We start from the raw sequence: 144,179 nt of genomic DNA, 5'->3' as shown, positions 1-144,179 counted from the left end.
TGACACTACTTTGTTGATGCACGTGCGGCTACTGCGCACACAATTCACAAACACAGAAAATAATTTTTTTTTGGTTTGGACTGGAGTGTACTTTCAGGGGTTACAGCACCCTTTAACGGTCAAGCCAGCCGGCCCTTTACTTATGACACAGGCGCACGCTTGGCACTACTTTGTTGATGCACGTGCGGCTACTGCGCACACAATTCACAAACACAGAAAATATTTTTTTTTTAGGTTTGGACTGGAGTGTACTTTCGGGGGTTACAGCACCCTTAACGGTCAAGCCAGCCGGCCCTTTACTTATGACACAGGCGCACGCTTGGCACTACTTTGTTGATGCACGTGCGGCTACTGCGCACACAATTCACAAACACAGAAAATAATTTTTTTTTGGTTTGGACTGGAGTGTACTTTCGGGGGTTACAGCACCCTTAACGGTCAAGCCAGCCGGCCCTTTACTTATGACACAGGCGCACGCTTGGCACTACTTTGTTGATGCACGTGCGGCTACTGCGCACACAATTCACAAACACAGAAAATAATTTTTTTTTTGGTTTGGACTGGAGTGTACTTTCGGGGGTTACAGCACCCTTAACGGTCAAGCCAGCCGGCCCTTTACTTATGACACAGGCGCACGCTTGGCACTACTTTGTTGATGCACGTGCGGCTACTGCGCACACAATTCACAAACACAGAAAATAATTTTTTTTTTGGTTTGGACTGGAGTGTACTTTCGGGGGTTACAGCACCCTTAACGGTCAAGCCAGCCGGCCCTTTACTTATGACACAGGCGCACGCTTGGCACTACTTTGTTGATGCACGTGCGGCTACTGCGCACACAATTCACAAACACAGAAAATATATTATTTTTTTAGCACTTGGGGGGAGCACCCCTGATGGACAGAGCACCCCCTGGACAACACTACAGCACCCCTTTAGGACTGGGACACTGCACAGGACTTTGGAGTGGACACAGCCCCTATGGAGAACTGACTGCACAACACAGTCCAGCCAGCCCCTATGGACTTTGAAGTAGTGGACACAGCCCCTATTAACAACAGCAGCACAGCACAACACAGCCAGCCCCTATGGACTTTGAAGTAGTGGACAACAGCAGCACTACACTACACTACACTACACAGCACTAACTCCCACCCTCCCTCTTCACTGTCCACAGCCGAGTGAGAAAATGGCGCCGACGCGGGTACCTTATATAGGATCCAAAACCCGCGAGACTCGGAAGGCGGGATGATGACGTTTTGCCTCGATGTCAGATCCGAGTCAGGCGGGAAAAGTCGAGCCTGACTCGGATCGGACTCGGATCGGGGGGGCTCGGGGGGGTTCGGATTTCAGAAATCCGAACCCGCTCACCCCTAGTTTGTATGAATGGATACATACAAATATCAATACACTACAATATCAAGCGGATATTTATTAAAAAAAAAATATTTGCATGATATCGTCTGAAAACACCCGTTTTCACAGAAATCTCCTGCAGTCCCATTAGTCTCAATGCCAACAGCATCCTCTGAAGTTTTACAGAAACTGATACACTGCATATACACAGTGGGCCTGATTCAGACCCGGTCGCTAAGCTGCGCTCTCTCGCTGCCAAAAGGGACCGGATATGCAAATCCCGCAATCGCACTGTCTGGCTTCAGGACGCCCTCTATAACTTGGAGAGCGTCGGCAGTGAGCGTATGCAGAAGTATAAAGCCGCCCACTTTTCTCTCTTAGCACACGTCATCTCAAGGAAGTATGTGATTAATTGGGAACATCGAGACCCATCACAACACTTGAGGTAGACCCTACCCCACCGCAAGAACTGCGATCAGTTCAGGCTAAAATACAACCAAGTAACGTCTTCAATGACGCTACTTTGCTAATTATGCACACCCATTAAACTCCGTTTTGACGCTCAGACATGCCTGCGTTCGAACATCCACTCCCCCGTTCACAAGCACCATCCCCTGTCACCACAAACGGTGCTATCTGTCACTCAAAGTAGCGTCCAGTCTGTGTACTACGAGCGCACGATTCCCGGCCGCAGTGACTGGTTCGCGCATGCGTACTTTGATGCATATGCATGCGCAGATGTGCGATAATCGCCCATAGAGTGCGATCGCAGCTTAACGAATAGGTCTGAATCAGGCCCAATGTCAAAAGATGAGGAGGCATCTTTTGAAAATATGACAGTCTTTTGCAATGTGCAGAGAAGTAATTCACCAGAACAGTGGCCCTGATTCAGAGCCGGACGCTCTGACAGAGCGCTCTCTCTGAATCAGGGCGTCCTTTTTTTTTTATGGAGCGGCCTCCTGGCCACTCGCATTTCTGTGGGTTGCCACCCACAGCTAATGCGAGTGGCCAGGATGATGGTCGCGATGGTCAAGACCATCGTGACTATCGGGCTTGCGACGAGACCCTTGTGGTAGGGTCTCATGGCCGCAAGCCCCAGAGAGCTTTCAGCTCAAAAAGAGCTGAAAGCTCTCCCACTGACATCACTTGTGATGTCAGTGGGGCCGCCCCCAGACAGTAGGCGTTCTCCTGGGAATGCCTCTGTCTGGGCAGCCACCCCCCCTGGCCCACCCACCAAAGGGGGCGTGCTGTCACTCAACATCGACAGCACGCCCCCTTTGGTGCAAGACCCGGAGCAACGGATTCCCCTTTGCCATCCGGGTCTCGCGCATGCACACGACGGAGCCGACTCCGTCATGCGCATTTGCTCTGGGCCACCATCGACCCAGTTGCGAGCGCTCAGCGCTTGCGACCGGGTCTGAATCAGGCCCAGTGTCTTATAGAATTTGCTGTCTCTATAGAAATTTTCGATAACGGGATACTCTTTAAAAAATTACTATTCCGAAGAGACCCTTGTGGTAGGGTCTCGTCCGTTGCAAGCCCCAGTGAGCTTCCGGCTCTAATAGAGCCAGAAGCTCACTACTGACATCACTCGTGATGTCAGTAGGGACGCCCCCAAACGGCAGGCGTTCCTTAGGGAACGCCTCCGTTTGGCCATGATCCACCCCCCCGACTGGCCTAACAAACGAGAAGAGCTGTCAATCAACATCGACAGCCGCCCTGTTTGTAGCAAGCCCTGGAGCGAGAGAATTTCTCACTCCGGGGCTTGCGCACACGCAACCGGCCATCGACCCGCTTCCGAGCGGGTCTGAATCAGGCCCTGAGTGAGATATTTCTCTCAACTGTGAACCTGAATAAACCATATTGCAATGCAAGGGGTGTAAATACATACATTTTTTTACATGTGGGGTAAATACTGGCTGCTTTTGCATGTAGCCCCCAAATGCTGCACAGCTTTATTATTACTCTACAATTTAGATATCAGTTTGGAAACACTCCTCCCAAATCTAAATCTCTCTGCACATTTTAAATCTGCCCCACCTGTAGTGCAGCATGGTTTTCACCAAGATGATCAGTTGAGAGAGATATCTCATTTTATTTCCAAGTCTGAATCAGGCCCATAGTCTAATCATAGATATTTCCATTGAAATAAAGAGTAGTAAACAAACCAGTTGTATCTTGTATCTTCAGTCACACAAATAGCTTACTACAGATGGGTAATGTGGTACAACCCCCGAAAATGGCATTTTCTGGAGTTTTACAGCATTTTACAGTATAGTACATCAAGGCCCGTATGGTTGTTGGCGAAAAGTTCCCGACTTTTTGCATGCCGGACTTTTCTCCGTCATCGGCAGTTTCTCCTCAGGAAAAGTATCACACTCGTCCCCGCGATTTGCCCTATTCAATTGCAAAGGACGCGAGAACGACTCCCTACGAAACTTACATCGGCGAAAAGTACTGGCAATTTTGGGGAAATCAGCCTAACACCCCCCAAAAGATGCACTGACATGGGGGATCACTATGGATACCCCCGAATAGCCCTACTGAAGGTATTTGGGGTACTTAATGGTCTCAATAGGTGCTATTAAGCGTATTTTCATATGGGGTGAAGAATAGCATTTAGTGATATATATATATATATATATATTTTTTTTTTTTTTCAAAATAAGTAGTCCCAGCAAATTTGGGGTACCTGAAAATGGGGGCTAGCATATTTAAAAGTTGCTAAAGTGAAGTTTAAAAAATCATGGAAAAACCACCTGCCGCAAACACCTGCAAAGAAAACACACCTGGGGCATACTTGGGGACCCCCCTGGAGTCTATTTCACTAGTTTTTATGAATGTCCCCCAATTTTACACTTTTTCGCCCCCAAAACAAAAGTACTTTTTGGGGTGTTGTAATGGGGGTTTTTTACCGTTTTTGACGCAGTTTACCTTTGGGAGACTGTCCTAACACTGCACGGGGGTTTCCGCAACTTTGAACCCCAAAACTGCACTTTTTTACGCCTCTATTTAGAGGCAAATCTTTTCCGCCTATCTAAATGCGGCTTAGGCGAAAAGTCATTGCAATTGAATTTGGCGGAAAGTTTCCTACAGGCGAAATTACGTCATTGGCAGAAACTTTTCACCGATAACGGCTTTTCACTTACAATTAAATACGGCCCCAAGTGTGTAAAGCAGGGTCAGTATGGAGAAACCTAACGTGTTTTGATGCTTTACTGGAGTCTTTTGCATGCCTTTGAAAAAGGGCCAATATAGTGGTGAAACACTTTATGCTATTCCGCTTTCCTGGTATTTTAGGTACTTCCCTCTCTGTATATATGCCACCCATAATGGACGGCATGCCTCATTGCCTGATCCTGCGAATTTAGACACATTATGTGAGTCACTGGAGATCCCTAAAGTGCCCCTTCCGGACTGGCTACAGCTTGGCATCAGGCTCAACTCCCCTCCACTCCCTCATGGAGATATATGGTATCAAGTCCGCAGGCCTCATCGGAACCCATCTACGTCAAGTCACAGAAGCCCGTCTAACCCCACTTGACTATATCGCTGTATGATATGGAGCCCTTCCCTTTCTCAACGTGCTTTATTTCTTTAACACTTTTTATTTGAAAGATCGCCATAAATAACAGAGGACATAACATTCACAATCACATAAAAAGTTTACAAAATAGAATGTCAATTCCATATACAGAAAAAACTAAAAATGTACGATTCATTTTAAAGTTTAACAATTATTAATGCTAAACAGGATACCAGAATAGACAGCATTAATGTAAGCCTTATAAAAAAAAGAGAATAGCTAGAATAGAAGAAAAAAGAAAGAAAGAAAAAGAGGGAATAAAAAAAAAAAAGGGGGGGGGAGATATAAAATAATATAAAGAAGGGAGAAGATCTCTGGGGCGAGACTCTAGACTCAAAACACATATAAAAACTAACTATAAATGACTGTTATAGGGCAAAAGGGGAAGGGGCAGACTGAGGAGCCAACCATGGGCTCCATATTTTATCAAAAGATTTCGATGAGTGGTTAATATTACTAGTCATATACTCCATGCGTTAAATGTACCAAACATAGGACAGAATAGACTGCATGGAGGGGGAGTAGATTTTTTTGCAATACACTGCCAGCTGTCACTTCACTGCATTGACGATATGACGCATCAATTTATTTTGGTGTCTAGTCAATGTAGGAATGTCCAGCGGAAGAAGAACATATTTAGGATCATACAGAATAGATGTAGAGAGTAAATGTGTTTATAAGGTCAATGACTTCCTTCCATAAATCAACTATCTTGGGACAAGACCACCATATATGAAAAAAAGAGCCCTCTGTAGCACATCCTCTCCAACATCTGTCTGATGTGCCTGGATACATTTTTCTCAAGCGAGAGGGCACATAATGCCATCTATATAATAGTTTGTATGTATTTTATTTTATTTTGACACATATCGAGCTAGTAGCAGCGTTGTCCTAGATCTCTGGGTCTCATTCAGACCCGCTCGCGAGCGCTGAGCGCTCGCAAGCGGGTCGATGTTTCCCAAATGCGCATGCGCACGATGGAGGCGCCTCCGTCGTGCGCATGCGCGAGACCTGAATAACGACGGGGTAGCCGTCGTTATGGGTCTCGCACCAAAGGGGGTGTGCTGTCAATGGTGATTGACAGCACGCCCCCTTTGGTGGGCGTGCCGGGGGCATGGCTGCCCAGACCGTGGCGTTCCCATGGGAACGCCTACCGTCTGGGTCCGGCCCCACTGACATCACTAGTGATGTCAGTGGGAGTGATTTTGGCTCTGATAGAGCCAAAATCACTCCAGGGCTTGCGGCCACGAGACCCTACCGCAAGGGTCTTGTCGCAAGCCCGATAGTCGCAATGGTCTTGAACATCGTGACCATCATCATGGACGCTCGCATAAGCTGTGGGTGGTAACCCACAGCTATGCGAGCGTCCAAAAGGCCGCTTCGCAAATAAAAAAAACACGCCCTGATTCAGAGCGGGCGCTCGTTCAGAGCGTCCGGCTCTGAATCAGGCCCTCAATCCATTCCTCATCTTCTACAGAGGTACCCAAATCCACTTCCCAGGCCCTTTCCTGAGGATCACGTTGTAATGGAGATTCCTCAATTAGCAATTTATACAGAGAGGAAATTAGGCCCTCATTCAGAGCCACTCGCTAGCGGCAGTACGCTCGTTCCGAGCGATGTTCGCACATCTGCGCATGCGTACGGTTTTTAGTACGCATGCGCGAACCAGTCAGTGCGGCCGAAAATCGTTGGTACGCAATATAGCGAGGGCCTGCTATTTTGAGTGACAGAATGAGGCGTATGTGGGTGGTAACAGGGGAAGGTGCTTGAAAACGGGGAGTGGAGATCCGAACGCAGGCGTGCTTAAAGGTCAAAACGGGCGTTTTAAGGGAGTGCATAATTAATACAGCAGCGTCATTGACCACGTCACTTGGTTTTTTTTAACTCAGAACTGCTTGCAAAATAGCGGTTGAAAACACCAACCACAAGAATAGCGAGCAGTTCATACGCTGTACGATGTACTCGATTAATCTAATAAATAGCGGACATGACGTATGGTGCGTGCGGCCAGGGGGAGTTTTTATCAAATAAACGAGCGTATGTTTTGCTCGCTCGTTCAGACTTAGAGGTGGGAACAGACTGCAATTTGCGAACGGATCATTTGAATAGCCACCCCTTGTTTTTGAACGAACGACCACAAATAGCGAACGGCTCTGAATCAGGCCCTTAGTCCTCTCGTTGAGGAATGTCTCATACATAAAGCCTCAAAAGTGGAGAGGGGTCTTTTAGTGAGGAGGTGTTTCACTGTAGAGTGAAAGTGCCCAGTGGCGTCCCTCCCCGCGGTGTCACCTGGTGCGGGGAGGAACGTTGTGTGTGCAAGGGGCATGGCCTTGCAGCCTGAACTCCGGTGGTCCCATTCTTGCTACTGGAGGGGGGGTGCAGGAGGTGCCTTGTTGCAGTGCCGGCTCCCTTACAATGTCAGGAGCCGAGTGCTGCACTTAATGCTACAGTGCAGCACTCAGCCGTGTCACTGAAGGGGGGTCTGCACCTTGGTGTCACCCCTCGTCGGGTGACACCCAGGTGCGGGCCGCAACCCCATACACCCCCCTTGTGACACCACTGAAAGTGTCTAAGTTGTAAAAATTTAAAAAAAGTCCTAGAAGGAAGAGTTGACTTCTCTTGAATCTGGGAGAAGTGGGGAAAACTTGAGTCCCTAGTGATATTGTTTAAATAAAGAATGTTTCTCTCTTTCCATGAATGAAACGAGGTCTTGTTCTTACCTGGAGGGAAATCAGGGTTGTGAAATATGGGAACAACAGGAAAAGGGCTAGGGGCCAGGCCAAATTTCCTATTGACATAGTCCCAAATAGATAATGAGCTGGAGACTATCAGGTGAGAGGCAACATTTTAGGTCGTCGAGACCTCGGAAGTCAGAGAGGAGACCGTGGAGAGACCCAGCTCGTCAGCCTCAATAGCAAACTAGACATTCCCAGCACTGGGACAACAGTATTGCACACAGTGAGTGAGTTGCGTAGCCAAATAATAATGATTAAAGTTAGGAATACCCAGCCCTCCGCTATGTGTAGGACGTTGCAGTAATTTTAATTGCCCAGATAAATCGTGAGGTGTGGAACTGTAGAAATTTAAAAACCATAGGGAGGTACAAAACTCTGGAGAGTCTGAAAGAGGTAAAGGATCCCAGGGAGCATGTTAATTTTCACAGAATTCACTCTGCCTATCCAAGATATATAGTGTTTAGACCAAGAATTCAAATTCAATTTAATTTGATCTAAAATACGGGGAAAATTTGCCTGAAATAACTGGTGATGATGATGTGTTAGGAAAATGCCCAGATATTTTATTTTTTGTTTATGCCAATTAAACGGAAAGGAAGCCTCCAGAAGGAGTTTGGTTGGCCCAGGAATATAAAAGTCAAGCACTTCTATTTTTCTCATATTAATTTTATAGCCTAACCAGAGTAAAGGTCAATTTCAGCAAGAAGAGGTTGCAGAGAGCGAGCCGGATTCCCAAGCGATCTTATAATGTTGTCTGCGTATATAACACAATTTTGTGCTCAGATGAGCCAGTTTTTACACCAATAATGTCTGAATTATTTTGAATCCTAGCGGCCATGGATTCCATGACTAGGGCAAAGAGTAGAGGAGAGAGGACATACCTGTCTGGTGCCATTGGCAATAAGGAGAAGAAGTAGTGCGATTGACAGACACCGTAGCAGTGGGGGATCGATATAAGGCAGAGATACCATTTACAAATTTTCTGGAGAACCCCGAAAGCAGAAGTCCAAGAAATACGGTTGAATGCTTTCTCGGCATCCAGCGCTGCAATTAACGAACAGAGTTTCTGACCATGGATAGAATGAATCAGGGCTATAGCTCTCCTAGTATTATCAGATGCTTGACGACCTGGAAAAAAAACCCACTTGATCCGGGTGGACCAGGTGGGTCAGGAGGGGGGCTAACCTATTAGCCAGAATTTTAGCATAGCTTTTAAGGTTTACATTTAGCAATGAAATTGGCCTGTATTTAGAGCACTGCATAGGAGCTCTAAATAGGAGTTTGGAATTACCACGATATTAGCTTGAGTGGAGGCTGGCGCAAAGGACACACCATCCAATATATTATTGAAAAGGAAGGTGAGATGAGGGGCGAGCTCCTTCACAAATGACTTATAATACTGTGCTGTAAAGCCATCAGGACCTGGGGCAGCTGAGGACCGCATAAACTTAATAGCTGCCATTGTCTCTTCTACAGTAATATTTTCATTAAGCAAGGAGAGCTGCTTTGTCATAAAACAACATGTGTAGTTTTTGTAATATAGACATAGCCCAGCGAGATAAAATGGTTTTCATCTTTAAGGCATTCTATTTGGGAGAGAAGAGAAGTTTTGGGGGAGCATTTATGTTGATCTAGCAAATTAGAAATTTGGGATTCTAAGGACAAGATTTCCTGGGCCGCCTTTATCTGGACTGCGGCGGCCTTTGCCATCATATGGCCTTGAATGGTGGCCTTATGAGCTTCCCAAATAATTCCAGGAGGTATGTCATGAGAAGCGTTTTCCTCAAAGTAATGCAACAAGGCCAATTTAGTTTCGGAAAGGGTTAAGGGGTGCAGCAAAAGAGAGTAATCTAATTGACATTTACGCATCCCCCATGGAATCCTATAGATATCCAATAGGATATAAACCCTCGCATGGTCGGTTCAAGTAAATGGAGTAATGCCCGCATCAGTCACTAGTAGAGAAATGAACTGAGAAACATGGACCATATCAATACGGGAGTAATGTTGATGTGGTGCAGAGAAATGGGTATAGTCCCTAGCTGAGGCACATCTAAGATGCCAAGAGTCACATAAATTAAGCTGTTTAAGAGAGGATGTAAGGGCAAGAGAGGCTCTAGATGGTGTTGCCCCTTTCTTGTTTCAGGGGGAGCCAGACCTATGTATAAGAGGGTTGAGAACAGTGTTAAAGGCCCCTCCCAATATTATGTGTTCCTGCGCAACTCTGCCAAGATGTTGGAACAAGGAATAGAGAAATTGTGATTGGTCTTGAGTAGGGGCATATACTGAAACCAGGGTAAGAACCTCTGTGCGGAGGGTGCCCATCACTATTAGATTACCTCCCTCCGGGTCTGCAATTATTTTAGTATGGATAAATGGGATGTTTCGAGCTGCAGATGCAAAAAAGGTCTGGTTGAATTGCTTACCTTGGAGCTGAGAATGAGATCTGGTGAAATGTGTCTACTGCAAGAAAACCACATCAGCCCTCTCTCTTCTTCCACCCCAAAAAGGGAAAAAATATAGAGTAGAAAAAGAGAGAAATGAAAAAAGCTATTAGAAAGAAACAAAAACAGAGAAAAAAGAAGAGCAATATACCCAGTAGGACAATAGCCCTGCTGAGGAGGGTCTTTAATAAGGGCCGCTACAAATACACATAAACCAACAATGATAATAAATGAAAAAGTATGCATGGGGTAGTGGTATGAGAGCACAGCATGACCAGGGTGTGCTGGTCCTCAGCTATTCGCACTGAGCCGAAATATTAAATAAACCTAAGAGGGGGGTCGATTAGAATAGGGAATAGGGTAGAAGTAAGGGGAAGGGATAGTGTGAGGAAGAGAAAAAGAGGATAAAATAGGGGGGGAGGTTGATGAGGAAAAGGGGATGCCAATAAATTGTCTAAAACATTACATACAAATAGACATAGAAACAGGGTTATGACAGGTGAAACAGAGAAAATCTTCTTTAAATAGCAGAAACATATTGTTATGTTCTGGGGTGTTTGTGGACCCGGGGTGGTAGCAGGAGCGATCACAGAAGCGGGTTTGAATAAAGAACTAGGTTTTTTAATATGTGCTTGAGCAGAAATAAAATATGGCAGTAAATAAAAGTCCAGGTATATATAAACGTGCACTAGAGTTCTGTGGTGGGAGTAATGGGTTAATGTTCAAGTAGAAACAATTAGAACTGTCCAGGTGTGCAGGTAGTGAGACTGGAATAAGGTAGTGATGCAGGAAAATAATAGCCAGGTATGCAGGTAGTGAACTAAGGCAATTGAGCAGGATGTCAGCAGGCTCAGGCACTCAGGTATGGGCAAGGGTGGTGGAGGAAGCAGGGTAGTCCAGAGGAAGCTAGGAGCTGACAGGCAGACTGGCAGACAGCGAATTACACAGGAACAGGATAAGCACAGAGAACTCCCTCTCAGCTAGGCTGAGATACACGTTGCACTGGCAAAGAAGGAAGGCACTTACCCTTCCTAAATACCCCATGCTGTGCTGTTACTGGCCAGAGGGAACACGTGACTCACCAGGATTGGCCAGCCACATCACATGGCCAGAAGGCAAAATGGCGGCGCCCATGCTAAACAGAACGGAGACGCCGCCAGGCCTTACCAGCACAGAGTGACAACAGGCCCGCACAACAACGCGCGCAGCCAAAGCCCCCCACCAGACACCAGCTCTGCCACCAGACAGCCCGCGCCACAACGACCTCACAGGTAACACCCGCCTAGCGCCATACTGAAATACCCTGGTCATGACAGTACCCCCCCCCCTTTTGGGGTGGCCTCAGGACACTCACCAGGCTTCTCTGGATAGGCAGAATGAAATCTCCTGATGAGCGTGGACATCATGAGCATCGGTCCAGCAACGTTCCTCTGGACCGTAATCTTTCCAGTCTAGCAAATACTGTAGATGACCTCTGCGTAGACGAGAATCCAAGACCTGGGCGACCTCAAACTCAACTCCTCTCTCCGTCTGGACTCGAGGAGAAGCAGGTAGAGCACTGTGGAACCTATTCAGAACTAGGGGCTTTAATAAGGAAACATGGAAGGAATTAGGGATTTTTAGGTATGGGGGTAACTGTAGACGATAGGCCACTGGATTAACGACTTCTGTTATGTTGAAGGGACCAATGAAGCGTGGTGCAAATTTCATTGAAGGAACTCTCAGATGAAGATTCCGGGTGGACAACCAGACCTGGCTTCCAACTTGCATGCGTGGAACTATTCTACGCTTCTTATCGGCCTGGGTCTTATAGCGAGAGGATGCCTTCAGCAAATCAGACCGTACTTGAGTCCAGATGGCAGCAAAATTCCGCACCGTGTCCTCCACGGCTGGAACATCAAAATCAGGCAGGCTTCGGAATTTGGGAACACGAGGATGAAGGCCATAAACAACCTGAAATGGCGTTTGGTTAGTTGACGAGTGGTAGGAAGCATTATGTGCAAACACGGCCCACGGCAGCAAGGCAGCCCAATTGTCCTGGGAAGATGTCATAAAGATTCTTAAGAAAGTCTCTAGATCTTGATTAACTCTCTCGGTGGAGCCGTTGCTTTGCGGATGGTAGGCCGTGGAAAAGTTTAACTTCACTTGAAGAACAGAACACAAAGCCCTCCAGAATTTTGCAGTAAACTGCACACCGTGGTCAGAGACAATTTCGGCAGGAAGGCCATCAAGACGAAATATGTGTTGAACGAACAACTGTGCCAGGTCAGGAGCAGAAGGTAACTTCTTCAAAGGTATATAGTGGACCATCTTAGAGAATCGATCTATTACAACCCAGATAGTATTGAAGCCTTGAGAGACTGGCAGGTCTGTGATGAAAATATGAGATATGGTAAGAACTTACCTTTGTTATCTCTATTTCTACGAAGTCCATAGGGTTCCACAGGTTCCCTTTGGGTATAGGTGATGACGTCAGGCATCGGGCACCATAGAGTTAAGTTTTCAGCCTCCCAGGATGCACTAGGGTCACTCTCCTATACCCCGCCCCCGAGCCAAGGCATCTCAGTTACGTACCAAGCCATAGGCCGGAGGAGGATAAGGAAGAGAGAGAAAAAAGATCTGGACACACACAAGAATCACATTCTCACCAGAGGGAGATGGAAAAACCGGTGACCAGAGCAAAGCCCATCTGCAGCACAGGTGCGACAGGGCGGGAGTCCTGTGGAACCCTATGGACTTCATAGAAATAGAGATAACAAAGGTAAGTTCTCACCATATCTCATATTTTCTACATCAGGGTCCATAGGGTATCCACAGGATACCTTGGGGATGTCCCAAAGCAGTATCCTTTAAGGGTGGGGACGCTCCTGTGCTGAAAGGAGAATCCGCCCGAAGGAAGCATCCTGAGAGGCAAAGGTGTCAAACGCGTAATATCTCACAAAGGTATGGACCGAGGACCATGTGGCAGCCTTGCAGATCTGCACTGCAGAGGCACCACGTTGAGCAGCCCACGAAGGACCCACAGACCTAGTGGAATGAGCCCTCACAGAGGAAGGAACTGGAAGGCCTTCATGAAGATAAGCTTCTGAAATGGCCATACGAATCCAGCCTGCTAAAGTCTGCTTTGAAGCAGGCCAACCCTTTTTATGGAAGCCATAGAGGACAAACAAGGCATCCGACTTCCTAAACGAAGAAGTGCGGTCAACATAAATCCTTAAGGCTCGCACAACGTCCAAAGTGGCCTCACCCACTAAAAGATCAGGTGAGTTAAAAGCCGGCACAACGATTTCCTCGTTGATGTGAAACTGGAAACAACTTTAGGAAGGAAACCAGGACGAGTGCGCAGCACCGCCCTGTTCCTATGAAAAATTAGAAAAGGGGGTCTACAGGAGAGAGCCCCTAAGTGAGAAACACGTCTGGCCGAAGCAATGGCCAGAAGGAAAATTGTTTTAGCTGTCAGCCATTTGAGGTCCACTGAGCCCAGTGGTTCAAACGGCGGTCCCTGGAGAGCCCTCAGGACCACAGCTAAATCCCAAGGCGCCACCGGTGGAACAAAAGGTGGCTGAATTCTGAGAACACCTTTCATAAAGGTGTGCACATCAGGGATTGTAGCAATCCTACGATGGAACGAGACGGACAGGGCAGACACCTGCACCTTCAGGGACGCAAGGCGAAGCCCATGGTCCAGTCCCGCCTGTAGGAAAGCTAACACTCTAGACAGACGGAACTCCCGAGGAGCATAACCTCTCGGCCGACACCACTGGAAGAACGCATGCCACACACGATGGTATATCCTTGCAGAGGATGGTTTCCGAGCCCTTAGCATTGTTTGCACTACAGAGCTGGAAAACCCCCTGGACCTTAACATGGCCGTCTCAACAGACAGCCGAGTAAGGTCCGGGTGAAGACAAGGACCCTGTGACAGGAGGTCCGGTCGTAACGGCAACCAGAGAGGAATGTCCACGGACAGTCCCTGGAGGTCTGAGAACCAGTGCCTCCGGGGCCACGCAGGAGCTATCAACAGGAGCGTCCCTCCTTCCTGTTTGAATTTCCGGATTACCCGTGGAAGAAGGGAAAACGGAGGAAACAGATAAGCAAACCAGAACGTCCACTGGACGGACACAGCATCCTCCAGAGACGCCTTTTCGTCTCTTGTGCGAGACCCGTACACCGGCAACTTGTTGTTGTGCCGTGACGCCATGAGGTCGATCTCTGGAAGACCCCACCTGTCCACCAGAAGTTGTAAGACGTCTTGGTGCAGAGACCATTCCCCCGGATGAACGTCCTGGCGACTGAGAAAATCCGCCTCCCAGTTTAGGACGAATACTGCTGATATGGCCGGGAGATTGCGCTCCGCCCAAACCAGGATTCGGGACACCTCTACGAGAGCTGCCCGACTTCGGGTTCCTCCTTGCCGATTTATGTAGGCCACAGTGGTGGCGTTGTCCGACTGGACCTGCACGGGGTGACCTTGGAGAACCCGATGTGCCTGCTGGAGAGCATTGAAAACCGCGCGGAGCTCCAAGATGTTTATTGGAAGCTCTGCTTCCGCCCGAGTCCACCTGCCCTGGAACAAGTGTGGACCCGTGACTGCTCCCCAGCCCCGAAGACTGGCGTCCGTTGTCAACAGGACCCAATTCGCCACCCAGAAAGGACGACCCTTGTTGAGATGGGTCGTCTGCAACCACCAGGCTAGGGACAGGCGAACCTTCAGAGTGAGCACCATCGTCTGGGATTTTAGACTCTGAGGCAGTCCATTCCATTTGGACAGGAGCAATTGCTGCAGAGGTCTGGAGTGAAACTGGGCATATTCCACCATATCGAATACTGACACCATGGAGCCCAGTAACCTCATCGCCGAGTGCAGAGACACACGGCGATTCTGCAGACAACTGTGCACCCTCAAATGCAAGGCAGAGATCTTTTCCCCCATCACAAAGATCCTTTGCTGTCTGGAGTCCAATAAGGCTCCGAGGTGCAGAATCCTCTGAGACGGGATCAGGGTGGACTTCTGCCAGTTTATTAACCAGCCATGCCGTTGCAGTACCGCAATGGTCAGGTCCAAGTGGTGTAGAAGGAGCTCTGGAGATCCTGCCACCAACAGAAGGTCATCCAAGTATGGTAACATGCGGACTCCCTGCAGCCGCAGGGAAGCCGCCATGACCGCCATCACCTTGGTGAATACACGTGGTGCTGTCACCAGCCCAAAAGGTAACGCCCGGAACTGGAAGTGATCGTTGCGGATTGCAAACCTGAGGAACTGTTGATGGCGTAAAAGAATAGGGACATGCAGGTAAGTGTCCAATGACACCATGTAATCCCCAGGTTCCAGCGCCAGAATGATGGCCCGTAGGGTCTCCATCCGAAACCTCGGCACCCGCAAAGACTTGTTGAGTGCTTTGAGGTTGAGGATCAAACGATACGACCAGATTGGAATAGAAACCCTGGCCCCTCTGGGAGAACGGAACAGACACTGTAACTCCAGCCTGGAGCATAGTGTGCAAAACCTTCCGTAGTTCCATGGCTTTGTTCCGGTCTGATGGAAGACCCGTGGTGAAGAATCGGGACAGGGGCCTGTGCCGAAAGGAGAGGGCGTACCCGTGAGAAACCACCTCGTGAACCCAAGTGTCTGTCGTGGTGACCGACAAACACTGGGCGAACTGCAGCAGGCAGCCTCCCACTTTGGGATCCCCCAAAGGGAGGCCGGGACCGTCAGGCCACAGGCTTGTCATCTGGCTTAGGGGCCGGACGTCTTGTACTCCAGGCCTGTGTCCAGGGCTTGGCCGATTTTTTGGCGCCAGCCTGTCTGGGAAAAGACTATGTCTTAAGCCTACCCTGTGCCCTGTAAGGCCGACATACCTGAACTGGAAGGAACCGCAGCAGATGGAAGACATGCCGATTTGGCTGCCGCCAGCATGGCTACGATTTTGTCCAGATCCGGACCAAATAGGACTTCTCCATTAAAAGGCAAAGCTTCCAAGCCCTTCTTGGAATCAGCGTCCGCCTTCCAAGATCGCAACCATAAGGTGCAACAAGCAGCTACAGCTGCCGAGGAAATCCGAGACGCCAGGGTACTGATATCCAAGGGCGCTTCATTGATATAAGTGGCCGAATCCCGGAGATTGCCTATCAACTCGGTCTGTTCAGCCGAACAGTCGGAATTGAAAGACGCCTCCAAACTATCAGCCCAGCGCTCCATAGCTCTGGCTACCCAACAAATGGCCATAGCCGGCCTAGCTGCCCTCTCCCCCCCGCAAGGGAATAAATGGACTTTAGGCAGATCTCCACCTTACGGTCCGTAGCATCCTTCAAGGAAGACATGGAGGGCATGGGCAATGTGGCACTTCGGACTAGGCATGTCACATGAGAATCCACCTGTGGAGGGGATTCCCACTTAGAAAAATAATTATCCGCAAACGGATAAGCCGCTGCCAAGCATCTCTGAGGCTGATAAGGTTTGCCAGGATGTTTCCACGCCTCCTCTAAATGGTCCACTAACTGACCCGAAAGAGGAAACACTGTGGCGTCACCATTAATATCCTTAAAAAAGGCATATTTAGTTTTGGACACCGGAGGATCTTCATCCTCAATCACTAAAGCTGTGCGGACTTCCCGAATAAGTCCAGGAATATAAACATTGGACCTAGCGTCCGACTCTTTAGTACGGAGAGGTTCCTGGTCAGAAAGATCCAGAATCTCCCCATCATCAGACGTCACGTCGTCATCCTCATAAGGAGCGGACAGAGACGCCACCGGCCTCTTATGTGGCCTCAACACAGAGTCGCCTTGTAACACGTCCAACAAGTGCTGTACAGAACTTGTCAGTGAATTAACCCACGCAGGCTCCTGAGAGACCTGGGGAGGGGTAACAGGGAGACTGTGGGGTACCATCAATTGTCTTGGGAAACCCTGCATGGGTGACGACACCACTGACTGCTGGGACAATCCCATCTGTGAGAACGCAGGCTGCGGAGCTAACTGGCCCACGAGGGTTGTAAGCGCTTTGGCGAAACAAGCCCAGGGCGGCTCCTGTACCGGAGCCGTGACAGTAATTGGCTGCGCCAATAAATAACACTGCCGACATAGCCCCTCCGCGTTACCCTCCCCCTCCGCTATTGGTACCTTACACGTAGTACACATAAGCTGGAGAGGAAAGTCACTCTCAGACATGATGGTAAGTATGTGACCCCCTCCCACTGATACTTGTTAGTATAGTGTGAGACCACCCTGCAATCACCGCCCGCAAGGGCTTTAGCAGAAAAAGATCAGGGACAGTGAAATGGCTGACAGTAGAAAGTGAAAGTACAGGCAGCAGACGCTAGCAGAAGTCACATACGGTGCAAAGAAATCAATTCCTGCACAATCAGCACTGATTCTCAACCACGCAGATACAGAGCCTGGTAGGACACAGCGCTGAATACACAGACCTGAACCAACGGAGGAGACCCAGACCGCGATGCCACCGATCTTCAGCATCCAGCAGCGCTCACCATGCTTCCAGCAAAAGATGGCCACTGAGGAGCAGAGAGGAGGCCGGCCTAGGGGAGGAGCGCTGCCACAGGACCAGTCAGCTAGAGCAGAGAGGGCAGTGTGCAGTGGGGGAGGCACCGGCTGTGTTACAGGGAAGGCGCGCTCCCCTGGCATGAAATTAACCCCTGGGACGCCGCAGTGCTACCGCTCAGCCGCGGTCTGCTGTCCCAGGGGGGTAGTGGAAGTGCAGGTTAGTTACCTGGCTCCACGCTGCAGCCAGTCCCCAGGGAGCCCCCTGCCTGGGGACTCTGGACCATGTTTCAGCAGGGTCCCACCGCGGGACCCCGCTGCTTACCTGCTGCCCCCTTGAATCCGGCCATGGTCCCAAACATCTGGGGTCACCACTAGCTGTGACCCCAGATGCTTACCAGCATCCCTGGATCAGTACCGGTGTTCTGGTACCAGTGGGGGTATAGGGAAGACAGCATGGACGTCAGCACTGACTGTCCATGCTGTACTTCCAGATGTGCAGCCACAGCTGCTTTGAAGAAAACTTCAGGGGCTATCCTTAGCCCCCCTCTAAACAGGTGCATCTGACTCCGGCCGGGCACCAAACGAAACTGAGATGCCTTGGCTCGGGGGCGGGGTATAGGAGGGGGACCCTAGTGCATCCTGGGAGGCTGAAAACTTAACTCTATGGTGCCCGATGCCTGATGTCATCACCTATACCCCAAGGTATCCTGTGGATACCCTATGGACCCTGATGTAGAAATCCATAGAGAGATGCATCCATGGACGTGATGGAGTAGATAGTGGAAGCAATTCCCAGGCTGGAGCTTGTCGTGATGATTTATGCTGGGCATAGGAGGAGCAGGAAGTGATGAACTCCATTATATCTGCCTTCATAGAAGGTCACCAATAGTGTCTTTTCAGGAACTCCAAGGTCTTCCGAGTGCCTGAGTGCCCTGCGAAGCGAGAGGAATATGCCCAAGTGAGAAGCCGCTTCCTTAATTCTGGGGCCACAAACGATTTTCCTGTAGGAGGCTGAACCTGTAATGAGGCGAAAACTCTTTATTCCAAGACGGGGGTATTGCTTTGATTTTCAGATTGATCATCACAGAGGAGAGATCTTGAAAGAGCATCAGCCTTCTGATTAAGTGCTCCAGACTGGAAGGTCAGGGTGAACTGAAACCTGGCAAAGAATATTGCCCAGCGGGCCAAACGAGGACTCACACATTGAAGGTTTTTGAGAAATAGGAGATTTCTATGGTCCGTAAATACAGTAAATGGAAACTTAGCGCCTTCTAGCAAATATCTCCATTCCTTCAACGCCAAATTTACAGCTAGTAGTTCTTGTTCACCTATGGCATAGTTCCTTTCGGCAGGTGAGAATTTCTTAGAAAAGAACCCACAAGGATGGACTCGATTGTCCTTATAACGTTGAGACAGGACTGCTCCCACAGCTTCAGATGATGCGTCTACTTCCAACAAAAAAGGCCTGTCCAGATCTGGTTGTCGAAGAACAGGTGCTGAGATAAAGGCCTGTTTTAGAAGATGAAAAGCAGACTCTGCCTCAGGTGACCATTGGGCAGGATTAGCACATTTGCGGGTCAAGGCTGTAATGAGAGCCAGCAATGTAGAAAATCCCTTAATGAAGCGTCTATAATAATTGGCGAAGCCCAACAATCTCTGGATGGCTTTCAGCATCTGAGGTCGGGTCCAATCCAGAATTGCTTGTACCTTCTTGGGGTCCATTTCCAAACTGGAGCCAGAAATTACATAGCCGAGAAAAGGTACACTGGGCACTCCAAAGACACACTTCTCCAGTTTGCAGTAAAGGTGGTTCTCTCTCAAACGGGTCAAAACTTCTTTAACATGTTCATGATGTTTAGCTACAGAGGATGAAAAAATCAGTATATCGTCCAGATAGACAGCAACTGAAACATATAACAGGTCCCGGAAAATCTCATTAATGAAACTCTGAAAGACAGCAGGGGCATTGCACAATCCAAAAGGCATTACTAAATATTTGAAATGTCCATCTCTGGTATTAAAAGCGGTCTTCCATTCATCGCCAGCTCGAATACGAATGAGATTGTAAGCCCCTCTCAGATCTAATTTAGAAAAAATGACAGAGCCCTTGACCCTATCAAACAACTCAGTAATCAGGGGAAGAGGGTATCGATTCTTTACAGTAATGTCATTAAGGCCTCGCTAATCGATACATGGTCTTAAACAACCGTCCTTCTTGCCAACGAAGAAACACCCAGCTCCGGCACGTGAAGTAGAGGGGCGAATGAACCCCTTTGCCAGGTTGTCCCGGATGTACTCGGTCATGGCTTGAGTCTCAGGTAAGGACAGTGGATAGGTACGACCACGAGGTGGTATCTTATCAGGTATCAAGTCAATTGGACAGTCCCATTCCCTATGAGGAGGTAAGATATTTGCTTGCTGCTCAGAGAACACATTTGTCGAACATCTGATATTCCTTGGGAATGGCAGAAGAAACTAATGGAACTGTCTTTCTTACTGGTCGAATTTTTGGAAGACAGGATTTCTGACAGTCCATACCCCATGACAGAATCTGCATAGAAGTCCAATCTATCCTGGGATTATGTTGCCGCAACCAGGGTAGACCAAGAACAATTTCTTGAGAGGCGTCTGATATCACCAGGAATTTTAAGGACTCAGAATGAAGTGCCCCAATTCGGACCAATACTGGTTGAGTCTCCTTGGTGACTATCCCGTTAGTTAGAGGGCGTCCGTCTATAGAGGTCAGAGAGATGGCATGGTTGAGAGACAAACAAGGAATCTGAAATGTATCTATGAAACTAGACGTTATGAAATTTCCGGCTGCTCCCGAGTCAAGTAGAGCAGTAGCAAAGACAGGTTTGAGTTTAAGATCCAAAGCTAGGGTAATCGTGAAATCTTTAATTTTTGGAGACGGGCTCATAACTCCTAACTTGATGTCTCCAGGGTCAGTTAGGATTTGGCATTTCCCGGTTTATGGGGGCAGGAGATGAGCAGGTGACCGCACTCTCCGCAGTACAGACAGAGGTTCTTTTGCATTCTTCTCTGACGTTCTTCTTTGGAGAGGTGTGTATGATTCACCTGCATAGGCTCCTCTTCAGTAGGAGAAGGAATGGGACGGGTAGAAATGGAGGGGGCAAATGACCTTTGCCGGCCAGTTCTGTGTTTTTCAGCCTGACGTTCCCTGAAGCGTAGGTCAACTTTGATACACAACGAAATCATGTCGTTCAGATTAGTAGGAAGCTCTCGAGTGACTAGTTCATCCTTTAGTCGGTCTGACAACCCATTCCAGAAGGCCGAGGTGAGGGCTTCCTCATTCCATTTGAGCTCTGATGCTAAAATTTTAAATTGCACGGCATATTGACTGACAGGACGGACCCCATGTCGCAGTGTCATGATGTTTGATGATGCTGATACAGTACGCCCAGGTTCATCAAAAATCCTCCTGAAGGATGACACAAAGCCTGCGTAATTATCCAGCAGCGGATCTGAGCGCTCCCAGAGTGGGGAAGCCCATTCCAAGGCCTGGCCGGATAACAGAGAGACTATATAAGCCACTTTAGTTCTTGCAGTTAGAAAGTTGTCAGGCTGCAGGGTAAAATGTATGTCACACTGATTTAGGAATCCTCGGCAGAGTTTAGGATTGCCGTCAAATTTACTTGGTAAAGGAAGATGTAAGTGGGGAGATGATCTGCCTCCTGTATTGCCAGACGCTGATGCGGATGTAGTTGCTGGTACTCCAGGGGTAGAAAAGGAAGTTTGCAAACTATCCTGTCGCTTAGACATCTCTTGCAGAATTTGAGCCATCTGATGCTGTATGTTTTCCAGATTTTCTAAACGACCAGAAATGCACCGGAATAAATCCACTCCTGACTCCTGATCCGTGGCCGGCTCCATGGGGCCAGTGCAAACTGTTATGTTCTGGGTTGTTTGTGGACCCGGGGTGGTAGCAGGAGCGATCACAGAAGTGGGTTTGAATAAAAAACTAGGTTTTTTAATATGTGCTTGAGCAGACATAAAATATGGTAGTAAATAAAAGTCCAGGTATATATAAACGTGCACTAGAGTTCTGTGGTGGGAGTAATGGGTTAATGTCCAAGTAGAAACAATTAGAAATGTCCAGGTGTGCAGGTAGTGAGACTGGAATAATCAACCAGGTATGCAGGTAGTGATGCAGGAAAATAATAGGATAATAATAGCCAGGTATGCAGGTAGTGAACTAAGGCAATTGAGCAGGATGTCAGCAGGCTCAGGCACTCAGGTATGGGCAAGGGTGGTAGAGGAAGCAGGGTAGTCCAGTGGAAGCTAGGAGCTGACAGGCAGACTGGCAGACAACGAATTACACAGGATCAGGATAAGCACAGAGAACTCCCTCTCAGCTAGGCTGAGATACACGTTGCACTGGCAAAGAAGGAAGGCACTGACCCTTCCTAAATACCCCATGCCATGCTGTTACTGGCTGGAGGGAACATGTGACTCACCAGTATTGGCCAGCCGCATCACATGGCCAGAAGGCAAAATGGCGGCACCCATGCCAAACGGAACGGAGATGCCGCCAGGCTTTACCAGCGCAGAGTGACAACAGGCCCGCACAACAACGCGTGCAGCCAAAGCCCCCCGCCAGACACGGGTCTGTTGAAAGGGCGGAGTCTGTGGAGGATGGCAGGATACTCCCTCATCTTAGGGCCTGGAGCTGCTTTTACAAGCCACTGAGGGGAACAGGGTCGGCAACAGAAATCTGGGTGATTATACCCTTTTATTTGGGGCCCCCCATTCCTCTGCATTAGGTACAGGCCAGTCAGTTTGAAAGTCTTTTCTTACCTATATGGAGGTTTCTCTACAACAGGGATCCTCTGAAGAATTTGAGCCTCACTGGGCAGCGTCTTCAGCCGTTATTCACAATTCATGTAGAAGATCACATTGTCTGTTTATGTAGAAATATAACTGATGTCATCATCATAACCTACAGTAGCAGAAGTTTTTGTGCAGGGCAAAATTAATTTCCCTGATCAAACAATTTCTGTGTCTCCAGATGCCCATACGTCTCTCCATCCCCACCTACCCTGTGGTTCTCCAGGCTCCCTCTGTCTCTCCATTTCCAGCATCCATTGACTCTCTCCAGAACCCCCTATGTCTCTTCAGGACCCCATGCATTTCTCCATCCCCAGGACCCACATGTCTCTCCATCCCCAGGCCCACCTGTGGCTCTCATCCTCATTCCCCCAGCTCCAGTGTGTCTCTCAGTCCCATTCCCCCAGCCCTAGTGTGTCTCTCAGTCCCATTCCCCCAGCCCCAGTGTGTCTCTCTGTCCCATTTCCCCCGCAGGGCTGCTGCTAGATCCTATGTAGAGAAAGGACCTCACGTGACCGCTGGAGGGCCAGAATGCTCCTGTGTTACCATCCACGTGGGCATAGAGGTGGAATACATTTTTGTGGCAAGCCACCATGCCCGAAGCATGGCAAGTATAGCGAGCCAGCGAGGGGACACTTTTGCCCCCCCCGTTATCATCCTGGCCCCTCCCCCTTTCATGACGGGACACGTGGGTGTGACGTCAAAGGTCCCTTGGAGCACTGTATTATAGACCTAACCATTTCCCCAGTCCCAGTGTGTCTCTCAGCCCCATTCCCCAGTGTGTATCTCTGTCCCATTTCCCCAGTCCCAATGTATCTCTCAGCCCCATTCCCCAGTGTGTATCTCCTGACCCCATTCACCCAGCCCCAGTGTGTGTCTCAGCCTCATTCCCCAAGCGCCAGTGACTCCAAGCCTCATTCTCCAGCCCCAGTGTACCTCTCTCAGCCTTATTCTCCAGCATCAGTTTGTCTCTCAGCCTCATTTCCCCCCAAGCCCTTGTGTATCTCAGCCTCATTCCCAGAGCCCGTGTCAGCTCCAACCCCCCCATTCCTGCATCATTAGCTCACCCACCCCTCCCCCCCTGCGTTATCAGCTCCCCCTCCCCTCCCATCTCCCCCAGCAGCTAACACTTACCTGATGATGCTCTGGCTGTCCACTGCTTGTCCCTGTAGCCAGCTGCCAGCGATACCTGCTGCTCCTCTGGTTGCCCGCTGCTTGTGTCTGTGGCCTGTCGACAGCATCACCGTGCTTGTTGCAGCATGCACGGAGTATGGCGGGGCTGCGCGGAGGGGCTGGAGGCGGAGCTGTCAGCTGTGACTGACAGGCTCTGCAAAGGCTTATGTGAGGAGCTGCTGCTGGGCATGCGCAGCAGCTCCCCTGTCAGCCATTTTTTTCCCATTAGTAAGCTTCTGCGCATGCGCAGAAGCTATACTACCGTAAAGCTGCCCGATCGGAGCTGAGCTCCGATCATGGCAGCGGGTGGGTAAGTGGAGGGTAGCCGGCCATAGTAGTGACCGGCCCAGTGGGAACCAGCCTGGCATCCCGGCGGCCCAATCCGTCCCTGGGTGCATATTTAGAGAGAATAACAGGAATTGCAAAGGATATCGTGCTTTATTTCTATACCACCGAGTGGTTTCTCCTCCCCTTTTATGTAAGGGGTTGGATGTCTCTATATGACCTGTTTGTTTTGATCCTGTTACTTACTTTTCCTCCTTACAGGTTACCACCTTCAATGCTATAGTTGTTTATATTAGCAGATTCTTACATCCAGTTTTACCTTTCCCATTGGGGTAACTCAGTTTTGTTTTGTCTCAGGCCATGAGTTTTCCTTGGTTTCTCATTTGGTCTGATGGTAGATATTCCATTCTGTCTGATTTTCATTTACAGTTGTTTTCTTGTCTCTTACTCTTTTCTTTTTACTTCTTCCTCCCTCTCTGTTTGAAACTGCTTTCCCTGAATGTTAAGGGGCTGAATATCCCTAAAAACCATTTCCAGCTGTTGAGAGAACTTTGCTCTGGCCATGTTGATATAGCTTTTCTCCAAGAAACTCAACTTCAAACTAAGTTTATCCCTAACATTGAGTAATTATTATTTTCCCCATGTTTTTTGCAACAGCAATTTCGGCTTCTAAATCACTAGGAGTTGCCATTTTAGACTCACGTCACCTTCCCCTGTTGTATCCCATCATATTATAGAAGAAGGTAGGGGGCAGATTCTTACATGTAAAATTTTCAATCAGTTCTAAACATTTTGTAAATCTCTATGCTCCAAATCAGAGCCAGCTGAGATTCCTTTCCAGAACGTTGGGGCTCCTGGAACTAGAGCGATGGTTCTTTGGTGATTAGAGGTAACATCAACTGGACCCTTGACCCCACACTTGACTCTCTTTTCACCTCCCCATGATCACCTTTACGCTGTCATCAACGGTTCCACTGACTCCATCATGTACACCATCTGGTCGATGTCTGGAGAATCCATTACCCCAGGTAAGAAACTACATTTTCTACTCCCTACGTCATACAACTTAATCTAGATTAGTCTACTTCTTGGTAGACCACAGGTGCCCCATCCTATGTTCTGATCACCTGGTCCTGCTATGCTCCTGTCCAGGTTCTCCTCGACATTCGTTCTGTCTCCCCTAGAAATTTAACAAGCTTATTTTGTCTGATAAAGTCCTGAAAGATCAATTGGGGTCTACCATTACTGACTGTATTGCCATGAACAATGTCCCTGACACCATTAAGATCTCAATTTGGGAAGCCTACAAGTGTGTTATTAGGGGGAAATGCATTCAAATGGGCTCACTCTTTAAAAAAACCTCAAAAAAAAAGAGGTTCTTAAAACATTTGTGATCAGACAAAATTATTGGCCCTACGTATAGTAGGGTAGACATAAATTCTACCTCTGGGGTGACAAACCTGAGAGGATGCTTGCAAGAGCACTTTGGGTCCAATGAACCCAAACCTACATACACTCCATAGGAGATGGGAAAGGGACCAGCAACTCCACCTGATAAAATTGTAGAGGACTTCCACGATTACTATTCAAACCTTTATAATTTGAAAAATACTGTCTCACTGATAAAACCACTTTTAGAAGTCAAATTATGGATTATTTATAATGAGTCCAGTTCCCATGTATATCTGATTAGATGTGTGATTTCCTCGAAAAGCCATTTATAAGAGGAATTGGCCATAGTGCTCCTGATATATTGGGGCTAGCCTGGGCATGGACGACTTCCCGTTCTTTTAGAGATTTTTTTTTTGCCCCGGTCCCCAGAAGCACATATTGCAGAATCTCCCTCTTAAATGATAATCTCAAATGACAGTATATGTGAAGTTACTGGCCAATCATCTTAGTGTCCTCCTGGAAGTGATTCATGGGGACCAGGTAGGGTTTGTCTTAGTCAGAAAAGCAAAGGGTAACACCACTAAGGTGATCGACTTGATACACCATGCTAAGGGTGGGGAGTGTGCCACATGGTCCTCTTATCTACAGATGCGGAGAAGGCATTTGACAGAGTGGATTGGTGTTTCACGAGAGGTGTGGTTGAGAGGCTAGGATTAGGAACCCAAGGTTTGCACAGGATAATGGCCCTGTAATATTCTTCCTCAGTCAAAATTCAAATAAATTGTGCCCTTTCAAACCCCTTTTTCATCACCTTTCTCTCTTTATTTTTGTCCTATGTATAGAAGACATGGCAAGAGCCATCATAGCAAATGTTAATTTCTTCTTCAGGTTCCATAGGGATCCACAGGGATACCATGAGACAATGTGGTTGGAGTGATCCAGGCACCAAACAGTTAGAGCTTTCTGCTCCCAGGATGCCTCTGGTCCTCCTCCACATATACCCTGCCCATGGCCACAGGCATTCAGTTGTTCGTTTGGTGCGGAAGGATTCAGACGCACTGTTGTAACAGGCAGTCCTAAGCTTTTACTTTATGTTTTATTTTATGTTTTTGAGTTAGCAGTACTGAGCGTCTGAATTAAGACACATGCTCTGTGACTCTGTCTACCTCCATCAGGCCGCAACACCAGTAACATCTCTGGTGATTTTGGCAGGTCACGGCAGAGCTTGCTAGCAGCGATGCTGGGGCCCAGACTGCAACCGGACGCATGGAGATGTCAGGTAAGGCGATTCCTCACTTACAGGGAATTGCGCGTGGAAGTCCTTGTTTCCGTTGCCGGAGACATACCGGAAGCTGCTGCAGTGAGGGCCCAGAGCATCCTCACTAGACCACTGGGGCCTTATCGTCTGATGCCGGGGATAGGCAGCAGGCACTTCTGCTGCCATGAGGCCAGTGTGCCCGGCTAGTTGATGCAGCTTAAGGGAGGTAGTCTCTCCCCTGGCTGCTCCTCCCCTGACCCAAACGCAGTTCCTTCAAAGGTTTTTGCTTGTCTGGGTCACTCCTCCTACCTGCCTCATATATGAGACGCTCACAGACCACTATCAGTGCGCTGCTGTAGCTGTTGGTCTCAGGAGGTTTTGGGTCAGTATCCCTGTATCAGGTATACAGTGCTCTATATCTTACCAAGCATCATGTTTTGAATAGTAGATTCAGAGCCCATTGCAACTAAATTGTTTATGCATTGTATCATATGTGACTGTTAGCTGCTGTGTTGATACTGCCTTTTATTTTTGACTGTCAGCTATAACTATCACTGTTTTTCTCATCATCCCTCTGTTGCAAGTGTATGGATTTTTTTTCTTTATACTTCATGTTTACTTGTTATTTGTGAAGGCTGTCACATTACATTACTTTGCATTGTTACCTTTATAATTGATATGTCAAAAAGTAAAGGGATTCTGTAGGGGGAGGCCCCTCTGCTGGTTTCATGTAAATCCTGTATGGTGGGCTTGTCCTCTCAGGACTTTATTAAGGATGGTTTGTGTGCTGTCTGTTATAAAGAACCACCTCACCAGTCCAGTATACCGGTACCTGTACAGGAGCCATTTTGGGTGTCCTTCTTGTCTCAGGTAATGAAGCAGTTTGTGGCTCGTATGGCTACTCCCACACTGTCTCCTTGTATGGGGTACCCACAGCATGGTATGTTTGCACATCCTATACATACTTCCTGGATGAATGCTTATGCCCACTCAAGTCAGTCAGCTGTTGCGAGCAGTCTGGTAGTCACTAAGGCACCTAAAAGGAAGTTATAGTTTTATCGGTCTGTTCAGCATATGATTCGGATGCATCATTGGAGGAATCAGATGATGCACAGGGTTCTTCTTCAGGGTCTAGCTTGGCAGAGGAGGACCATCCTTCTTCTGTGGATGTTCCTTCTTTGGTGAGGGCGGTCAAATCAATCCTAGATATACAGGATGATGAACCAGTTCCTAGTAAGAAGGCTCCAGTGTTTAATCACCAGAAGGTGTTAAAAGCTGAGTTTCCTAGATCCGAGCAGCTCACTGAGCTTATGGAAGAGGCATGAGGTAATCCGGATAAACGGTTTTATATTACTAAAAGATTAGCATCGTTGTATCCTTTCCCAGCTTCTGAATGTACTAAGTGGGAACTCCCTCCTACTGTGGATGCTCATGTGACACACTTAGTAAGGAATGCTACATCGCCTATTCCGTCAGCATCTTCTTTTAAGTATCCTGCAGATAGGAAAATTGAAACATGTCATCATCTGGAGCTGTTACTCGTCCAGCTATGGCGGGGGCTTGGGTAGCCAAAGTGGTTGAAGAATGGACGGGGGCATTGGAGGATTCTCTACCAGATGCTACCAGAAAACAGCTCACATATATCTCCCACATACAAGAAGCAGCCTCCTATTTGGGAGGAGCTGCAACAGATGTGGGACTCTTAGCTTCTAAAGCATCAGCAGCCTCAGTGGTGGCTCCTTTGGTTAAGGTCCTGGAAAGCTGATACAGGGTCAAAGAAGGCTCTGGAATCCTAATCTTTCTATGGAAATATCCTTTTTGTGGCAGAGTTAGATAAGATAATAGCTACACTGGCAGCTTCAAAATCTGCAGGTCTGCCATCTACGGCTACATTAAAGTCTAGGCAGTTTTCTTCTTGGTCCTATTGTCCCCAGGGATTCGGTGTGATACACTGCCGACCGCATGGTGGTTCAAATCCTGGCAGCGCCAGCCGACATGGAAGGAAATCCCGATCGTCTAGAAGGCAAGCACTTACTAACCTAACTACCCCCTAACCCTAACCCTCCTTTAGGGTGCCTAACCCTAACCTCCCCCCCGTGCCTAACCCTAATCCCCCCTTTCCCCGCTGCCTAAACCTAAGTCCCCCGTGGGGGTTCCTAACCCTAACCTTCCCCCGGGGGTGCCTAACCCTAACCCTCCCTCCCCCTAGCCTAAACCTAGCCTCCTGGGCGGGTGCCTAACCCTAAGTTCCCCCTGGGAACCCTAAACCTAACCCTCCCCCCCCACCCGCAGCTGTCCGCGCTCGTAGCCTCGCATCCCTTCGATCGGGATGTTGGGCGCCGGTCTCCCAGCGTAGGTTAGTTAACCCTCGCTGGGATTCTGTAGTCTAGATGCCGACGGCATCATAAACGTATACCTGTCCCCAGGGATGAGCAAAGGAACAGTCTTATTTCAGTCAGTCTAGTTTTCGCAGGACAACCAGGCGACAAACTAAGAGTTCTGGGCCGGCCAGACATCCAGCTTCCAAGCCAGACAATAAACCCTCGGCCTGATGGGTGGGCCTACTCATGGGGGATCCCAGGGTGGGAGGCCAACTTCTTCAATTGTGGACTACTGGCATCAAACAAACACTGGGTCCGAGAAGTGGTCTCTCAGGAGTATGCCCTCACTTTCCGGATGCATCCTCCCGAGAAGTTTTTTTGTACAAATCCCCCATCAGATGCGATCAAGCCCTTTGCTCTTCAGGAGACCATTTACTCCCCAGCTGCAGGCAGGGGTGAAAATCCCTGTTCCTGTGGTTTAGCAAGGAGGAGGTTATTTTTCCAATCTATTTTGATCTATCAAAGGCCCCTCGGGTCTTTACTAAAATAATGGTGGTTATGATGACCTACCTCAGACAACAGGGAATCAGAATACTACAATATCTGGATGACCTTCTGATATTGGCACAGTCCCCAGCTGTTTTACAACACCATCTCCAACTGACCATTGCCTACCTACAGATGCACGGCTGGATCATCATTTGTAAGAAATCCTCTCTTTCTCCAACACAGCAGATGGTACATCTGTGGGCACTTCTGGATTCTCAGGCATAAAGGGTATTTCTGCCAGAGGACAAGATTGTGGCCCTATCTTTGCCACCAGCCCCACAGTGGTTTGGAAGGAGCCTGAGGCGCAGAAATGTAACACCGCCAACAACTGTGTAAGTGGTGAGATTGCTGTAGGAATGTTAATCTGACTTTCTAGATCATTCTTTATTATTGAAAGAGTGTCTAGGATAATATTTGGAGGCAGGCGATAAGTGGTAACAACCACATCATCAGGCATTCCAAAAAGGGTGACATGTGTTCTATATATCTTGGCCCTTGCACGGCTCCTATGCCTACGCCAGTAGGAGGCTGAGGAAGGTTGGTTGGGGTCAACATGGCCACTATTAGCTGTCCAACATCGCTCTGTAAAGTTACATTTATATTTTTAATTGGTTCTCCAGAGTGTATTGTGCAATTTTGTGAAAAAATACTTATCTTTATAATAATGGGGCATATTCTTACAGGGTCGGGCAGTGCCATCTTCGGAAATCACTACATGTGTATTTGTTGTTCGATTTAAAAATGAGAGGGAAAAATATTAAAAAAACTTTTTTTTAGGACAAACCAATATTACTACTTTTAGTGTTAAAACCATGCTTCATTTTTAAACTCGCAAATATGAATTGTTGATAAATGAACCAAATTAGATTTAAAAAATAGAACAATAAACAATATTCCCCAAAAATTTGGTTATAAAAAATAGAATTAAATAAAAAATAAGTGTATGTTGGAAAAAATAGACACTTACCTGATTCCAGACCAAAAAGGAGTGTTAAACACCTTTAAGAAATAATTTAAACAAAAATTATAATAAAAAACAAAAAATAACGAAGATTATGATAATTGTTCCAAAAAAACCAAAAACAAAATGCAGTAGACTGGCACACTTACTTGATTATTCGAATAACGTTGGATTTAGGAAGACAAAAGGCCGGCCAACCAAAAGTCAACGGATCAAGCCCAAAAAATTACGGGGTTTTTCAAACTCCAAAGCAATCAAATTTTGCTACACAAAAACACCAAAACACACAAAAATAAAATCAAAAAGGAACACAAAAACCAACACCACAAAAAAAGGACACAAAAACCAACACCACAAAAAAGGAACACAAAAACCAACACCACAAAAAAACAAACACAAAAAACACCACAAAAAAACAAACACAAAAAAACACCACAAAAAACAAACACAAAAAAACACCACAAAAAAAAAAACACAAAAAAACACCACAAAAAAACAAACACAAAAACAAAAAAACCCACAAAAAAACAAACACAAAAACAAAAAAACAAAAAGAAAGGAACACCAATAAAAAACCAACCCAAAAAGAAAGGAACACAAAAAATAACAACACTAAAAAAAATGTATAATAAATTTGAAAAAACCCACAACCAAAATAAATTAATACCAAAAAAATAAAAAACACACAAGCACCTCTCAATCAACTTCAAACAAACACCTCACAAACTACACACACAAGCACCTCTCAATCAACTTCAAACTATTTTACTATTATCAAACACCTCCTGCACCACCAAACACTCCAACTACAACCCACAAGTAAGGGAACATTTGGCTTTGCCTTAAATAAAGAAAGCAAACACCAATTATTGAAACATGCAGGAAAGGTGTGCATTTGTAGTTAGGGAAATAAGGATGCACGGGTAACCAATCCAGGGATGCGCTCACATCTAGCCCAACCCACGCAGTGATTAGGGAATGCAGGAAAGGTGTGCATTTGTAGTTAGGGAAATAAGGATGCACGGGTAACCAATCTAGGGATGTGCTCACATCTTGCCCAACCCACGCAGTGATTAGGGAATGCAGGAAAGGTGTGCATTTGTAGTTAAGGAAATAAGGATGCACGGGTAACCAATCCAGGGATGCGCTCACATCTAGCCCAACCCATGCAGTGATTAGGGAATGCAGGAAAGGTGTGCATTTGTAGTTAAAGGAAATAAGGATGCACGGGTAACCAATCCAGGGATGCGATCACATCTATAAAAAAAGTCTGCAGAAGCAGTATTCTTCATGCTCTCTCACAGGTTAGCAGAATGGCAAGTGAGGAGCATGGTGAGCAGAGGCCAACTGAGCCAGGTAAGTTCCAATCACATTTTTGACACAACACAAGAACTGCTCATATTTCCCATACAATTTTTTGAAAAATTTTACTATTTTAAAAATGTATGTAGGTGCTGGGAATCAAAGTCCAGCAGTAGAGGAGGAGGAGGCGGGCCCAAGCAGGCCAAGGCCAAGAAACCCTCCATTTTCACGGGTCGAGCTTGAGACATTGGTGACCATGACAATAGAGAACCTAGTCAATCCACCCAGAAATATGGGGGCTGGAGCCAAAGACAGGATTTGGGAGGAGATATCCAGGGCTGTTAATGCTGTGGGGACAACCTACAAAACACAGAAAGTCGTAAAAAAAACAGTAAGAAAATGATATTGTGAGTGTACTGAAGGCCAAAGCTTGATTTTATTTAAAAAAACTAACACTTAATTTTTCTAAAATAACATTGACAGCTGGACGGATTTCAAATACCAACTGAAGAGGAAGCTACGGAGTAGGGTGGACCATGCTGCGGGGACAGGTGGTGGTCCCATCCCTGAGGAGCTGGCCTTGACAAGGTTGGAGACGTTGGCTCAGGGATGTGTGACGGAAGAGGAGATAGTCGGAGTGTCCACTATGGACACTGACATGGCCAACTTCAACGCTCCACATGTGCAAGAAGGTAATTTAATTTTGTAAGGCAAAAAGTATAAAGCTGAAACGTCTGTTTTTTTGGGGGGGGAAAAACAAATAACATTTTTAATTTTATATTCCAGATTCCAGACTCAGAGGAGGTAGTGCCTGCTCCTGAGGTCAGGTCTGGGTCCAGCACAGATGGGGACTCTGCAGGGGAGGATCCAAGTACTCCATCTGGGGACCCTGTGGAGTCTACTCCAGGGCAAACATCAGACCGAGCAGTGCCTCTCCTCACCAGGTTGGTCTCCCAAACTCAGGAGAACACATGTGTTCTTCTGAGGATGGAGACCACTCTGGTGAGGGTGGCGGTGGCCCTGGAGACCATTGCTGGGGCCCTAGATTGTTTGGCCAATACCCACCTGCCATGATGGAGTGAGACTCCCTTCCTCCCAGGACCACCACCTCTGGCAGCCCAACAGCCACCCCCGCAAGTATGGAGAGCCCTATGCCTAGGCCAGAGGAAATACCATCTACCTCTGGTCAGGCCAGTCGGCGTGTTACACGCCAGTCGGTTGTCCGTAGCTTGCCTCTTCCTCCGAGCCGGCCCAAACGACGCAAGTAGCCCTGGATATCTCCTCCCTCACCTGTTGTCCAGTCCCCATATTTCTGGTCACCAATGTCTCAAGCTCTTTTTTTTTTTTAACCCCAAATTTTATTTAATTTTTTATTTTCTTTATTTTAATTATATACAAATGTTGCCTAAACAATTATTCTGTACATTGTGCTGAAAGGCAAATTTCACAAAAATTAAAAAATTTCATCCAGAAAATGTCTATCTTTAACTATATCAATGTATACAAGGTTTAAACAGTGTGGTATCTGAAAAGGCTGCTACGCAAAACACAATGCTAGATGTTTAAAAAACTGTTTGAGCAAAAAACTGTTTAAAAAGCACAAAGAAACATTTTGGTTACGAATTCCCTAATGCACACGCAAGTGAAATGAGTTACAAGGTAATTAGCAGTGTTAATAGTTACAATGCAGCAATCTTAGCTGCTTGGTTTGTGTGATTCAAAATCGAAACATCGCAGGGAATATCAGATTAACGATTGTACTGTTGTGGCTTACGGACGCTTCTTGCCTACCTTAGCCTGGACGATCAGCCTGTTCGTAAAGTGACGTTTTCATGCATCCGCAATTCTTGGTCGTATGAAGCAGGTAATTTATGCACTCCCCTAAAACACCTGGAAACGCTGAAGAACGCCTCAGTTTCCAGACCACCACCCCCGTATACTCCCACAAACGGTTTTTCCTGTCAATCAACTTTAGCAACCCACTTCCGTGTCGGAAGCCCTACGACCGACAGTATTTGTGATCGGTAGAGCTCGTACGCACATGTGCACTGCTAGCCGTGCACAGGCGCAGAAAGAAAATCGTATGCGTATGACCGTACGGCCGCAACGACCGACTCTGAATGAGGTCCTATATCTTTATCAAACTCTCATGATTTTTTAAAGACCTTCAGGGAGCTGTTGGGGGATTTGTTTTGGCAGGACAGAGGCCCAGGGGTATATTCACTAATGTGCGGGGTAATAGAAGTGGAGATGTTGCCCGTAGCAACCAGATGAATTCTACTTATCATTTATTTAGCACCTTCAGTAGATAGAATCTGATTGGTTGCTATGGGCAACATCTCCAATTCTAAAACCCCATGCTTTAGTAAATATACCCCCTAGACTTAGTCAGGATTTACTTACTTACTTTTATCAGATGTTAGATGACTTTGAAAAAATGGGTTCTGATCAACAAATCCTCCTCTCAGGTTCCAGCACATGTTCCTCCATGACTGGTGAAGCTTCTTCAAATAACGCATCCCATTTTTGGACCCACACTCCATTGTAGGTACAAACTTCGTCACCTTTCCTCTTTTGCTCCTGCTCCATATCGAAGCATTCCATTGGTCTCCAATCCAGATTTCCCTCTGGATGGGTTGCTTCGACTCGGCCACCTGATGGACTCTGGGAGAATGAATATTTTTGTAGACATTCACTATGCTTTTCATCTTCCACCCCACTTGTTTTGGCTTTATTTTCAATTATATCACCTTCATTTGCTCCCTAACAACCGTGAGCCTAATAGGACTCCCACTCCTTTTAAGTCCCTTTGTTTGGCAAGTGCCCCCTCACCCGATACTTGGTTTCTCAACACTACCAATTGTGTATTGAGCAATCCTCCACCCCGTGCCAGGCTTTGCTTCGGGATGGTGCAAAGAACTGAATGCTGATATTTATGAAGATAATGGCATCGCAAATTTCAACTTAAACATGCCCGCTCCATCTCTGTTAAAATTACAGAGATGCAATATAAAATTCTCTCTAATATAGTGGTCTAACATCACTATATGAAAGTACCCTATCAATGCATACAAGCAACCCTAGTTAACAAATGAAATATAATAAATGTAATTTATATATATATATATATATATATATATATATATTACCAAGCAGGCGGCACTCTGTTCAATAATGAAGGCTTCAACACAGGGGTATCACCGACGTTTCGGAGCCACTTTAATACTCCATCATCAATGTCAAACAACATAATACAAACAACACATATAAATACTTACACATCACCACCACGTGAGGTTCGAGCCGCCCGGCGTCCGGTATTGGGTCGCCCTGTCATGACGTCACATCACCTGACCACCATGCCAGTGCCACCTGATGATGCGTCAGCTTCGGAGATCAGGGAAACGCCCCTCAGTAGCATCCCGGTTACCCGGAAAATGCGCGGCCTTAACCTGTACATAAAATGAAATTGACACATCAACTCACTAGGCGGTCTTGAGCAATATAATAAACAACAGTCCAATTTGTAACTAATAGTAGTACATAGAACATTAATAAATATATATAAGGACAGTGCAAAAAGGTCATATTAAATATAATAGAAGCATCAATAGACGAATTGTAAAGGCTAGGTACATCCTATATAGAGAACATCTAAACTCCACACCCACAAGTAATAGAAGATTTTCTCATATAGACTATACAGTCCACTTATAAACCATAATACGTTGGATCTTTAGACTAGACTCATTGGCCCCTAGAGGACTCAATGAGAACCTGGGGCTGCATTGTGTTTTATAATAGATCCATGTAGGTTCAATACCGTATTATGGTTTATTAGTGGACTGTATAGTCTATATGAGAAAATCTTCTTCTATTACACGTGGGTGTGGAGTTTAGATGTTCTCTATATTATTATGGGTCATTCGACTAGGATTATTGTCGGGTCCATATATGTATATACATGCATTTTTCTTTATATGATAGGCTCCACTTCTTGCATAATATGAATTGCTAGTATATTGAATTTATGATGATGTTTATGATTCCATGCCAATTGTTCTCTATGCTATAATCTAGTTGTGAATAGGATGTACCTAGCCTTTACAATTCGTCTAATGATGCTTCAATTATATTTAAAATGACCTTTTTGCACTGTCCTTATATATATTTATTAATGTTCTATGTACTACTATTAGTTACAAATTGGACTGTTGTTTATTATATTGCCGCCTAGTGAGTTGATGTGTCAATTTGATTTTATGTACAGGTTAAAGCCGCGCGTCGTCCGGGTAACCGGGACGCTACTGAGGGGCGTTTCCCTGATCTCCGAAGCTGATGCATCATCAGGTGGCGCTGGCATGGTGGTCAGGTGATGTGACGTCATGATAGGGCGACCCGATACCGGACGCCGGGCGGTTCGAACCTCACGTGGTGGTGATGTGTGAGTCTTTATATGTGTTGTTTGTATTATGTTGTTTGACCTTTATGATGGAGTATTAAATTGGCTCCGAAACGTCGGTGATACCCCTGTGTTGAAGTCTTCATTATTGAACAGAGTGCCGCCTGCTTGGTATTGTATTTGGGCTGACTGGTGTCAGACACTTTTGGAAGGCACCTGAATTGTGCATTATATTTATTGGGAGTGTCGCCCTCTGGATTTATATATAATATATATATACATATATATATATATATATATATATATATATATATATATATATACTAGGGGTGTGCACCGGCCCCTTTTCGTGTTTTGTGTTTTGGTTTTGGATCTGGATCTTTCTTCGTGTTTTGGATCTGGATTGGTTTTGCCAAAACCACCCTTCCGTGTTTTGAGTTCTGGGTTTTGTGTTTTGGATCTGTATTTATTTTAAAAAAAGCATAAAAACAGCTAAAATCACAGAATGTGTAGGTTTTTCTGCTCCTATGCCATTATTAACCTCAATAACCTTAATTTCCACTCATTTCCAGTCTATTCTGAACACCTCACACCTCACAATAGTGTTTTTATGTCCAAAAGGTTGCCCCGAGGTAGCTGGATGACTATGCTAAGCGACACGAGTGGGCGGCACAAACACGTGACCCATCTAGGAGTGACACTGCAGTGACAGACAGGATGGCAGTTTGAAAAACTAGGCCCCAAACTGTACATAATGCAAAGAAAAAAAAGAGGTGCAAGATGGAATTGTCCTTGGGCCCTCCCACCCACCCTTATGTTGTATAAACAGGACATGCACACTTTAACAAACCAATCATTTCAGCGCCAGGGTCTGCCACACAACTGTGGCTGAAATTATTGGTTCGTTTGGGCCCCCTCAAAACAAGCTGGCAATTAATCTGTCCCTGCACAAACTGGCTCTACGGAGGCAAGATGTCATCCTCATCCTCCTCATCCACCGATTCCTCACCCTCTTCAGTGTGTACATACTCATCCTCACAAAGTATTAACTCGTCCCCACTTGAATCCACCACCACAGGTCCCTCTGTACGTTCTGGAGGCTGGTCTCCCTGGAAGAGCTGATAATTCATTTTGATGAACATCATCTTCTCCACATTCTGTGGAAGCAACCTCCTACGCCTTTCGCTGACAAGGTTCCCGGCTGCACTAAACACTTTCGGAGTACACACTGGAGGGGGGGCAACTCAGGTAAAATAGAGCCAGTTTGTACAGGGGCCGCCAAATTGCCTCTTTTTCCTGCCAGTACAGGTATGGACTGTCTGACATGCCTACTTTTATGCTGTCACCGATGTAATCCCCCACCATTCTGTCAATGGTGACAGTATCATATGCAGTGACAGTAGACATGTCAGAAATTGTTGCCAGGTCCTTCAGTCCGGACCAGATGTCCAAACTTGGTCCTGCCTGCCCTGCATCACCGTCAGCGGGTTGCTTAGGATACCTAAGTTTTTTCCTGGCAGCTCCAGTTGCGGGAGAAAATGAAGAAGGAGCTGTTGACGTGTCACGTTCCGCTTCAGCTGACAGTGTGTTCACCAGCAGGTCTTTGCACCTCTGCAGGCTTGTGTCGGCCGGAAAGAGAGACACCACATAGGCTTGAAACCTAGGATCGAGCACGGTGGCCAAAATGTAGTGGTCTGATTTCAACAGATTGACCACCCTGGAATCCTGGCAAAGCGAATGAAGGGCTTCATCCACAAGTCCCACATGCCGAGCGGAATCGCTCCGTCTTAGCTCCTCCTTCACTTTCTCCAGCTGCTTCTGCAAAAGTCTGATGAGGGGAATGACCTGACTCAAGCTGGCAGTGTCTGAACTGACTTCACGTGTGGCAAGTTCGAAGGGCTGGAGAACCTTGCACAACACGGAAATCATTCTCCACTGCGCTTGAGTCAGGTGCATACCCCCTCCTTTGCCTATGTCATATGTGGATGTATAGGCTTGAATGGCCTTTTGCTGCTCCTCCATCCTCTGAACATATAGAGGGTTGAGTTCCACCGCGTCAGAACCTCTTGCTTCAGGTGATGGCGGGGCAGGTTCAAGAGTGTTTGCTGGCGCTCCAGTCTTCGGCACGCAGTCGCTGAATGGCGAAAGTGGCCTGAAATTTTTCGGGCCACCCAAAGCGTCTCCTGCACGCCCCTGTCGCTTTTCAGAAAATTCTGCACCACCAAGTTTATTGTGTGAGCAAAACATGGGACGTGCTGGAATTTGCCCAGATGTAATGCCCGCACAATATTGGTGGCGTTGTCAGATATCACAAATCCCCAGGAGAGTCTAAGTGGGGTAAGCCACTGGGCGATGATTTCCCTCAGTTTCTCTAAGAGGTTGTCGGCGGTGTGCCTCTTACTGAAACCGGTGATACACAGCGTAGCCTGCCTTGGAACGAGCTGGCGTTTTTGAGATGCTGCGACTGGTGACGCTGCTGCTGTTGCTGCGTAAGGTGATACATCTACCCAGTGGGCTGTCACAGTCATATAGTCCTTAGTCTGCCCTGTTCCACTTGTCCACATGTCCGTGGTTAAGTGGACATTGGGTACAACGGCATTTTTCAGGACACTGAGGACACTTTTTCTGACGTTTCTGTACAGTCTCAGTATCGCCTGCCTAGTGAAGTGGAATCTAGACGGGATTTGGAACCGGGGACACACTACCTCCAGCAATTGTCTAAATCCCACTGCACTAATGGCGGATACCGGACGCACGTCTAACACCAACATAGCAGTCAAGGCCTCAGTTATACGTTTTGCTTCAGGATGACTGCTGTCGTACTTCATCCTCCTCGCTAAGGACTGTTGGAGGGTCAATTGTTTAGTAAAAGTAGTGGTGTTCCTACTTCCTCTCTGGGATGATGAACGACTCCCAGCAGCAGCAACAGCAGCAGCGGCAGCAGGAGGCGTAGCAATGCAGGATCCTCCGGAGGAATCCCGGATAGGAGAGTCAGTCATGCCAGTGACATGGCCTGCAGGACTACTTCCGATCCTGACTAAGGAGGAAATTGACGAGGAGGGAGTTGAGGGTGTGGTTTGCAGGCGCTTGGATACAACAGGACAACGGGATTTAGGTGTCCCTGGACTGCTTACGGTCTTAGCCAAAGTTTCTGAACTTGACAGTAACTTATTATGAACGCGCTGCAGGTGCCGTATAAGGGAGGATGTTCCTAGGTGGTTAACGTCCCTACCCCCACTTATTCCACCTTTACATAAGGTACATATGGCAAGACAGTTGTTGTCCGGATTTGGATAGAAATATTGCCAGACCAAAGAGGTGGAATGTTTGGTCTTCTGCCCAGGCATGACCGTGATGGGCTTTTTCATCCCACGGACAACAACTGTCTCCCCCGGAGCCTGATTTAAACAAACCAAATCACCATCAGAATCCTCCTCGCCAACTTCCTCCTCAGCGCCAGCTACACCAGTATCCTCATCCTGTTGTACTTCAACAGTGACATCTTCAATTTGCATATCAGCAAGTGGACTGTGGGTGCTCCTTTCAGCACTTGCAGGGGGCGTGCAAATGGTGGAAAGAGCCACCTCTTCCCGTCCAGTGCTGGGAAGGTCAGGCATCGCAACCACCACCACACTTGGACTCTCCTTGGGGATTTGTGATATCTTCTTAGAAAGCACAGTTCTTCGCTGTGCTTTTGCCAGCTTAACTCTTTTGATTTTTTTAGTGGGAGGAGGGCTTCCATCGTCACGTGAAGCTGAACCACTAGTCATGAACATACTAGGGATCGACCTTAGCCGTTCCTTGCCACTCCGTGTCGTAAATGGTATATTGGCAAGTTTACGTTTCTCTTCAGCTGATTTAAATGTTTTTTTCAAGGTCATTTTCTTGAACTTTGTCATTTTTGATTGTATGTGCCCTCTATTATGACATTGGGCATCGGCCTTGGCAGACGACGTTGATGGCATGTTATCGTCTATGTCATGACTAGTGGCAGCAGCTTCAGCACTAGGAGGAAGTGGTTCTTGATCTTTCTCTATTTTATTTTTATCGGAGAAAGTTTGGTCCTCCATTTATGTTATATCGATTTGATATATACGTGAGGCTAAACACAGAAAATATTTTTTTATTTTTGCTGGAGAGTAGTGCACTTTGTGGGTTACACCAGCCTTTAAGAAATGAGCCAGCCGGCTCTTTACTTATGGGACACAGGCGCACGCTTGGCGCTGCTCCTTTGTTGATGCACGTGCGGCTACTGCGCACACAATTCACAAACACAGAAAATAATTTTTTTTTTGGTTTGGACTGGAGTGTACTTTGGAGGTTACAGCACCCTTTAACGGTCAAGCCAGCCGGCCCTTTACTTATGACACAGGCGCACGCTTGGCACTACTTTGTTGATGCACGTGCGGCTACTGCGCACACAATTCACAAACACAGAAAATATATATTTTTTTGGTTTGGACTGGAGTGTACTTTGGGGGTTACAGCACCCTTTAACGGTCAAGCAAGCCGGCCCTTTACTTATGACACAGGCGCACGCTTGGCACTACTTTGTTGATGCACGTGCGGCTACTGCGCACACAATTCACAAACACAGAAAATATTTTTTTTTTTGGTTTGGACTGGAGTGTACTTTGGGGGTTACAGCACCCTTTAACGGTCAAGCCAGCCGGCCCTTTACTTATGACACAGGCGCACGCTTGGCACTACTTTGTTGATGCACGTGCGGCTACTGCGCACACAATTCACAAACACAGAAAATATATATTTTTTTGGTTTGGACTGGAGTGTACTTTGGGGGTTACAGCACCCTTTAACGGTCAAGCCAGCCGGCCCTTTACTTATGACACAGGCGCACGCTTGGCACTACTTTGTTGATGCACGTGCGGCTACTGCGCACACAATTCACAAACACAGAAAATAATTTTTTTTTGGTTTGGACTGGAGTGTACTTTGGGAGTTACAGCACCCTTTAACAGTCAAGCCAGCCGGCCCTTTACTTATGACACAGGCGCACGCTTGGCACTACTTTGTTGATGCACGTGCGGCTACTGCGCACTCAATTCACAAACACAGAAAATATAAAAAATTTTTGTTTGGACTGGAGTGTACTTTGGGGGTTACAGCACCCTTTAACGGTCAAGCCAGCCGGCCCTTTACTTATGACACAGGCGCACGCTTGGCACTACTTTGTTGATGCACGTGCGGCTACTGCGCACACAATTCACAAACACAGAAAATAATTTTTTTTTTGGTTTGGACTGGAGTGTACTTTGGGGGTTACAGCACCCTTTAACGGTCAAGCCAGCCGGCCCTTTACTTATGACACAGGCGCACGCTTGGCACTACTTTGTTGATGCACGTGCGGCTACTGCGCACACAATTCACAAACACAGAAAATATATATTTTTTTGGTTTGGACTGGAGTGTACTTTGGGGGTTACAGCACCCTTTAACGGTCAAGCCAGCCGGCCCTTTACTTATGACACAGGCGCACGCTTGGCACTACTTTGTTGATGCACGTGCAGCTACTGCGCACACAATTCACAAACACAGAAAATATATATTTTTTTGGTTTGGACTGGAGTGTACTTAGGGGGTTACAGCACCCTTTAACGGTCAAGCCAGCCGGCCCATTACTTATGACACAGGCGCACGCTTGGCACTACTTTGTTGATGCACGTGCGGCTACTGCGCACACAATTCACAAACACAGAAAATAATTTTTTTTTGGTTTGGACTGGAGTGTACTTTGGGAGTTACAGCACCCTTTAACGGTCAAGCCAGCCGGCCCTTTACTTATGACACAGGCGCACGCTTGGCACTACTTTGCTGATGCACGTGCGGCTACTGCGCACTCAATTCACAAACACAGAAAATATACATTTTTTTTGTTTGGACTGGAGTGTACTTTGGGGGTTACAGCACCCTTTAACGGTCAAGCCAGCCGGCCCTTTACTTATGACACAGGCGCACGCTTGGCACTACTTTGTTGATGCACGTGCGGCTACTGCGCACACAATTCACAAACACAGAAAATAATTTTTTTTTTGGTTTGGACTGGAGTGTACTTTGGGGGTTACAGCACCCTTTAACGGTCAAGCCAGCCGGCCCTTTACTTATGACACAGGCGCACGCTTGGCACTACTTTGTTGATGCACGTGCGGCTACTGCGCACACAATTCACAAACACAGAAAATATATATTTTTTTGGTTTGGACTGGAGTGTACTTTGGGGGTTACAGCACCCTTTAACGGTCAAGCCAGCCGGCCCTTTACTTATGACACAGGCGCACGCTTGGCACTACTTTGTTGATGCACGTGCAGCTACTGCGCACGCAATTCACAAACAGAAAATAATTTTTTTTTTGGTTTGGACTGGAGTGTACTTTGGGGGTTACAGCACCCTTTAACGGTCAAGCCAGCCGGCCCTTTACTTATGACACAGGCGCACGCTTGGCACTACTTTGTTGATGCACGTGCGGCTACTGCGCACACAATTCACAAACACAGAAAATAATTTTTTTTTTGGTTTGGACTGGAGTGTACTTTGGGGGTTACAGCACCCTTTAACGGTCAAGCCAGCTGGCCCTTTACTTATGACACAGGCGCACGCTTGGCACTACTTTGTTGATGCACGTGCGGCTACTGCGCACACAATTCACAAACACAGAAAATATATATTTTTTTGGTTTGGACTGGAGTGTACTTTGGGGGTTACAGCACCCTTTAACGGTCAAGCCAGCCGGCCCTTTACTTATGACACAGGCGCACGCTTGGCACTACTTTGTTGATGCATGTGCGGCTACTGAGCACACAATTCACAAACACAGAAAATAATTTTTTTTTGGTTTGGACTGGAGTGTACTTTGGGGGTTACAGCACCCTTTAACGGTCAAGCCAGCCGGCCCTTTACTTATGACACAGGCGCACGCTTGGCACTACTTTGTTGATGCACGTGCGGCTACTGCGCACACAATTCACAAACACAGAAAATATATATTTTTTTGGTTTGGACTGGAGTGTACTTTGGGGGTTACAGCACCCTTTAACAGTCAAGCCAGCCGGCCCTTTACTTATGACACAGGCGCACGCTTGGCACTACTTTGTTGATGCACGTGCGGCTACTGCGCACACAATTCACAAACACAGAAAATATATATTTTTTTGGTTTGGACTGGAGTGTACTTTGGGGGTTACAGCACCCTTTAACGGTCAAGCCAGCCGGCCCTTTACTTATGACACAGGCGCACGCTTGGCACTACTTTGTTGATGCACGTGCGGCTACTGCGCACACAATTCACAAACACAGAAAATAATTTTTTTTTTGGTTTGGACTGGAGTGTACTTTGGGGGTTACAGCACCCTTTAACGGTCAAGCCAGCCGGCCCTTTACTTATGACACAGGCGCACGCTTGGCACTACTTTGTTGATGCACGTGCGGCTACTGCGCACACAATTCACAAACACAGAAAATAATTTTTTTTTTGGTTTGGACTGGAGTGTACTTTGGGGGTTACAGCACCCTTTAACGGTCAAGCCAGCCGGCCCTTTACTTATGACACAGGCGCACGCTTGGCACTACTTTGTTGATGCACGTGCGGCTACTGCGCACACAATTCACAAACACAGAAAATAATTTTTTTTTTGGTTTGGACTGGAGTGTACTTTGGGGGTTACAGCACCCTTTAACGGTCAAGCCAGCCGGCCCTTTACTTATGACACAGGTGCACGCTTGGCACTACTTTGTTGATGCACGTGCGGCTACTGCGCACACAATTCACAAACACAGAAAATATATATTTTTTTGGTTTGGACTGGAGTGTACTTTGGGGGTTACAGCACCCTTTAACGGTCAAGCCAGCCGGCCCTTTACTTATGACACAGGCGCACGCTTGGCACTACTTTGTTGATGCACGTGCGGCTACTGCGCACACAATTCACAAACACAGAAAATATATTTTTTTTTGGTTTGGACTGGAGTGTACTTTGGGGGTTACAGCACCCTTTAACGGTCAAGCCAGCCGGCCCTTTACTTATGACACAGGCGCACGCTTGGCACTACTTTGTTGATGCACGTGCGGCTACTGCGCACACAATTCACAAACACAGAAAATAATTTTTTTTTTGGTTTGGACTGGAGTGTACTTTGGGGGTTACAGCACCCTTTAACGGTCAAGCCAGCTGGCCCTTTACTTATGACACAGGCGCACGCTTGGCACTACTTTGTTGATGCACGTGCGGCTACTGTGCACACAATTCACAAACACAGAAAATAATTTTTTTTTTGGTTTGGACTGGAGTGTACTTTGGGGTTACAGCACCCTTTAACGGTCAAGCCAGCCGGCCCTTTACTTATGACACAGGCGCACGCTTGGCACTACTTTGTTGATGCACGTGCGGCTACTGCGCACACAATTCACAAACACACAAAAATTATTATTTTTTTAGCACTTGTGGGGAGCACCCCTGATGGACAGAGCACCCCCTGGACAACACTACAGCACCCCTTTAGGACTGGGACACTGCACAGGACTTTGGAGTGGACACAGCCCCTATGGAGAACTGACTGCACAACACAGTCCAGCCAGCCCCTATGGACTTTGAAGTAGTGGACACAGCCCCTATTAACAACAGCAGCACAGCACAACACAGCCAGCCCCTATGGACTTTGAAGTAGTGGACAACAGCAGCACAGCGCAGCACAGCACAGCACAACACTACTCTGCACTACACTACACTACACTACACAGCCCAGCCAGCCCTAACTCCCACCCTCCCTCTTCACTGTCCACAGCCGAGTGAGAAAATGGCGCCGACGCGGGTACCTTATATAGGTTCCAAAACCCGCGAGACTCGGAAGGCGGGATGATGACGTTTTGCCTCGATTTCAGATCCGAGTCAGGCGGGAAAAGTCGAGCCTGACTCGGATCTGCCTCGGATCGGGGGGGCTCGGGGGGGTTCGGATTTCAGAAATCCGAACCCGCTCACCCGTAATATATACACACAGTACTGTGCAATGGTTTAAGACATGTATGAAAAAATGCTGCAAAGTACAATGCTTTCAAAAATAGAAGTGTTAATAGTATATTTTTATAATTTAACAAAATGCAAAGTGAATGAACAGGAGAGAAACTAAATCAAATCAATATTTGGTGTGACCACACTTTACTTTCAAAGCAGCATCAATTCTTCTAGGTACACTTGCACACAGTTTTTGAGGGAACAGGGCAGGGAGGTTGTTCCAAACATCTTGGAGAACTAACCACAGATCTGCTGTGGATGGAGGCTTGCTCAAATCCTTCTGTCTCTTCATGTAATCCCAGACAGACGATGATGTTGAGATCAGGGCTCTGTGGGGGCCATATTATCACTTCTAAGACTCCTTGTTCTTCTTTACACTAAGATTGTTCTTAATGACATTGGCTGTATGTTTGGGGTCGTTGTCCTGCTGCAGAACAAATTTGGAGCCAATGAGAATCCTCCTTGATGGTATTGTATGATGGATAAGTACCTGCCCATATTTCTTATTATTGAGGACACCATTAATCCTGATGCAACTCAGATACATGTGCAGGTGAAACATTTCTGGAAGCAGCCCTAATGGAGGCGGGATCTGTTGAGAGGGTGGGATCTGACGAGGGGGGCGGGATTCCTCCTCATACAGCCTAATTCTGAGTTGGACACAGCCATGGCCTATATTGCATCTTTTGCTGCAGTTGCATCTGCAACTTTATTCTAACGCCGCTACAATGCCCTTCCCAGGTGTACATCCTTATGTCCGATTATGCAAGGACTGAGATGTCCACCTTCAGTGTCACAGACGCCATTGGTTGCACCATTGACACTTGCACAAACACTATGCCAGGCACAGATCATCCGTCTGAGTATGGCTTCCATATACATGTGAGCGATTCAGTGTCTCTACGAAACCACTTTCAACAACATGCCCAAGTCACTCCAAGAAATAATACACCCATACTATGTCATATCTCCAACTGATTAGCCCTGTAACCACCCAGACATGCCCAACACATTTCTAATACACTTCTTCATGCGTGCGTCTGAATCTGTACAGCATCGGGATGCATTCGAGGTGCAACACAGGTACATGCGCAGGCGAAAAACATTGCACAAGAAAAAAACTCATTGTCCCCTACAGGAAAAAATAAAACTTGGCATGTCAAGCAGACACACATGGGAGCCAGTATCAGAAGCTGTCTGACATTGAGAACAGTGACAGAATTAAAGAAGCACATAAGGAAGGAAGGAGAGGAATGATGGAAGAAAAGAAAGGGAAGGAAAGAAGGGTTGTGAGTAAAGAAAGGAAGGGTGTAAGGGAAAAAATAGGGGAAGAATAGGAGGGATGTATGGAAAGAAAGGAAGAGGGGAAGGGTCAAAGGAAAGAGGTGAATGCTGGGTGGATATAGCTAAAAAAAGAAAGAGCTGAAAAGTGAAAGGAAAGAAAGAGGGGAAGGGAAAAGGAAAGATTGAGGAAAAGGATGGAAGATCCAGGCCCAAAACAACTGTTCTGACCATATCTGGCCATTGTTGTGATCAATCCGATCACAAGGAGCCCAATAAATACCGTACAGTACATAGAGGTCAAAGTCATCTGATGACTGGACTTTCCAAAATATATGTTTCATCCTGATGGCCATTGCTGTGAATTCTGGTCACACACTGACTGATATGGAGTTTCTGTAATAACACTGCTTGGCATAATGCTCTGTGCATGGCCAGTGTATCCGCATCAGCTCAGGGGAATGGGCAGTGCAGCACCATGCATCAACCTCCAGCACCATGAAACCATTGCTAACCTCATCATTACACAGAGATAGACAGATAACAGGCAGTTTCTTCCTCTCCCTTTAATAAAGTACATACAATAATCCATAAATATGAAACAGTTATCTATACCCATCAACCTTGTGTGTGTGTGAGTGTGTGTGTGGTGGGGGGATACTTATTGTGTATGGGGCTGTATTCAATACATAAACTCTCCTCTATAAATGCATGTTCCCCCCACAGACAGAGCACAGATGGATAGGAAAGAGACAAACAGAAGGAGGAGAGACATACAGAGGGAAGAGACAAACAGAAGGAGGACTGACATACAGAAGAAAGGGATAGTCAGATAGAAGAAAGATACAGATAGAGGGAAGAGACAGAGCCATGCCCGGCTACATCACTCAGGCAGTGCTGGAAATGGGTAAAGGGCAACTTGAAGTTCAGCATGCAGTGGCACAGGTCCCCCTGCAGTGCCCCCACCCCGTGCATACTGTACAATAATAAGTGTATTGCACAGGTTGGCAATAATGCATACAGTGCACGTCATACATAACACCCCCAGAGGTGATATCTATGAACGCTGTCACCCCACCAATGTGCAATGTCCAGGGCAGGTCAGTGGTCATGGACGGGGAACTTATCCCTCCTTCTCCTGCCTGTGCCCCCCCTCGGTCCTCTTTGTGTGTCCCTTACTGGCTCCTCCTGTGTTGCTGTAGGCAGTGCCATGAGGAGTGACTTACGAGCTCCGCAGAGGCCAATTTTAAATTTTACAACTTGCGAACTAGCCATTGTAATCGCAGAGGCTATGCAGACCCCTTGCAGAGTGATTGACAGGAAGCACCGTTTGTGGGTGGTGACGGGGGGTGTTCGGAGAAACACAGGCGTGCCAGTGTGTTCACATGCCGTTGCAGGGGCATGCATAAATTAGCCACTGCAATGCCATACGCAGTGCGAGGTTTCATAGCGTGCATGGAAGTTAGCGATTTCGGACTAAGGCCGGCCTTGTGCAACTGTGCATGAGGCTGCGATGGTACTCGATTGTACCAATGGTTTCGCTATCCTGCTAAGCATTACGGATGTGTGTAAGGTAAAGTGGGCGTCCTTATGTTGTGCTGAGTTTGCATTGCCATCGCAGTTGAACTGTGTGCGTATGCAATATTACGTTCCGTAGTGAATCCGGCCCTGACTCAGCATCAGCCGCTGTGTGACTAGCATGGGACAGTTACATGGCACATGATGTATTGAGCAGAGAGCCTTTGGCACACCTTTCTGTCTTCACATAACATGCTGTGAGACTGCATATATGCCACATTCTGTAGCAAATTCTGTGTCTTGTAACCAATGTGTTTCCACATGTTTAACACCCCCAATTTGGTGAGATGTCACTGAGTGGATCGTACCTGCTTTTCTTCTGGAACCTGCTTGGGCGTGGATTAGTGCAGTTCCTCTTTCAGGCTCCTCCTATCACAGCAGAGAGACAGGAGACCCCCCAGAACCCAGTGCAGAAACCAGACCAATATAAAGGAATGGGAGTTTATTACTCTGGATCACTTTTCTACTAGGACAATTCTAAATGAACATTAGAACATGCAATATTGTTGCAATGCAAAAGGTACACATATAGGATATCACATTAATAAGCTTAGATTCACTCTATACATACTGTATACTTCTAATAAAACCTCAGACTAAACATATGAATGCCAACCTGCTCCCTCTATGTGTTAGAGGTGGTTAAACTAAATATAACAAGTTGCAATTGTAGTTGGCAGAATCTCGATTGGTTCAACTATAAATTCAATAGATAGAAAGCACAATGTCATTGGGAGTACTCAGAATTCACTGTACAGCCTTTCGTTGGTGCACAAACTTTATAGATGATACTGAACTGTATTACTGATATCCAACATTGCATCACTGTCTCTGCCTGTGGGGTCACTGCACAGTTCTGTGTTATACACTACTGCTGTATATCCTGCTGCAGGCTTCTCTCACTGTACAGCCTTTTGTTGAGGCACAAACTTTATAGATGATACTGGACTGTATTACTGATATCCAAAATGATGTCACTGTCTCTGCCTGTGGGATCACTGCACAGTTCTGTGTTATACACTACTGCTGTATATCCTGCTGCAGGCTTCTCTCACTGTACAGCAGTATGCTGGCTGCCCTGAGATCACAGACCTCTCTCACTGTACAGCAGTATGCTGGCTGCCCTGAGATTACAGACTTCTGTGTGCTGACTGATCTCAGTCTTTACTGTGGTGCTTTTCACATGACATGTGCTGTAATGCTTGGGGTACCTGTCCAGATGCCAGGACTTGTCTTTGCAGCATTCACACTCTCTCCTCTCCTTTGGGCTGCAGCAGCTTCAATCGATCTGTGTCCTATCAGATTCTCTTATCCTGCTGCCTTACATGGAAGGGGTCTCCTCCTCACAGTTACCCCAATCAGCTGCTGATCCCTGCTCTCTGTGCCCTCTGTCACAGCACTCTCCAGCACACACCATGGCTCCTGCCACGCTCTTCTCTCACTTCCTTGGTTTTACTTTCAATCCTGTGCTGTGTAGTGCTGCTCACAGTTGGCTGCTCCTGGGTCCTAGAGTCCCACCTCACTGCAGATCCAGTACATTCCCCAGCACAGGGCAGCACATAAAAGTCCACATAAATGAGATCCTTATGGGGTATCACACATGTTTTAAGGGTATGCATTCGGCATCGACGTCGGTCAGAATCCCGGCGCCAGCATCCCAACCGCCAGGATGCCGAAGGTAAGTAGCGGGGTTGGGGAAGGGTTAGGTTTAGGGGTTAGGCACTAGGGAAGGATTAGGCACTAAGGGGGAGGGTTAGGTTTAGGGTGCGGGTAGGGGGAGGCTAGGTTCAGGTACTAGGGGGGGAGGTTAGGGTTAGGTACCAAAGAGGGAGGGTTAGAGTAGGGATAGGTAAGGGTTAGCATACCGACCAACAAGTGTCGGTATGTTAACCTTGTTGGGGTCCTGTCAGTATTTCATTCTGATCCCGTTTTAAGTAACAGTCCCATTCATTATTAGTGGCCCCCTAATATTCAGCAAACTCCGAAAACTGAAAGTTTTCAGAGCTTGCTTGCAAGAATCAACACCATCTTCAAATGGAGTTGGCTCCTGGATTCAGTCCATCAGACACACATACACACAGGGCAGACTGGCACCAATGAGTATCACTGCTACTTAAATAGCAGTGTTACTGATTGCAGGGACAGCAGCTTTTGGAGCAGCTGTCCCTCACTGGAACAATGCTGAATTGCTCCGGTAATGAAGTATCCACCAACACAACTCACGGCGAGTTGGATAACCATCTGGCCCCCGATGATGAACAGGACCCACTGTGACATCCTTCCCTTTCTACATTCACTTCTTCTATCACATAACATGTGACCCTGTGGCAAACATATTTTGTTCCCCTCTAGACAGGTATTAAAAAGGAGATAATAGTTTGTAGGATTATAGCTAAGAAAAAGAAACATGAGATGAATACTTAAAAAGGTGCTTGCTATTAAAAAAAAAACTGGTGTGTGGGATTGCAGCTGTAAATTTAAACACTGTCCCCCAATATATTTTTTTTGTACCCCAAAATGTAAATAATTTTTTGGGGGTGTCCCTATTTTTAAAAAAAAAAAAAAACTTTTTTTGACACAGTTCATTTTTAGGAGCTATTCTCAGGGGTGCAGGCTATTTTTTTTAAGCCTGCATCAAACCCCAAGAGCCGTATTCAATTTGATTCGCACCCGCAATACTTTTCTGCCTCCCAGGACTTTCCGCCTACTTCGCCTGTTTTGCATGCGGAAAAGTATCGCGCGCATGCCCGCGTATCCCCGTATTCAATTTGAAGGTACGCGAAAACGGGACCCGGCAAAACTGAAACAAGCAGAAAGTCCTGTCAGATTTGGGGAAATCAGCCTGACACCACCCAAAAGATGCTCTGACATGGGGGTTAGCTATGGTACCCCCCGATTTGGCTTGCTGAAAGTATTTGGTGTTTTTAAACGGACTCAATAGCTGCTAAATAGCATTTTTGTATAAGTGGTGAAGAAATTAGTATTCAGGAGGTTTTTTTGCAGAAAATAACTTATCACAGCAAATTTGGGGTACTTGCAAATGGGGGCCAGCATATTTTAAAGTTGCTAAAGTTAAGTTTAAAAAAACGTGAAAATCAAAATCCACCTTCCGCAAGCACCTGCAATGAAAAAAACACCCGGGGCATACTTGGGGACCCCCCTGAAGTGTAGTTTGTTAGCTTTTAACTTTGTTCCCCAATATTTATTATTTTTTCACCCCTAAATTGAAAGTGATTTTTTTGGGGTGTTCTTGAGTGTTTTTTAAAAAAAATTGACGCAGTTTCCTTTGGGGGACTGTCTGAAGGCTGCACAGGTGTTCCCGCAACGTTGCACCCCAAAACCCCAATTCTGCACTTTTTTCCGCCTGCTATTCATTGGCGAAACTTTTCGCCTATTACATTGCATTGACTTTAAGCCTAGGCAGAAAGTCTTTCAAATTGAATACGGTGATACTTTTCCGCCTGGTGAAATGACGTCATCGGCGATACTTTTTTGTTTACCTGTTAAACATGGTGAAAAGTTATCCCCATTTCTTTCCAAAGACTTTTCAAACCTGCAAGAAGTCTTTGAAACTGAATATGGGGATAATTGAAATAGGCGAAAATGACATCATCAGCGATAAATTATAGCCGATTCCGACTTCTCGCAGCCTAATTGAATACCCCCCATAATCTATTGTGTACAAAAAAACTCATCTGCATCCCAATACAATTCTCATAAATACCTGTTGATCCTATTGTGTGAAAACAATTATCAGTGTTGTTTGTGTAAAAAAAAAATAGTGCATAGTGTACTATGGGCCTGATTCAGAGCCGGACGCTCTGACAAGAGCGCTCGCTCTGAATCAGGGCCCTCCTACCTAAACTTGGAGCGGCCTCTTGGACGCTCGCATAGCTGTGGGTTACCACCCACAGCCTATGCGAGCGTCCATGATGATGGTCGTGATGGTCAAGACCATCGCGACCATCGGGCTTGCGACGAGACCCTGCGGTAGGGTCTCGCTGCCGCAAGCCCTGGAGTGAATTTGGCTATATCAGAGCCAAAATCACTCCCACTGACATCACTAGTGATGTCAGTGGGGCCGGACTCAGACGGTAGGCGTTCCCAGTTCCCAGTTGCCTAGACACAGTCGTCGTGGCAACCAGTTGCCTAGCAACCATTGTCATGGCAACCAGTTGCCTAGCAACCATCACCATGCCTAGCAAATGTTGCCACTGCAACCAGTTGCCTATCAACTGTTGAAAAGGCAAACATTTGCTTAGCAACCATCACCATGGAAACCAGCTGCATATCAACTGTTGTCATGGCAACCAGTTGCCTAGAAACCATCGCCATTGCAACCAGTAGCCTAGCAACCGTTGCTATGGCAATCGTCGCCATGGCAACCAGCTGTCTAGAAACAGTCACCATGGCAACCAGTTGCCTAGCAGCCAATGCCATGGCAACCAGCTGTCTATCAACTGTTGCCATGGCAGTGATGGTCTCTCAGCAGAGCTCCATGTAGCGCTGTGGAACCTCACTGGCCCAGACCTGCTCGAGCTGTACAAGGAAATGGTGTTGGAGGGCAAAATGCTTCCTTCGCTGAGGGAGGGATTGATCATGATCTTATATAAGCGTAAGCTGTGAGCAGAAAAATTGGAGGCCCATCTCTCTCCTGAACTATAAGATCCTCGCCAAGGTACTCGCCAACAGGCTGAAGGCTGTCATTGGACAGATCATTCACCCGGATCAGACCTGTGGCATTCCTGGCTGCAGGATTGCAGATAGCCTTTCCCTTCTCAAAGACACGGTCCATTACATCAAGGATCGGAATGTGCATGCGGCTCTGGTCAGCCTTGACCAGAAGAAGGCCTTTGACCATGTCTCACATGAGTTGATGGGTAGGGTCCTGCAGAGATTTGTGCTTGATGAAATGTTTTGTACATGTGTTAACCAGATGTACCTTGATATTCACAGCTCAGTGTTGGTGAACAGCAGGAAGACTGACCTCTTTCCTATTCTATCTGGGGTCAGACAAGGCTGTCCTCTCTCACCTCCTCTTTTTGTTTGTGTTATAGAGCTCCTGGCTGTATGCATCAGACAGAAACCAGAGATCAGAGGGGTCATCGCACCGGGTCCTGATCGATGAGAAGCCAAGTGTTCGCTGTGCATGGACGACGTCACTGTCTTCTGCTCAGAAAAGTAAACCTAAGATTTTCAATAGTCTAAATGGACAGAAAATGGAATCGGTATGGAATCACGGCTGCCGCATGGCCAGCAGTTCGATTCCCGGCAGTGGCAGCCCGACAGATCAGCAGAGCCCAGCAGTGGAAGCCCCGACATCGCTGGAAATCCCAATCGTCCCTAAGGTAAGTATAAACTAACCTAACCCCCTAACCCTAACCCTCCTTAGGGGTGCCTAACCCTAACCTGCCCCCCAAGTGTCTAACCCTAATCCCCCCTCTAAATGCCTAACCCTAACCCCCCCTTCCCCGTTGCCTACACCTAAGTCCCCCAGGGGGGTGCCAAACCCTAACCTCCCCCCCAGGGGTGCCTAACCCTAACCCCTTCCCCAAGCCTAACCCTAACCCTCCCGCATACCCAGAAAATAATATGTTCATATAAAAATCAGTAGGCATAGAAGAAAATTAAAAAAAACAAAAAAAACTGTCTAGTAATACAATTTTCAGCACACATCTTTAAGAAATAGCATAAATGCATTTAAAAAAAATTACATTTGGGTTTTTCATACCATTGTATATCAGCACATTTCGAGCACTGTGTGTGTATGTATATATATATATATATATATATATATATATATATATATATATATAAAATATCTGTTGCTACAAAAAACTCATCTTTATCCCAATACAATTCTCATAAATACCTGTTAATACTATTGTGTGAAAACAATTATCGGTGTTGTTATAGTCTGTGTCTAACTGGACAGAAAGTAACATATTCATATAAAAGTCCGTAGGCAATCAAAATAGAAGAGAATTAAAACAAAATAAAAACTATCTAGTAATATAGTTTTCAGCATACTTATCTTTAAGAAATAGAAATAAATGCATTTAAAAGATAATCCAGTAGGTTAGAAAATATACAAGAAAAAGAAAAATGCTCTCCCTAATGTTAAATTTCCATGGTTTAAAGTGACATAAAATAAGCCCAATATCTGTATATTAATTGGTTACGGAGAAAGGGCTGCAATAAACAGCCTCAGGTAGCCCCATTGTATCACAAAAATAGAGATATGGTTTTGTTATCTCTTGTCCACGAGGTCCACAGGGTGACCTTGGGTATAGGTGATGCAGAATCATCCGGGCACCTTAAGCAGTAAATTCTACTCCCAGGATGCAACGAGTCTGCCTTTATACCCCGAGCCGGAGGCTCCTCAGTTACGTAGCAAGCCGGAGGATAAAAGAGAGAAGAAAGTCTGGAACACACTAGAATCACATTCTCACACAGAAGGAGACGGAAAACTGGTGACCAGAGCAAAGCCCAACTGAAGCACAGGTGTGTCAGGGCAGGCACCCTATGGACCTTGTAGAAAAAGAGATAACAAGGGTAAGTTCTTACCATATCTCTAATTTTCTACTTCAGGATCCATAGAAGGTCCACAGGGTGACCTTGGGGATTCCCAAAGCAGTACCCTCAAGGGTGGGGATGCTCCTGTGCAAAAAGGAGAATCCGCCTCCCGAAGGAAGCATCCTGAGTGGCAAAGATATCAAAAGAGTAATACTTCAAAAAGGTCTGGATAGAAGACCACGTGGCTGCCTTACAAGGCTGTACAGCCGAGGCACCACGACTAGCTGCCCACAAAGGGCCCACAGACCGAGTAGAATGAGCAGTAACAGAGGGCGGGACTGGAAGACCCTCATGAATGTAAATAAGATATGATTAAAGCAGTGCTAAAGCATAAAAAATCAACAATTTATTAACCACTAAATTGGTAATTTTTGTTAAAATATGGTCAAGACACAATTATTTTAAAACAGGAATATAATCAATATTCAATTCACAAATATATAAGACACTAAAACACATTCAATACATGCATGTCAAAATTCTGAAAGCTCACAATGATAAGCAAATACCCTTATCAGGCTCCATCTCAATTCATAAGCACCGCACTAAGTCCAAAGGGGTGTTCCCACAAGATAACAGCTGGAGAGAAGTCCAATGTGTCCTGAATTGCAAGGTGCAAGAGGATGCTTGGATCAGGGTACAACACCAACGCGTTTCACTGCCAGTTGGCAGCTTTTTCAAGGTGATTATAGTGTTCACAATGCAGCTTTTAAATAGTGCCTTCATTTGCATTAGATTAAGTCCAGCTGAGATTAATCATAGCGATCACATAGATCTCACCACAACAGCATCAAAATCAATACAAAACATAATTAATAAAATACATTTCAGTAAAATAGAATTGGAGGCAAACCCATAACTCATAAATTATGTGTTGTAAAACACTTACTATTTTATCTGTATCTCTTCCGTGTCTCTCCAATCCATTAGAAAAGTAATTTATCATCTTTTCATTGGTTAGGTGGGAGACACGTGATCACCATTACAACCGTTACCTAGGTAACCTGGGGCGCAGCATCCCATTGGCGCAGCATACCAAGCTGCATAAAATTAAAAGGAACATATTACTCACAGTGGGACTGTTATCTAGGTGATCTGAGACACGGCGTCTACTTAGCACCGTGTACCAAGCCTCCATCTCATCAAGAAAGCATAGGAAGAGAACTGAAATACCCTATTAATGTTAAAGGCGGAAGTTAATCCGTGGAACGCAACGTCACTTGGCATCGCGTTCCATATGTAATGGAATGCGGTGCAGCATACCAAGCCACACTAAATTAAAAAAGGAACATGTTGTCCACCGTGGGACCGTTAAATAGGTGATCTGAGACGCGGCATCTACTTGGCGCCACGTACTAAGCATCCATCTCATTGACAAGCAGAAAGGAGGGGGTATAGGAGGAGGACTGAAAACACCCTATTGATATCGAAAGCGGAAGTTAATCCATGGAACGCAGCATCACTGGGCATCGCGTTCCATATGTGATCTCTCTCTCTCCCTAATTTCAGTCTTTCAAAGGACCCGATTTGCAGATAAAATATACTATAATCCATTTTGGGGTTAAAATAAATATAGCATATAAGTGAAATAATTAATAATATCCTAATACCCACTTAGCAATATAAATCTAAACATATTTAGGGATATAAGTAATATCCACTGATAGTAAATAGATATGTAAACACGAAAACATCATACACATCCAAAATCATCAATAATTGTCAAATATTGATGTTTACCAATTATCTTGATTAATAACAGATCGATTTTGACCCTCAACTTAGATCTTTTATTCTAAATCCTAAATATAGAAAAGATAATGACCAAATGTTAGTAATGTAAAAATAAAACTAGAGGGGACAAAAGAGGGGGATATGGGGGACTCTGACATCCTGATGGATCTAAATAATCCCTAGGATTACCTAATAGAGTTTAGTTCCAATCCTTCATTCAGTCCGCTGGGAAATAGCGAATTTAACTGGAAGGTCCAATAAATCTCTTGTTGGCATAATCTACTGAACCTATCCCCTTCTCCTCTCACCATAGGGTCAATATGTTCTAAGTCTGTGACCCGTAGAGAACTGGGATCGCCTTGGTGGTGCAATAGAAAATGTTTTGGAATACTATGATTCTGGACCTTATTTATAATGTTCCTGCTATGCTCTAAAAATCGCACTTTTAGTGGTCTCGTCGTACGTCCCACATAATTAAGACCACAACTGCATTGGAGTCTGTATACCAACCAATTGGTGTTACAATTAATAAAACTGGAAATCTGTAATTTTCTATTTTAAGCTGCCGAAAGAATTGTGCTAGCTTTATTATGGGCATATTTACATGTCGTACATCTTCCATTACCACATTTGTAGAAACCTGATGGTTTTGTTGTTAACCAAGTCAATTATTTTATTACTTTAGTCCTTTGAAAGACTGAAATTAGGGAGAGAGAGAGATCACATATGGTGCGTTCCATGGATTAACTTCCGCTTTCGATATCAATAGGGTGTTTTCAGTCCTCTTCCTATACCCCCTTCTTTCTGCTTGTCGATGAGATGGAGGCTTAGTACGCGGCGCCAAGTAGACGCCGCGTCTCAGATCACCTAGGTAACGGTCTCACGGTGGACAACATGTGAAACATGTTGGTGTTGTACCCTGATCCAGGCATTCTCTTGCATCTTGTACTTATTTGGAAGGATTCATCTATTTATTTATTTACAGTTTCTTATATAGCGCAGCATATTCCGTTGCGCTTTACAATTGTCAACATTGATAGAACAAAACTGGGTAATAACAGACAGATATATAGGTAGGAAGGCCCTGCTCGCAAGCTTACAATCTATAGGGAACACTGCCCTCTTTGGAGCTGCATACCGTTCCCCAAATGGCTACGGCAAGTATAAGGAGACCCCTCTCTCTTTTTTGCGGTTGGTTTACTGACTATCAATACCATCGCTAATTCAGGACACATTAGATTTCTCTCCAGCTGTTATCTTGTGGGAACACCTCTTTGGACTTAGTGCGGTGCTTATGAATTGAGATGGATCCTGATAAGGGTATTTGCTTATCATTGTGAGCTTTCATAATTTGACATGCATGTCTAGTATTGAATGTGTTTTAGTGTCTTATATATTTGTGAATTGAATATTGATTATATTCCTTTTTTAAATAATTGTGTCATGACCATATTTTAACAAAAATTACCAATTTAGTGGTTAATAAATTGTTGATTTTTTATGCTTTAGCACTGCTTTAATCCTATCTTATTTATCCTATTGAAGAGACTGACTATCTCTTGTGTAGCAGCTGCTTGGAGGAGCAACTCCTGTCAGCGCCGTGTTTTTTAGTTATTTCTTGCTACCTCATGAATGTAAGCCTCAGATCGTCATACGAAGCCATCTAGCCAAAGTTTGTTTATGGTTTCCACAAAAGAGGATGGCCGACCAAAAAAGTACAAACAAAGAGTCTGATTTCCGGAGAGAACTTGTACGATCCACATAAATCTTGAGGGCATGTACCACATCCAATAAGGCCTCCCCTGCTGAGAGGTCTGGGGAGTTAAAGGCTGGCACAATAATTTCCTAATTAATGTGGAAACTAGAGACCACCTTAGGAAGGAACCCAGGGCGAGTTTGAAGCACTGCCCTGTCCATGTGAAAAACTAGTAATGGGGAATGACAAGAGAGCCCACAAATCGGAAACTCTTCCGGCAGAAGCAATGGCCAGAAGAAAAACAGCCATGGCAGTAAGCCATTCCCTGAGCCCAGTGGTTCAAAGGGAGGGCCCTAAGGACAACAGCCAAATCCCAAGGCACTACAGGAGGGACAAAGGGAGGCTGGATACGAAGGACCCCCTGCAGAAAAGTGTAGATGTCACGAAGAGGAGCAATCCTTTGCTGGAACCACACTGAAAGGGCAGAAATATGGACCTTCAGTGTAGCAAGGCATGGACCAAGGTCCAGACCCGCCTGCAGGAAAGCCTACACTCTGGATATCCTAAAAACCTGATGGTCATAAGATTTTGGATGACACCATTCAAAATAGGTATGCCATACCCTGTGGTAAATTCTAGCAGAAGCAGGTTTATGTGCTCTGAGCATGGTGTTAGCCACAAAGCCGGAAAAACCCTTGGACTTTAAGAGGGATGTCTCAAGAGCCACGCCGTCAAAGACAGATGACCCAGATCTGGGTAGAGGCAAGGACCGAGACAACAGGTCCGGACGTTGAGGCAACAGCCATGGAGTGTCAATGGAGAGACTCCGAATATCTGAGTACCATGGATGTCGGAGCCACGCTGGAGCCACCAGTAGGACCGTGCCTCCCTCATTTGAACTTCGAATTACTCGAGGAAGGAGGGAGATTGAAGGAAACAGGTACACAAACTGGAAGATCCACTTGACTGATAGAGCATCCACCAAGAGAACTCTGGCATCTCTTGTCCTGGACCCGTACTGAGGCAGCTTGTGATTTAGTCGAGAGGCCATGAGGTCCATGTCTGGAAGGCCCCACTTGTCCACTAGGAGCTGAACCACTTCTTGGTTAAGAGACCATTCCCCGGGATGCACATCATGATGGTTAAGGTAGTCCACTTCCTAATTCAGCACTCCTGGAATGAACACCCCGATATGGCTGGTAGATGGCCTTCCGCCCATGTCAGAATGCGTGACACCTCTGTCATTGCCACCTGACTTTGAGTTCCTCCTTGATGGTTTAGGTAAGCTACTGTCGTGGCGTTGTCTTACTGCACTTGCATGGGCTTTCCGTGAAGCAGCAGCCTGGCTTGTTGTAGGGTCCTGAAACTGCCAGAAGTTCCAATATGTTGGTTGGTAGTGCAGATTCCTCTGTGGTCCACCTTCCCTGAAAGGAGTGTAGACCTGTCACTGCGCCCCAACCCCAGAAGGGGCTGGAGCAGAAGGCAGACAAGCAGACTTAGCTGCTGCTAAGGTATTCACAATTTTTTCCAAATCAGGGCCAAACAAGACTTTACTGTCATAGGGCAAACACTCCAACCCCTTATTGGATTCCGCATCAGCCCTCCAAGAACGGAGCCACGGAGAGCAGCGAGCCGCAATGGCCACCAAAGAAATTCTGGCATTTAGTAAGCCAATATCCAATGCTGCCTCATTTATGTAAGTAGCAGAATCTCGGAGTCTCCCACTTTGTAAAATAATTCTCAGCAAAAGGATAAGCCAAGACTAGACGCTTCTGCCGCTGATAATGTTTCCCCGGCGTTTTCCATGCTACCTCCAAGTGATCCACCAGTTGGTCAGACAATGGAAATATAGCCTCAGTCACCTTTTCTTCCATGAAATATGCATGCCTAGACTTAGGCGCAGGAGGCTTATCCTCGTCAATGATCAGGGCTGGCTTCCACAGCCTGTATCAAACCTGGAATATATATTTTTGACTTGACCCCTGCCTCTTGAGGAGGAGTCTCAGAGTCAGACTCATCCTGGAGCAGTCCATCATCAGATGATACATCATCTTCATCCTACAAAGTATGTAGATTGTGACGACAACAAGACCCCTTTAGCCGTTCTGCTGACGGGTGCGTCACTCTGCCATACCTCAGTCACACCCTGCAATACAGCAATACACTCTCACTACCAGTCATAGTGAAGAGGATACCAAAGGTCACAGCCTGCAACTTTAGCCACACCCGCACAACACCAGTGCTACCGTATGGCTCAGCAGAATAAGTTCAGGGATAGCAAAAAAAATGGCTGACAGTTATAGAAAGAGAGACTCAGACAGACAGCTCTAGCATACAATCACAGACAAATGCAGAACAACAACAATACATGCACTTACTGATCAACTACACAGCATCTAGTAGGACAAAGTGCTACATACACTGACCACCATCAGGAGGAGAGGTATGTAGGGGGACCCATACTCCACACCGCATGCCAAGATCTGCGACACGCAGCCAGGAGAGATGGCCATCAAAGCACTCATGGGGGGGTGGAGCCGGAAGAAGGAAGCTGTCACAGATCAGCCAGACCACGGTGGAAAGGCGCACTGTGCAGCGGGGAGGGGACGGCTGTAAAACAGGGAAGGCTGCCTCCCCTGGCCAGTGATTAACCTTTAGGATGCTGGAGCATTCCCGCCAACTCCAGCCCGCTGTCCCAGGCAGCTTTGTGGAAGCGCAGGACTCAGTGCCTGGTTCCACATGCTGTCAACCCCAGGTAGTCCCCAGTGCTGGAGGAAAAAGACTGTGATGTGGCACGCACCACCGTGTCGCTTACCTGCTGCCCTGTAGCACCTGGCCACAGTCTAGGGATCCTCCGGGGTCTCTGCTAGCCAAGACCCCAGAGGCCCGCCGAGATCCACAGATCAGTACCGGCATCAATGGGGTGATGACGCGGCAGTGCGAACTTTCACTGGACTGTCTGCGCTGCCACACAAGAATAATCTTCAAATTTCAGGGGATGTTTAGCAACAGCCCCACTGCGTGTTCGGTGACCCAACGCCAGCCTGGCACCCAACGAAAACTGAAGAGCCAAATAAAGTAAAAGGAAAGGGGAAGAAAGGAGAAATAGATTTCATGCAATCCCTTAACAAGAACCAAATGAATCACAAATTCACTTGGGAAATGAGTAACGAAACTATCACCTTCCTTGATCTGAAAATAAATAAAAGCATCACTGGTGAGATAATTACAGATTTTTACAGGAAAAACACGGCCACTAACAGTGTTTTACATGGGACGAGCTGCCATTTCCCTCCTACAATATCTAATCTCCCGAAGGGGGAGTTTCTGCGGTTCAGACTCAACTGCTCTGATGACTCCATTTTCCTCAAACAGAGTAAAGAAATGACTATGACACTTCTTAAAAGAGGATACAGCCACCGTATGATTAAAAAAGCGAGATATTTTGCAAATCAGACCAACAGAGACAATCTTGTCTTTCCTCCCAGAAAAATCCCTAAGGAAACGGAAGACATTAGATTCATAGGGGACTATTGCAAGGAATGGCGTGAAATAAAAAATATCATACAGAAACATTGGCCTATTCTCCTTTCTGATTCAGATTTGGAGAAACATTTGGGAACGTCTGTCTCTGTAAGCTGGAGACGAGCTAGAAATCTTAAAAATCGTCTGGTACATAGCCATTTTGAGAATATCAGGAGAAAGAGTCCTAAACTCACAGGAACTTATCCTTGTGGGGAGTGCAAGGCCTGCATTCACATTGTCAAAACCAATAAGGTTAAAGACAGATACGGTAACATCTTTCAGATAAGAAAATTTATGAATTGCAAGGCCATAGGAGTCATCTACTGCTTATTTTGTGAATGTGGCCTTAAATACGTGGGAATGACCACCAGAAGTCTAAAGATACACATTCTGGAACACATAGGTAACATCAGGAATGCAAAAATAGACTTATCCAGAATGAAGAAGATCTCATCAGTAGCTCGACACTTCCATCTTAAACATAATGGGGAACCTAGGAGTTTGAAAGCTTTTGGTCTCGATAGAATCCACATGGGGATTCGAGGGGGGGATCTGACCAATACCCTTTTGAAAAAGGAAACTGAATGGATTTTCAAGTTGGGGACCATGGTTCCACATGGCCTCAATGAATACAATAGTTATAGTCCATTCCTGACCCACTAGTCTTAACATGTGGATCTAGGGCTTTGACCTATTCTTTATCTGGATGGTTTTCTCATACTATTAATACATTTTCATTGATAAATTTTATTGTTATTTTCATCGATTCTCCTCCACATCAGTCTATTCTACTTCAATCACTTTTTTATGGATAAAATATTCTTTAATACACTACTTTGTAACTGTTATGACCCATTAAGTAACATACATATAATAATTCACGCTATATCTTATTTTCAAATACTATCCCTTTTTTGTTTTTTCTTTTGCATTTTTAACACCACTTGTATTTTTATCTTAAAAACACAAAATTATGCATCCCATTTTCATATTTAGCTTCTAGCCCTTATACATAATCCTTTTTGTATATTAATATTATTTCCATTTATTATTGATTTGATTTATTTAAAGAACAAACACTTTTGAATTTAAATATTAATCTGTTATTTTTACTACTTATTTATTTATTATTTTTCATTTTTTACTTCCTTTATAATTTATTGTTATATATAATTAATTGATCTTGCTGTAGCTAACTACTTAGGCATACAGCCACATTGTTATCTAGCTGGGAAACCTATGAGACCAGCATATAAATATTATTGGTCTGACTTATGTCCTTTGAAGAATGAGATCGACCTTAATTATAGCATATGGATTTGGGCTGTAGCTTTATGATATGATAAGATGCACTATAACACTGTAGCAATTTTAGTTACCACAATACGATTTCTCACACTCTTAGTTCACTTGTCCTAGGTACTGTTCAACCTGTGAATATAGTTATTCCTGATTATTCTATTTCTTTAAGAAGCTTCAATGCTATGATTTTTAAATGTTTACCTGTTCACTTTGATTTTCAATTATTACTATGTTTCTTTTGCTTCCTGACGTTGCTACGCTCCCTATCATTCTACATTTATACACTTTGCATTGACATCTCTTATAGAGATTACGTGTACATGTGCTCCGTTGAGCATAATATGCAGCCGGCTAGAAGATGATGTCATCTATACTCTTCTCCTAGGTACGGGACTAGCCGCTCATTACAAGCAATTAATACAGCTGCATGAGCCTCCGTTTTTTACTCCGCCTCTGCTACCTGATTGGGCTATCTTGCTCGTAATTGAACCCGTCGGAGACTGGCTGAGACAAAAGCCAGTCTTCTTGCACAGCTTTCGTATTGGTCCACTGACTCCTTCCGTGATCAAGCCACGCAGGCGAAATGCGCGTCGGTCCCCAGGGTGCCCTGCATGTGCACAATGTAGGACACCCCTACACCCAGGTCATCTTTTGGATTTAATTATTTAACTTTATTTGGAGACCTTTCTTGTATGTAGCATATATGGCTTGTATACTTTAGATGCAGTCCCTGTGATTCAACATTGCCAGACTGCATATACAAAATCGATAATTTCAATGTGAATTTTATATTATACTTTCAGGGTCTCTGCCGATTTATGAGCATTATATCAAGAACACTGCATGATACAATTTACTGATAAGCTATCAGGTTAGATCTCTCATAATAGACAAGATATATATGTCAATTTATACCACCAGTTTCAGAATCAGCCCATATAATCATTTTTGGAAACTATTTATTGCTGGCAAGCTGCCACTTTATTTATTTACAACAGATAAGATATGGAACTTAATATGTGTAAAGAGATTTAATACCATTTCATATGATTATATACTTGTACTAGCAAAGGGTATACTCTTCTCTGTACACTCCTATCTCTCCCCACCTGCAGCCAAGTAATTTCCCCCTTTTCCTTTTGTCCTATTCTATATTAGCAAGACAATAAAGGGGTAGAAACAAATGTCTGCTAAAGGGGTTTGATATTGACTATTTTTTCTTGGGGCTACTGTGAAGCACGAGTCTCTCACTTCCCAGCCTCTGCTTTTGCAAGATGGGAAGCAGCAGAACTCGTTAACAAAACGGGTTCTTGACACCCCATGCTTTTGTCTTTCTATACTATATGGTACAAATGCCACTATAATTTAGCTTTTCTCTGTGGCTGTTTAAGGCTAATAATAACTAAAGGTATACTTTGACCTCGTTTTCTTTTCACCTCCCGCCTGCAGCCCAGTAACTTCCCCCCTCATTTGTCCAATGCTAATTTAGTATGACAAGTAGGGGATTGAAATGAATGCCTGCTACAGGGACGTGACCTTACTTTAATTTCGTGGGGTTACTGTGATACACGGGTCTCTCACTTCCCATTCTCTGCAATAGCATAATGGCAAGCAGCAGAACTCTATGATGGATCAGGTTTTCTTATACCCCTTCCATTTTCTTCTTTCTGTACTACATGGTATATCTCTATATTATTTGATCCATTTACAGGATCTGACATCTATTACGATTATTCCCAGAGATTTTTTCATTACAGGGTAAGCTTGTCCAAATGATAACTTTGTATCTCTTTAATTATACAAATATTTGATTACAAATCCTTGAACATTTACTTGACCTGGGTGTATTTTATACACTGTCTTTGTCGCACCAATACTATCTAGTATTGTGTATTTTTTGTGAATGTGTGTTGTATAGTGTTAATATTTTGCCGTCCTCACAGGGATAAAAACGTTTCTCCCTCACACTCTCTTTCTCTATAATGTTCAGTGTTTGTGTGTTATGTAAGTCCAATTTTATAATTAATATTCATTAAAAGTTCTATTTTATTTATACTGATTAGCTATAAGAGTGCTCCACTATAGAGTCTTGGATCTGGTCCTTGGACCTTTTCCCTTTTTTGAAAACTGAAGAAGTCCTATGGATGAAACGCGTTGGGTGTGACAAGAGCTTGCCTTTTGGACCTATGAAATAATCCACCTCCACTTTGCTCATTCAGTTAAGCTGCTAATTTATTTATATATTTATTTTTTTTAAAAGGAATTCTTTTTTAAACAGCTTGAAATATCTTTTATTCTGATTCTTCTTTTATATTTCTGTACTAAGATATCCATTTGAATAGCATATATTGCTTATTCTTATAACATTGTATATTCCCTATGTTCCTTCCCTCCCCCCAGTTCCCTATTTTCTCCATTATGTGAATTTGTGTCTCTTAATAAATTGTTTTTTATTGATTTCCACGTATTTATGCACTGGTACTTTATTTGTATGAATTTTATCGTGGGTTTGTTTACTTATTAATATTTATGGAATTCACGTTAAGAGCACATTTTAGCAACTTAGTCGCTCTACAGTCAATCTAATTTCTGTGTGTATATATATATATACAGTATACATACACACATATACCAAATGTCATTAGAATGAAATTTAAAGGGGATTTTGCATGTGAACATCTGACTCTGAGTGACATTTAAAGTAATATTATGAAGAATGAAGAACAAAAACAATAGTTGCATATTCTGCCAGACAGCAGGGCTAAGGAGCTCAAAGTACCAGGACTGTGTCAACAGTTGTTCTAAAACAAATTTCAACATCTCCTAAGGATTTCCTTGTAATGTCAAGCTGCTTTCAAGTTATCTGCATTGTGAGCAGCTCTTATGAATAGAGGTCTTGGGGTCTGATTCAGATATGTGCGCAGTGCCGAAATTTGCGCAGATCAGCGATTGGCTGACTGCACATACGTCACGTTCACAAAGGTTTCTTAGCAATGCCACTCGCAGTGAGGATTTCTTTGCAAAGTGATTGACAATCGTGGACCGTTTGGAGGTGATTATGGGGAATAATGGCAAAAAAGTAGGCGTGTCACAACTGTTTTGAGGCTTATCTCACCCTGCATCTGGCAATCCCTTACGCAGTTAAAGTGCTTCCGATGTGTCAGTTCAGGGCTCCATAGGGCTACTCAGATGGCTGATTATTGAATGATATGCGATGGCAACTGGGTATGTTTAGGCAGTTGTTTGGATTTGCGATGGCCCTGGTGGGCGGCTCAATACATTTACAGATGGCTACAGCATTAGCCTATTTTCGCACTGCAGCTGCGTGCAGGATCGCAGCTGTGATTGCATTGTCAGGCCATCAGACAGTATCTCCCATTAATTTATGCCTGCAGACTATCTATAATTAGCAGCAATCAGTAGACATGACATGTTTATTGAAACAGACTCCTATACGTAGCGTCTTTTGTCACAAACATACTATAAGCTACAAACCTTGTGGATTTTACTACGTGCAGCTACTGTATTTCATTCCGAAGTTCTGTGGTAAGCAATTTCAGACTTACTTACTGCTGTGCAGCACATTGCCTGAAACCTGTGTATTTGTATATTTGTTTTTACTTGAGCTCAGTATCTCTGATGCAAATTATCAATTTGATTGTGCTGATATTTTGTTTTTTTTTGGATTGCATTAGTCATTAGAATGTAAGATATTTGGTATGTTTATTTATTTAATTGTATGTGTAGAATGAAATGTGCATTATATTTGTGAGCTATTCTGGGTCACGCGGGTAGTACTACAGATCTCCTTATTATATGCTCTGTGGTCACCCACAGCTATGCGAGCGGCCAGGAGGTCGCTCTAAAAAAAAAAAAGACCGGCCCAGATTCAGAGCGAGCGCTCTGTCAGAGCAACCGGCTCTGAATCAGGGCCACAGCCATTTAAAAGGCAGTCATGGGGAATTGCATGGTGTGATGAAACGCATGTTTGTGGCGCGACCAGCCACAATGTAACTGGGTGCATCTGTACTTTAAAACATTGGGCAGTCTTGAACGGGACTCGACGATGTTTGAAGTCAGTAGTCTATTACATATACCCCATAATCTGTTTTAACCTGGCCTGTAAACTATTATGCAAATTGTCAAGTCAATCGATTTAAAGGTTTGGCCGTGATTGAACAACCCTCCCCGCAGCGATACCCGATGCGGATAGGATTGTAGTGCAGCACCCGGCTCCTGTCACTGAGGAGCAGTAGGCCACTTTGGTGTCACCCTGTTTGTTACACTACTGCATACAGGGCCGCCAAGAGCTGCGGCGGGCCCGGGTGACAGGGGGCGTGTCCTAATCGCGGGAGGCGCCCTCTTAGAAGAAAAAACACTGAAAAAAAACATTTTAGCAGCGCCGCGCACTGGGAGGGGAGCACTGTGAGCCCCTCAGCTCGGCACACAGCCAATGGGGGCGCGGTCAGCGTGATCGCTCCCCCCATAGGCATAGTAGACTGCTCCAGCTGCTGTGAGCAGTCTCCCACTGCAGCCCAGCACACAGCAGCGTGTGCTGGGCTGCTGTGATGTAGGAGGGAGGGGGGCGGTGCCGGACCCGGGCCCCTGCCGGGCCCCTCCAACAAGGCCGGGTAATTTGTACCCGCTCCCCCCCCTCTCTCGGCACCCCTGACTGCATACATTTCAATTTAATATATCAGTAGGGATATATATATATATATAGATAGATATATATACCGTATATATATATACCGTATATATATATATGTATACATACACACACACGTACAATCCCATACATACACACACACACACAAAATGATAATGCCACATTGTTATTTTAGATTTCAGTAGTATTTACCCTCCTCTGAACAAATGAATGCGGAACTACAGGTACATTGCAAGTTGGAGTCCAATGATCAATTAGCACAAATACAGTGCACCTAGCTAATTATATGCTAGGACAAAGTACAAAAATATAACAGTAAAAAATCAGTTATATATATGGCAAAACAAAGCCAGTATCATTGTCCACAACATGTTACTCAGCAGGAGATCTATCATGGACCGAATAACCCTGGCTATAATTGTAGTTTTCTTTCAATCTGTCACTGGACTGGTAAGTTAAATGGGTATCACTTTACAGAAATAAATAAATATATATATATATATATATAAAATGTGTAAATATACTGTGTGTATATTATATATATACACATCTATATATATATATATATATATACACACACACACTATATATATATATATATATATATTTATATATATATATATATATATATATATATATAATGTGTAGGTATAATGATAGATAGAAACATATATTTCTACTTGTTAGATACAAACAGACTTTTAATTAGCATATGAGTGTTTCTCCCACATCCCTGTATAAAATGGTATCCCTTCCCAATAATAATATTTGGGTAAAGGTCCCTGCCCTGTAACCAATAGAAAAAAAATATTTGCAGGAGTGCTTGATACATACTTCAAAGCTTATGTTGCAAGTGTTTTACCATAGGGATTGATGGCCTAAAATGTGATTATGGCCCGATGCCCACTAATTATTAAAACGTCCCTGTTTGTATATTTGACAAAGTACATTGGGCTGATTCTGAGTTGGAATCAAATAAAAAAAAAAAAGAAAGTAAAAAACTTTACACCTGGACAAACCATGTTGCACTGCGAGAGGTGCAAATATATTTTTATTGTGCATGCAAGGTAAATACTGGCTGCATTTTTATGTAGCCCACAAATGCTGGACAGGTTTAATTTCTATTTGAGTTTGGACATGCCCCCTCTCAGATCTAAATATCTCTCATTTTACAACTCCCCCTCTGCTTACTTTGCTACTAGAATCAGATCATTATCTGCATGCAAATTGGAAATACAATGTGCATTCTAGCATCAACGTTACTGCACAAGGACACATTATACAGCAATGCATATATCTGGTGTAATGTACAGACAAATGTTTATATCATTTGGTAAAACTGAAATCATATGCTGGGGGGGCAACTTTCAGTGAAACATTAATCCAAAAATAAAAGCATTGATAGGGAACTGAAATTCACAATTTCTTTATATATTTCTCGACTTGATAGGTAGGATCAAAATAATAATAAAAACATATTGCAAGACTAAGCCAATTTAGACATGTATTGATCCTGTAGACCAGTTTCATAAGCTGCCTAACCATAAAGCATATTATTTCCATAACTAAATGTGATGAAATAATCAACTAAGTGTTTGATGAAGAGCGTACAAATTACTAACCAATTAAATTTAATAAAAGTAGTGTTCTTTGAATGTATCATTACCAGTTGTCTCACCTTATCACTGCTCTATTCTCATACCGGTCATTCTGTTTTCATCCCAAGGCACGTATTCAATAATAACTCATCTTGAACAACTCAGGGTTGACAAAAAAAGTAATTTACCGATCAATTAATTTAATTAATGATATGACATGAGGGCACTTATTAACAGATAGTAGAAAAATAACTTTTAAGTGAAGGTACAAGCAAAGGTAATGTGTGGGTTGATAGCCATTAAATTAAGTACCAGACATAATATATTATTTAAAACCACATATCTACACTTTGAGCCTTGTATAGAATAAGACATATGACAATGTCTTTGGCAGTAATATGCACTGCTATGCTGTGTCTAGCTAGATTTTTTATTATGGTAGATTTGCGTCCCCAAACACCTGAAGAGTCAGAATGGGTACAGAGAGGGGTGGGTAAGCTATCAAAATTATTATGTAAGTACAACCAGTACTTACTGGGGTAAGACTTGTGGTGGCCCCTACCAATAGAATTGACAAAATGAAATACTGGCAATGTTATTTCAAAGTATAATGTGTAGCTACTCCTAGTACCAGAAATGTGTGGAGCACACCAGAGTCAATGCAGGGCTCATGGTCATGGGAAGAACTCGTGGCAGGAGAAAGTGTAGAGCTGCCTGGATGCTCTGGCCAGCTTTACACATTGCAGGGTACATGCCCGGATCATCCTTTAGCACTCTGCTAGCCAGATGTGTTGGAAATAATGCGTGTGCAGGTGTTGTTTTGCAGATTATTGTAGGCACACATCAACAGATGACTAAAACTATGAACAACTCGGTTACTTACTCAGTGGTGATGGTTTATTGAAGTATAGTAGGTACGGTCGTACTCACTGTTACATGTACAATGCTAATGGTGCGGAGTTGTATACAGCTCATCAGCTGCTGATTGTATGCTGCAAATGGTAGTGATGCAAAAGAAGCTATATATGCAGATATTAACCAGGTCTGTCATAGGAGCTATGTAGAAGACTTCCGTCTCCAACCATGTCACTCTATACAGTACAGACAAGATGGCCCCTGCATATTCTAAGTAGTGATCACGGCAACAGTCTTGGGACATGGTATGAAACCTCCCTGGAGAACCAGGAAGACTGGAGTATGCACAGTAGCACACTCCTCTTTCAACAAGATGCAAGTGCTGTAGAGCAGCAATGGTGCCATCCCCAGAGTCCTGTGTACTTTGCAACAACACCACTCTCACAACCCTCACCACAGCCCTGGAATACACTACAGTGCCCCAATTTATGTTATTCCACAGTGGCCCCAGTTCACATTATGCCACAAGATCACAAAATGTCCCAATCACCTCGCATCATGCCATACAGTGTCCACAGGTCACATTATGCATCCCCACTGCTATTCACCTCCCTGTGATCTCAGATCTTAGAACCTGCAGACTGCAGCAGGATCTTTAAAGGAGCGTCTGCTATGCAGTGGCGATACCACTGGTGCTGCCTGGACCTTCTTATGCCTCCTCCTTGCATACTTCTCTAAACTCCTCCCCCGTCTGCACTAATTTTGTCTGTCACAGCAATATTTGTTGTAGCCTGTGCTCTGCCTCTCCCCTTCCATGGGCAGGTCCAATTATGTGTGGGCGCCAACTACTGTGGAGGGCTCATGGGTGACCGCACTGGCTGCCCTGTTAATCTGGCACCTCAAGATACTCTTCTTAGGAGACGTATCACTTGCTAATACTGGAGAACTGGTGCAAAGAGACACAATGATGATGACTTTTGCAATACTGAATGTGGGAGTGTTTACATTTCATTACTTTTCACATGGAAAATGCAACTTTTGCATTAAGAACAGTCAAAATACTTAGAGCTAATGTATATGACAATTAATTACATTATTAGATTGTTTACAAACAGGTTAATAAGAATTTTGCAATTACTACTAACACTGACAAGCTGCTATAGTGAGATGAAAGTATTAGAGATGAGCGGTTTGGTTCTACTCAGTTCTTTTCGCCAAATTAGCATAAGTTCAGATTTATCCTATTGGCTATCCAAAACACGTGAGATCTGGAACACAGGAAATCCGATTAGCCAAAACCGCAAATTCCGTTTTTCAGATCTGAACATAACTGTAGAACTGAACTGCTCATCTCTAGAAATTGTGCACGGTTGTATGCTTGACGCAAGTCTGATGCAAACAGTATTGTTCTTGAGACATCATATACAATATTCACATATACGCACACTTATTTTTCATTTCGGTAAATATTGGGAACAAAAATTAATGCCTATTATTTACTATGGCTGAGTATTAGACTGATAACAGAAATGTACAGTATTGCCAATGTAAGAAAAATATGACTTTATAGTCATAAATAATTTTTTTCTTTAATTTAGTATTTGCATATTAATTTTAATCACTATCTATCCTATTTTACAGCCTTTCCATGAACACTTAGGTAAGTGACAATGTGGTGTGTGGATGTTCTCATGATTTCCAAGCGGCACGGTGTTTCTGTCATGCTATTGCCATATAGAACCACTATATAGATAACACTGCAATAACAAGAGATTGCTTTCTTTTCACAGATGTAGATGTGGATGGTGGAAAAGACAAAGACATATTTGACATCAACCAAGGTTAATATTAATTAATAAAACATTTTTTTAATAACTTGCTCAATAATATACTTATGAAAGTAATGTTCTTATTGTTTAAGGATTAGGCCTGGATCTTTTTGAAGGCGACATCAAGCTTGAAGTGAGTACAGGTTGAAAACCTGCAAACATTAGACCTTATCAAAAACGAATGATGCGATTATTAATCCATATATAGCTATTATTTCCCATCATCAATGGCAATTATAGACAACTGTGTGTTGTATACGATCATTTAATGTAACAGATTCTTTTTTTCTTTTTAAATATGTTTATAATCTTCAGCAATGCACACGAACCAACTTACCTCTGTCAATATTTAACATTGTTACAGACTCAAGTGTAGGTGTTATCTGATAATACCATACAGAAGGAATGTGAATATTCCACTAATTAGTCCAGTATAGTCAATCAGTAGCCTTTTTATAATGATGTTAATGGACCTTTAGACAAGTAACAATCTTCACACAAAACATTGTTGAGAATAGATTTAGTAAACATTAAGTTTGTCAGTTATTGCTAAAATACAGATCCAAACATTCAGGGCCTGATTCAGAGTTAGAAGCAAATAAATATAGGTAGGGCCGCCATCAGGTGGGGGGGGGACTGCCGTCACTGGAGTCCCGAGCCCGGACACTACCCCCTGCTGCCACAAAATAGAAGTGTGACTGCCTGCCTGCTCATATTACCGCCGGCGCCCGCTACTATCACCTGTATAGTGAGTGACAGGCCCGGCCGGGGGCCTGCTCCTAAGAGCGAGCCGCCCCCTACTACCGCCTGACGCCACACACTAGAAGTGACTCGTTGTGAGTCACTTCTCACTGAGGTCCCACACTCCCTCTCCGCCTAGCTCCGAGTCCTACCTAAGCCGCAATAAAGTTTTACTTGTGAGTTGGTACGGCATGACATCATGACGTCATGCCACACTGCCGAATGAGAAAGGAGCCGCGGTGTGAAGACTGAGGAGCCGGAGGCTGTAGCCAAAACAGGTAAGTGTCTGATTCATCTTTCATTATTGCAGCATGTCAGTTGTTGCAAATGTGGGGAGTGGGACTGGCTAGGGGACTGCTTTGTTCTTTGATTACTTTCTCCCAGCCAGTGGAGAAAGGGGGGCTATGGTGGCCCTGCCTATTTTTGTTAGTCCCGGGCCCCACAATTCCTGATGGCAGCCCTGAATATAGGAGTAATTTGTACCTTGGCAATGCCCAGTGGCAGAACTAGAGAGTGGTGGGCCCAGGTGCAAGAATATGCTTTGGGCCCCTCTATGCAGTGCCCCCAGTAGTGGTCGCCCTATGCAGTGCCCCCAGTAGTGGTCCCCCTATGCAGTGCCCCTTATATAGTGCCCCCAGAAGTGGTCCCCCCTATGCATTGCCCCCAGGAGTAGTCCTCCCTATGCAGTGCCCCCAGTAGTAGTCCTCCATATGCATTGTCCCAAGTAGTAGTCCCCCTTATGCAGTGCCTCCAGTAGTAGTCCCCCCATGCAGTGCCACCAGTAGTAGTCCCCCCTATGCACTGCCACCAGTAATAGTCCTCCCTATGCAGTGCCTACAGTAGCGGCCCCCCTATACAGTGCCCCCAGTAGCGCCCCCCCTATAGAGTGCCCCTAGTAGCACCCCCCCCTGTGCAGTGCCAGTGACTCTTACACACACACACACACACAAAAAAGAAACAAAAAAACCCCAACATAACCTACCTGAATCCCCGCTCCTGCTGCGACCGCTCTGAGTCCTGGCCCGCTCTTCTCCTGCACTATGGGAGAGACGTAATGACGTCTCTCCCATCACACGCTGCGGGGGGAGTCGGAAGGCGGAGCTCATGTGTGAGCTCCAGCCGGCTCCCTCCGTGGACGCAGCAGCCAATGAGAGTCTGTCTGACTCTCATCGGCTGCTATAACAAACACAGAGCCGCCGCTGGTGGCTGTGTGTTTGTTACTGTGTTGTGTGGACCGCGCTCACTGCAGTCATTATTTTCCCTGCATGCAACATAATAACTGTTTTTGCATCTCTAATGGTTTGGATACAGTATACCGGCGCTCAGAATCCCCATGCTGGCATCCTGACAGGGTTAGGTTATCGACAGCTTCAGGTAAGTATTCTAACCCTAACCCTACCCCTAAACTTAACCCTCCCTCCCCGCAGCCTAAATCTAACTTTCCTCCCTCGCAGCCTAACCCTCTCCTAGTGCCTAACCTTTACCTTCCTCCCAACCCCAATACCTGTTATGCTGGTAGTGGGATTGCTGGCACTGGGTTTCTGAGCGTCGGCATCCTGACAGCCCCCCTAACACTGCAGCATGGTTTGTTCCAGGAGCAAATTGCTCTTTGGTAGCACCCGTTTTGATTTGCTCCTAGCTCTGTATCATGTTCGGTTTGTCTGTTTGTAATGTAATATATACCGTGTAGACACAGGTTACATAACCTTAGGGGTAGTTTTACTAAATGTTCAAGTTGTGACTCTGCAAGCTCTAGGAATAGTGTTGTTACGCAACACTTTAAGTAGAGCTTGCAAAGTCACAACTTGGATAACAGTGGCAAGTGGTAAAGTTACCAGGTGTAAGATCCTTTTCTCCGTCATTACATTGGACTGGCTCAAGTTGCAAACACACACACTCCAATCTGTGGACAGCCATTGGTGATTATATTATCCTATTATATTATATTATCCTATTTCAATAATGTACTAAGTATTGAGACAACCCCTGTTGAAGTCTCATAAGGAGTTGAAACGCATAGGGCAAAGAGGCTCTGTGATCCACTATAAGGACAGACAATCAAACTCTGAACCATAGAATAAGGGTGGAAAAATTTATACCTTAGAGTGGAACATCTGCAACTAACTGTGATGTAATTTGTATTGTGAAAAGTGTGTTTTTACAAATCCATTTTTAAACAAGATGGGGGTGATTCAGAGTCCCACACTGGTACCATGGTATCACACCTTCTGTATGCATTACTGTTCCAAGCTACATCCATGGGCGCAGTATCGAAACATCTGCATGTTCATTTGCTGGCTTGAGTGACCACGGGGTCACTCAAGCCAATGAATGCAGTTGCTCAAAAGAGGCCAATAAATCTACATCAGCCAACGGAGATCCTGGCCTCTTCCTTGCCTTACAATGGGGGTGACACACTTCCGTTTGAGGAACGGAGGCCATCGCCGCCTCCTCCCGCCCATAAACGGCAGTAGACTGTCAATCACTGACAGTCTGCTCTGTGTTCGAACACGCAGGACTCACACTGCACATGTAGTACAGGTCCTGCGCAGACCGGCACAATCTGAGATGTGTACTAACCATCAGGTTAGCACACATCTCTGAATTAGGCCTGACATTTCAAATTGTAGTATTGGGTTTACAGCCCTGTGGTATTATGTATTATATTTTGGGTATAGCACCATTGGTATTCTAGTTTGTTGGGCAGGTTTGTAACCTCTAGATACTAGAATCCCCCTAGAACAATTTAATGTTCATCAGTCACCAGAAAAGACAGAGAATACAAGTTTTATTGTATATGCGACCTCTAGTGGTTTGCTTGTGAAAATTTATACAGTGGATCCTAACTTTTCATTTAACTTGTCTTTAAATACCCAAAGCCCCAAAATGTATTCTATAGAAACAAGTCTTATTTAACTCCTGTCAATAGCACCGAGAGGGCCCAGGAAGGCAAGGGAGGCTTAACCACAGCACCACTGCAATGGTGCGCAGCGTAGGGCTATATTACACGATGGAGCATAAACTCGTCCCCTCTAGTGGCCCCCCACCCCCAATACCCGGGCTTTGGTCCAGATGTATAATTGATTTTATTCTTCCAATAGTTTCTATACCAGTAACTCATTTACCTGGACACAATTTTTTAAACCCTTGCAATCACGGTGCTGTTAATATGTAAACCTATGAGCTTGAATACTGTAGGACTCCAATTGTTATGGATTACCTAAAATGCAGAAGTGGCATAATATCACTCAACAGATGTCCTTAATGCCCCCTGGGTGCCCCCACATGGATGCTGACATGAAGAAGCCAGCAGTTTCTTAAATGTAATGCTGTTAGCCTCTGCTCAATGTCACTCATATACTGGGAACCCAAAGATTGGCTGTGATATCACAGCTAAACACCACACACTCACTCTAAGGAGCAGAGGATGCCATCCCCACCTCCTGTATTCAAAGGTAAGAATTAGTTACGTCGAAGGCAGGGGCCTCATTGCAACATTTTGAAGTGGGCCCCACCATAATGCTTAGAGAGACACCTCTCTCCGCAGCAGTTATTCATTTTATGCCCCGTAGTAGTGCCAAAGTTAACATTACACAGCACCACAGTGGCCCCAGTTCATCTTATGTTATATTGCAGTGCCTCACACTTATATGCCTCAATGGGATCGGTATGAAATTACCCCCTTAACCTAGCCTAACCCTAACCCTCCCAGGGGGGGTGCCTAACCCTAAGGCCACCTGGGGAGCCCCTAACCTAAACCCCCCCCTGCGCGGCTGTCCGCCCTCGCCGCCTGGCTTACCTTCGTTCGGTATGCCTGGCGTTGGGCTACTGGCGTAGGGATAATAATAGGCGTCAGGATTTCGACGCCTATCATAAGACCCCTGGATTAGACAGTCGGGAAGACGGCAGTCAGCATTTCGACTGTCGTCTTCATGACTGCATCCCGCCACAATGTAGTGCTGCCAGTAGACATTGTGCCCCCAGTTCATATTATGCCACACTATAGTGCTTCCAGTTCATATTACAGTATGCCACATTACAGTGCCCCTAATTCATATTATGCAAAATTATAGTGTCCCCATATCTTATAAACATCCACTACATGTACTGCACTTAACATTATAAAATCCACTAACAGATGTGCGCAGACTCCAGTGTTTTGGTTCAAAATAATTGTGTTTTGGTACAGTTTCATTTTTTTTTTAAATAATTGATTTAAAAAAAGCTAAAAAATCATGTAACTTGGACCTTTTTTTCTCTAAAGTATTATTAACATTAATAACATTAATTTCCAGTTAATTTTGACAGCTGAAATCACAAGGGATGGACTTGCACACAATCCAAACAAGCAAGAGATACGACTTACGAGAAGACCCGAGTTGGGACTCTGGACCTGATTCAGACCCGCTCGCAAGTGCTCGCAAGCAGGTCGATGTTGGGCCAGTGCGCATGCGCACGACGGACCCAGCTCCGTCGTGCGCATGCGCGAGACCCGGATAGCAACGGGCAAGCCTTCGCTATGGGTCTCGCTACAAAGAGGGTGTGCTGTCGATGGTGAGTGAGCCTTTGGTGGGCATGCCGGGGGCGTGGCTGGCAAGACGGAGGCGTTCCCATGGGAATGCCCACCATCTGGGGCCGGCCCCACTGACATCACAAGTGATGTCAGTGGGAGTGCTTTTGCCTCTGATAGAGCCAAAAGCACTCCAGGGCTTGCGGCAGATGAGACCCTACCACAAGGGTCTCGTCGCAAGTCCGATGGTCGCGATGGTCTTGACCATCGCGACCATCTTTTTAGCCGCTCGCTATAGCTGTGTGTGGTCACCCACAGCTATGCAAGCGGCCAAGAGGCCGCTCTAAAATCAGGAAGGACGGCCCTGATTCAGAGCGAGCGCTCTGTCAGAGCGTCCGGCTCTGAATCAGGACCTACTGAACACCCGAAATTTCAGATGTGTTTGGTTTTCAGCAGAACCGAACCATTCCTCTCTACTATACACACCACTCACTGAAAATGGAATGTCACGCGAATAGTATCTTATCTAGTGCTCCATCCCTATTGGCAGGTTTTGAATCTTATATGACAGCCTGATGTCTGCAGGGACTCCAGTGCTTATAATATCTCAGTTTACAGTACGTGTAAAGACGGGGAAGGTGGTTGGGACCAACCAACTCCTTTCTGATTGGGATACTTCCTAATGAAGGAAATACCAGTTTGAGTGGAGATTTTCTTAATTTCCGGCCCTAATCTTGGAGATCAACAGTGCCCAACAGTTCTCTTAAAAAAAAAGTGTGATTAAGGAGAAGACAACTCTCTGACAGTACCGGACTCACTGATTAACCCATCTGTATCTATGAGGGCAGGAGATTAATCATATTAGCGTGGAGCTTTACTGAGAGGGAGAGACAGAGACTGCTATCTATATGAGCTCTGACAAGCCTCCCTTTTCACTCCAGGCAGACCCAAATGTTTAGCGGGCATTTTTTTTTTAGGAACGTGATGTCACACTCATGAAATTTGTTTGTGGACCCAAACTGTAGTCACTGGTAGACAAGGGTTCAGGAGTACGGACATAGAACATGGGAGGTCTGATATAATTCTGAGTCATGGGATGGATACGGAACTGAAGGAATGGACCAGTGTTAGGGAAGTTGGCTGAGACCTAAGTAGAAGTGCAGAGTCTAACCCATCAGTGGTTTTCACCAGTGACCCTCGCAAGGGGATTTGGGCGATGAGCAGGTCACGGTCCCCTACTTAGGTTTCCCTGTACTGGTGGAAGATAATGAGAATACTCTGGATGGAGATGATAATGAGAATCGGAATGGAACCGGTCAGGATTCACCATAATGGAACTGGACAGGATTCACCAGAATGGAACTGGAGCCAGCGGTGCAGCTAGAATCTGCACTAAGAACAGAAAATACTGCAGGAGCTCAAATGGAATCAACAGCTAGGTTGAAGACAACATTGCACTGGCAACTTGCTCACTGCAAGGGACTTCATTAAATACCCTGGCATAGGCAAACACAGGGGGGGTTTCCGGTTGCCCAGAAACCCCCCTCCCTAGCCCACACCATGAGTACCACAATACAGATAGCATATAATACTAAAGATGCAAGTTTTTAAGATCTCCTCACTCCACACTTATGCACCAACTAGGAGATCTGGAAAACATATACTGTTATGCACTGATATAGAACATCTACAGGGTCAATTATTAATACTGTGTAATAATACACTATTTGGTGTATAAGGAGACCAATCTGTACATATATGTCCAGGGCAGTGCTAGGTTCTTTTGCTGCTTCCCCTGGACTTTCTGTATTTGCTCAAATGATCTGGAATGGAGACCACATCTGAAATAAAAACATTCAGCTCAGGCAGGATGGGGCTCTATTGCCGCATATAATAGCTTACCGTGATCGCTGGTCCTGTATATGTCAGAATTATTACATATGCTATTCTTTGTATAATGTATATTATAGCTGGTTAAGTGCTAATTATGCCCTCTTCATGGACTGGCCACACTTGCTCTAAAATCAGGCACTTGGAAACCCCCCTCTAGAAATCCTGCGTTTGTCCCTGCCTGGGCTTGGATCACGGAGTCGGGTGATGGCAGATTGGGATTCCATTTGCTGTAGGTTAGTCACTTAATTGCAAGCAAGATGGCTGCGCCCAGCAAGTGGAGCCGGCAGGAGAGGGTCCACGTGGGATGCCGGAGAAACTGTCACATGGTTACCTGTGGGGAGAAGCAGGGCACTGGCAGTGGGAGAAATGGCGAGCAGCACTCTGAGCTGTAGCCACACTAGTGGCTTAATGACAGTGAGTCAGGACAGCGGGACACGCTGCGGCCGCGGATGATGATCGAGAACGCTGATGTCCCCCTCCACACCAGCATACACTTATAACACACTTCATACACTTATTTTATGTTTGAGGGGGGATTAGGGTTAGGCACTTGGGAGGGAGGTTAGGGTTAGGCACCCCTAAGGGAGGGTTAGGGTTGGGGGGGGGAATTAGGTTAGCATACTTACCTTAATGGACGATTGGGATTTACACCGCTGTCGGGCTGTCACTGTCGGGATTTGAACTGCCGGCCATGCGGCCGGCGGTAAATCATACCGATCCCACTTAAAGTTACCATCAGTGAGATCTTTAAAAAATTTTGTAAATCCTGTCTATGAACAGGCTTATAACTGTAATGCTTTGTTTTGTGACTTGCCCAAAATGTATATGATGTATCCAGGACATGCTTGAGATGTTATTTAATATTTTATTTATTTATACTGTAAATAATGTTTGTGGAATAATAAATCTCCACTGTAAATGATGAAGATATAGGGGTTGATTCGGAGAAGGATGCAAAGTGGCTGTGTTGCGTGATGCCATAGAAGTCTGACTTACTACTTTCTCTAATGCGAGGAACCGTGCAGCTTCAAGTGGGAAGTTGCTCCGCCCACTGTTTCTGTCCACACCTGCAACCATCATAGCTAGAATCTCCCTCCTGCTAGGTACAAGAGATACATCTGAACCAGCAATTTTCTGTACACACAACTCAGAATATTACTGGACTCAAGTTACACACCCACAACACTCCCATGATACTCTAACAAGACAGAACAGTTTGGTGCAATCACATTTTCCACCCTTGCCATGTGCTAGGTGCAAGAGCTACGTCGGATCAGGAAAAATAAGGGCACACCACCATCTTCTGTTCTCAAATCCTGCTGCTTTCAGCCAAAGACATTCCTCTTTCCAGTAATGCTGGGTACACACTGACAGATATATGGGCCAATCAATTGATCGGCCAATATATCTGCTGCATGTCGGCCAGTGTGTACCAGAGATATGTCTGTGAACGGCGTCGTTCACATACATATCGCATTGGTTGGGCTGCACAGCCGATGGACAGATATGTCTGCAGACATATCTGACCATTGGCAGGTGTGCACAGGCAGTCCGCAGACTGCCCGTACACACACAGCGGCAGCAGCGGGGAGGGGGCGGGATCCGCCCCCGCCCACCGGGACACGCCCATGACCCGCTGCCGCATGCAGATGATGGTTGTTCAGTGTGTATGAACGACTATCATCTGCAGATATATTTGCAGATCACTCGTTCTGTAGATATATCGCTTAGGTGTGTACCCACCTTTAGGCACACACTTTTATGCCAACAATCAGAACCTATACCAGGTATGTAAGTCTGGACATGACTCAGTGTAGCAAACAACACAGAATGCTCCTGGATCATGTCCCCTCTTCCTACACATCTAGCTCGCAACTGCAACAATATATCATTTATTTTGTAACATGTTGTTGAATAGAAAAGTAGCAGCCTATACCTTATCTATGCATAACTACAAAATAAATTAGAAAGAAACATTTCGGGGGCGTGGCCTGACTACTGAGCTGAACAGAGGCACTCTAAGTAAGCTCCAACAAAAACCCAGCAAAATCCCCTTAACACCAACAAAAAGGGGCACAAACAGCACTTGCCACAAAGCTTGTAGCCTGCTGTGTCCTGCTGACTCACCTGAGGGGCTGATTGGGGCTCCAGAGAACAGCTCCCGGATCTCGGAGATCTTGAGGCCTACACCCCGCCAAAAGCTGCGGCCTCAATTGCCGGTGATACCCGCCGCCGCCAGTACATCACTGCGGACATCATCGCGGCACCGCGGAACTTAACGGTACCTCTCCGCTTACACAGCAGATCCCAAGGGACCACCGCTGCCTGCCGCATAGAGATAGTGAGCCCGGAGGGGCAGACCGGCGGTAGCGCTGAGGTGATGCCGATCCCCTTCTGCAGCCAACTCCCTTGCTCCCGGACGCTGCGATCTCTGTCTGTGAGCTCCCCTGCTCCTCTGGTTGCCCTGGGGACCAGTACTACCCCAATTTTGCACCTGGCTGGCTGGGGGGAAATTAACAACAGGGGACATTCTGTAATACACAGCCTATCCCTGTGTAGATGACCTTAGCTACACTCTCCCATACCTGTACAGATTGATGAAAGGTCTGCTACAATTATAACTTATAAAGATAATTATTCACAAGGAATTATAAAGCAATTGGAAATTACACATCACTGATATTAAAATCTTATATCATTGCATAATTGAGTTGGAGCTCCCTCCTGTGGCCACTAGTGAAACAACAAATAATAAACTCCAAACATATAACCCTGGACATTTCTCATCTGCCGCATAGATACCAGATACCCTCCATAGAATCTGCATACGGTCAATCACCAGTTCTGTGAGGACACTGAGAGAATACTGTTTGCTATAAGTCTTGCAAAAAGGGTGCGCAGTAGAGAAACATCATTTTAGATTGTCCCCAACAAACCGGGACATAACAACTGAAATAGTTCTGAACATTTTTTAAATAAAAGAGTTCAAGAAGACTTCCGGTGGGTGGTTCAGAAGGTCTGGCCGCTTTTATTTAGAGCTCCCTGCACGACATATACGACGAGGTTCTCACCTACCACGGATGCCGGTACTTGGATTCCCAGTATCGACAGAGGCCTTCAGGATACCGCCAGGAAAGTGTGGCTATAGCCCCGGCTCCCTGTGCATCACAGCGCCGGAATCCAGCTGCACACAGGAGCAGTGCCGCTCACGGCCGCAGTCTAGGATTTGCGGCTGAGCATCTACTTCCACATCTCCCCCCGCTCTTACAGGTGCAGTTGCTCCACTGTGCCCCAGATAAAGATAACAATCTTAATTTGTCATGGAGAAGTTTGTATAATGACAGAGAGGTCCCAGAGGCTCTCAAGCAGCAAAAAACAAGGATAAAATGACTCGGGAGCCTCCTCCTCTCCGACCTCTCCATCTCCTGAGGACCCTTTTGATAATCTGTTTGACTCAAACAAATACAGCACGGTATCTGTAAAAAAAAGCTAAGAAGATCGCTGACATAATTTCATCTTTACTAGATAAAAAATTAGCCCCTCTGACAGAAGCCATCAACTCAGCTGTCACCCAACTATCACAACACTCCCAACGGTTGACGGAGGTAGAGGAGAGGGTATCGGTGCTGGAGGACGAGCTGCATGAGACCAAAACACTAGTGGAAACCCATGAATCTACTATAACGGCACTACACGATAAAATAGAAGACCTAGAGAACCGAAGCAGACGTAATAACCTCAGATTGATAGGACTCCCCGAATCGATCAAACCAAGGAAACTACTACCGCATGTTTCCTCATGGCTGCCAACTGCTCTAGGTATTGAGACACCGACGAAATCCATCCTGGTGGAGAGGCCACACAGAATCGGCCCACTCCAACAAGAACCACAGCAGCGCCCAAGACCTGTAATCTTCAAGATCCTGAATTATGCCGATAAGGTGTGCAATATGGAGGCGTATCGCAAAACTAACTCGCTGTCCTTCGGGGGCCACAAGTTGCTCCTGTTTCAGGACTTCTCATTCCAGGTTTCATCACAAAGACGAGAGTTCTCTCCTATCTGCAAGGAATTCTTTAACAAGGGAATACGCTTTGCATTAATGTATCCAGCGAAACTGCGTATTATGCATGAGGGAAAGTCTGTATATTTTGATTCACCTAAACCTGCTCAGAATTTCCTGAAATCTCTGGACACTAGTTCTGCTTCACCTCGTCCCATCCGGAAGGACAATGACTGATCTATGAAAATGATACGTTTCTTGATAAGTATTTTGCCGTTATCAATATGTTGTGGATAGTATATTTTCTATTATTCCACGGACAATTTATACTGTGCACTGCCTCAAATGATTCAAGGAGTATTACTCCGTAAGTTCTGATTTATTTTTTCAGTTTTATTATATGTTTTATATTCTACAAATCTGTAGGGTTGTTTTATTGGAATCGTTATTCACATTTATATTATTGCAATTATGGGCAACTTTTGTGGTTGCTCGCCTGGGTTCTTAAAATTAAAAATGATGTTAGGATTTTTTGGATAATTGCTAAGAATTGTTATCTAAATGCAGTTTTTGTTTATAAGTTTCGCACCATGGAATATGTATTGTGTTACAAGATCTTCCTCCCTTGTCCAGCTTGCTGGGACTGGACGAGAGGAACCGATAGGTATAAATATGTACACCTTCCACCTAGGGCTGACATTGGTTGATGGCTACACCAGATTCACAAGGGCCATTGGCTAAAAGTACCTTGAAATTCCTTACATGGAATGTTGAAGGGCTGAATACCCCTAAAAAAAGGAAGAAAATATTGCGCCATTTAAAACGTTTTTTACCAGATGTGGTATTTTTGCAGGAATCCCATTGGAAGCAAGGAGATTCAAATACTCTTAGAGACAACTGGGTAAAGGAATTTAAAAGTGCATCTTTCACTACTAAAACCAGAGGGGTGATTATATTATTTAGCAAATTTATTACTTATGAGATATTAGATGAAAAAGCTGACCCAAATGGTAGATTTCTATTTCTGAAAATACGGATAGAGGGTGACATATTTACTTTTGCGTGCATCTATGCTCCCCCTGGTACTAATACATCCTTCTTTTCTGACATATACTCTAACTTACAAGTTTGGGCAGAAGGAACTCTAATATTAGGGGGCGATCTTAATGTGACTATGGAACCCGCTGTAGATTCTTCAGGTAGCTCAGGGGGGGAGGGACTAGACGTGGTACACCATCCACTCTATCGATACTTATAGACACATTCCAATTGATTGACCCTTGGCGCCACTTACATCCCGTGTCCAGAGAATATACTTTCTATTCCCATCCACATAACTCGTTTTCTAGGTTGGATTATTGGTTGATCTCTGAGTCCTTGTTACACAGGGTGCTAGACTCCGAGATAGCAGATATCCTGATATCTGACCATGCTCCAGTATGGTTTTCTCTCCGTTTAAAATCCCCTACTCTTTTTTCACATAATTGGCGTTTTCCAGACTATCTTTCCTCCTCGGAGGACTTTAAACAACAATTAATAGGTCACTTTCAAAATTACATAGATGACAATCTAATCCATAAACAAGATATCAATCTTCTCTGGCAAGCCTCTAAACCAGTCATGAGGGGCCATGTGATAGCCTATGTCTCACATAAAAGAAAATCTCTTAAGCAAAGGTTCCAGCAGGCCAGTGCTTCGGTAGCCACAGCTTATGCTAAACTGTTGCAGGATCCTTCTGATTCTCAATCCAAGATATATAGGGATGCTAAGGCTTTATATGACCTGTTATGTTTGGAACAAGCCCAAACTTACCTTCATTTTCAAAAGAACAAATACTTTCGTTGGGGGATCCATTCTGGAAAGCTCTTAGCAAGAATGGTAAAATCTTATACATCATCTAAACCTATTTCTTTAATTAACTTAACCCCCTCTCAATCCACTACGATGCCTGATAAAATAGCAGATGCATTCTTGCAGTACTATGAAACGTTATACCAGGCACCGATGGATGACTCAGATAAAGGAATGGAGTTCTTAAATCAGGCAGGATTAACTAAACTCACATCATTATATAGGGAGAGTCTTTTTTTACCTATAACAGAGCAAGAGATTACCTCTATTATAAAATCGTTACCCACTGGTAAAACTCCAGGCCCTGACGGGCTATCAGCGGCATATTACAAAATACTCACACCACAGGTCACTCCTCATCTTTCAGTATTATATAATTCAATACTTAATGGGAACCGTGCACCACCTACATTTAATACGGCACGCATCATTGTTCTTCCGAAACCTAATAAAGATCCTGCCCTGGTCTCCTCATGTCGCCCAATTTCTCTGCTCAATCAGGACCTGAAATTATTTTCCAAGATTATGGCCCAGCGTCTACAGTTACTGCTCCCTAAATTATTGCATCCGGCTCAAACAGGCCTTATTATTATAGGACGTCACTCTACTCACAATATCCGCACTGTCGTACCAGTCACATGCGGAGAAGAGGAAAAAACATATTGTGCTAAGTTGTGACGCTGACAAGGCATTCGATAGAGTATCCTGGTCTCATTTAATACGTATATTTAATTACCAAAGATTTGGCCCTGATTTTATTCACATATTCAAAACACTTTATCAGGATCTGAAAGCCTTTTTGACAATAAATTCTTTAAACACCTGACCATTCTGTCTGACTCGAGGTAAGAGACAAGGTTGCCCGCTCTCACCACTACTTTTAAATTTGGCGCTAGATCCCCTACTACGCCATTTTGAAAAGGAAGGGGGCTGGCGGGGCATTTTCTTGGCAAAACATGAGATTACATTTTCGGTCTTTGTTGATGATCTTTTATTGTATTTTGCTAACCCCAGGGACGCTATACTGCTCCTCCTGCAAATCTTGCAAGTGTTCGAGGAAATAGCGGGTTTTAAAATTAACTGTGCTAAAACTAAGGCCTTGGCCTTTTTTGGGGAGGCTAGGGCGGGATGGGGAAACTGCTTTCCCTTTAAGTGGGCAGATAAATACATCACTTATTTAGGTGTCAATGTGTATTCACACCCTTCTCAAATATATGCTGTTAATTACACCCCACTGTTGTTAAAAACATACACAGATTTTAATAAATGGACCCATCTTCCACTGTCCTTTATAGGCAGATGCCATCTTTATAAAATGATCAGCTTCCCCAGATTTCTTTACATTCTCCAAATGTTACCAATTATCCCAGATAAGAGATACCTTAAACATTTTAATCAGGCTTTACAAAAATTCATATGGGCAGGAAAACGCCCCAGAATTTCACTGTTTAAGTGCAACAACAGACACATCTAAACCTACCATGTCTCAGATAATATGCCCTGGCCGCTAATTACCGAATAGCAATGGACTGGATTGGAGGTCATAATATCTATACCACGTATTCTATGGAGCAGGCATTTACTCCACACCATAATTTGGTGTCTCTTTTACACACCCATCCTCTTAGTTTACCTCCCGCAGCTAAAGAAAACATGTTAATAAATATGACATGCATAGCATGGCGAGTTATTAGATCACAATCCCACTTATCCTCACTATTTTTACCATTATGGGGTAACCCATCTTTTTCACCCGGCAATTCAGCCCAATTTCAACGCTGGCTTACCAGTGGTCTTCGATATACTTATCAATTCTTACACGACCAAACACTCCAACATCTCACTCGCTCCCAAATGCAGGAGAAATTTCCCTCCATTATTATCCCTCTATTTCCTTATTTGCAGGCAATGAGTTATATTCAGACCATGTTGCATGGATTTTTAGAAGCTTATCTAAACTGGTGTCTGGATGGTGCATTACGTTGCAAACCACAGGGACCTTTCTCTACTTCCTTTATATATTCTTGTGCCCGACCTCTTATTAATTTAGAGTCAAGTACCATAGGACTTGCAAAATGGAAGGAGGTCTTCCCGCAAATCCCCAAAGACACTATTGCTCTTTCATGTCTTAAAATTAACAAACAATTGGGATCAGTCTCTTATAATGAAATGCATCTCAAAATTTTACACAGAGCATATTACACCCCCAAATTGAAATACATTATTGGTGATGCACCTAACACCAATTGTTATAAATGTTCAGCACCTGACGCCGATATAGTACATTGCCTGTGGGATTGTCCATGTGTACAGGTTTTCTGGGGTGACCAAATTGACTGCAGCTGCAAAAAAGACCATTCTCTCACAATGGATTGAACCTAACCCACCTACTCTTACATTATTACATCCCAGAATTATATTTCTGTTCACCATGGACTGGACAGAGACGTCCACCAGTAAAGAAAATTTTACTGAAAAGTATTTTGGCACTTGGTTGCCTTAAATTCATACTTTATCCACATCACTTAAGGATTCCTTACGGAGATGCTTCCAACTAACGACATGGATTAACTTTTAAGTACTTGATAATGGTCCTCCCTTTTGATCTTGATTTTGACTATAATTTTGACTTACACTATAACTGTAGCTGGCCCGTTAATGGTAACTGTAACTGTAACTGTATATGTAACATTGTATGTAACTGTTTCTTGTGTGCGCAATTATAATTTATATAATTTATATCTGGATTTATATACTGCAAATATTTTAATTATTTTGTTGGATGTTTTTTCTGCAATGTGTTTATTATGCTGAAGATAACTTAAGATATATTTGTATCACAATATGCTGTTTTCCTAACAATAAAAGATTTTTTTTTTTAAAAAGAAAGAAACATTTCTAGGTAAAACATAAATCATTAAGAATAAGAATGTGGTACCTTAGCCAGTTATACATTGCATTTCTGTTTTTATGCAGCAAAAGGAAAGGAACTCAATCATTGGAGCTCAGTATCGGTGGCCAATACCAGTCCCGTACTACTTAGAGGACAACTTGGGTAGGTTTACAAACATATTGGTTTTATCTGATTACTTACTAATTAGAACAACAAAGGTGAATTTACCAGGGTGAAAATTCACATAGTAACCATCATGCATGTTGTGTAGTTCCTATTCATCTCTTTAGCACTTCACAAACATCATTCACTTTACCATGTCCTGTTGGATTAATTTTGTTACTTACTTTATATATGGTAGGGACTGATGTGCTTTTTCAAAAACCATACCAGAATTAATATATTATTGCTCAAGTTTATTTATCCAGTGCAACACAGTTTGGACTATTATAGTTGGGTACTTAGATAAAAGGCGATTTCCCAAATGCCTGCAGTGTCTCGATCTTACTTTATTATATTTTCCCTGTACGCACAGAACTTTAGACACTCTCATGGTGCTCGCACCAGTAGGGGGGGTTCTGTGCGCTCACGTTGTTGCCACCCCAAAATGCCTAATTTCTTGGAACGACAGATCAGAATAGGAAAGCGATATGCAAAATGTGTAAATATTGTCACAGTTCTGGTATTCTGTAGATCTGGCATGAGGCCCTAGGTATTAACTGAGGAGTGCAGGAAACGGGGAGGCTTCAAGATATCACGACTCATAGGTAATACAGGTACTGGCAGGCTAGAGACACTATAATCACGGAGCAGAGCAAAGCAAGGATACTAGAATTGGAACAGGTTCCCAAGCCACCGAGGCAGCCTCTCACCTAATGGTCCTAGGACCAATCAAGCCAGAGAACTACTCCCGAACCTGAACTCAAAACAGTATAGTATTGACAGTATGGACCTGGGAACCAAGTCAGTAATCAAAGTCTTATGTAACCAGGGAATAACTAATGAAGCTATTTCCCTCGTACAGCTCTGATGCAAGACCTGGACCATAATCCGGAAGAGGAACTCAGGATAGAGAGACACTTCAGGCACACACACTGGGATAGTCTGTTGGAGGTTATAGACACAGCAATGAATGAATGATTAACCCTGTATGGGCTCTAAGACCACGATTCGTGACAAATATGCATCTGCACATTCACTGTATGCAAAACACTCACCATTTGTGTCTGTGCACAGAGGACCTGATTCAGACTCGCTCACTAGGAAGCGTTTGCATGCAGCCAGATGATTTTTGCATTGTGCGCAATGTGTAATACCCTGGTGTGAAAAGGGTGTAAATGATGTGGTGTAGGTACAAGTCAGAGTCACCTTGGTAGGGTATTCTTCCTTTGACAGCAGCTTTTCCCTATAACCTATCCCGGCAGAGAGGCATGGATTCCCCAGGCAGACACAAAGAAGGGTAGACAGGGCTTTCCATGAAAGAATAAAACAGTTTATTCCATAACTAGGATTTGGTTATGGTGAAGAGGAGAGAGAATGGATTCAGCTAATTTAAACTCAATCTAATGAAATCACAGACACTTTATACACATTAAGGTCATCACACATATGGAAAATATATAACAATATTTTAGCTTAATACTACATTACTAAAATAAACCAATATACTGTAATCAATCTATGCCTAGACATTACTAAAGTCAAAGATAACTTTGGTGTGGCCAAGGATACTACAGGGGGTCTTTATGTGCACGTTGGGGCCCAATTATCTTGTTAAGCTGTGAGATTCAGGATGTAAAACTCCTTTGAGCAATGAGCAAAATATTGCAGCACATGCATACCTCCCAACATGACCCTCTCCAGGAGGGACACAATGCTCTAGTCCCGGACTTCCCTTGTAATTTATGATTGGTGGCGGCTCCAGAGGTGGAGCTGCAGCACAGTCCAAAATTTGAATAGGGGAGTTACACCAACTGCCAGTGAGTCCCAGCCAGTGATGTTTGGCAGCGTGTGAAATGACAGTTGGTGTAGCTCCCCTATTTGAATTTTGAACTGTGCTGCAGCCCAACCTCTTACCAGGGAAGTCCAGGACCAGAGCATTGTGTCCCTCCTGGAGATGGTCATGTTGGGAGGTATGCACATGTATTAAAGATGATTGTATCAAACAAACTGGAACTGCTTCCTGTGGAATCCGCTGTATAGGTATAGCATCTATAGGATAAAGTCCTGTGCAGTGGAGCAGATTTCTAAATATATATTTAAAGGATTTATCTCACCCAGTCCAATGAACTTTGCTGAGCCAGTGTCCCCTCAGATGAAGGTGAATCAGACAAAGGTATAAAGTCTTGTCTCTGACACATGCTGCGTGGTCTCTTAGCTGAGGGTGTCAGCAGGATCACGATTTGACACCATACAGTTCTTAATTTGACTCTATTTTACTTATGTTGCTCTCCCACTGCTGTGTCTCTCCCTTCTGCTTAGTCTCTGTCAGCTGCTCATCTCTGCTCCCTGGCATCATCAGCTCTCCCCCCACAACCGCTCCAACTGTCCCTCCTCAAACTGCTGTTTTGTTTTTTATTTAAATAAACTTTATTCAAAATGGCATTGGCCTCTATGCCCTTTTGTAGAATGATCTTATTTTAATAGGATATCACAAATGCGCGTGCGTAAACCAGTGCGAGCAATCGGGAAGCATACACTCGCCGCACATAGATTATCCTGTACAATGAGTGACAAGAGAAGCCGTTTGTGGGTGATGACAGGCGCAGGCCACTAGAAACGGGGGAGTGGAGGTACGAACGCAGGCGTGCCTGAGCGTCTTAACGCCATTTCAGGTGCATGTATAATTAACAGGCAGCATCATAGTACACGTCACTTGGTTGTATTTCACACTGAAGTGCTCGCAGTAGGGTATAGTCAACCACAAGCCCTGTGTTCTCTTCCGATGGTACTCGATGTACCGATGTTTGCATACACATCCTGGAGATGACGTGCGCAAGTGGGTGTCTTGAGACAGGCTGGTGGGCATCTGCAGACACAGAGCAATCACACGCCAAGACATAGTGGGCGTGCTAATGCCTTGGCGTGCAATCTCTTGCCTTGCCGAAATTTACCCATCTAGCGTGCGAACGCCAGCTGGTCTGAATCGAGCCCAGAGACCCATCAGACTCAGAATCAGCCTCACAGTGTATGAAGCACTGACTTAAATGATTACAATATAAATGTTGTTAAGTCACCCATTGGCTTTATTACTCTATTTTGTTGACATAATATCAATAAACTATAGAAATAATGACACAGACACAGATGAATGAATTTAAAGAGGTCGCAGTATAATTAATTGGTCAAATTGGTTAATTGTCATGGTGGCAGGAAAAAAGCAGTGCTCCCTAGGTCACAGCCAAATATGAATCTTTAAATAATGGGATGGGATCCCCGCCCCAGCGCAAACCAGCATGGACAGTACCCCAATTGGCCCAAACTTGGTCCCTCCATGAGATGCAGACCAGGTCCACTCCACTCTCAAAGGTTAAATGCCACCAAGCGCCCTTGTCTGATAACACACTCACCCAATCCAGTCACAAACTGGGATATTGCGGCATTGACTTTCCGCCAAACCCTATCTAAAGTCGCACCTCTTTGAGAGCCCCTTGAAAAATGATGAGGTACTATCTCTGACCAAACCACCACTACCTTAGGCCAATCTGCCACAAGCGCCTGCAGGTCATGTTTAATGGCGTTGATCAGCTCGATGCCCTTGCAAGTTTGCAAGTCATTGCCCCCTAAGTGTATAACGACCCAGTCTGGGAGAACCCACTTCAGCTTAGCCACCCACAGTGAGTCCAATAGCCTGCTCTGTCGTATACCCTGAAACCCCAACCAATGAACCTCACTAACCCATAACATTAAAAATTCGATAGAGCATAACAGAAGACTGCACACGTTTTTTGTACACGGGGACGCCTGGAATTATTAACATTGTTTGGAACTACGGAAAGTATCTAACCTGTGAAGCCGTGGACATTATTTTTTCGCACACATCAGTATTCACTGAGATCTATTGTGCACTATAACCACCACAGAACCAATTTCTACTTTCTCCAGGTCATATATACCCAAATGGTCGGACTCAATTACTTACAGTTATATTTGAATTTAGATCATTGTGTTGAGCTCTTCACATATACATGTGTTGCATGCTTTTTATATTATGCTTTTAATTAGTGTTATTGTGTTTTTTATATATTAACTTCTATTTTGACACAACTATTGGAGATATTAGAACTTCCTTTAGATACAATTGGTTAAACACATGCACAGTCTTCTGTTATGCTCTATTAGATTTTTGGTTTTGAGAATTACTGCATAATTCCCTTCAATTAGACAGCTGCAGTGTTGGAATCACAGTTAGCACCCAGTCTGTTTAACCCCTTCCAACCCATAACATTAAACAGGACTGAGAAGCTAAAGGGTGAGTATTAGCCCAATAAAGTAAGGAATGGCCTACAAACCACAAACGACTCCTAGAACTCCCAAGCAAGCCTGCAAGAAAAGGTCTCAAAGGCAGAGAAAAGTTTAAACATAAGAGTTGAGTGACCCAAATGAAGGAGAACACCACAAAAACCTCTTTGAGGGCAAAAGTTGGAAAGAACCTCATTCCCCCAAAGCGGCAGGAAGCTTAAGGCCTCTGGGTTTCCCAACAAACTCACAAGAAGCGCAGCTAACTAGTTAACTTATCATCCCACAAATAAGGCTTATAGGCTGACGACTTCCACTGACCTAACTGCTTTATGGCATCAATGGAAGAACCCGCCGCCACACAAGTGGCCGTGCCATTTCTAAAAGAGTGTGTTCCGTACTGTTCTGTTGCAAACCTAATGCAATTAAACCTTTATTAAACACACTGGTGAACTAGAACTTGGACAGAGGAGAGAGGTCGGCATTGATAAGCCACTGAGCCCCACCCAAAGGGTGCAACTTGCAAAAGCTCTCCGTCAACATCACTGGAGTCCACATTCCCCTGAACAGAAATCCACCTACCCTTCGCCAACTAGTCTGCTTTTCATTTATGAATTTTACACAAAATAATAGCCTTCTTAACAATAACTTTCCCCAACAACAAACCAGAAGTCGACAAAATTTTATTCAATGCCAACAATTTTCCTACCCTAAAATCCCCCCAAAATGACAATGAGAATGCTAAACTGAAAAGAGATGCTTCATATTATTCTACCGCAGTGGTGTCAAACTCATGGTCATCCAACTGCTGTGGGACTACATATCCCAGCATGCCCTCCACAATTTTAGCATGCCCTAATAGCAAAACTGTGGCAGGGCATGCTGGGATGTGTAATTTCACTGGAGCTGGAGGGCTGCAAGTTTGATACCACTCCTCTACTGCAATCCCAGACACTGCTACAATCAGGTCTCTCAGCTCAATTGGCCTGCGAGAGTCACCCAGGCCAGCCTGTTCCTGAACCCTTCCTTTCAACTCCTTGTACAAGTAAGAATGATTTGGTCGGATCAACCATACCATGCATACGATATAAGTAAGAAATGCCAAACAAAGCAGGCAACATTCCCTACTTTGAACAGCCCAACTCATGTCAATGCCAAACAAATTCTAGCATGCAGTCATGAACTGTCTTGCCTCCTCGCTCCCTTGCCAATCGCTCCAAGCCGCAAAATAGGCTATCAGTGTACTCGGGGCCAAAGCCATCATGGCAAGTCTTTCCATGCCAGTTTTATGATCTGCCAAACATTAATAGGACAAGATAAACCAAAATACAAAAATTAGATAAAGCAGCCTCTATCTCGTTATCCACTCATGGAACATGCTGGGCCTGAAACTCGCTATTTCTACATAAACAAAGCAAGGTTTAATGTCTCAATAACTGTAAGGCTGGCATAGATGCAGCTCTCTGATTATTGATGGTATGCACAACTCCTAAGTTTACACACCAGAAAACAATCCACCAATTACTATACCTGTCTGCCCAAAGCTCCACCACTACTAAAAAAAAAAGTAGCATATTTGCTGTAAAACCTTGCGCCTTCCAATCGTCGGGCCAAAGCTCAGCACACTATTCCCCATCAAAAAAGGCCCCAAAGCCCAAGGAACCAGACGCATCTGTAAATAACTGAAGCTCAAAATTGGCCAGTATTGGTGGCAGCCAAATCCAGACCCTTCTGCACTGCAACAAAACTCTTAAGCAGAACCTCTAAGCAAGTGGCAGAGACCTAACTATCAATCTCTAATACCTAAATGGAACAACCGCATTGTGGGCCCTTCTTCAAGCAATGGGAACTCCCATAACAGTGAAAAGCGGTTGAACAGAAAATAACAATTCCTTACAAACTTCGTTATTAGCCGGCCCTGCCAACAAAAAAATCACCCCGTTGGTGGGCAATACCCGACTGCCGCGTACCAGCCTGAATGCACCATTGTAAGAATGAAATAAAGCACTCAAAAAAAAGAACAGGAAATCGAGCAGCCCATAGGTAAACACTTACAGTATCAACGAAATACAGGCCCTCTACCTGAAAAAAACATATATCTAAAAATATCAGCGTGAAGGGGCAACAACTTAAATGCCGATTCAATATCTACTTTGACCAACAATGTCACTCTCTCAAACCATTTTACCATACTCAAGGCTTTCTCAAACGACTGATAAACAACACGACAATCCAAAGGACCTAATGCGTTATTTACTGAGCTGCCATTCGGGTAAGACAAATGCTGTATTAATCTGAACTTACCTGGGTTCTTCTTTGGAACTACCCACAAAAGGAGACATGCACAAACTTTGAAGCAGAGGAGAAGGAAATGGGGCAAACATGCACCCAAATCTGACTTCTGCCGCAACTTTATCCATAACAATATCACAGCCTGCCCAAACTTGAAGAACTGCACAATTAACTGGGAAGGGAGCCTTATTTAGTGCCTCCACATTGCTCACCATAACGCATTGCCGAATTACTGTACTGGGATGACTGAAATCCTTGGCAGGATGACCGCTCTTACAGAGCATGCATACATGCCTATATCTGCAGCTTGTCCCTTGACTACACTCTGCATGGTTAAATACGTAGCACTTCCCCCTCTCGACACCAGGGGGTCTGGGATAGACCAGAAAGGGCTGTTTCCTACCTGCAGTGAACTCTGATATAGGGATGGACATTGGAAGCCCACTATCAAATGATGGTTGGGTTTCCACCATCAAAACGTTTGATGTGATGGGAAGTAACCATTGCATCAACAGTATTTGATGGAAGAAATTAGTCAAATGATTTGCGCATGCACAAAAACAGTTTGCACATGTGACATACCCCTATAGAGCGGTTGAGAGGGGACGGGACTAGGGGCGGTATTCGGAGCAAGGCGTGGAGCAGGGATAGAACAGGTCACATCTCTGGTAGCAACAGGTAGCCATCGCAACACCATTCAATGTTAAAAACACTACCATCGTAACAAAAACATTGATGGTCAGAAAACACCGACCAACTATGTCAATCTCTACTTGGCCGAGAATGCTGAGTGACCTCTAGTGAGATTTCAACATCTTTAAAGCCAAATTTGAAAACTGCCTCTTGCTTCCTCCGAACCTCCTCATCATGTTGACACATTCATATATTCCCCTGGCCCAGTATCCAAATAAAAAGCCACAAAAACATGAATGTCCAGCAGCTGGTCCTGATAAGAATGACGCAGCAACCCCCGCGGACCTAGCCTGCCTAATGAGCTTCGTCTGTGATAGCAAACATGTCCACGAACTTGCCTTTTCTGATGGGCTCTTTCATTTTCGCCTCACTCGACTCATAATGGGCATATTAGCGCAAAGTACCCCGTTGCATCATGTAAAGTACTACTCGCAGATGCACTAAACTTCTAGGGCTCCTCTTACGCCTTTCTTTGATACAGTAGGCTGTGTTAACAACTTCATAATCTTGCATGGTCTATCAGATGTGGTGGATGACTTGCTGGAATTATCAGACGAAGAGGAGGGTGCATGTGCATCTAGCATGGTGACCATGCAGTGGGGCAGAGTGGGAGGGGGGCGTGACAAGGAGGGTTGAAAATCTTGGTAAAAAAACAGCAGGTCTCAGGTAGGTGTCTGGGACGGAATACGTAGGGGGATGATAATCTGCAAGAGTGGGGGAAGAGTAGAATGGCTGAGAAACTGCATTACAGACAGTGCTGTGGAAGGTAGAGTGAATGAGGGGACAAAGGACTACTGTTGCTATGGTGCAGAAAAATAAAAGGACCAGCCAATTTGCTATAGGGGCGGGCAGGATATGAGCTGAACAAAAGTGCCTGCCCCAGGCCAGCCCTGACCCTAATGGGGAATTACTTAAACAGGGGGAGGCCCTAGGAAAAACAAGCAAGGGGGCACAGGTGGGCCTGGAAGAGGTAAGCCTCTGTGTACTGAAAAGGGCAGGGAAAATAGGAGACTGTGCTGGCAACCCCACTGCTCCTGAAGCAGAGGGGGCTGCAGGGGACAGAGCAGACGCTGGACTGCTGTGAGCACTGCAAACTAAAATGTCCGCCGAGTCCCAATGGGTGGTGCTTGGGCGCAGGACACAGGCAGGCCAAGAAATTGGAATGGGAAGGAAACAGTGACGGATAAAGAAGCAGGTAAAAAGGAAAGGGCGATAGTAAAAGTGACAGGAAAAACTGAGTGAAAGAAAAGGAGGATGAAATGATAAAGAGTCTGTTACCTTCGAGTAGCTGTCATTCATCATCCCCCTGGCCCTATCTCCAAATTCCTTGACAACTTTGCTTCCACTACCTTTTTTCAGATCTTCCCTCCCTCATTTTAGGTGACTTCAATATCCCTATCAATACCCTTGTGATATACCTGCAAACTCCTTACCCTCACATCATCATTCCCTTTCACTGACCAAAATCTTCTTTCTCTCACTCCTTCTACACCTTGGCCTCCAAGGCTACCATCATCAAGCATAACCTTGAGACTATTGACACTATTTCCTTATCCTCCCTGCTTGTCTGACTTCTCTTTCCAATTGTCTCTCTCTCCTGCCCTGACCAATCTGTTTCCCTATACAATGTCTCCCTTGCTTCTGCCCTAGACTCTGTTGCCCTGCAGTCACTACCCACCTTCGCAGATTCAAACTTGGCATTTCAAATGCATCAGATACCTGCAAAAGTGTTTGAAAACTGCCAGAGCAACAGTGGAGGAAATCTAGCTCCAATGCAGATTTCCTCCATTTCAAATTTATGCTGTTGACCTACAGTGCTACCGTTTCCCTCTCTAAACAGTCTTATTTTAAGACCCATATCTTCTCCTAGACATTCAACCCCTGTCATCTATTCAACACTTTTAACTCCATCCTCTGCCACCCCTCCACACTCTTGGCTGTTGACTTTTCCACCCACTTCACATATAAAATTTTATTAATCCACCAGGACATTATATCCCACCAGACCCTCATCATTCCATCCTCATCTTTACCAGTCTGCCTCTCCCTATCTTCCCCATCCATTTTGACAACTCTGACTTTCTCCATCTCCCCAATATCTAGAGATAAAGTCATGGACTTATTCAGGTCGTTTTCCCCTTCCATCTCCCTCCTTGACCTTATCCCCTCCCGCATCCTCCACTCCATCTTTTCTGTTGCCTCTTCCCATCTTTCCCATCTCTTCAATCTTTCTCATTAGGCACTAATTCAAGAATGCCATTGTCTCCTCCAATCTTCAAAAAAAATCCTTGATCCTGACACTCTCTCTAACTATTACCCAATCTCTCTCCTCCCCATTGCCTCCAAACTCCTAGATGGATTGCCTACAAACACCTTACCACTGTTCTTTCTTGCCACTCCCATTTTGACAAATATCAGTCTGACTTTCATCCTCTCCACTCTACAGAAACTGCCCTCACTAAAGTCAGCAATGGCCTTCTTGTTGCCAATCCAAGGGCCACTACTCTTTGCTCATTCTCGTTGACCTCTCTGCTGCTTTTGACACTGTGGATCATCCTCTCCTCCTGCAAATCCTACACTCCCTTGGTCTGTGTTAGATTGCTCTTTTCTAGCTGTCATCCTACATCTCTGACTGATCTTTCTCTATCTCCTCTCATGATTAAATTTATCGCCGACTTCCACTACCAGTAGATGATCCCCAAGATTGTGTTTTTGGACCTCTTCTATTCTCCCTTTATAATGTATATGTCCTCTTTAGGTGAGCTCATCAGCCCCTTTGGCCTCCAATAGATACTCAGATCTACCATACCTCATCTGACCATTCCAACTCCCTCCACACTGGTATCTCCAGATGTCTCTCTGCTACTTCCTCCTGGATGTTCAAGCACTGTTTTAAACTTAACATGTCTAACACTGAGCTGATAATCTTCCCATCCTCCCAAATAACCTCACCTCCTTCAATTCATTATCTATTGACAGCACCACCATCTCTTCTAGCCTGCAAGTACATTGTCTTGGAGTTATTATTGACTCCTCCCTCTATTTCAAACCACACATTAAGTACCTTTTGCAGTTCTGACGTTTCCAAAACAGAAATATCTCCTGGATAAGACCCTCTCTCTCTATATGACTGTCACTAGGACAATCATTCACTCACTGGACATCTCTAGACTGGACTACTGTAACTTCCTCTTATCTGACCTCCCTGTCACTCACCTCTCTTCACTCCACTCAGTCCTTAAAGCTGCTGCCCAGCTTATCTTCCTCTCCAAATGCACTACGTCTGCCTCCCCTCCCTTACAAGCCCTACACTGGCTCCTCTTTCCCTTTAGAACCCAATTCACACTCTGTACATTCACTTATAATGCCCTCACGCAATCCCCTTCTATTTAAATCTTTGACTTCATGTCCCTTCACACTCCCACCCGCCATCTTCACTCCACAAATGATTGTCGCCTCTCCTGCCAACCAATTACTTCATCCCACTCCTGTATCCAAGATTTTGCCTATGCTGTCCCCTACCAACTCCTTTTCCCTATCAGAATCTCCACCACTTCAGATGGGATCTCAAGACCACTTCTTTATCAAAGCCTTCCAGTTCTCATCCTAACCCCCTGCCCCATGCTCCTGGCTCACTGTTTCTCCCCTCTGTGTCACCCCTGTTTGTCTGCTACTCCCCTTTAGACTGTAAGCTCTCACAAGCAGGGCCCTCTTCACTCAAGTGCTAATGTTATAAAAATAAAGAATTTGGGATAGGTAATATACTGCTTATAGGTTTAAAATATAAATATTTTTTCAGATATTAATGCGAAAGCACTTGTCTTAGAAGCTTTTGAACGTTACCGACTGAAAACATGTATTGACTTCAAACCTTGGGAGGGGGAACCTAACTACATCTCCGTGTTCAAGGAAAGTGGGTATGAAAACTTTTTATATGGATACTATTCAGCATCAAGCTGTACTGCAAAACAACAATTTGTTTTACAATTAATTTACCAAGTAGTATGAAATGAATCATAATATTGTATTTTTCAGTTTAGTGCAATAAAATAGTTAAATATTTTGCAGTTATACACAATAATGTGCAATAAAGCCTGTGCAATCCATTTCAATAGTGAGTTTATTATACCTTAAGGTCGGGAATCTCACTATCATCAAACTGTAAAAAGTTTGGATGCATTTGCTCTGCTTCTGTCAGTTAGTGTATAACCTGGAGGGATCCAAATCATGAGGAGGTTTAAAGGTTGGGCATGTCCCTGGAAATAGGGAGTGGTTTGCAGCCATGTAATGTTGGAACACCTGTCACAGTAATATTGTTTCAAATGCATGTAAAAAAACTACCAATGGGGATGTCATATACTGTACATTGCTATTTCTACTTCTCATTTCAGTGACTTTCAATAAACAATGAATGATGGCATTCTTCATGACATTACATACCACTATCTGTAGATCTATGTCTGCTCAGTTCACATATGTATTTCAGGTGGAATTGGTGATCATGTGATCCAGCACCTGCCACCATTAATAAGTCTGAGCTGTCAGTGACAAATGAATGATTAGCAGAACTCTGTGCCTGTGTAACCATTTGAGCACTCTTTTTTAAATAGTGCCTGAGCTGTTCCCTACTCAGTGTCATTTGGTTGATAGGAAATCCTTTAGGTGTGGTGGTCATAAAATAAAATGAAATTCAATGTAACCTGGATTGCAAAACATTTTACATGCAAGCATATTGCAGAACCCAGGCCACCAATGTTTTTCAAGCCCTGGTCACCTCTGCTATACCTTCGAAGTCCAGTGCTCAAAGGAGAATAGCATCATATCCATGTTCTACAGCCAGTAGGATGAAGCCTCAGAGGTGCGCATATCTTGACATTCTAGGGCACAAAAAGTAACTTCTGAATAGATGGAAAAGGAACTTCTTCTCTGAGCAAAGTAAGTTAGAGCAAGGAAGGGAGTTACTCATTAAAAACTTTGCACCCCCACTAAGATTTTCCCCACAGATTCTGAGAAACAGATAACCATAGATCCACTAGTTATACCTCTTTTCCACCAAAAACCCGGGTCTGACCTGGGTTTTTGGGTGTGCGGGGAATGCAGGGTGTGCGGGGAATACGGGCCCCTGGGTCCATGGGGGCCCCGCACCGCACACCCTGCACCCTGCAGTACAGGGAAAATGGCCACTGTGGCCATTTTCCTGGTGACCTGTGCATACACTATAGACTCTGGGCACACTCTAGTGCCCAGAGTCTATAACTCCGGCGCTGGCCGCGCACAGCCCAGTGCGCTGATGGCCGCCGAGCGGTGGGGAGGGGGCCCGTGTCGGAGACTGCACATGGGCCCCCTCCTCTCTAGAAACGCCCCTGCCTGGGTCCAACCCTGGTAGCTACCTGGGTTGGATTGCAGGGTCACTTAACCCAGGTTATTTTTCAGGGACCCTTTTACACTGAGCTGTGACCCGGGTAGACCCAGCAGAAACCTAGGTTTTTGCTCTGGGGTCTTAAAGGGGTATAAGTGGGCAGATCCAGTAGACACATTCCTCACTGCAAACCTTTTCTCAAAACTGGCTTATTTGGAACTCTGATCACCTCTATCCTGTCCAATCAGATGTGACATTGTATTTGTTCCTTCCCACACCTTATTGGACGGGCTGGAAAGGAACACAGGCATACTGTACCTCACGCACAGAACACAACCTTCTTAGCAGTGAATGTGTAAAATACTCAGTGGTCAATGAGAACTTAACATATACTGTGACTTTTATATTGATAAGAGCTGCTAGTTGCTGTTTATATTATAAAGCAAATTATATAATATTGCAATTATTTAAAATTTACATACGGTATGTGGTCATTTGATGCAGCAATTTATCTTTTTAAATAGTCCAACATTTAAATGGAAATGTATTGTACATTTGAAAACACATTGCCGTGAGTAGGAATTATGGCCCTCATTCAGAGCCGGAAGCTCTGAGCAGAGCGCACGCTCTGAATGAGGGCCGTCCTCCATAATTATGAAGCGTCCTCCTGGACGCTCGTATAGCTGTGGGTCACCACCCACAGCCTGTACGAGCGTGCAGGTTGATGGCCGCGATGGTCTTGACCATCGCGACCATCGCCACTGCGAGCCGGAGCCTGCGGTAGAGTTTCTCAACCGCAAGGCCCGGAGTGATTTTGGCTCCCACTGACATCACTAGTGACATCACTCCCACTGACATCACTAGTGATGTCAGTGGGCCGGCTTCTGACGGTAGGCGTTCCCTTGGGAACGCCCCCATCTGGGAGGCATGCCCCCGGCACGCCCACCAAAGGGGGCGTGCTGTCAATCAACATCGACAGCACGCCCCCTTTGATCAGACACAACGAGCGAAGGAAAGTCCTTCGCTCGTCGCGTCTGGCGCATGCGCACGACGGAGCTCCCTCCGTCGTGCGTATGCTCAGTGCACACCATCGACCCACTTGCGAGCGGACAGCCGCTCGCGAGTGGGTCTGAATCAGGCCCAATGTTTCTATACAGACTAAGGGATATTTTTTATCAAAGTTCAATTTTGCATTCGATTTTATGTTCGATTTAGCTCACCTGAAATCAATTCAAATCAACTGTAGATATCACTGTCAAAATCCTACATTTACAAAACTTTGATTTTGTAAGCTTTTTCTAAATCGATGTAGATCGATTTTGACTAGTGATTTTTCGGTTTTGGATGCCCATGTCAAAATCTAATGTATAATCGAACAGAAAATCCCAAAAATAATAGACCTGCTTCATGATGGAGATTTTAGCATGAGCAGGTGCCAGTTACACAGAAAAATACACAGATCAGTGAGATCTATGCATGCTTCTGTGCAAAAAAAACCTATTAAAAGTGTAAATGCACAACTAGTACCGGGCTATTCATAGCCGGTCCTGGTTGTGAAAAAAGATGTAGGGATCCCCTGTGTTTTCATCAACCAGCTGTGGGACCCTTTCACCGGGTCTCCATGCCAAAGCATTAACACCTGACCACAATAAAGTGGTTCCCCTGCTCCAGGGTACCCCAGGCCTGGGCTGATAGCCCGGTGCTATCCCTGGCACCCCTGGGCGGTGGGTGTTTGGTTGATTGTGTAAAAAATTAATTAATATTGTCTTTTACAGTAGATCTAGAGGTTCCAGCAAGCCTCGAGAACCACTAGTACTACCATGCAGGGCATTATCGGCCCACTGGTACTGCTAGTTCACCTGCAACAGAATTATTAAAATAAAGACAAGACTCACAACTTTATTACACTCATACATACTTACCTACAATCCCTGCAGCTATTCACGTCCTCTTCTCCATGTAGACATCACGTCTTTCGAAAACAAAAAAACAACAATACCCAAGCCACGGACTTAAGTACAGTCCTCTAAGGATTGTACCTCCTGAATGGCAGCTCAGATGTGGCATTTCACATAGAAACGCATTGGCTGAGCGTTCATTGGCTGAGAGAGGCGAGCCTCGGTCTCTGACTTCAATGGTAGGAACGGCTACGTAAGCTTTAGTAACCTAGTAGTTCCTAGCATTGAAGTCTATGGTGGGGACCTCTCATTTGCTTAGAGAGGCAGAGGTACCTGTGGTAGTTTTTATTTTTTTACACTTTTAATGGTTTTTTTTCACACAGAAACATGCACGGATATCACTGATCTGTGCACGTTTCTGTGTAACCTGCACCTGCTTATGCGAAAATCGCCAGCATAAAGCAGGTCTATTATTTTGGGGATTTTGTGTTCGGTTTTGTGTTTGATTTGGTTTTCGATTTCAATTCAAATATTAGTAAATCAGGGGATCCTGGGTTAGTCTATGTAAAAGTACCGATGTTTAAACGATATTCGATTTTAAGAGGATTCGGTTTTATATTCGATTTCACATTCCATTTGACTTTAGTAAATCTCTGATGCTCAAAATCGAATGAAAATCAAAAGCAAAATTACCCAAAACACAAAATCTACCAAAATAAAATTTTGATAAACATACCCCTAAATACTAATTTGACAATATTTTGAAATATACCATTTAAATAGAATATTTTCAACTTTTTTTAATCCATCAGATGTTGGTCTTATGTTGGGAATTTACGCAGAGGAAAACAGCAACTCTCCCTCGGTAATAACTGTGACAGGTTAGCTACGATTCAACATGAGTTTCTCCATTCCCTGGGGTTCTGGCATGAGCAGTCCCGTTCAGACCGAGATGATTATGTCATTATAGTGTGGGATCAGATCCGGAATGGTAAGAGCTCATTTGGTACATTCTATTATCCACCTTTAATATATCAGCATCTAATATGCTGGGAAATAATGTTCCATACAATAAGTCACTCAAGAGGAGGACCTCTTACGATGTATGTAAAATAAGAATATTGTGGTGCAAAGTGAAGTGAAAATCCCCCGTTATAATTCTGCTGTTATTCCTTCAAAGTATACCCTATTATGTTTTGTAGCATTTTCAGTTAGTTTTTGTGCAACCTTTAAGTTCCATGCAAGATACACATCTTCTGCATCTTAAGAGTATTCCATGACAACATTTAAATCTTTGCAGTATTAGCATATAAGCATATAAAAGGCATAAAACAGTTAAGAGCTAAGAAAACAAACTACAGAAAAATAATAATAATAAAAATAACCGTAACTATCCCTTATATATATCAGTCACGTCCGGCACCGGCATTCTGGGAGACTGGGACTCCCAACAGCTGCTGCCACACAGCAACTGTGCGACGATGGGCAAGAGCCGCTGGTGCCATCAGATTAGACGGTGCCGGCAAGGTTACTGCGCACGCATCCCCTCAAATATGGTGCACAAGGCACGTGACCTCCAAGGCCCCCCCCCCCAGTTGTGGCCCTGTTCTTTGGCAAGGAGGACTCTCTGGAGCTGGTTAATATAAGCAAGTGGCAGGTGCAGCCACAGCTGCCAAATCAATTAATTAACACTGAGTCCAAAATGTGCAGAAAGCACCACAAGGGAGAGCAGCACCATTGGCAGTAGAGTGGTACTGCATAGATTCATTACAGGCAGATGACTAAAAATAATTGACATTTCTACTTATCACTAAAAACCAGTGTCCTGTAAAAGGAATACAAGTGAGTGTTTCATGTACAATTTAATTAAAGGCAAAGATGTATAGTTCCATTAATTAATGATTTATTAAGTTATTTGAGCTTTATGGTTCCTTGTCGGCTGACATGGACATAGTTATAGTAGGTGCAGAGGTGCCGTTGTTATGGGGCCCAAAGGCATAGGAGACCCTGGTCATGGGTTTATCTACCCCACCATCCCCCTGTCTTTACACTGACTGTAAACTGCAATTTTATCAGCGCTGAAGGCCCTGCAGATGTCACGTAAGATTCAAAGCTACCAATAGGAATGGAACGCTTGAAGCATTGCCATTGCAAATAAGGAGAAAAATTAAGAAAAAAATTTAATTGGCCACTACTATGGGGCATAACAAAATTAGGGCACTACTATGGGGCATAACATTAACTATAGCACTGCTATGGGGCATAACATTAACTAGGGCACTGCTATGGGGCATAACATTAGCTAGGGTACTACTATGGGGTATAACATTAACTAGGGCACTACTATGGTTCATAACATTAACTAGGGCACTACTATGGAACTTAAAATGAACAACCGCTGCAGAGAGAGGTGTATATTCTATAAGCATTAGGGCTGGGGCCTCTATAAAATATTGCTATAGGGCCAATGTTCTGGCTATGCCCGTTTGTTAACATTGTGCATTGACCTTATGACATTTTGTATGACAAATAACAATATCTTGCTTTACACAGGGTCGCAGAACAATTTCAATACATACAATGATACACGGTCCAATTCCCTAAATGTCCCATATGACTACACATCTGTTATGCACTATAGTAAAACTGCCTTCCAGATTAGCAATGAACCTACTATTATTACTCGGATAGAAGCTTTCAGCGATGTGATTGGACAAAGGATGGATTTCAGCGACTATGATCTTGAAAAGCTCAATCGGTTGTACAACTGCTGTAAGTCTCTTTAAGGCTATTTGTATATGTATTTAGAACACTATTACAACTGAGGGGCTATAGGACACCTAATGAATAAAGCTTAAGAGCAGTTGCTGCAGAGATATTGGGTAGTTATACAAACCAATAGGTAGCAATCTCAACCATTTTTACTGCTAATTTATTAGATCCTGGTTCTTATGGTCTGGGCCAGCACCCAAAATATTGGTTATGTGACATTAAATCCTGGATTTTGCAGGACAGTACATGTTTTTGTCATGAAATATATTTAATAACAATAATCTTATTTTCCCAGAATTCAGAGATACCTGATGTACCTAAATAATCAGATTTAAAGGAAAATAAGAATATTGACTTGTATATATTCTAGTTGACTGAATTGAGAGAAGAAATTATTAACTTAGTAACTGTTTCTACCTTCTTGATACTGTAGATTTTAACAATAGATAAATTAAACGATCTAGCGTCTGATGTCAGACCACTTCTATGTAAACAACATAACTCTAACCTTTAACTTATAAAATAATGACCCAGAGGTATATTTGTGGGGGGGAAAAGGGGGTCAGTTTTATTTATAATTAAATAAATGACAAGAGGAAAAGCGGACAGATAAAGTATGGCCCCATTGAACAATATCACCATCTGCCCGCCAACTTTACTTAACTCTAGATGGGGGGCCAACTGCCAGCATATTACCACAACTGAAGCATCCAACTCTTATCCCAATGGCACAAAGGCCCACCAGGACCGGTGATACCACTGACCCCAGTGGCGTATCTATAATGGGTGCAGTGTGTGCAGGGCACATGGGCCCCCGGGTCCAGGGGGCCCCGCACACACTGCACCCATATTTTTTTAAACTTACCTGTCCATGGTCCCACATCGGGTGTCAGCACTGCTCAGAACACCGGAAAAATTGCCGCCGTGGCCATTTTTCCGGCGTTCTGCGCATGCGCAGTAGACACCGGGCACACTCTAGTGCCCAAAGTCTACTAATGCTCCGGAGGCTGGCCAACTGCGTCAGTCGGCTGCCAGCCACCGGGGAGAGAGGAGGGGGCCCCGCACGGGGAGTGCACATGGGCACCCTCCTCTCTTAAGACGCCCCTGACTGACCCCATGGGATAGAATCAGTCTATTGGTGGGGAGATCACATCAAGATCTAAAGGCAGATAGCAACTGTTGCTCTATTTTCTTGCCACAATTAAAGCTGACACCAAAACTAACAAAAAACAGAGGGGCAAGAGGGTGGGAAAATCCCTGGTAAAAAGACACCTTCCCACTAGGGCACCCACATCATAACTCCAAAATAGACATCAGGCCATACCAAGCACACCCCTACCATAGCTTAACCTTTGCACCACCAGAGTAGTCTGACCCAAACTAGGGGTTTAATATCCAACATGCATATAAAATGCATTCTGTCTTCCTTCTAGAATGTACAATTTTCCCACAATATGCTATCAAAACTCTTATCCACTCTCTCATCATCTCCTGCCTTGACTACTGCAACCTCCTCCTATCTGGCATCCACTCACCCATCTAACATTGCTTTAATTAATCTGAAATGCTCAACAAGACTGATAATCCTGTTTTGTCTCTCCACAATTACTGTACAAATTCCTACACTGACTCCCCATGTCCTTAAGAATGCAATAGAAATTACTCACCCTTACCTACAAAGTCCTCAACAATGCTACCCCTTCATATATCTCAAGTCTTGTATCAGAAGATGCTCTTCATCTCACCCTCTCAGGCCTAGTCCGGTCTCTGTTAACTCTCGCTGTGGCCAACAAGAAATACTTTGCTTCACTCCCCACTTATGGTATTCCCTGCCACTTCTGATCACAGTCTTCCCCATCTTTAAAATCTCTAAATACTCTGTGAAAACATCTATTAATTAGATATAATTCTACTTTCGTCTGTAATACCCACACTGATGCACCAAGTGTGCTGCATAAAACGCATTGTCAGTTTGTAATCCAAAAACACCTCTTTCTGGGCTGAGACTTGTAGCTGAGTGATGGTTTTATGCAGTGCCCTTCAAACCCCACTGTTCATTTCTAAGGCATGTTATCACTGAGTGAGTGCCGCACATCACTACAGAACAATGTGCACAGCACTAATCGCACAGGCTGGCACTGACTTTTCTAAAATGAGGTGTTATCATGCTGATACATGTATCTAGCTTAGTATACTGTAATAATGATGACAGAACACATTTATAAATTGTTTTTCAAAAATGTACTTAGGACTCGCACACCAAATGATTTAATCCTTTATTACACACTCAATTACAGCTCTCGATCCATGACAACTATACAGTGCATCCAGAAAGTATTCACAGTGCTTCACTTTTTCCACATTTTGTTATGTTACAGCCTTATTCCAAAATGGAATAAATTCATTTTTGTCCTCAAAATTCTAAATTCTACACACAATACCCCATAATGACAACGTGTATAAAGTTTTTTTGAGATTTTTGCATATTTAATTAAAAAAAACAACTAAGAAACCACATGTACATAAGTATTCACAGCATTTGCCATGAAGCTCAAAATTGAGCTCAGGTGCATCCTGTTTCCACTGATCAGCCTTGAGATGTTCCTACAGATTTAATAGGAGTCCACCTGTGGTAAATTCAATTGATTGGACATGATTTTGAAAGGCATACACCTGTCTATATAAGGTCCCACACTTGGCAGTGCATGTCAGAGCACAAACCAAGCATGAAGTCCAAGGAATTGTCTGTAGACCTCCGAGACAGGATTGTCTCGAGGCACAAATCTGGGGAAGGGTACTGAAAAATATCTACTGCTTTGAAGGTCCCAATGAGCACAGTGGCCTCCATCATCCATAAATGGAAGAAGTTCAGAACCACCAGGACTCTTCCTAGAGTTGGCCGGCCATCTAAACTGAGCGATGGTCACTCTGTCAGAGCTACAGCATTCCTCTGTGGAGAGAGGAGAACCTTCCAGAAGGACACCCATCTCTGCAGCAATCCACCAATCAGGGCTGTATGGTAGAGTGGCCAAACGGAAACCACTCTTTGGTAAAAAACACATGGCAGCCTGCCTGGAGTTTGCCAAAATGCACCTAAAGGACTCTCAAACCATGAGAAACTAAATTCTCTTGTCTGATGAGACAAAGATTGAACAATTTGATGTGAATTAAACGGCTATGACTGTGGTTCCTTACAAACCTATAGTAATTATAATACAAATAATACTCTAACCATGATTAAACTGTCAGTAGTATCAATAGTTAACAATATTTTACAATGTATACTACTCACATCTATAAAGATTATGGTGATTTGTGTAAACATAGGTGAGAGGAGGTTTGTTTCAGTGACATAACAGGCCCTGAAAATAATTAAATATGTATTTGTAGGTATTGTGAGATAAACTATAGAATATTAGGCCACTAATGTTTTCTTTAACTATTAAACTTAATGTGTATGGTCTCAATGCCAAAGCTGATTCTGTTGTCCATGTTTAGCTACATTCATCAGTTTCTTGGACACGTGTGATTTTGAGTACAATAACATCTGTGGAATGATACAAGGTACAGGAGATAATGCTGACTGGCAGCATGTTCTCCAGGCTCCTAATGGACCCAGTAATGATCACACTAACTTGGGGAATTGTAAAGGTAAGCAGCTTCTTATCTCCTAACATAATGTATTGCTATAATCTTTGACACGACTTGGTTTGCTTGAGGTCATGCATTGGGAATTCATGTTTTACACAACTTATTAAAGCAAATAACCCATAGGTGCATTTACAATGAGTGCAGGGCGTGCAGTGCACACGGGCCCTTGGTCCAGGAGGGCCCAACACCACATCTTCACCCAGAGATATACTTACCTTATGCTGGCAAGTGGGTCCCTCCTCTGCGGCGCCATATTCCCACATATTAGATCTCTACATTAGGTCTATTCCATAAAATATTCACCTTGTTCTTCATTTTTCTGCAAAATTTTGCATATTTTTCTCCAATGGCCTTAAAGGAACTTGGTCCTACCCCAGCAACACAACAAAACAGAAGCCAGGAGGTTTAACAATTGACACATCTTTTCGCAGACTATAGGGCATATTCAATTCCAGGTGAAATGTTCCGTACTTTTCGCATGCCGGACTTTTCGCCGACATCGCTGGTTTTCAATGCGAAAAAGTATTGAACGTGTGCCCGCTTTTACCTGTATTCAATTAAAAATCGGTGAAAACGGGACCCGGCAAAACTCTAACATACGAAAAGTCCTGTCAGATTTGGGGAAATCAGCCTGACACCCCCCAAAAGATGCACTGACATTGGGGATCACTCTAGATACCCCCGAATAGCCCTGCTGATTGGGTACTTATATGCTCTCAATAGCTGCTATTTAGCGTCTTTGCATAAGTGGTGAAGAAAAGCATTTAGCATTTTTTTTGTGAAAATAAGTAGTCCCAGCAAATTTGGGGTACCTGAAAATGGGTGTTAGCATATTTTTAAGTTGCAAAATAGACTCCCCCTGGAGTCTATTTTGCTAGTTTTTAAGTATGTCCTCCAACTTTGGACTTTTTTTCTCCCAAAAATGGAAGTACTATTTTGGGGTGATCTAAAGAAGTTTTCTTTTACTTTTTTTGACGCAGCTTACCTTTTGGGGGACTGTCCCAAGGGTGCAGGGGGGTTCCCGCAGCTTTGCACCCCAAAACCCCAATTCTGCACTTTTTTTGACACCTATTCATAGGCAAAACTTTTTCACAGGTCCCACTGCATTGAGTTTCCGCACCGGCGAAAACTCTTCAGAACTGAATACGGAGGAAACTTTTCACAAGGCGAAATGACGTCACTCATGATACTTTTCCACAGAAACGGACTTTTCGCACCTAATTGAATATGGCTCTATAACTTATTTGGTATAATTTGAATGACTCATTATGGCAAAAATGCCTGTACCACCATGGAACTTGATTCATGGATTGTTCATCTCTGCATAATTGTTACTTAAATTAAAATTTATATTTATTTAAGGTTAACTTACTTACTTGCCTTTACGGTCAGTCCATTTTCCTCTTATGTATTGCCCTAGAAAAACTTAAATCTAGTCACACCCAATAGCCCAAAATCAACATTTTATTTGGTTTTCCTACAATTCATCAATTTAATTTTTCCCACAGATAGTGGCTACTTTATGCACCTCGACACTAGAACACTGAATGCAGGGAATACAGCACTACTGGAAAGCAGACTATTCTACCCAAAGAGAGGATTTCAGTGCCTGGAATTCTTCTATTACCACAATGGGCATGAAAGTGACCAGCTGAAAATCTGGATCAGGGAGTACACAGATGCCTCCCCAAATGGCACTCTGAAGTTCATTGAGGCTGTCAATGGTGGGAAATTTGAATTGCTTTTTCTTTTCGAGTGTCATCAAAAAATATACCATAAGCAATTATGTGTATTAACAGTAGCAAAGTTTCTTCCTGCAAGAGACACATAATATATGGGATTCCATACAGGCTTCTACTATTACTGACCAGTTTAGAGTCAACCCTTTGGTGGCAGATTGGGAGGCTCATCTCTTAAGCTCCCACAATCTCTATCAATGTTGCATTCGACCTTCAAAGCTGGTTCCATACAGATGTGCAGGAGTTTATGGAGCTGATGCAAAGTTGGTAGTAAAGTAGCTGTAATTTGCTTAAAAATAAAGTGTACGCAATGTAATGTATTTAGAGCCAGGGCTGACTCTGAATGCAGAGCTGTGTGCATCTTGAGATCTGTAGGCCTCTCAACTGGCAGTAAATGTGCCTGGTTTACAACAGGTAATGTTTATCAGCATGTGCTTACACCTTTCCTGTAACTGGCCTTCAAACAGGCATATTACTACCTCTATGTCAGCACATACATACATATATGAGGTTGAACAACCAATCAAAGCATTAGAACATTAACAGCTCCTCAGCCAAATCCAGCGTCTAAGTAGTAATTATACCACAGTGTAGTGATGTGAGGCATGTGTATAATTTGTGCAGGATAATTGTATCTCCATATGAAATGAGAATTCATACATCCCACTTTGTTTATATGATTCAGCTACAAATCATTATAGGCATCATTGTGGCAAGGCACACTGTATGGGACATTTATACAAAAATAGAACACAGGTAAATGGTCCTATAACCCATGATAGCCAAGCAGAAGTTTAATTTACTTTTCAAAACTGTACTAGGAAATGACAGTTACAATCATGAAATGGATAACGACAGCATTCTCCACTAGTTTACAGAAATGTCCTCCAGGGGTTGTTTATTGTTCATAGGTTAATTATAGATCTTTGTGACATCTACTATTGGAAGACAGCTCAACTATCTCAGTGTATGAGCAAAGGTTACAAAGCTGATATCTGCATGTAATCGTCATGCAGTAAACCAACCTACAACATAAACTTAACACAACTGATACAGTTTAAGTATGCAATTAAAATAAAATTAAATAATTTGAGAATTTTTGTGAGCGGGATGCTAATTTAATATACATTTCAGTAGTGCTACAGTTTAATAATAAAGTGTAATAATAGTGAGTCTGCACGGGAGAAATATCTCAAATGACAAGAATTACTCTTTGAAACCAACGTACCGGTCTATAACAAATGAAAAAACAAATATCTAGAAGACACTGTGTTGGTGGTGCTCCCATAGAATTAGTGAACAACACATACTGTAGCTATAATTTGCATAGAAGCAAATAAAAGGGTCTGATGCAGAAGCCGCACTGTGCAGGTGCAGATCTTGTCCTGCGACATTGCTCGCAGTGCCCTGGACGCTACAGCCTGATTGACAGGTGTACCGGGATGAAGGGGATGCAGTCAGGAAGCCGACAGTTGAAATGCCGACCGCCGGCTTCCAGATTGTCTAATCCCGGCAGGGGCCTAATGACAGGCGTCGCAATCCCGACGCCTGTCATTTTACCTACGTCGGGAGCCCGACACCGGGCATACCGATGGAAAGTAAGCCGGGCGCGGACAGCCGCGGGGGGTGGAGGGTTAGGTTAGGGGCTCCAGGGGGGGCCTTGGGGGTAGGCACCCCCCCGGGAGGGTCAGGTTTAGGCTAGGGGAAGGGGGGGTTAGGGTTAAGCACCCCCGGGGAGAGTTTAGGGTTAGGCACCCCCCCCGGGAGACTTAGGTTTAGGCTGCGGGGAAGAGGGATTAGGTTTAGGCACTTACAGGGGGGGTTAGGCACTTTGGGGGGAGGTTACGCGCCCCTAAGGGAGGGTTAGGGTTAGGGGGGGGTTAGGTTAGTTTATAGTTAATATACTTACCTGTCGGGATCTTCACTGCCGGTCTTCTGCCGTCGGTATTACATACCGATCCCGGATGGAGCCAGGGTCCGTTTCAAAAAAAGAAGGCATATGATCTCTGTGTTGTGGGAGCACCAAGGACAGTTATGGCATATTCTGAAGCAGATTTACTGTCCTTGGCAGCGGAGAAGAGGTGGCCATACTGAGTAGCCTTAGTCTCACTCAGATGGCTGATGCAGTGAATGATGGTCACTATGTAGATCCAAAGCGGAGTCTTTGGATGTAGCTCCTGGATCTGCGATGCCAGCAGTAGCAGTCTTTTTATACTAGACGCTCCCTAGGCTTAATATAATTTTATACAGCCGCTGAGTGCAAAGACGCACCAGCTGTTGTAAAGATAGTCCATCTCTGAATAAGGCCCATAGTTAACAAATCCCACTTCCAGATGAGCACAGCTATGGATTTAGACAATATTCCCATTCCCCTTCCATACCTAAATTAAGGCCCCCACACACAGATATAGCAGCCGATCCGACGAATTGGAACGATATTGCAGCTATATTGTTCAATGTGTGCTCTCGTGGGGTTATCCGTCGCACCTCCAGATCTTTCTGCATGCACAAGAGATCTGGAGAAGCGAATAATGATCCCATGTTGGTCTATGCGGGGGAGGGATGGGAAGTCGGCATATCGGGTGGTCGGGCACCGGATCACTCCGTGTGTGGGGACCGCCCAATATGTCGGGCGTCAGATCCTTGATCGCATTGCTCGGTACACATTGTTCCCTGTGTACCCAGCTTTAGACTTCTTATTCTGTCCACTATCAATTAAAAACCATATTGTGCAGGTTTAAGAGTAATTATATTTACTACACATTACTATACTCTATTTACTAGTCTCAGAAGGTAGCAACCCTGGCAAGGAGTAAGGTATTTTAAGAATGTTACAAAATCATACAAAACTAAATTGCCATCGTTAGCAAATAGAAAACATGTAAAAAAGATATGTATGTGTCTAATAATAATAACATGCCTTTCCAGGTCAGCCAGCAGACTACTGGCAGCTGTATCACGTCTCTCTATCTGCAAGCAACAAGTTTCGGGTTGTTTTTGAAGGGGTTAAAGGCAATGGAATCTCCAACGGAGGATTTTCAGTTGATGACATAAATTTTTCAGAAGCAAAGTGCCCACATTATGTATGGCACATCAGAAACTTTACTAACCAACTCAACAGCGAGACTACTAAGCTTTACAGTCCACCTTTTTATTCTAAAGATGGTTATGCTTTTCAAGTACAACTCAGAGCCAATGCTTCTGAAGAGAATATCTATGACCTGGGAATATATTTCCATCTCGTCTCTGGAGAGAATGACAACAGCCTGCAATGGCCCTGTTCTCTCAGACAGGCATCGATGGTAATCATGGACCAAAACCCAGATATTCGGAAGCGCATGTCGAATCTGAGGAGCATCACTACTGATCCGTACCACTTGACAAGTAAGTTCTGCTACAGAAAATATTATACATTTACTGTTGAATTATAAATTGACAATACTTACTGATTTCATTTTGTTGATTGGGGCTGATATGATGAAGTCTCTGAAAATAAGCTGCAATATGCTATACACTCTGTAAGCCAAGCTTAAAGCTGGGTACACACTTGCCGATATATATTGTACATTCAAGCAATATATCTGTGAATGACGTTGTTCACAGACTTATACTGTAAGGTCTACCATGCAGCACAGCTGATGCTGATATATCTTGCAGATATATCACTACGTCTGGCTGTGTGTACAGGTGCCCCAGTGCCCGCCCGTACACTGGCTGTAGGGTCTAAAGATATTGACATTAAAACTGGGCAAGCAAAATTAAATGGCCTTCCAGTTGTGCTGTCAGGCTAGACATATCGAGCGATCAATTGGTAAGTGTATTATAGCTTACAAATCCGTCATTTAAGTGTGCACCCAGCATAACCTATGGTTATAGCAGTGGTTTGCTTTGTGTGTAAACAGGAAAAATCAGTTAAATAAAATTCTGTGACACCATTAATTACTTCTCATTTACAATCACACAAAAATTCTTCAGGTCATTTGCTGTTTAGTGACATTTCCTACTTTTGCACACATACTCCCATTGTTATGGGTAAGCACATGGATTTGTGGGTTAAGATATGGCGTTTTGTGGGGTGCAAAATATGCACTGGTCTCTGGTACGAATTTGGTATATCAGTAACATCACTTGCTATGTGCAGGAAAGGAAAACTACAGGTGACAGCAGGCTCTTGATGCCAGGGTATGCTGGCCTGGGCCGTAACTAGGGTGGTGCTACCACTGCCATGACACAGGCCATCGCAGCGCACTGGGCGCTGTTTGGGCCTGGCAGGGCCGGCTCTAGGGGTGTTCGACCTGTGCAGTCACCACCCATAGAGGGCGCACCCCTCCCCAAGATCCCGATTTCAGCGGGATAGTACTGTCCCGCTGTTCCAGTCATGGGCTGAAGTGGCCTGCAGGTGGTCAAATCGGGATGTTGGGAACCCCCACTGCCGCAGCTGTGTGGCGGTGCCAGACCCCAGAGACTCTGAATGGATGCTGCGTGCATGCGCGCGACATCCATTCAGCAACGGGAGAGGGGCTTGGGGAAGCCCAGCTAGTGAGGCTCCCCCCAGCCTGACGTTATTTGGAGGCGGGCACGCCTCCTAATAACGTCATGTAGGGGGCATGGCCTATGGTAATTAGGCTATGCCCCCATTTTCGGTAATGCACGGCTTCGCCGCGTGCGAATATAGGACGCAATAGAGAGGGCCAGCACAGGGTGCTCCAACCCCTGGGGCCTGGCAATTTTCTGTTTATTATCATTCTCACTTATAGATTCCTCTTCTCTTATTCCCAGCATCTCCTGGCCTCCCCATCTCTTCTCTGGCTCCTCCCCATGAGGCCATGGCCCTTTTTTGGGTGCGTCAATGCTCTCTCTGGCACAGGGCACCACAAAATCTAGTTACGGCTCTGATGCTGGCATTTTCTCTAGGTGTCATCATGCCCTGGCAGACTTGCTGGAACCACAAGTCCACCTGTAAAGAACTATATTGATATTATATAATATTTTTTTCCTAGGGATTCCAACCCTGGGCTTAATAGTCTAGGGCTTGTTTACATTATAGGAGGGGAACCCATGCTGCATGTCTCCCTGCCATAGTGTCACCTGCCCTGGCTGGTTCCTCCTAGTTCTAGTTAGTGAAATATAGAGGGATCCCCACACATTATTTCTTTTGCGTTTTTCACTATTTTTAACACTATACAAACATGCACAGATCTTAGGGATCTGTGCAGGCTTACAAACCACAACACAATTGCGGCGGGTTCACTGTGGTATTCCAGCAGAATTGGTGTTTAGAAACTGCTGGGTATCGAAGGTGGGTTCTAGTTACAAGGTTAAACCGACTTTTAGTAAATACTGTACTGACTTTTTGTCGTAGATCCCCACATCAATCCGCAGCGGGTTCTAAATGACCCAACCCCGCTGCTTAGTAAATGTACACTCAATTTCTTTAGGATTTTAGAGCACTAGCGCTACAGTGTTCCCACTCAAGTATCGTGAGCTGCTTTGCACACGAGTTGTCCAGACTCGTGAGGTAGATCTTGTAATAACAATTGGGTCTTGTGTCCAGCGCTAACCTGAGATGTAGATGTGTACTACTCTGAGATTGTGGGTGATAAAAAATACACAAGGAGTTGTAGATGTTAAAAAATTTATTTAATACTAATGCATATAATGTTGAGAAATGTTTCTGTATGGTTTACTTCTTATGCAAAAAAATAAATTAAAAATTAATAATCATAAAGCAAAAACAAAAAACATCAGAATGTCCTGAATTTTGGTTGTGGCTCCTATTAGGTGAGGTCAGATGGCTCCTTTAGGGTGCCTCTTTCCGAATGGCAAGAATGCCTACGTCTCCCTATGACCAGATATTTGTGAGTAATTGAGCGTGCACTTTAAATGGCCCAAATAAATAGTCAGTGACCTTGTTGCACCTTGGTTGCAGGTAACATAAGTAGACTCCTTTAGGGTGTCTCTTTCCGTATAGAACTTAGTGCCTACGTCTCCCTTTTAACACTGAATGGGACACATATCCATATATAATAGTGATCCAGTATCCAGTATATCCACCATAAAAAAATCAGATTTAGATACCCCATGTCTTTCACATTTTTCGTTCCTTTCTTTCTTCCTTCCCCTTACCCCCCCCCTCCCCATTTCTTTCATTTCCCTTCTTTCCCCTCTTTCCTAAGTATCATATACATGTAATTAGAAGCATAAAATAATGTACTTCATGGAACCCAAGGAGGGTTAGGTTTAGGGTGCGGGGAGGGGGGTTAGGTTTAGGCACCCCTAGGGGGAGGTTAGGGATAGGCACCACTAAGGGAGGGTTAGGAGGGAGAGAGGAGGGTTAGGGTACTTACTTACCCTAGTTGGGATCTTCATCTTGCTGCCTTCCGGCATCGGGATTTCATGTGCCGGGCTTAGATCTAACGGTATTACATACCGATTCCACCCATACACCTAACTTGCCAAAATGCCAAAAGTCTGGAGCTGCAATCATTTCTCTTTCCTACAACCACTTGCCTGATTCAAACAGGTAAAGTTAACTTTATTGAACCCTCCAACTACAACATCAATTACCGCTGTTACAGTTATCGGTGAGACACACAAGACTGGCATACTATCAGATGGAAGTCAAGTAGGACTTTATATTATTTTCATGAATGTCACACAAAGTAAATGTTTATCCCTGTTTGTATTGCAAAGTAGAGCACGAAACCCGAGTTTGATATTGAACATGGCAGCACTAGCAAAGGTCTTTGTTTATTTTAGGCGACAGCAAGTATTTCTGGGATAAGCCTGAAATTGTTGGAACCCAAGCCATCTACCCTAATGGAACACAGTTTTTCCGTGGACCAGGATTAGGAACCTCTGCATACATCACGCAAGGCAGAGTTCAAAGCAGAGATTTTCTCAAAGGGGGTGATGCATTCCTTCTTTTATCAGTGGAGGGTAAGTGATGTAATTAATTATACTACATTATATGTAGAAGGTACAGAAAAAATATTATGTTACAGGAAGGAGTAGCACAGTATTCCTGGTACACAGAACTGACATATCTTTAATGAATACTCCATACTCATTTTCTATCCCTACTCCTAGCCGGTGTCCATACTCATTCTCTGTCCATACTCCTAGCCGGTGTCCATACTCATTCTCTGTACCTACTCCTAGCCGGTGTCCATACTCAGTCTCTATCCCTAATCCTTCTATTCAGGGTCCATACTAATTCTCTATTCCTACTCCTTCTATTCGGGGTCCATTCTCATTCTCTATCCCTACTCCTTCTAGTCAGGGTCCATACTCATTCTCTAACCCTACTAATTCTAGCCAAGGTCCATACTCATTCTCTATCCCTACTTCTTCTAGCCGGTGTCCATACTCATTCTTTATCACTACGATTCTAGACGGGGTCCATACTCATTCTTTATCACTACTATTCTAGCCAGGGTCCAAACTCATTCTTTACCACTACTATTCTAGACGGGGTCCATACTCTGAAAAGTTCTCAACCACAATACCAATTTCATTCTTTAAAAGCCACAATCTTATTTCCATCTCTGATTTCTAAGCTTAGCACTCCATTATGATGTGCAGTCTTCTCAGTATGTAATAACTTATCTCTATTCACATCTTTATATCCAATGCTGTCACACTGGCGGCTAATACTGCACTTTCCTATGGTGGCATAAACTGGAGACATTCTCTTAAACCTAGCAAATGTCAAGCAGGTAGAGTTGGCATCCTCTTGTCTATGCTGCACATTCTAACCTATTGCCTCACCACTCTCTTTCTTCCTGCTCTGAGGGATACATATCTACAGTATTGTGGACAGTAATGCTGTCGACAGTTAAAATGTCAACAACATTATGAAGACCTGTCACAGGACAATGCTGACACAGTTGTAATGTTATTTAATGCATTTTAACTGTGTTGGGATTATAACTTTAAACATGATCGTAAATCATCCTGTTAAAATGTATAATGCTGACCAGTTAAAATACTTTACATAACATTACAATCGTTTTGGCATTGTCCCATCGATATAATGCTGTTGACAGTATTAAAGTCAACTAAGTAACTACTTCCCTCCTTTAAGGAATACACTGTACGCTAGGAGGTCAGTCTGTTGAGGGCAGCTGTCCAGTGCACCAGTGTTTAGGGGACACATAATACACAGAATGTCACACTGATATGTCACTTAGTCAAAATATTTATTTTCTCCAATTTGGTGCCAGACACATACTCATCTTAACATTGACATATCCGGTAAAAATGGTTCCTTACAGGAGCTAGCAAAGACTGTGGCACTGTGCCACCAGGGACCGGGTATGGGGGGGACCCTCTGCACAGTGAGGGAGGGGGGACCCATGTACAGGGATCCTCCAGTTCTAATTCACTGAAATCTGAATCTTAACCTGCCTGCACATCCTACAGCTCCTATAGTATACTCCGGCCTCCTACTGCCACTGAAAAAAAACATCAAGTGTTATGTGATTCAAATTACTAAATGGATGATATGCGAATTGAACACTGTGCAAAGAATTAGTAGGCAGAAACATTAAAAGCAATATTTTGTAATTCATATTATTGTCAATTAAGAAATATGAATTTTACAGCTTTTGCTGAGATCTTCCTGAAGAAGCTGCAAACAAGTAGGCAAGCAAGTAATATCTCATACATGGAATAAACAGAAATAAACCTCGGCTTAGGAGTTTGCAAGAATACCTTCAATCTCAGTGTGACTGTATGAGGGAGTCACCCTCATGGATAGAAAAATATATACTAAAAAGGGGGAGGCAGTCGCAGGAAAAGGAGGTAATAGTTAATTAGTGCACTCAAAACAGTTATCCATAAAAGGATATACTCATTTATTTATAAAACATCACATATATAATAACAATAGGACAAACAATTAATAAATTTATATCAATAGTAATAGGACATGTAAATTAAAATGAATAAGATTCCTGGATACGGCTCAATAAATAGAAAAATTCCTTTTTCTCCACAAAATAAATGTAATTGCAGTGCTGTTGGCAAAGTCACTGAGTAAATAGGTGGGCTAATTAGGCTGTATATACAGTAGGTAAAGAAGATTGTTGCAAATAAAGTTGTTACCTGTGACTCCTGTCCTTGGTAAGAAGAAAAGAAGTGGTATTAGCAAGGGTCACGAGTAAATTTGATAGTAATCTGTTGTAAGTGCGCTCAACCCGACCAGTGGGGAGCGCCCGGTGACCGGGGCTGTCTTTGAATCCTGGGATCACGGATGAGGCGGTGGATCGGCTGATCTTCCGAACACTTACAGCTCCAGCTGTGAAGGTTGCCAGGGAAGAGAATCACACCCGGTAGCCACGTCAAACAGCCCGCCTCATGTGCCGTGTGCCGCCGGGCAGTGCTAATTAGCCCACCTACTTACTCAGTGACTTTGCCAACAGCACTGCAATGACATTTATTTTGTGGAGAAAAAGGAGGAATTTTTCTATATATTGAGCCGTATCCAGGAATCTTATTCATTTTAATATACATGTCCTATTACTATTGATATAAATTTATTCATTGTTTGTCCTATTGTTATTATATATGTGATGTTTTATAAATAAATGAGTATATCCTTTTATGGATAACTGTTTTGAGTGCACTAATTAACACCTCCTTTTCCTGCGACTGCCTCCCCTTTCTTAATATCTCATACATGGCACACCATCCCATTTTCAGCGGGACAGTCACGCTTTTCAGGCACTGTCCTACCAGCGGGGAGTTGGGGGGCACTCTGTCACCTGCACTGTGCTGGGAGAGGATGGGGGCTATCAGAGAGCTGGGCAAGCCACAAACATGATGAGAACGGGCACACGAAGCACATTTATGCCCCTAAAATGTGTGCCCCCATGGGGTGTGGCCTAATGCATTGCGAGGCCATGCCCATTTTGGGGTATACACCTTTGAGGAGCACATGAATATCCTATTCCTAACCCCATCCTCCTCAATGTTGAGGTATGAATATTCCACCTAAAAGCATGTATTACAGAGACCTAATACATTTTAATTAAGTTCTCAGTTTAAATGGTAGCGCATTTTACTTGCTAAATAATACTTGCCATTCTCCCCCGATTGTCCAGGAGACGATGCTTTTCCAGGCTACTGGGATAATAGACCAACCTCCTGGATCCTATCCACTTCCCTAGTGACGTGAGCAAGGCCTTCATGAGGCTATTTATTTCTAATCATGTCATTAGGACCTGATGACCACTATCTAATGATGTATGGCGCAGCCTGGCAGATCCATTATTACCTCTTCTCCTTGGTCCAAATGGTAGTCAACTATGTGTTAGGTATTGTTAATTTCATAAACTTAAACTGATACATGCGTTTTACTAGCACTAAAAATGCAAGTTAACTGCCAGTTACTATGTGGCCTTGGTAATGCACTACAGGTACTAATGTACTGCTATTGATGTTTTATTTAACCAGATATTCGTCATCTAAATACAACTCAGCCAGTACCTACAACCACTACTGCTGCACCAACAACAACCAGTACAACAACATTAGCATCGATATCTGGATTAAGAACTACCACTGATAAGCCAGAGACAAATCCCTGTTCTGATCATAGCTGTCAAAATGATGGTGTCTGCACTCTTGAAGATAATAAGCCAGTCTGCAGGTAATAGTCTAATGCACTATTGTATTTTATATGCTTATGAACTAGATATAATTCTGCTATGAACGGAACATGTGGGAGTGGGAGTGATATTGGAATGAATTTTCTATTGTGTTCCCTCACATTATAAATTGTTTGTGAAGTGCAATTCTGCGCCAGGAAGCATAAGTATTTAGTGGGGAGGTGGCAGGACAGAGCGGCAGGCTTGAGTGGAGCAGTGAACAGAGCGGTGGCAGGGTGTGGTGATCCAGGCCTTAACTAGTATACTGTATACACATATACTGGTCTACTTTAAAACGTGGTAATAGTTTGAAATATAATGCATGATATTGCTGCATATTTCCAAACAATTACTGTGCTATTTAAATGAAAATTCATTCTTGCGCTAAAGGTCTGTCCCGGTGAAGTTCCCGAAGAATAGCCTTGTTTCTCCGACCCAAGGTAAATCTCCACTAGGCATGTGCTGGCTTGTCTGACATATCACGTGATGTCAGACGCTGCCAAACTGAGAGGGACGAGTATGCACAGCAGGCACCACTGTATCTGTGCTACATTAAGGTATTTAGATAAGACGAAAGATCCGAGCCAAATGAAGAAGCTTCTCCAAAAGTTGAGAGTATGCAGCTGTGAACTGGGGAACTTCAGCTAATAAGTTTCATAAAGCGATTATATATAGAAAGATGGGTAGTTCTAGCAGCTCTCCAACTGCTAAATTCATAGGGTGTTGTGTGGGTACCGAATAGAAAAAAACTGTATATAGTGTACACTGTGTTTAAGCAGTGAAACAACATCTAATAGTGTTCCCTCTAGGCTGTTTTAGTGGGGCACCCACTTTTGCCCCCCGACGAAACAGTCGACTGGGTACCGTCCACACCCGCGGGCCGCAGTGTCTCACGGGGGGATAAATGTTTCGGTGAAACAATCACTGTCAGTGATTAGATGCCATGCACATGCATACAGCGTCTGTTCACGCTGCAGGAAGAGCGTTGGGGCTGCCCAGCATCTCCATGAGTGCTGGGCACGCCCCCTACAGTGAAGAAAAGGGGTCTTAAGAACATGCCTCCTTTTCACGCAATAGTGACCGTTTTACCCACAGACGCTCTGCCCCACTGCAGCCCTAGAGTGAACACTAATCCAATATGCAACATGTTCACCATTTGATGTAAGCAATTGCGCCTTGGGTATTCACTGATACACGCTGGTGGTCACACACATATACATACCATACAATACAGGTGAAGGGAATAACATTGATTATCTCATTACAATGGCACCTGTCATGGTGTAGGATATATTAAGCAGCAAATGAAAGTTGATGGGCAGACCTTTCTGAAAAACATGCCTTTACACACCACCTCTCCGCCTGAAATATCTGTCTAAAGCCGGGTGCCAGCTGCATATCAAACAAATTAATTACACTACACTTATAACTCTGTATTAGAAGTTGAGGGAAAGAAAATCTCCTAGGTCAGACAGATAACAATCACCAGCATGTATTTCTTTTAAATATTATACCCAGCCTAAGCATTCCATATTGTAACAGAACCTGTGTCCCGCTCCCCAGAAACACCCACTTACTACAGACCCTCCAACATGACCCGTTCCATAAGGTACAAAATGCTCCGCTACTGGACTCCCCTCTTAATTTATGATTGCAGCCACCTGTGTTGAAATACCCTTCTCATCAATTGACTAGTTCAACACAGGTGGCTGCATTTATAAATTATGTGGGAAGTCCGGAAGCAGAGTATTGTGTACCTAATGGAAGGAGTCATGTTGGAGGGTAGGTTACTATGTGCCCCCTCACACCAGGCACAATCTATCACCAGCCTAAGCCTAGTAAAGATAAATGCCTCCCAATTCCTATAGTCCTGGGATAGTTCTACGAACCATTAGAATTTGTAAGTTGCCAAACCCTTCAACATAACCCGTTGCATTAGGTACAAAATGCTCTGCTCCTGGAATTCCCTCTTAATTTATGATTGCGGCCACCTGTGTTGAAACACCCTTGTCATCAATTACCTTGTTCAACACAGGTGACTGCATTAATAAAGTAAGAGGGAATTCTAGGAGCAGAGGAGCTTTGTGTATCTGATAGAAAGGGTCATGTTAGAGCAGGGGTCTTCAAACTTGGCCCTCCAGATGCTGTGGAACTACACATCCCAGCATGCACTGCACATAGTTTTAGCATGCTGTTATATCAAAAAGGTGGCAGTGCATGCTGGGATGTGTAGTTCCACAGCAGCTGGAGGGCCAAGTTTGAAGACCCTGTGTTAGAGGGTCTAAAGCTGGCCACACATCTAAAGATTATCTGTCCAACCAGCCAACTAGTTGATTGGTTGGAATGAAAATCTGGTAAGGTATGAAAGCAAATGACAATCAGCAATTTGCTTCCAAATGCCGGAAGTTGGAAAAAAAACCTGTTGCTTGAATAAATTGTTTAGATCAGAGGTTCCCAAACGCGGTCCTCAAGGCTTCCCAACAGTTCAGGTTTTAAAGATATCCATGGTTGAGCACAGGTGACTTAATTAGTACCTCAGTCAATTTGATTTAACCACCTGTGCTCAACCATGGATATCTCTAAAACCTGAACTGTTGGGGAGCATTGAGGACCGCGTTTGGGAACCTCTGGTTTAGATCAAAGAATTAACAAACTTGTCTGAATGACCATTTTCATCTGATTTCTGGCATTTAGGAGCAAATTGCTGATAATCATTTACTCTCATATGTTACCAGATTTTCATTCCAACCAATCAACTAGTTGGCTGGTTGGACAGATAATCTTTAGATGTGTGGCCAGCTTTAGTTTCTGGCATTTAGCATTCTATAACACTATCTTGCTACCATAGCCAGGAGTGTATCTAGGGGTCTGAGAGCCCCAGGCAAAGTAATACCCCTTTTCCACCAAAATTCCAGATCTGATCCGGAGTTGGAACAGAGTTCCTATCCAGATCAGACCCGGAATTTAGCCGACGCCGACTCGGAGTCGGGTCTGCATAGACGCGGCTTTCCCTGCGTGAAAGTGGACGCTTGGAGATGACGTCATCTCCAAGCGCCACTGAAGCCGGACCAATCGGCCGGCTTGCAGTGCGCTCCAGGTCATCGTGACCCGGAGTGCGCTGTTCTCACAGCAGGGTTTCACGGGCTACGCCCGTGTTAAACCCAGCTATTTACCTGGGTTGGATTGCCGGGTCACTCGACCCGGCGATCCAACTCTCTCCCCTTTTACACCAGGGAGCTGCCCGGGTTAACCCTGCAATAACCCGGGTTTTAGCTCCGGTGTAAAAGGGGTATAAGTGACTGGCGCCCTGCCCCCATAATTGAAATAGGGAAGGTGCATCTGGCAAAAAAGAGACGTGGGCATATGAAGAAGGGGCGTGGCCCCACACACACACACACATATATATATATATATATATACCTTTCTTCTAAAATATATTTATATAGTATTATTATTACCATCCTGAAAGCCATCCCCGGGCAGTGGTAGTTCTGCAATGCAGAACATACACTGTTACTGGCCCCAGTGTCCGACACCAGACCACACTACAGATATCAAACGCAAAAGAAACTACAGCTCCCAGCAGCCCTTGCTGCCGAGAGCTCCTGGCATCAAGGGCTGCTGGGAGCTGTAGTCTCTCTTAAATTCCTTCACTGTACTGCAGTGCCTGACACTGGAGCCGATAACAGTGGCTCCTGCCTGCTGTTGTGTGAGTCTCTGGGCAACACACTGCAGAGGGGCGCACACCAGGTACAACAACTAGTATGTGTTTCTACCTCCTGGCAGCGGATGGCATCGCCGGGCGGTGCCCCTTCTTGGCTGGCGCCACTGGCAAATGCCATCCTGGCCAATGGGTAGATACGCCCCTACCCATAGCCAAAACTGCAGTGGCTCCTTTGGGAAACAATGAGGACCTAGATCACTTAAGTTTATGGTGACTAGAGCACAGATGTGTTGGCCTTGGTAGAATAACAGTGCACCATTCTAAAATTATGAACACTTTGCCTGGGACAGCTAAGCGTCTGGACCTAGGCAGAAGGGGTTTGATCTCTTTGCCACTGTGCTTTTCGGTGACCTGATGATCATAGGAAGGGCTAGGGCCAGGTGGGCAAGAAGGGGAGGGATTAGGGCGTGATGGGAGGGGCTAGAGCAGCTAATGGAGGGGTGAGATCCACCACCTCTCTAGAACCATTTTAAGCACTCAGAACCTCAGTCAGAGGCGGTCGTTAGTTGCAAGCGGTCGCACCGAATCAGGGTGGCCGCTTGCATCCTGAACGACCACCTCCTTGTCGATCGCTAAGCTGTGGGTTACCACCCATACCTTAACGACCGACCAGGTTGATGGTCGCGATGGACATCACAATCGCGACCATCGGGGCTTACGACGAGACCTTAAGGTTGGGACTCGGCACTCGTAAGCCCCAGGGAGCTTCCTGCTCTGTTTGAGCAGGAAACTCCCCACTGACATCACTGATGATGTCAGTGCGGCTGCCCACAAAACGGTAGGAGTTCGTTAAGGAACGCCTCCATTTTGCAAATGACCCCCCGGCCCGCCTACCAAACAGGGCGAGCTGTCGATCAACATCGACAGCCGCCCCTTTGGTAACGAGCTCCGGAGCGGCAGAGTTTCTCTGTCGCTCCGAGGCTTACGCACGCGCAGTGCGGCCACTGCGTGTGCGCAGGACTAACCATCGAGTCGGTTACGAGTGCATCGGCGCTTGCGACTGACTCTGAATGAGGTCCTTAGTACCTACCAAAAGTGATCCATGGGCGCCCAAGGCTCATTGATGCGTGTGGAGAGCAAAACCTAGCTCGTCTGGTCCGATCCCACAGAAGAGCTACTGTAGCACAAATTGCTGAAAAATGTACTGCTGGCTATGATATCAAGGTGTCCGAACACACAGTATATTGAAGCTTGCTGCGTATGGGGCTGTGTAGCCACACATCAGTCATACTACCAATGCTGACCCCTGTCCACCGCTGATAGAGCCTACAATGGGCACGTGTCAGAACTGGACCATGGAGCAATAGAATGTGATCTGGTCTGATCAATCACATTTTCTTTTACATCATGTGGACGGCCAGGTACGTGCACATCCTTTACCTTGGGAAGAGATTGCACCAGGGTTCATTATGGAAATAAGGCAAACCGGCAGAGGCAGTGTGATGCACTGGGGAATGGTCTGCCAGAAAACCTTGGGTCCTGGCATTCATGTGGAAACGTACCACCTACCTAAAAATTGTTGCAGATCAAGTGCACTCGTTCATGGCAATGGTTTTCCCTGATGGCAGTGGCCTCTTTAAGGAGGATAATGCACCCTGCCACACTGCAAAAATATTCAGGAATGTTTTGAGGATCATGACAAAGAGGTCAGGGTGGTGACTTGGCCTCCAAATTCCCCAGATCTCAATCCGATATTGAGCATCTGTGGGATTTTCTAGAAAGACCAGTCCAAGCTATGGAGGCTCCCTTATCACAACGGTACTGCAACAGTTCGTGATATATATATTTAAGGTTCAGCACTCCCATGAATCAATACATCCACCTGGGTGCCCTTGCAGACTTTGAATACAATCCAAAAGGTAGATCTGCAAATTCAGAAAAAACACAGCACAGCACTCTAGGGGGTAAATTTACTAAGAATCGAGTTTGGTCGAGATTGCAATCGCGGGTGAGTTTAGTCATGTTCTTCATCTCGCAAATTTACTAAAGACAAACTCGGGTGAGTTTTGGAGAGAGTTCTTTAATCTTACACGTAAAACTCGGGTGAGATTGCAAACTCGAATCAACTCACCATCGGCCAAACTCAGAAGTAGTTTTCATGAAAAAGATGCAAATTTACTAAGAATCGAGATTACAATTTCAGGTGAGATTAGAGCAAACTCGCAGAGAAATTGAAGTTTCAAACACTCCACCTCCTGAGCTGCGAGTTTGCCAGAAACATACACAGATCAGTGTGATTTGTGTATATTTCTGCGTGTGTACTTAATGTAAAATGTTTAGATTAAAAAAAATTACGTAAAGGTCCCCCCCCCAAAAAGACATAACCAGCCCCGGACTTGTCAGCCAGTCCTGGTTCCAAAAATTACGGGGGAACAAAACGAGTAGGGTTCCACCGTAATTTAGAAACCAGCACCAGGCTGCAGGGTTAGTCCTGGTTTTAAATATAGGGGGAAAAAAATTGCGTAGGTGTCCCCCTATAATTAAAATCGGCACCGGTCCCAAAATCTATTACCGGGGTTCCGTGGCCAAAGCATTATCAGCCTAAGCCACTCAGGCCAAGCCGGGGATCTCAGGGGAAGTGGGGACCCCACCCAAGAAGGGCTGAAGCCCGGGGCTCTTTCCCGCACCCCTGGGCTGTGGGTACGGAGGTAATAAAGTGTAAAATCAAAGAAAACTATTGTAGTTGATTCTAGGTGCGACATTTGCATTTGCATTTGGAATCAGTTGCTGTCGACTCTCAATATGAGATCCAAAGAGCTGTCACTATCAGTGAAGCAAGCCATCATTAGGCTGAAAAATCAAAATAAACCCATCAGAGAGATGGCAAAAACATTAAGTGTGGCCAAATCAACTGTTTGGAACATTCTTAAAAAGAAAGAATGCACCGGAGAGCTCAGCAACACCAAAAGACCCGGAAGACCACGGAAAACAACTGTGGTGAATGACAGAAGAATTATTTCCCTGGTGAAGAAAAACCCCTTCACAAGAGTTGGCCAAATCAAGAACACTCTCCAGGAGGTAGGTGTGTCAAAGTCAACAATCAAGAGAAAACTTCACAAGAGTGAATATAGAGGATTCACCACAAGATGTAAACCATTGGTGAGCCACATAAACAGGAAGACCAGATTAGAGTTTGCCAAACATCTAAAAAAGCCATTACAGTTCTGGAACAACATCCTATGGACAGATGAGACAAAGATCTTCCACTTGTACCAGAGTGATGGGAAGAGAAGAGTATGGAGAAGGAAAGGAACTGCTCATGATCCAAAACATACCACCTCATCAGTGAAGCATGGTGGTGGTAGTGTCATGGCGTGGGCATGTATGGCTGCCAATGGAACTGGTTCCCTTGTATTTATTGATGATGTGACTGCTGACAAAAGCAGCAGAATTAATTCTGAAGTGTTTCGGGCAATATTATATGCTTATATTCAGTCAAATGCTTCAGAACTCATTGGACGGCGCTTCACAGTGCAGATGGACAATGACCTGAAGCATACTGCAAAAGCAACCAAAGAGTTTTTTAAGGCTAAACAGTGGAATGTTATGCAATGGCCAAGTCAATCCCCTGACCTGAATCCGATTGAGCATGCATTTAACTTGATGAAGACAAAACTGAAGGGAAAATGCCCCAAGAACAAGCAGGAACTGAAGACATTTGCAGTAGAGGCCTGGCAGAGCATCACCATCGATGAAACCCAGCGTCTGGTGATGTCTATGCGTTCCAAACTTCAGGCTGTAATTGCCTGCAAAGGATTTGCAACAAAGTATTAAAAAGTGAAAGTTAGATTTAGGATTGTTTAGTTTGTCCCATTACTTTTGGCTCCTTAAAAAATGGGAGGCACATATAGAAACCGTTGTAATTCCTGCACCGTTCACCTGATTTGGATGTAATTACCCTCAAATTAAATCTGAAAGTCTGCAGTTAAAGCACATCTTGTTTGTTTCATTTCAAAGCCATTGTGGTGGTGAATAGAGGCCAAAATATGAAAATTCTGTCAATGTCACAATATTTATGCACCTGACTGTATATGTATATCTGCACTGTGACGACAGGTCTCTGAGAAGCCCGAAACGTTGGCTATATGTGGCTAGGACTAGATGCATTCTTCTAAGCCCTGTGTTTTTTTTCTCTGCGTTTGCAGATTTTACTTTTTGGATTGTATGTGTATCTCTCTCTCTCTCTCTCTCTCTCTATAAAAAATATCATACAAATTCGGCACTCACTTTCTTTTCAAACTGAAACTCCTTTTCAATACAGGGAGTGTTGATTCCAAAATATTGCAATAATTTGTTAAACTGACCACCACTTCACGGTCATTCCCATCTGGCCAGTCCCTAACACTGATTCTCAGATAAATGATCTTAGTCTGCCACCTTCAGCTCAAGCTTGCATACATTTTAATCATGAATATGGGTCCTGGCTTAAAGAGACAGGACCACACCAATGGATATCAGTTGGTAAGCACCTGGAAATAGACATTTCCAGGTGCTTACTAACTGATATGTATGCAAGCTTGAGCTAGAGGTGGCAGACCAAGATCATTTATCTGAGAATGACCGTGAAGTGGTGGTCAGCTCAACAAATTATTGCAATAAAAAGGAGTTGCAATTTGAAAAGAAAGTGAGTGCCGAGTTTGTATGATATTTATTATGTAGATGGTGTGGTCACATACCAAGGGCACCCCAGATGGTTGAATGCCGTGGATTAAGCCTGTCATTTATATTTTTATATATATTAAAAAAATCTTAATATAAAGAAATGGGAAATTATCTGCCCGTATAATTGTTTGCTGTGCTCTCTCGTTCCACATGCCTTGCAGCATTATATAATAGGTTTTAGATCCAAGTCTAAACAAGTCATGTTTATCCCATACATTTTTGAATGCCGATATGTGGATGGAAGAAACCCTTATGACAATCACTGTAATGCTGGCAACACACTGTCCGATATATCAGCTGTTCAACTGAATGGCCGATATATCATATGTCTATGAACGACGTTCACAGACATATCGCGTCGGCTGTGCAGCACAGCCAATGCCCAATATATCAGCTGACCACCCATACACTTGCTGCAGAGGCCGCCAGTGACTGACAGCTCAACTGGCCCGACACATGTAAATGCCTGCTCAGTTGTGACGTCAGTCAGGACACATTGGGCCGATGACTGGTAATGAAGGTATGCACTTACCAATAGTCAGATAGGACAGACGATCCCTCGTCCTAGTGTGCACCCAGCTTAAGATGAACACATGAGGTTATTAATTTTGTTTAGTCTCTGCATTTTCTTACATGGCAGAAGAGACAACATGGCCATGTGATGATTGTGATACCTAAACTTGTTCGTACTAGTCTGTGCTCATGTCACATTGTTGTATTCTCTTGCTATGGCACCTTATACATAGACTTATGGTGCATACACACAGTACAACCTGCAGAACCAAAGATTTCCCTTCAACTGTCTGTAGTGCAGGGCAAACGATTTTATGTGTACACACTGATAGATATCTATCATAGATATCTCAGTGAAGTCATCTCTTAACATGCAAATCGTGTTGAAATTGTCCAAGTTGGCCTGCATGTATGACCATAGATATCGTAATCGTCCATGCAGGAACGCGCATTGTTAGTCATTCGTTGATCGTTCACTACATGAAAATGAAAGATGTGAGCGATTTATCATTAACTGATATCGTTATCATTAATTTAAATCAGTGTGTACGCACAGTTAGAAAAATAAAAATTGTAATTTTAGAAATATTCCAGCTTAGGGTTAGGCAGAGCAGCAATTAGTTTAAGCTGGGTACACACGGAACGATATAGGCAACGATATGATCTCGTTAACAATTTCCCTTGAACTCCTGAACAATCCCCTACAAACGATATTGTGCATATGATTGTACAAACTACAGTATCAAACAATATAGATAGGTTAACGATTTGCAGATGTTAACGACCTATCATTTGGCAGCAAATATCCTCACAATGAATCTTCTGTCTCTTCATCCGCTGGTACAAAATGGTGGAGGGGAGTGACAAATTGTGAAAGACAAGTTGAGATCTTTTTGCATGTTCAAGAGATCAGCGACCCCGATCAACGGCAGTGTGCATCGGCATCGTTATGCCCACACACGGCACTTTTTAAACGATGTCGTTGGAAACGGCCATATCGTTTAAAAGAAAAATCGTACCCTGTGTGTGATCCTTTAGGCTTCAAGCAGTGAGTTGATAGAAACAAAACAAACAAGTAAAAGCTTAAACATAAAACCACACAGAGCAATAGCTGGCTTAAATGGTTTTTTATTTGTGATTTTATTGAGGTCTTACACTGCCTGAAGAAGCCATTATAAATAATATGCTTTGCATTAGTGTGTGCCAGCTTTATTGTATGTATACTATATGCTTCATTTACACTCTCCCCACTGGTAAGCGTTCTCTATATCCCGTTCCATTATCCTCTGCCATGTGAAGTACAGTGATACAGCTGCAGCCTGCTATTATTATAGTCTGCATGTTTGCTTGATTTGGTCACATTCTATAAACTAGCAATGTGTGTTTGTTAGGTGATATGCTTAAAGAGGCTCCTATTTGCCTCAGAGGGAATGAGGATAAAGGTGAGACCACACAATAAAGGGAAGGTGATTGCCACACATCATTGGAGCATGAACTTGGGCTGAGCTTATGGCGCCAGTTGTTAAGAAGCAGCGAACCACTGAGTTATTGACATGTGAGACACTGTGATTTTAATGCCCTGTGACGCCTACACACAAAATGCCATCTACTGACATGATACCCACCCAACAGCACCATATGTGACACTGTGGGCAGTATACAGCACATGTGCCAGAATAATCTCCCCTTATTGATCCTCTTCTCACTGATGGACACATGACAGAATTTGGGCATACCGCTGTGAGTCACACTGTGTATGTGGAAGGAGAATATATAATTGGGCAGCGTTAGCTTTAGTAGTTTCACATCAATTAAACCTCTGTATTAACAGTGATAACCCTGCATCTCAGTTTCATTTTAAATATATATATATATGTGCAGCTGCTCCACAAAAGGTGCACGTGTCGCCCCTTTTCATTTTCGGGATTAATATATACTTTAATATGTATGCATGTTTCCCCATGTATCAGTGACCAGTGCTTAATAATGGGCTGTCCTAGTGCCTGGTCCATCACCAGGCCTGCACAAGCATCCCCCCCGCTCCCGTATTAAAGGGCTGGGAGGAGGGGAGCAAATATCCCATGCCACAGAAATGGTCTCCAGCTCAGTGCCTAGCATCCTCCCCTGCAGGTCTTCATACAGTCCATGGGACAAATGAGAGGCAAAGTACTGCTCCCTGAAGCCATCACACAGATGTGAGTAGGCTGTAAGTCTGTGAGCATCCTATATAATTAGGAGTCTATCTGTGCTTGCCCAGCTGTGGTGGAATGACACATCTCAGTACATCTTATCAGCAAGATATGCTGGAACTTTTAGTGCTAATGCAGCTCGAACTTCTTGACATCTCATTGGGTCTATGGTTTTATATGTGTACAGTACAGCGGTTACTGGGATGCTCTGAGTGACATATCAGTATGGCACATGTGGTGTTTGTGTGATGAGGCCACAGGGTCTCTTTTTCACCAATTTGTTTTATATTTCTTTAATTACAATATCTTTTTTAGGATATACACTTGGAAGGCATTTAACAAGACATTATTTTTTGCTTAGGTGCAAAGTTACTAAAGATTGGTGGTATGTTGGAGAGAGATGTCAAAGCAAAGTCTCCAGCCAGGACACCGTTGTGATTGCAGTTTCTTCTTCAGTGACCATATTCGTCGTCATGTTAATAATTACACTGGTCAGCGTGTACTGCGTGAAAAAGCGCAGCAACAAAATTCCGGTAAGTATAAAATTATTTGTATTACCTAGTACAGCGGCAGTACAAGCCTGACCATTATACACTCAAATGATTTTAGAGTATGTATTTCCACACCTTACTAGTAACCATTATACCCTATGCAGGTCCTATTCCTGGCCTATACAGTAATATAGATTCAGTTCTCTACTGGCAAGTATAAGTTGTGTCCTTTCTAGCAATTTGTTTTTATTTAAAAAAAATAAAGTTACTTTAGTTTTAAGTTTAACAGACAGAACATTGATGTAACCTACAACAAATAAAAGTCACAAGCAAGAAGGTATTTTTTTTCTATAGATTCATCTCTATGGAAGTTTTATGGAAAATAGTTAATTCTTATTGCAAAACAATTGCACCACTCTATATAAGCCGTAGGAGAGTCTATACAGGCAGATATACCTCCCAGCATTAGTCCCAGCACCATGTAGGCAAAGTGTAGCAGTGCACACACAATAAGGGGGTGAAGCCATGCCTATTATGCAGCCAAAGCTCTAGGCTGCTTACTCCTTCCCAGCCATAAATAGATCTACCGCTCAATTTCCAGCAGGTCAAGAAAGGTACCAGATTGGCGGGATAGTGGCAGGACATTATGGGTCTCCAGTATGGAGAAATAGTGACAGTCTCCACAATTATACACAATTCTGAGTATTAAAATGTATAGCAGTGTCCAATATAAACCAAATCTATTTCCAGATACACTAACGTACACTTTTTTCATTACAGAAAACTGCACTATAAACCATCCTTTCTGCACAAAGCAAGATGGAAGATCTGAAACAATATTTCCAATCATGCTGCTTCTAGGGATAATGGACCGTTTTAAAGGTTAATAAATAAAACTTGAATCAGAAACATTAAAAAGCAGTGAGATCCATTTTGCACACTTGTTTTATTGGGAACAGGTTGTGTACAGTAAATTAGTTTGTAAATTCAGATTTGTATTTGAGACTAATAGTACCAACATTCCAAGACGAAGATACAATTTGGAACTAAAGGAAAATAAAGAATACTATAACTGTTTTTTCGTTGTTCTGGTTAAAAAAAAAAGGAACCCATTAAGGGACAAAACTGAAATGGTAACAGTGAATATTACAATGGAGAGTGAAATGATAGACCACTTTGCGCTCACTCGTAGGGTTTAACCAAGGCAGCAGATGGTTGCAAGTGGAGGTACCCCGTAGTCCTCCAGATACAATAGAGACAATATACAATATGCAACAAGCGCCAAAAAGGAACCTTGTAGTGTATGTACAGATGAAAGACTTACTACACAAATATATTAATGAAAGATATTTTACTGTTAAAGTAGTAAGTCTATATACAAATGCATTAAAAACAAAAATATATTCGCAGTAGAGTATGCACAGATATACAAAGCACAAACGAGGACACAAACAAAAAACAAAAACAACTAAAAAAACTCCAATGGCACAGGAATTATAGCACCGTTGGAAATGGGAAATATGATCCTTCTAGAGGTACATATAATAATCTCAGTCCTGCACGGATGCTGGTATAGAAAAAATGAAAGTGGGGTTCACTAGTGACGAGAACCAACCTCTTCTTGTGGAATTATGTGTGCGCCCTAATGGAGAGTGGCGTCCCACAACTCCAAATGGGCTAGAGTGTGTAGAGTAATAGTTTTAGTATTGATGCTGCAGCGTTCCTGTGGGGGTGGATCTGTTAAAGCTGTCCGGCATGGGTGTACGCAGAACGGGTATGACTGCCTTGCCGGACCGGTAGCAAACTCTGGACTTGCTTATGGTAGTCGGGGTATGTGGGTACACAGTGTACTGCTCCTTGTGAAGGGGGCAATGCTACTGACCTGAGACCACCGAAACTGCAGCGGCAGTCTTGGAGAGACCGTGTCTGACGAGAAAGCCTTGCCGGGCCAAACGTCAGGTTGTCTCTCCTACGGAGTCTTACCTGTGTCCTGATGCAGGCGTCTCTCACTCCGTCTCTGTCTGTCTTCACAGTGCGTGCCGCCTGCGCACTACTGCCCTTGCTGGGAATCTTCTATCCTGGTGACTTCCGGGTTCTCCTTCGATCACGTGATCGCGTCTCGGATGCTGGAAGTTGCAGCGGCTATGTGTCTCGGATGCCGGCTGTGGAGATGAAGGGGGAGGGGGAGCAGAATCTACTTCTCGTTACAGGTGCAGCTGTGTGGTAGCTGTATGTTGGAGAAAGGCAATGAAACAAAATCTGTGCTCCTACGCGTATCAGCCTTACGGCCTTCGTCAGGGAGTATCTGGTGTCCATCTTGGATGTGGTCAATAAATACCCATAGGTGGTGATGTCACTGCAGGGTGATTGGTCCTGTGTACAAGCAGATCATAGTCCCTCCTACTGTGTCTGATTGCTCAGTAGTTGATGTCACTCAAAGTCTCGGGCATATGACACCGGAGTGCTCAAAATTATGTTTTCTAATAGATCTACATGGACATAAATACAAACAGAAAAACACATGAACAGCACATATACATCAAGGGGGGCATACATATGAGCTAGTCGCTATGGTTGGTATATGAAGATATCTATGTAAGAGTTCAATGATCTAAATATACATGTAATGTCCAAACCAGTGCCCTCATTGGCGTGACATACATGTCTAGATGCACGTCATTGGGATATGGATCTTAGGTAATGCCAGATCGTTGTTTCTATAGTGATTATCATTAACCTGATGTAATTACTGATTTGACTTCATTGTCCAAATTCAGTCCTTGTGGTTTGAAAGTTTTTAAAGTGTATATCCATTTGAGTTCCTCTTTGTTTATTTTCCGTTCATAGTCTCCCCCCCTCCAGTTTTTTGTTACTAATTTGATTCCCATGTAAGTCAAGCCTACGGGATTTTGCCCATGTTTCTCTTTGAAGTGGTTCGAAAGTGAGTGTGTTTCTAGTCCCTTCTTCACGTTCCTGATGTGCTCCGCTATACGCGTTTTTAATGCTCTGGTAGTTCTGCCTACATATTGAAGTTTACATGGGCAGTCTATAAGGTATTTTACCCCTGCACTGTGATATGTAATGTGTTCTCCAATATTGTATAGCATGTTAGTGGCTTTTGAAGTAAAGGATGTCACCCCTTTTGTTGTGGTTATATGTGCCTTGCACGCATAGCAGTGCCCGCAATAGTAGAAGCCTTTTTTCAGTGGCATGTTGGTTACAGTCATCTGTTTTGTCTCCTTCCTACTCAAGTGGCTATGTGTCAATTTCGATTTGAGATCACCAGCCTTTCTGTACACTATATTGGGTCTAGTTGGTAATACATCTGAGAGTACTTCATCTTCCATGAGTATATGCCAGTGTTTGTTCATTATTGCTTCTATTTTCTTATTCTCTCTGTTAAACTGGGTAATAAAAATGGTTTTGAAGTCATCTTTTTTCTCTTTTTTTCTATATGTTACCAATTCTTCTCTGTTCATCGTCAAAACTTTTTGTAAGTCAGTATCTAGACTACTTTCATTATACCCTCTCTCTATAAAATCTTGTTTCATCTTACTGGATTGAGTCTTAATGTCTTCTAATTTCGTGCAGTTACATTTTACTCTTTTGAATTGTCCTAAAGGTACATTCCGTATCCAGCTTGGGTGATGTCCACTTGTTGTAAGAATATAACTATTGACATCAACACTTTTCTGATAAATCTTAGTATGTATGTTCGATCCTTCTGTCGATATGGTCAGGTCTAAAAAATTGACTTATTCTTTGCTGTAGTCGGTAGTAAAAACCAGATTATTATCGTTGTTGTTGATATATTTCAGAAATTCTAAAAGGGTAAGTTCTTCTCCATGCCAAATGAAGAAGACGTCATCAATGTATCTCCGCCAGAGGACCAGGTTTGCCCCAAAGTCATGCTCACCCCAAATGTTCAGCTCCTCCCACCTACTCATGAACAGGTTCGCATAACTCGGGGCAAACCTGGTCCCCATGGCGGTTCCTGTGGTCTGTATGTAAAAAGTCTCGTCAAACCAAAAATAGTTGAATTGGAGAATTAATTTTATGCATTCTATGATAAAAGCTGTCTGTCTTGTCTATGGTTGGATCTTGGTTAAGAAAATGTTGTGTTGCTTCTATTCCCTGTTTTTGATTAATTACTGAGTATAGGGAAGTAATGTCGCTGGTGCACAACCAATAGTCTTCCTTCCACTCTAATCTGCTCAATGTTCTAATTATATCTGTGGTATCCTGAATGTATGCTCTTTGTGCCTTAACATACGGCTGTAAAAAAGTGTCTATATATTGTGACATGTTGGCGGTGAGTGAACCTATCCCTGATATAATTGGGTGACCTGGTGGTTTATGAATGTTTTTGTGCACTTTCGGCAGATAATAGAAGACAGGAATTATTGGATTCTTGTTGTTGAGAAATTGTTCTTCTTTGTCAGTTAAAATACCTTTGTCATGACCTTCCTTCACTAATGTTTGTAGAAGTTTCGTATAGTCTGGTGTTGGATCTCTCGGTAAGATTTGGTAGGTCGATCTATCATTCAAAATCCGTTTCGCCTCTGTATTGTAGTCTCCTCGGTCTAATAACACTATGCCCCCCCCCTTTGTCGGCTGGTTTTATGACCAATTCCTTGTTGTCGCCAAGTTGTTTCAAAGCCGTTTTTTCTTTCTTACTCAAGTTTGTATATTTGGTCCTAGTTTCTAGTTTGTCTATATCTCTCATGACCAGCTTCTCAAATGTGGCAACAAGGTGTCCTTTCATGTGCTGTGGGTAAAATTTGGAATTCGGTTTTAAAGCAGAGTGTTTAAAGGTGTCTGTAATTACAGACTGTGTTGCTTGTGTATCTATCTTTTTGTGGAAATATTTGGCTAAGGTTAATTTGCGTACAAATTTGTGGACGTCTAGATAAGTTTCAAATTTGTTCATCTTATTGGTTGGTGCAAATTTTAAGCCTTTGTTCAACAATGATACATGCTCTGGTTCCAGTGTTACTTTACTGAGGTTAAAGATCCCTGTACTAGCTATTGTTGATTGTTGTGTCGTTTGTTCTTTCCTCCTATTCTTTCCTCCTTCTCTACCTCCTCGTCTAAATCTATTAGTTTTCTTTTTTGTGGGGTTGTGTGGATCAGTTCGCAGGCCGGTTTGCCTGCATGTATCTCTAAAAAAAGGTCTGTACAACTTGAATCATTGGTTTTATCTCCTATTTTTGGTGTGGGTATGTTGGATGTTGGTATAATGTCTACAATGTTCTCTAAGGAATGAAAACCTTTCTCTAAAGATATTCGTGCTAAGTTTTCATAATGGAAACTATCTCCAAAGCTATATGTGGAAAATACAGTCTCTTGAGATGTATTGAGTTCTGACGAGGGTGTTTCTATTTCTTTTATCCTTTTTAGAACCTGCTTAGGGGTATCTGGGTCTTTCTTATGTAACCTCCTCATATATACTTGGTATGTGAGGTTCAGTCTCTTATATATTGGTGTGGATCTAGTATTGGTAGTAGTAGTTTTATGGCCGTGATGAACTGTAGAAGCTTGACTAATACACGTCTTATGTTTGGTTTTAACGGTTTTCTTATCGTTGTCTACTTTTCTTTTTCCAATTTTATCTCTTATACTGGCATATACTCATGGAAGATGAAGTACTCTCAGATGTATTACCAACTAGACCCAAGATAGTGTACAGAAAGGCTGGTGATCTCAAATCGAAATTGACACATAGCCACTTGAGTAGGAAGGAGACAAAACAGATGACTGTAACCAACATGCCACTGAAAAAAGGCTTCTACTATTGCGGGCACTGCTATGCGTGCAAGGCACATATAACCACAACAAAAGGGGTGACATCCTTTACTTCAAAAGCCACTAACATGCTATACAATATTGGAGAACACATTACATGTCACAGTGCAGGGGTAATATACCTTATAGAATGCCCATGTAAACTTCAATATGTAGGCAGAACTACCAGAGCATTAAAAATGCTTATAGCGGAGCACATCAGGAACGTGAAGAAGGGACTAGAAACACACTCACTTTCAAACCACTTCAAAGAGAAACATGGGCAAAATCCCGTAGGCTTGACTTACATGGGAATCAAATTAGTAACAAAAAAATGGAGGGGGGGAGACTATGAACGGAAAATAAACAAAGAGGAACTCAAATGGATATACACTTTAAAAACTTTCAAACCACAAGGACTGAATTTGGACAATGAAGTCAAATCAGTAATTACATCAGGTTAATGATAATCACTATAGAAACAACGATCTGGCATTACCTAAGATCCATATCCCAATGACGTGCATCTAGACATGTATGTCACGCCAATGAGGGCACTGGTTTGGACATTACATGTATATTTGGATCATTGAACTCTTATAGATATCTTCATATACCAACCATAGCGACTAGCTCATGTGTATGCCCCCCTTGATGTATATGTGTTGTTCATGTGTTTTTCTGTTTGTATTTATGCCCATGTAGATCTATTAGAAAACATCATTTTGAGCACTCCGGTGTCATATGCCCAAGACTTTGAGTGACATCAACTACTGAGCAGACACAGTAGGAGGGACTATGATCGGCTTGTACACAGGACCAATCACCCTGTAGTGACATCACCACCTATGGGTACTTATTGACCACATCCAAGATGGACACCAGATACTCCCTGACGAAGGCTGTAAGGCTGATACGCGTAGGAGCACAGATTTTGTTTCATTGCCTTTCTCCAACATACAGCTACCACACAGCTGCACCTGTAACGAGAAGTAGATTCTGCTCCCCCTCCCCCTTCATCTGCACAGCCGGCATCCAAGACACATAGCCGCTGCAACTTCCAGCATCCGAGACGCGAGCACGTGATCGAAGGAGAACCCGGAAGTCACCAGGATAGAAGATTCCCAGCAAGGGCAGTAGCGCGCAGGCGGCACACACTGTGAAGACAGACAGAGACGGAGTGAGAGACGCCTGCATCAGAACACAGGTAAGACTCCGTAGGAGAGACCACCTGACGTTTGGCCCGGCAAGGCTTTCTCGTCAGACACTGTCTCTCCAAGACTTCCGCGGCAGTTTCGGTGGTCTCAGGTCAGTAGCATTGCCCCCTTCATAAGGAGCAGTACACTGTGTACCCACATACCCCGACTACCATAAGCAAGTCCAGAGTTTGCTACCGGTCCGGCAAGGCAGTCATACCCGTTCTGCGTACACCCATGCCGGCCAGCTTTAACAGATCCACCCCCACAGGAACGCTGCAGCATCAATACTAAAACTATTACTCTACACGCTCTAGCCCATTTGGAGTTGTGAGACGCCACTCTCCATTAGGGCGCACACATAATTCCACAAGAGGTTGGTTCTCGTCACTAGTGAACCCCACTTTTCATTTTTTCTATACCAGCATCCGTGCAGGACTGAGATTATTATATGTACCTCTAGAAGGATCATATTTCCCATTTCCAACGGTGCTATAATTCCTGTGCCATTGGAGGTTTTTTTTAGTTGTTTTTGTTTGTGTCCTCCTTTGTGCTTTGTATATCTGTGCATACTCTACTGCGAATATATTTTTGTTTTTAATGCATTTGTATATGAACTTGCTACTTTAACAGTAAAATATCTTTCATTAATATATTTGTGTAGTATGTCTTTCATCTGTACATACACTACAAGGTTCCTTTTTGGCACTTGTTGCATATTGTATATTATTACAATGGAGAGATCCAGCCTTTAATGGATAGTACTGTATGAGAAAGGAAAAAACGTGAAGGCACGAAGATTATCCAATACAGTGTTAACACAAATACCAAATCAACTGCAGTTTCCATTGGGAGATGTGCTAACATTTAAAAAAATATTGAACAAAAATATAAATGGATACAATAAAGCACAGTATATAGTAGATTGATTACTAATAAGCACATCAATATACACAATTATAATTAACATATCGGACACATAGAAAACAAAATGATAAAAATTTTGACCCCAATGTGCATGGCTGGATAAGATTGTGATATCACCATAAAATGAAACTATTATGATCTCAGTTGTCAGCTAAGGTTCATATAAAAATGGAGTAAATGGTGTTTTATCTAGACCACCACTTGTCTGGATAAAACACTTATGTATCTGTAGCCAGGGTATATTGAGGAGTCCTTGAATTCTATCCAGTAGAACTAGGTATTTTATAAAATGCATGTCTAAAGCAGACAGTGTTGTCCTCCATATCCATCAGGGACATGCGGTCAGGGTAGGCAGAGCCTCCCCAGTCATACTCCAGAGTTTTTGATATAAAACTGTTTTGTTATCCATGTGTGCCTCCCCAACCATTGACCTCACCGCACGTCACTGATATCCATGTATTGGTCAATACTCAAAACCATTCCTTATTGGAAGGGGACTATAAAAGATCTCCAATTAACTGGAGTGGCCACATTAGCGACATTTGTAAGATGTTTGAAGAGCGATTACTAGTATTTAGAGATGGACATAGAGTAGTTAAATAGTCAAAATGGGAAATCCTCATGTCTCTGCCAGCTATAAATTTGGAAATATAAATAACTTGTTGGCAGAAGGCAGTGGTCCCAGGGCATGTCCGTCAAATGTGGAATGGTGTGCCAGGGAGTCTGCCACAGTGCCAGCAGGAGTCATCCCAGTATGCCCCGTCAGTTTTGCTAAACTATGGTTTGTGTAGTTGCATATCAGCTGGAGGGCCACAAGTGGAATACGACCAAAGCCTGTACCTGTGATGTGTCAAATAACTTATTGAAAGTGGGTAATAATGGGAGAAGCTGTTCCTCAAAAGCATTTATAATAGGTCATCATAAAACCAACAGGGCCTGGGTTCTTATCCAATGGGAAAGATTTATTCACTTCCTGTAGTCGCCTCTAATGGGAATTTGGGGAATGCAATGTCAGACAAGCAGCACTGGATCAGGTTTTGCAGCAAGGGGATCCAGATTATACAAATTGTCATAATATTGATAGAAAAGCAATGCTAGGACTGCTGTAGAATGGACAAGAGACCTCTTGTTATTTCCATATGGAGAATATACAATGTGCTACATTGCTTTAGTTTGTTACCCCTACCAAAATAAATATGTCAACCATCTCTGGAAGGCTTGTTTGACCTAATAATTAATAATTTGTTGAGAGCAAGTCTGGTCTCTGACAATAAGGTCTAGACATAAAACACAAGGCAATAAAAGAGGGGCATGAAAGAGAGGGGGGAGAAGCATCAAGAGCATGACAAATGAAAAAAAAAAAAAAATCAGAAAATACCACAATTTGAAATGCAAAAAAATTAAAAATAAATCACACTAGGTACAGATGACTAGAGATGACTGGACTAAGGTCATTTGAATCAAAAACACTTAAGATACCGTGCCAGGCTCCTACATCCTATCCTAAAACACCACAGCTATCCCATAACCTAAAAACACGTTCAAGCTTGGGGGGGGGGGGGGGGGGGTATTCACGCCATCCAGACCTGGCTGGTAATGGCTGGAAGAGGCTAGCTTAGATGAAGGTGTAGCGCACTACAGGGATATAGATCTCCCAGACTCAGCAGAGCTGTAGTGATACAGGCAGCCCCCACTTATTTTCACTCCCTGCTTTTAAAGACTTTCTCCAAGGCGATTGCAGAAGGCTGCAGTTACACTTTGAGAAACAGCAATGCAGGATTAGTGTGGATCCTGGTAGCACAGCGATATCTCAGGGGCAACAAAAAATGTCCAGCAGCAGGTGTGGATGGCGGTAGTGTCAATTGCAATAAGCTGGACTGCAAGGAGGCAGCTGATGGAGCAGGCACTCCAGCAACACACCCATAATAAGGGAACAAGGTGGGAGGGGTCAGGTGATCCCTGATTACCAACATCGGAAGCTCCTCCTTGAGAACCCATTGTGTAGTATGGTGATGAGAAGATGGAACTGGCATCCTCGCTGTAAGGGGGTGGTCCGGACCTAATTGAGCTCGCACAACAGAAAGCTCACACTCAGGGGTTTGATCGAGAGGAGACCTCCCGGTGGATACTAGTGTGCAGCCGATAAGAAGCAGACACCAGTCAGTGGCAGACGCAGAGCTCAGCCGGAAGCATCACTCATCTTAGGTTCAAAGGTCCATGCTTATTTCTATTCCATGTGATTAATAAACTTGATACTTAAATCCACAGCACTTACTTATCTTTATTATTATGTATGTGGTCATGGTAAGTTAATACACTAGAAAAATACAGAGTGCTTGGAGTTGAATTGATAGGGTTACAGTCCTGGTTGAACTGCATACAGTGAAAGCACCTCAGGGGAACACAACATACAGCTGTGTCCTCATATACCACATGGCACAAGACGCCTGGTGCAATTCCCCCTGCTGTGCACTCTTGAATCTACTTTGCTTATAGTTGCAGGTCACTCGCGTCTTTTGCCATTTGACCCTGGATTGTGTACTTTTTTTTTTACAGAGTACTTATTAGCGTTTTGGTGCTGCTAAACTGCAAAATCTGTCTCGCATTAAACAGGTGTATTTGGCATGATTTGAAAATAGGTGTATGTGGACACATCTATAGATGCAGGATAAGCATCCATATGTATGACAGCTAATGAACTACAACCAAATATCCAAGTGCACACCTACCATATACAACTAGAATGCCTAGGATCACCGAAAGCTTTCAGCCCCAAAAGGTAACTGCTCCTCCTCCTAACAGGATATGGTTTCTTGGAAAGGATCTAGTATTATGTGGGGGAGGGTTCCACCTTAATGAGCCTTACAATGTTGTTCATACATGATGTTATCTGTCACCAGCAATAATCCCCCCAAATTGTGAATCCTCAAAAGGCAGGTGGACAAACAAAAACCCACAAATTCTGACAACCTCCAAGCATTGATTAGGCAAGAATGGGCAGCCATCAGTCAGTATGTGGCCCAGAAGTTGATTGACAGCATGCCAGGGCGAATTGCATAGGTCTTGAAAAAGAAGGGTCAACACTGCAAATATTTACTCTTTGCATAAACTTAATGTAATAGTCATTAAAAGCCTTTGACACTTATGAAATGCTTGTAATTTTACTTCAGTATACCATAGTAACATCTGACAAAGGTCTAAAAACACTAAAGTAGCAAACTTTGAAAACCAATACTTGTGTCATTCTCAAAACTTTTGGTCATGGCTGTAGATATCAAGCCCAGGGTGCCTGCAGGGCACACGGATACCACATTTCACCACCAGTGCTGAATCTGTAAATTTTCCTAGACAAATAGATTAGAGCACAGGTTCTCAAACTCGGTCCTCAGGAACCCAAACCGTGCATGTTTTGCAGGTCTCCTCACAGAATCACAAGTGAAATAATTAGCTCCACCTGTGGATCTTTTAAAATGTGTCGGTGAGTAGTGACTATGCCTGAGCACCTGCT

The 144,179-nt window shown here is 44.2% G+C and overlaps 1 protein-coding gene across 1 annotated transcript; it reads left to right on the top strand.

The window, feature by feature from the left end:
* The first annotated feature begins 67,786 nt into the window (after positions 1-67,786).
* Positions 67,787-137,210, top strand: MEP1B (meprin A subunit beta). Its single transcript, XM_088469732.1, is given in 17 exon segments — positions 67,787-67,807; positions 67,810-67,950; positions 71,595-71,613; positions 71,744-71,794; positions 71,875-71,915; positions 87,755-87,833; positions 98,914-99,031; positions 103,184-103,362; positions 104,925-105,143; positions 108,642-108,794; positions 110,303-110,518; positions 113,462-113,917; positions 117,293-117,472; positions 120,992-121,187; positions 132,635-132,806; positions 136,595-136,717; positions 137,148-137,210. Coding segments are annotated over 17 exon segments (2,427 nt in total).
* The last annotated feature ends 6,969 nt before the right edge of the window (positions 137,211-144,179 follow it).

The sequence above is a fragment of the Taudactylus pleione genome, unplaced genomic scaffold, assembly GCF_031769625.1.
Source record: "Taudactylus pleione unplaced genomic scaffold, aTauple2 ptg000093l, whole genome shotgun sequence".
Taxonomy (NCBI): Eukaryota; Metazoa; Chordata; class Amphibia; order Anura; family Myobatrachidae; genus Taudactylus; species Taudactylus pleione.
This window is presented reverse-complemented; position numbering and strand designations above follow the sequence as displayed.